Source organism: Mirounga angustirostris, unplaced genomic scaffold (assembly GCF_029215605.1).
Source record: "Mirounga angustirostris isolate CCGP_5_RB_7025 unplaced genomic scaffold, mMirAng1.0.hap1 SCAF_8, whole genome shotgun sequence".
Lineage (NCBI taxonomy): Eukaryota > Metazoa > Chordata > Mammalia > Carnivora > Phocidae > Mirounga > Mirounga angustirostris.
Window position 1 is genome coordinate 2021788 of NW_026991716.1, and position 130872 is coordinate 2152659.

At 46.0% G+C, this 130872-nt stretch overlaps 16 protein-coding genes, 1 long non-coding RNA gene and 8 other non-coding genes across 27 annotated transcripts; 17 read left to right on the top strand and 8 right to left on the bottom strand.

Moving 5' to 3' along the window:
- Positions 1 to 781: 781 nt before the first annotated feature.
- On the top strand, positions 782 to 2024 carry LOC135365613 (olfactory receptor 2B6-like). Its single transcript, XM_064598080.1, is given in 3 exon segments — positions 782 to 957; positions 1156 to 1926; positions 1928 to 2024. Coding segments are annotated over 3 exon segments (1044 nt in total).
- A 17909-nt stretch (positions 2025 to 19933) lies between these two features.
- On the top strand, positions 19934 to 25360 carry LOC135365688 (uncharacterized). 2 transcript variants are annotated; one of them, XR_010413896.1, is made up of 3 exons: positions 19934 to 20163; positions 20475 to 20545; positions 24104 to 25360. It is a non-coding gene; the product is annotated as an uncharacterized LOC135365688 (long non-coding RNA). The 2 variants fall into 2 exon arrangements; XR_010413897.1 differs by having other exon boundaries at positions 19936 to 20163; positions 24762 to 25360.
- On the top strand, positions 23268 to 23338 carry TRNAG-GCC (transfer RNA glycine (anticodon GCC)). The gene has a single exon. It is a non-coding gene; the product is annotated as a tRNA-Gly (tRNA).
- Positions 23734 to 23805, top strand: TRNAM-CAU (transfer RNA methionine (anticodon CAU)). Its single transcript has one exon. It is a non-coding gene; the product is annotated as a tRNA-Met (tRNA).
- Positions 25361 to 27903: 2543 nt separating the features above from the next.
- On the bottom strand, positions 27904 to 28363 carry LOC123843033 (histone H2B type 1-K). The gene has a single exon (XM_045872156.2). The coding sequence runs from the start codon at positions 28328 to 28330 to the stop codon at positions 27950 to 27952; it is 381 nt and encodes a 126-aa protein (XP_045728112.2). The 5' UTR covers positions 28331 to 28363; the 3' UTR covers positions 27904 to 27949.
- A 276-nt stretch (positions 28364 to 28639) lies between these two features.
- Positions 28640 to 29910, top strand: LOC123842885 (histone H2A type 1-E). Its single transcript, XM_045872061.2, has one exon. The coding sequence runs from the start codon at positions 28657 to 28659 to the stop codon at positions 29047 to 29049; it is 393 nt and encodes a 130-aa protein (XP_045728017.2). The 5' UTR covers positions 28640 to 28656; the 3' UTR covers positions 29050 to 29910.
- A 116-nt stretch (positions 29911 to 30026) lies between these two features.
- LOC135365670 (histone H3.1) lies at positions 30027 to 30553 on the top strand. The gene has a single exon (XM_064598456.1). The coding sequence runs from the start codon at positions 30134 to 30136 to the stop codon at positions 30542 to 30544; it is 411 nt and encodes a 136-aa protein (XP_064454526.1). The 5' UTR covers positions 30027 to 30133; the 3' UTR covers positions 30545 to 30553.
- Positions 30554 to 30797: 244 nt separating this feature from the next.
- On the top strand, positions 30798 to 74254 carry LOC123841108 (histone H4). 2 transcript variants are annotated; one of them, XM_064598491.1, is made up of 3 exons: positions 38898 to 39256; positions 40007 to 40389; positions 73884 to 74254. In XM_064598491.1, the coding sequence occupies exons 1-3, from the start codon at positions 38968 to 38970 to the stop codon at positions 74205 to 74207; spliced, it is 996 nt and encodes a 331-aa protein (XP_064454561.1). In that variant the 5' UTR covers positions 38898 to 38967; the 3' UTR covers positions 74208 to 74254. The 2 variants fall into 2 exon arrangements, with proteins under 2 accessions (XP_045727120.1, XP_064454561.1); XM_045871164.3 differs by lacking the exon at positions 73884 to 74254 and adding an exon at positions 30798 to 30912 and having other exon boundaries at positions 38441 to 40046.
- On the top strand, positions 43568 to 44294 carry LOC123842745 (histone H1.5). The gene has a single exon (XM_045871970.3). It carries the CDS (start codon positions 43599 to 43601, stop codon positions 44277 to 44279), a length of 681 nt encoding a protein of 226 aa, XP_045727926.2. The 5' UTR covers positions 43568 to 43598; the 3' UTR covers positions 44280 to 44294.
- Positions 44822 to 54150, bottom strand: LOC135365665 (histone H2A type 1-E-like). Its single transcript, XM_064598451.1, has 2 exons — positions 54042 to 54150; positions 44822 to 45262 (listed from the first exon to the last, which is right to left on the bottom strand). The coding sequence occupies exons 1-2, from the start codon at positions 54091 to 54093 to the stop codon at positions 44844 to 44846; spliced, it is 471 nt and encodes a 156-aa protein (XP_064454521.1). The 5' UTR covers positions 54094 to 54150; the 3' UTR covers positions 44822 to 44843.
- LOC135365682 (histone H2B type 1-K) lies at positions 45637 to 46056 on the top strand. The gene has a single exon (XM_064598484.1). It carries the CDS (start codon positions 45653 to 45655, stop codon positions 46031 to 46033), a length of 381 nt encoding a protein of 126 aa, XP_064454554.1. The 5' UTR covers positions 45637 to 45652; the 3' UTR covers positions 46034 to 46056.
- Positions 51420 to 60175, bottom strand: LOC123841007 (histone H2B type 1-K). Its single transcript, XM_064598473.1, has 3 exons — positions 59692 to 60175; positions 55850 to 56021; positions 51420 to 54153 (listed from the first exon to the last, which is right to left on the bottom strand). Exon 1 carries the CDS (start codon positions 60093 to 60095, stop codon positions 59715 to 59717), a length of 381 nt encoding a protein of 126 aa, XP_064454543.1. The 5' UTR covers positions 60096 to 60175; the 3' UTR covers positions 51420 to 54153; positions 55850 to 56021; positions 59692 to 59714.
- Positions 60345 to 65933, top strand: LOC123841109 (histone H2A type 1-E). Its single transcript, XM_045870786.2, has 2 exons — positions 60345 to 62684; positions 65472 to 65933. Exon 1 carries the CDS (start codon positions 60420 to 60422, stop codon positions 60810 to 60812), a length of 393 nt encoding a protein of 130 aa, XP_045726742.2. The 5' UTR covers positions 60345 to 60419; the 3' UTR covers positions 60813 to 62684; positions 65472 to 65933.
- Positions 74255 to 76503: 2249 nt separating the features above from the next.
- Positions 76504 to 77687, bottom strand: LOC123842233 (histone H4). Its single transcript, XM_045871616.2, has one exon. It carries the CDS (start codon positions 77578 to 77580, stop codon positions 77269 to 77271), a length of 312 nt encoding a protein of 103 aa, XP_045727572.2. The 5' UTR covers positions 77581 to 77687; the 3' UTR covers positions 76504 to 77268.
- A 4314-nt stretch (positions 77688 to 82001) lies between these two features.
- LOC123842874 (histone H2B type 1-C/E/F/G/I) lies at positions 82002 to 82471 on the bottom strand. Its single transcript, XM_045872052.2, has one exon. It carries the CDS (start codon positions 82431 to 82433, stop codon positions 82053 to 82055), a length of 381 nt encoding a protein of 126 aa, XP_045728008.2. The 5' UTR covers positions 82434 to 82471; the 3' UTR covers positions 82002 to 82052.
- Positions 82472 to 82735: 264 nt separating this feature from the next.
- LOC123842873 (histone H2A type 1-E) lies at positions 82736 to 83929 on the top strand. The gene has a single exon (XM_045872051.3). It carries the CDS (start codon positions 82760 to 82762, stop codon positions 83150 to 83152), a length of 393 nt encoding a protein of 130 aa, XP_045728007.2. The 5' UTR covers positions 82736 to 82759; the 3' UTR covers positions 83153 to 83929.
- Positions 83930 to 84984: 1055 nt separating this feature from the next.
- LOC135365672 (histone H3.1) lies at positions 84985 to 85629 on the top strand. Its single transcript, XM_064598458.1, has one exon. It carries the CDS (start codon positions 85012 to 85014, stop codon positions 85420 to 85422), a length of 411 nt encoding a protein of 136 aa, XP_064454528.1. The 5' UTR covers positions 84985 to 85011; the 3' UTR covers positions 85423 to 85629.
- Positions 85630 to 88428: 2799 nt separating this feature from the next.
- Positions 88429 to 88904, bottom strand: LOC135365663 (histone H2A type 1-E-like). The gene has a single exon (XM_064598449.1). It carries the CDS (start codon positions 88878 to 88880, stop codon positions 88494 to 88496), a length of 387 nt encoding a protein of 128 aa, XP_064454519.1. The 5' UTR covers positions 88881 to 88904; the 3' UTR covers positions 88429 to 88493.
- A 262-nt stretch (positions 88905 to 89166) lies between these two features.
- On the top strand, positions 89167 to 89721 carry LOC135365680 (histone H2B type 1-K). The gene has a single exon (XM_064598481.1). The coding sequence runs from the start codon at positions 89207 to 89209 to the stop codon at positions 89585 to 89587; it is 381 nt and encodes a 126-aa protein (XP_064454551.1). The 5' UTR covers positions 89167 to 89206; the 3' UTR covers positions 89588 to 89721.
- Positions 89722 to 95328: 5607 nt separating this feature from the next.
- Positions 95329 to 95400, top strand: TRNAQ-UUG (transfer RNA glutamine (anticodon UUG)). Its single transcript has one exon. It is a non-coding gene; the product is annotated as a tRNA-Gln (tRNA).
- A 4165-nt stretch (positions 95401 to 99565) lies between these two features.
- On the top strand, positions 99566 to 99637 carry TRNAQ-CUG (transfer RNA glutamine (anticodon CUG)). Its single transcript has one exon. It is a non-coding gene; the product is annotated as a tRNA-Gln (tRNA).
- A 2562-nt stretch (positions 99638 to 102199) lies between these two features.
- On the bottom strand, positions 102200 to 102271 carry TRNAM-CAU (transfer RNA methionine (anticodon CAU)). The gene has a single exon. It is a non-coding gene; the product is annotated as a tRNA-Met (tRNA).
- Positions 102272 to 107055: 4784 nt separating this feature from the next.
- TRNAV-CAC (transfer RNA valine (anticodon CAC)) lies at positions 107056 to 107128 on the top strand. The gene has a single exon. It is a non-coding gene; the product is annotated as a tRNA-Val (tRNA).
- A 1347-nt stretch (positions 107129 to 108475) lies between these two features.
- TRNAT-AGU (transfer RNA threonine (anticodon AGU)) lies at positions 108476 to 108549 on the bottom strand. The gene has a single exon. It is a non-coding gene; the product is annotated as a tRNA-Thr (tRNA).
- A 4258-nt stretch (positions 108550 to 112807) lies between these two features.
- Positions 112808 to 112890, top strand: TRNAL-UAA (transfer RNA leucine (anticodon UAA)). The gene has a single exon. It is a non-coding gene; the product is annotated as a tRNA-Leu (tRNA).
- Positions 112891 to 130872: the final 17982 nt, after the last annotated feature.

Genomic DNA, 130872 nt, shown 5'->3' on the forward strand with positions numbered 1-130872 from the left:
GTCTCTCTCTGTGAAATAAATAAATAAAATCTTAAAAAAAAAAAAGAACATATCTCCTTAAATTGTGTCTGATAACTTTCTAGATACTATCTACATTTTTTTTTCAGGGTGGGAGGGGTGAGATTTAAACAATTTTAACGAATTTGCACAAACAGGGAATCTCATTGGCATTAAGGAGAGATTAGAATAAATTCCAATGGTAGGAACTATGCAAGCTTCTTTTTTTAAAGATTTTATTTATCCATTCATTCATTCATTCACTTGTTTAGAGTGAGTCGGGGGAGGAGCAGAAGGAGAGGGAGAGAGAGAATCTCAAGCCGACTCTAAGCGTGGAACCTGACACTGGGCTTCATCTCATGACCCTGAGATCATGACCTGAGCCAAAATCAAGAGTCAGATGCTTAACCCACTGAGCCACCCAGGCACCCCAGAACTATGCTGACTTCTACCTAAGAGTAGGTATCCAGGCAGAAAGAAGTGAGAACAACGAACTTGCAAAACAACAAAAGGTCAAAGGACACATTCCGTGAATGTGGAAACTAATGACATGCTTTAAAAATTTTGAAATTCATTTTGCAAAGAAACACAGAAACACTTTTGAAATACCTGGAAAGATATTTATATTTTTATCAATACATTTTTCACATTATTAATGCCATCAGTCTGTAATTTATATAAATTATTAACAAAGTGATGATAACCAACTGACAGTAAATAAATATGCATTTGTTAACTTACTGACCTTTTATGTTTCAGGGAACAAAGAGCTGAACCACTGATCATGAGCCAGGTGAATGAGAGCATCCCACAGGAGTTCACCCTCCTCGGTTTCTCAGACCGACCATGGCTGGAGCTCCCACTCTTCGTGGTCTTCCTGGTTTCCTACATCTTGACTATCTTTGGCAATCTGGCAATAATTCTTGTGTCTCATCTGGACCCCAAACTCCTTACCCCCATGTACTTTTTTCTTTTCTTTTCTTTTTTTTTAAATGTTTTATTTATTTATTCATGAAAGTCAGAGAGAGAGAGAGAGGCAGAGGCAGAGGGAGAAGCAGGCTCCCCGCCTAGCAGGGAGCCCGATGCGGGACTCGATCCCAGAACCCCGGGATCACGACCCGAGCCGAAGGCAGACGCCCAACCATCTGAGCCACCCAGGCGCCCCCCCATGTACTTTTTTCTTACCAATCTGTCGCTCCTGGACCTTTGCTACACCACAAGTATGGTTCCCCAGATGTTGGTAAATTTATACAGCACCAGGGAAGTGATTAGTTATGGCGACTGTGTGGCCCAGCTCTTCATGTGTCTAGCCTTGGGGGTCACCGAATGTCTTCTCTTGGCCGTCATATCCTTTGATAGGTTTGTAGCTATTTGTCGGCCTCTCCATTACTCAGTTATCATGCACCAAAGGCTCTGCCTTCAGCTGGCAGCCACATCCTGGCTTAGTGGCTTTGGCAACTCAGTGCTGCAGTCCACCTGGACCCTTCAGATGCCGCTCTGTGGCCGAGATGTAGATCACTTCTTCTGTGAAGTCCCTGCTCTGCTCAAGTTGTCCTGTGTAGACACAACAGCAAACGAGGCTGAACTCTTCTTTATCAGTGTGCTATTTCTCTTAATACCCGTGATACTCATCCTTATATCTTATGCTTTTATTGTCCAAGCAGTGTTGAGAATCCAGTCAGCTGACGGCCAGAGAAAGGCATTCGGCACATGGGGCTCCCACCTGATCGTGGTGTCACTCTTCTATGGTACAGCTATCTCCATGTACCTGCAACCACCATCCCCTGCCTCCAAGGACCAGGGAAAGATGGTGTCCCTCTTCTATGGGATCATTGCACCCATGCTGAACCCCCTTATATACACACTTAGAAACAAAGACGTAAAGGGAGCATTTAAGAGGTTGATGGTGAGGGTCTTCTTATTCAAGAAACAGGAATGCCCAAATGATAGGCTTTCTTAAAGACCTGAGCTTTATGCATTTTAATAATTTAATTGTCTCCACGTTACCTTATTCTCACTACTCTTAGAAAGAACTATTATGGTGATCTTCCTCAAATAAAATATCATTGATAGAAAATTTATTTATTTTCTACTGCCCAAATATATTCATTTTACGAGCCCCAAGAACTGGTCTATTATGATCCCCTGAAATAGTGTGACCTTAAAATATTTAACATCTCAAGCTTTATACCCCTGGTTTGTGTACTTGGGGGAGAGTTAGAGTCCTGTGAGACTAGAATACAAGCATAGTAGACAAGACATTTTTATACACATGCAAATACATCCACACACACTCAACCCACAGTCAACCCAAATACATTCACACAGGCTCAACCCACACTTTTCTAGGAAATTTGACAGAAGTCCATAAAACCATTCACAGCCCCCTCCTCTTAACTGTAGATATAAGGTTAATAGCCCTAGCTTAAATTATTAGCACTATCCCACATCAACATAGTGCAAAAATCCACAATAATTTTTATTCCACTGTTTCACTAGGTCTTCTATTCTCCTGCTTCTCTACTTTCCATTTCTAAATTAAACTGTCCTATTCTATTTCATCTACCAAATAAAATTGTAGCTACATTTTAGCCCTGAATCAAATGGTTGTTTTTGAAAAAAAGTTTTTCATGATTCTCTTATTGTCTATTTCTCTCTCTCCTTTTAAATCCTAAAGCACTTATAGTCTAAATCATGAAAATAGCACATCATATAATGATGTCCATTACTTGTCTAATGCTCTTTTCTCGTGCAAGAAGCAAAGCTTATTAATTCCATGTGGGTTCCCCTGAGGTAGCAAAGACTGTAATTTACACTAATTCCACATGGCCTTCAGAGCTCATCAAAGGGCTGAGGATAACACCTAGACACTGTGAGTTGGCTATTTGGTTGATTTTAGGATTTACGATTGTCACATTGTAATCATTTTAACTACCTCTTTAATCCTTCTTTTCCCAATTTTATCCTTCTACTAAATATATCATAAAAACAGAAAATACAATAACTAAGAAATGCAATTAGCATGTTTCTTTTTTTTTTTTTAAGATTTTATTTATTTATTTAACAGAGAGATAGCGAGAGCAGGAACACAAGCAGGGGGAGTGGGAGAGGGAGAAGCAGGCTTCCTGCCAAGCAGGGAGCCCGATATGGGACTCGATCCCAGGACCCTGGGATCATGACCTGAGCCGAAGGCAGATGCTTAACGACTGAGCCACCCAGGCGCCCTTTTTTTTTTATTCTTATGTTAATCCCCATACATTACATCATTAGTTTTAGATGAAGTGTTCCATGATTCATTGTTTGTGCATAACACCCAGTGCTCCATGCAGAACGTGCCCTCCTCAATACCCACCACCAGGCTAACCCATCCTCCCACCCCCCTCCCCTCTAGAACCCTCAGTTTGTTTTTCAGAGTCCATCGTCTCTCATGGTTCGTCTACCCCTCCGATTTCCCCACTTCATTCCTCCCCTCCTGCTACCTTCTTTTTTTTTTTTTCTTAACATATATTGCATTATTTGTTTCACAGGTACAGATCTGAGATTCAACAGTCTTGCACAATTCACAGCGCTTACCAGAGCACATACCCTCCCCAGTGTCTATCACCCAGTCACCCCATCCCTCCCACCCCACCCCCCACTCCAGCAACCCTCAGTTTGTTTCCTGCGATTAAGAATTCCTCATATCAGTGAGGTCATATGATACATGTCTTTCTCTGTTTGACTTATTTCACTCAACATAATACCCTCCAGTTCCATCCACGTCGTTGCAAATGGCAAGATCTCATTCCTTTTGATGGCTGCATAATATTCCATTGTATATATATACCACCTCTTCTTTATCCATTCATCTGTCGATGGACATCTTGGCTCTTTCCACAGTTTGGCTATTGTGGACATTGCTGCTATAAACATAGGGGTGCACGTACCCTTTCAGATCCCTACTTTTGTATCTTTGGGGTAAATACCCAGTAGTGCAATTGCTGGATCATATGGTAGCTCTATTTTCAACTTTTTGAGGAACCTCCATACTGTTTTCCAGAGTGGCTGCACCAGCTTGCATTCCCACCAACAGTGTAGGCGGGTTCCCCTTTCTCCGCATCCCCACCAACATCTGTCGTTTCCTGACTTGTTAATTTTAGCCATTCTGACTGGTGTGAGGTGGTATCTCATTGAGGTTTTGATTTGGATTTCCCTGATGCCGAGCGATATTGAGCACTTTTTCATGTGTCTGTTGGCCATTTGGATGTCTTCTTTGGAAAAATGTCTGTTCATGTCTTCTGCCCATTTCTTTTTTTTTTTTTTTAAGATTTTATTTATTTATTTGAGGGAGAGAGAATGAGAGAGAGCCCATGAGAGGGGAGAGGGTCAGAGGGAGAAGCAGACTCCCTGCCAAGCAGGGACCCCGATGCGGGACTCGATCCAGGGACTCCAGGATCATGACCTGAGCCGAAGGCAGTCACTTAACCAACTGAGCCACCCAGGTGCCCTCTTCTGCCCATTTCTTGATTGGATTCTTTGTTCTTTGGGTGTTGAGTTTGATAAGTTCTTTATAGATTTTGGATACTAGCCCTTTATCTGATATGTCATTTGCAAATATCTTCTCCCATTCTGTCGGGTGTCTTTTGGTTTTGTTGACTGTTTCTTTTGCTGTGCAAAAGCTTTTTATCTTGATGAGGTCCCAATAGTTCATTTTTGCCCTTGCTTCCCTTGCCTTTGGCGATGTTTCTAGGAAGAAGTTGCTGTGGCTGAGGTCAAAGAGGTTGCTGCCTGTGTTCTCCTTTAGGATTTTGATGGACTCCTGTCTCACATTGAGGTCTTTCAACCATTTGGAATCCATTTTTGTGTGTGGTGTAAGGAAGTGGTCCAGTTTCATTCTTCTGCATGTGGCTATCCAATTTTCCCAACACCATTTGTTGAAGAGACTGTCTTTTTTCCATTGGACATTCTTTCCTGCTTTGTCAAAGATGAGTTGACCATAGAGTTGAGGGTCCATTTCTGGGCTCTCTATTCTATTCCATTGATCTATGTGTCTGTTCTTGTGCCGTTCCATACTGTCTTGATGATGACAGCTTTGTAATAGAGCTGGAAGTCCGGAATTGTGATGCCGCCAGCTTTGCCTTTCTTCTTCAATATTCCTCTGGCTATGTGGGGTCTTTTCTGGTTCCATACAAATTTTAGGATGATTTGTTCCATTTCTTTGAAAAAAGTGGATGGTATTTTGATGGGGATTGCATTGAATGTGTAGATTGCTCTAGGTAGCATTGACATCTTCACAATATTTGTTCTAACAATCCATGAGCATGAAACGTTTTTCCATTTCTTTGTGTCTTCCTCAATTTCTTTCATGAGTATTTTATAGTTTTCTGAGTACAGATCCTTTGTCTCTTTGGTTATATTTATTCCTAGGTATCTTATGGTTTTGGGTGCAATTGTAAATGGGATCGACTCCTTAATTTCTCTTTCTTCTGTCTTGTTGTTGGTGTATAGGAATGCCACTGACTTCTGTGCATTGATTTTATATCCTGCCACTTTACTGAATTCCTGTATGAGTTCTAGCAGTTTTGGGGTGGAGTCTTTGGGGTTTTCCACATAAAGTATCATATCATCTGCAAAGAGTGAGAGTTTGACTTCTTCTTTGCCGATTTGGATGCCTTTGATTTCTTTTTGTTGTCTGATTGCTGTGGCTAGGACTTCCAATACTATGTTGAATAGCAGTGGTGATAGTGGACATCCCTGCCGCGTTCCTGACCTTAGGGGGAAAGCTCTCAGTTTTTCCCCATTGAGAATGATATTCGCTATAGGTTTTTCATAGATGGCTTTTATGATATTGAGGTATGTACCCTCTATGCCTATACTCTGAAGAGTTTTGATCAAGAAAGGATGCTATACTTTGTCAAAAGCTTTTTCTAGCATGTTTCTTCTTAAGATCTTCCAATCACAGCAGACATTTCTGCCTCAGGGTAATTACAACACAACACAACGGATCTTAAAACTTGTAAAAATATCAGAACCACCTGGGGGGCTTTAAAATCCACACCCTCAGATTTTCTAAGGTCTGGGTGAGGGAGGGGGCTGGAAATTTGCATATCTAATGAATATCTAATGAATGCCTAGGTAATGTTGATCAGGGGACCACACTTTAAAGACTGCTGGGCTAATATTTAAAATAAATGAAGATTTTTTTTTTAACCTAATCTATTTATTTGACAGAGAGAGAGACACAACGAGAGAGGGAACACAAGCAGGGGGAGCAGGAGAGGGAGAAGCAGGCTTCCCGCCAAGCAGGGAGCCGGATGCGGGACACGATCCCAGGACCCCAGGATCATGACCTGAGCCGAAGGCAAACGCTTAATGACTGAGCCATCCAGGGGCCCCTAAGTGAAGATGTTTTGCTGAGTTCCTTTTATCTCCATCGATGAGGAATATAATTAAAAGGGAAAATGGAAGCGAAACACTAAAAGAATAGATTGAAGTATGAGAGGACATTCCCCAAAGAAAATACATTCATATTTTGAAGCCTGAATAAATAATATACTGGACTTCCAGAGATAAATTTTGATATGATCTCAAAGTCCATGTCAGTAACCTTTAAAGAATTATGAGGCATAGCAGTGAAATCAGAGTGATGGGAATTGAGGTATTTTGCAATTTTAAAGATGAGCCCCTAATCGATTCAATGCATGATGTAATGGTAAACTTTGAAGTAATACAATTAATACAAGATACATATACAAATATTTTACTATCAGTTTGTGATTATTTTAAAAGTTATGTAAGTTAAAATATTATATATTAATATATGTTAATATAAATATATGATATATATTTTTATTTAAATACATATTGATTATTTAGTATATTAGCTTATGTGCTATATTATTTATTACTTAATGTAATGTACTATTTGATATATTTAATATATTAGTTAATATATTTAATACATTATTTAAACTATATACTCTAAATAACTAGAATCCATTCTGGTTTCATTTAGAACAACAAATACTAAACTAACAGTCTATTTTTATAGATGTACTAGACTGGTATTATTAGGAAATGTTATACATATGTAACATATCTCGATTTCTGAGTAGAATTTGCACACTTCTCGTAGTTTTGTACAATATGATGTAGTACTAAGATGGTGAAGCATTTCTATTTGCTCCTGTGTGTGGGGCGACCCCATTGAGGATGGGGGGCTAGCAGTGCGGGAGGTGAAGGATTCACCCAGAGCAGAACAAAAGAGAGAGAAGTTTTTTGACTACACTGCAAGGGAGTTGTGGGCCTGACAGCAAAGGAGAGACTGCCAGGAGACAGTGGTGAGGACCCACAGTTACAGGGCAGAGTGGGGGAGGCATGGGGAGGTATGAAACATTCCCCTTTTTGTTAACTGTGCCTAGTTCTAAGCAGCCCACTGGTTAGTTAGGGCTTATGGCTCTTCCGAGGTGGGTTGCCTAATGAGCCTATTTGCATTCAGCTCGGTGGTCACTGTGGGCCCTTGTGCTTTGCTCAAGGTCCTATTGCTCAAGCCTCTTGTCTAAAAGTGGCCTCTACACTATCTGCGAGTAAAACCTCCCTCAAAAGGTGATTCCTAAAACCCTACCACTCTGGAAGGAAGGTACTGTTGTCACAGGAATTATATTCATTTGTCCTATTAGAACATGCACTTATCACTAACTTGTATGAACTCAGAGATGACAGGCATACTAGATTAAAAGTGACACCAAACCGAGAGAAACTGATAATTCTATGCAAGTCAGAAATAAAATTAAAAGATAGAAGCCATAAGTAAATGGGTGAAATTGAACGTAAATTAATGCAGAGGTATTTCTTTCATATTATGTACTAGAGGCTAGTAGGAATATGAGTAGCAGGGAGTCCCATAACGTCTCACCTGGGAGCATACTGTCAATAAAGCACATAATTATTGGCTTCATTACTGGCTTCAGTTCCAGGACTCGCCTTTGAAGAGATACATCATGAGACTAAGATGCTCCACAGAACAACAGTGTGGAGGGCAAGGCGGAGCCCATCCCCACCCTAGATGGGCCACTTTGTCACATTGATTATTCTAGATAAAAGTTACTTAACAGGCCCTCTGTGCAAGAAGGACACTCTGACCCTCTGACCCTCCTCTGTCCCCTGAAAGCAGGAAAGAAATCTCCCAGAAAGTTGCCCTCCCTGTGCCAGGAGGTGGAGAGACAGCCTTCTCACCAGAGGCAGGGAATCCAGGGCCAAGAGGGCTGTAGAGACAATCCTTGTTCCTTCTCACTAATGACTACTGAGCCCAAATCCTGTTTAGAATTCCTCACTACTTGAAGTTCCCAAAGTTCAGTTTTCTTTGTCCTGTCAAATCCTCATAGATTTATCGTCTCTTTGTCTAAAAAGTATAAACACTGTCTGCCTTGGTCATTTCTTTAGGGCTCAATTTCATAATTGGGCCTCTATGTGCCCAGAATAAAACTTTGTTTTTTTTGGTTTTTGTTTTTTTCTCTTGTTAATCTGTCTCCTGCTGATTTAATTCTTAGTCCAGCTGGGAGAACTTGAGGGTAGAGAAGAATTTTCCTTCCCTTTCCAGCACTCTCCCAGAAAAGGACCTCAAACAGTGGGTTTGCATTTTCTTTACTTGCCACTCTTCAGTTGAGCCCCGGAGCCAGACCACCGAGAACCTCAGGCAGGGTGTACTGCATACTGATAGGCGTGTATATTTGTGGTAATAATGATTATCATATTTAATGTAAACAATGGACATAAGTGTGACTATGTCTATATTTAAATTACACACAAATACACAAATTCAACTGTCTTTCTGAAGCAGGAGAGCTAGGTTCTTGTCTCACAGTGTCAAAGAATGAATCTCGCCGACAGAGGAGTGAATAAAGCGATAGCAGTTTATTAAGCGAAGATAATAGAAGTTTATTTATTATTATTATTTTTTAAGATTTTATTTATTTATTTGAGAGAGAGAATGAAATAGAGAGAGCATGAGAGTGGGGAGGGTCAGGGGGAGAAGCAGACTCCCTGCTGAGCAGAGAGCCCGATGAGGGACTCGATCCCAGGACTCCAGGATCATGACCTGAGCCGAAGGCAGTCGCTTAACCAACTGAGCCACCCAGGCGCCCAATGATAATAGAAGTTTATTAAGTGAAGATACAGAAAAAGCTCTCAAGAGTGAGATGGGTCCCGACAGGGTTGCCAATGAGGGCTTTTAGTGTTGGTCTTTTATAGAAAGCTAACCAGGGAACTTAAATCCTTTTAATGTTTCTATTGATATCACCATTGATCAAGGACTATCAATAACACCTTCAATGGCTTACTTCCTTTTTACCGTCTGGCTATTCCTTGTTGGTCACAGGTGATTATCAAAAAAAGACACTCACCCCACACATCTAGGGCAGGGTGGTTCCTTTTGTTCCCAGATCTCTGGTTTTTGTCCTAAAAGTCCTTTATATGAATTTCCTTGAAGATGAACCATTTTACAAGAGAATAAGAACAGTGGTTTTCCTACACCTCCACATTTTTTGGATTTCTGTAAGCCTGATCACATAGCCCCATATCTATCTCTCCCTACCTAGCCCCGCCTGTCCCTTACTCATTTCTAATTACTATCTATATGGTTCTAATGTTCATTCACCTTTTAAAAACTATATTGAATATATGAATTGCTTGTATCTGCACAAAATTGTTTCAAACAGGAAAATGTATTTAGTTTAAAAATTCTAATGGCAAAGGTAAAAGGAGGTAATTTTGTCCTAAAAAAGATGTTTATTTGGAAAGAAATGGCTTGAGATAAAATCTGAATGCAAAAGAAAGTTGTAGAAAGTTTGTGATGGGAAATCCTTGGAAAGGAATTTTTGGTGTGGTCAGAACGGACTAACATTGAAATGAATGTATTTTAAAAGTACATTGGTATAACATGGGAAGTCTCTTTTCAAAAAGTTTTCTTGAATTGTTGGTCTGCTCTTGATAAGAAAATGTAAATAAAGGTTTTTTCTCTTTTGTCTGCCCAGAAAACCAGTTTCTGTGTTTTTGCCTTTATCAGGTCTTTGATGATCCCTAATCCTATTTAGGCATGTGTTTTAAAACTTCTTAAGATTTTAGCAAACTTCCCCAAGATTTAAATCGTAAACAAGTCTCATTGACTAATTAGGTTTGTTTGTTTGGCATGTTACCTTCTGGTAAAAGGTCATCATCACTCAATATTTTGATTATTAAAGTGTTATGTGTCACAGAAATACCCGGATTTCCTTGCCAGCTAAGTTGTAACCTCTCATCAGATGTTTAACCATGTCCATTTTTGAGTCTTGTCGTTTATAGTTACTGTTCTTATTCTCTTGTAAAATGGTTCATCTTCAAGGAAATTCATATAAAGGACTTTTAGGACAAATACAGGTTTTTGACATCTTAAATTCTAAAACTGAAATGGGACAGAATTTCCCGAACTAACGAAAAAGCTGCATTCCCACTGAACCAGAAATAGTAACATGGGACTAAATAAACTAAGAAGATTAGATTATGGTTTTGTGACTCTTATTTAAAACATTGCTGATTCTCTAGTGCTTACTCATCCAGATTAAGGAAACTTTCCCTTAACATCTATGACTTAACGGAGACGTGATAAAGTATTCATCTGTGAACAAAGCATTTACCTTTTCTCTCTACCTGAACCCTCTGATTGAAAAGGTCTCAGTAAATGTTCTTTCTTCCATGGCAATCATAGTTATTTGCATAAGTTCAATAAGAATCTGTTCTCCATGTAACAGGACACCATTGGAAATGTTGGTTACTTTACCAAAGGCTTTGACCGGAATGTCATATTTGAGAAAGACATGCATAGACTCAGATATGACCAAACAGCTTTAAGGAACTAAGGTTGACTTTATGAAACCTGGAGCCATAAAGCCCCTTGAAACTGTTGGCCTGATACCTTGCTTACAGAGTTCCCAGCAGCCTCACCAGGTGAGTAGAGAATGTCACTTCCTGGCAGGTGCAGGAACCTCAAGATACACTGGGGGCCTCATGAAGAGGAATCCGCCCACATCTACGGGTATTGCAGGCATGTCTGATGGCAAGTGCTTGGCTTGGCTTCTGGCCAGGAGAGGCTACTAAAAGTTCAACCTAGAGATTCCTTATAAAAGTTCAAGCAAAGCAGATTCTAAAAGATCTATATGATCAATCATTCTTGCTGAGCTTATGTAAATAATTAAACCAAGTTTGTTAAAACTGGACTTGTTCTGCAAATGAATTAGTCTTGATTTGGCTATCTCTAGAAATGAGGATTACTGTAGAGAGAAAAATTATGTTTCAATAACCCACCTTTGTGGATGTTAAATCCTAGATCTGATGGTCTTTAAATGTTGTTTGCTTAAGCTAGACAACTTGACGTAAACTTCAGACAAATACCTTTTCTATTTCTACAATATATCATGTTTAGATAATCTTCATGCTTTTTATTCTGCGAGGATAATAACAGGACCCCATGTGCCTATGATTATTTAATCATAGCTGGAAAATGGGATTGATTCCCCAACGATTGTATAACTCCACTAACACCTTGACCAATTTGTGTGGCTGGGATGATAAAATTTTTCCTTAAAAGCCAGAGCACATCCCACTCCATGGGGTTGACTATGGACTTGTGGAGATAATGGATGACCCCACTTTCTTTACGATTGGATTGGATACTGTACCTGGGGTTGCCCTTATCTCTTGACAAGTCTTCTCCCACTTGCCAGTGATTCCTTGTAATTAGGATATTGTTAAGGCTGGGCCTCAAACAAAGCGGTCTTCTTGATGGTTTCATCCCTCATAGTCCTAGTTATCCTAGAAGCCACCCCTATTGAGGTACAATTACAAACAAAGGCTTTAGCCAAGCATGCAGCAGTGTTTCTGGTAAAAGGAACCTCAAAGCTCGCTATGGGACAGCAATGACTATGAAGTCATGTAATGACTATGAAGACTGGAATGACTTCACATCGGGTCCACAGTGTCTTATGGATCAAAGGCCACCAATAGACGAGGAGAGGCAATGCTTACAGGTACGCCTGAAGTAATACTTAACACCTGGCCGCTACCCTTATGCCCAGACCTGACCATCATACTTTTATAGAACACAACTGTTCAGAAGTTATTGATCTTGTCTATTCTAGTCGACCAAATTTAAGATGCCCTTATTGAAAGTGCAGGCAACAGTTGGTTTACTGATGGTAGTGGTTTCATGGAGAAGAAGGGTAAGAAAAGCTGGGTATGCTATCGTCAGTCTAAGTCAGACTGTTGAGGCCAAAGCCCTGTCAGCAAACACGTCTGCCCCCAAAGCAGAATTAATAGCACCCAACTGTGCTTTGCAATTGGCAAAAGTCTTAGAAATTAATATTTATACTGACTCCCCAAAATGCCTTTCTAGTCTTACATGCCCATGGAGCAATTTTAAGGAGGGGATTATTATCAAGCCATAACTCCCCGATCAAAAATGGGCCTGAAATTCACACAAATTCAAAGGATGGCCCTCCAAAACCGAATAGCCCTTAAAGGCCTGACTGCAGTTCAAGGAGGCCCAGTATTAGATGGCTGGCTCCTGGCTGGGACCCAACGGCTATGCAGCTCTAACCTGTGGCCACGGCTTCCCCCAGGCTGGATAGGCCACTGTACTCTGGGTTCTGCCTAGATGCAAGGACGCATTATTAAAGCCATTATACCAACCCAGCCAACCTTCCAAATTTAAAACCATGGTGGACATGCTCTGTGTCTCATTGGTATAACCACCTAACATCCATCTTTGTTCCCTCTCTGAGACTGGAGGATGTTGTTTGGCATGTGGAAGCTCTTAATAAGTACATGGTCAGAGCCCTAAATGACACTCAAAATAGCATTTCTCTATTAAATACTAAAGTAATACAAATGCATGAATATAAAACTTGCACTATCATAAAAACAATGCTGCATATACATTCCAGATAACCACAAAAATATTTCTGGGTTTCTAACTCAAATTGGCACTTTAAATGATCTCTTTAATGATTGGTTAAAACTCCTGGACTGGAGGAAATTTATCAAAGGTCAACTATCAAAGACCTTTTATTCAGACTTCTCTTTCTCATTACAATATTAACCTTGTTTTGTTGCCATTTCCGGTGTCCCCGTGCCTAGGGTCAAGACTCCTTCACTGCCATAACTTCCAGCTGACAGATGATCTTTTCTACTCAAGGAGGTTCAAACATGTTGACGGCATTGGAATCAGCTCCCCCCCTTTCATTGCTCCCCAACTGACCAATATTCACCCAGAGGTAGAGACATCTCTATGCCCCTATTCGGCAGGAAGACGTTACAGAAGATGAGACATTCCACCTTTGAACCTTACAGATTTTTTTTTTAATAAAGATTTTATTTATTTATTTGAGAGAGAGAATGAGATACAGAGAGCATGAGAGGGAGGAGGGTCAGAGGGAGAAGCAGACTCCCTGCCGAGCAGGGAGCCCGATGTGGGACTCGATCCCGGGACTCCAGGATCATGACCTGAGCCGAAGGCAGTTGCTTAACCAACTGAGCCACCCAGGCGCCCGAACCTTAAAGATTTAAGGGTCAAAATTGTTCAGGGGGGGAAATGATGAGGGAGCAGAAGGCTGGCTGAAGGCAAAGCACAAGCTGACACCCTGCAATGGCCCCCCATCCCCCACTCCTGGGTGGGACATGTGTGTCATTCTTCCAGGAATCTCCCAACTAAATGTTAATACCTTGCTGGAAGGGGCAAAGAACCTTAACTTGACAATGGCAAGGTCTTCAGTATCTGGTAGGTCCTCTTTAGCATATGAAAGTCCTTTTGAAAACCTCCCTTTTCCTTACTTCCCCTAACTCCCAAGTATATACTCACCACTCCTCAAGACCCCGGTGCAACTCTTTCTGCTCACAGGTCCTGAACCCGTGTTTTAATAAACCACCATTTTGCACACAAACACACACACACATTTAAGGACAATAAATAGTGATGATGCTTAGGTAGGGGTAAGAATAAAGTTGGATTCTTGTTCATTTGATTAAGAATCTAAAAGTTCTCAAAGTTAATGTTATTCTTCTTTCTTTGGGGGTTTTTGGTTACATCGCCCTTATGGTATGGATGCTGTCAAAGGTTGAATGATGACTCTGGAAAGATATGTTCACTTCCTAATGCCCAGAACCTGTGAATGTGACATTCTCTGGCAAACGAGGTGATGAAGTCAAGAATCTTGAGAGTGGTAGTTATCCTGGATTATCTGGGTGGGCTCTAAGTGCATCACGGGTGTCCTCCTGAGAGAGGCAGAGAATGGACCAGGGCACACGGAGGAGGGGATACGAAGCCAGGAGAGCGGGCAGTGGGATGACAAGTCAAGGAGTCATACCGAGGCATGCCGGCAGCTCCTGGAAACAAAAGGAACGAGGAACAGATCTCCTCCCTAGCCCCACCGCTTCCGGAGGGAGGGACCTTACGGACTCCATGATCTCCAGAACTATGAGATCATCAGTTTCTGTTATTTTAAGCCACCAAGCTCCTGATAATTTGTTATGGCAGCCCCAGAAACAAATACAGTTGACTTCTCTGCTGCATCCTGTATTAACATAGTCCACATATCACAGATGTCATCTTCAGGAAGTTATTTCTTATACCAAATTCCGCTTAGATTGCTACGGAGACAGCCATAGACTTTCCAGGCTGGAAGGGATCTTACAAGCCATGCAGTCCAGCTTCCCTCCAGTACTTGAAAACCCTACCTCCACAGAGAGGTTTACCCACTCGAGCCATCCCGTTTTTTCCTGGGGTAGCTTCTGCTCAGCCCTTTCCTGAGAAGCCACGAGAATGCTTCCAACGGCTTCCATGTGACATTCGCCCAAACACTTGGTTGTGTCTACAATTTTCTCTCCATCTGCTTTTGTTCCTTTGGTCATTAACAGAAATGGTTATGAAAAATGTGATTTAACTATAAGAATTCCTAAAACAGAATTTGAAGAGGAAAGGCATTAGGTAGATTATGTAATCCAGTCTCTGTTTTATGTATGTTTCTATTTTCCCACATTGCCAGAAGGGTTCACTGCGTCATCACCATGTAATGTCAATCTTTTGGGAGTCCCGTCTTATATCATGCTAAAATCTGCTTTGTTTTAACCCATCAGTAGGAATTCTAACTTTTATGGAACAAACTATGCTCTGTGCATGACTGCCCTTTACCTATTTATTGTTTTAAGTTTTATTTATTTAAGCAATCTTTACACCCCACATAGGGCTCAAACTCACAACTCTGAGATTGAGTCATACACTCTTCCAACTGAGCCAGTCAGGCCCCCCATGACTCCCTTTTAAATACATGAAGATAACTGTTGCATCATGCTTTAACGTAGCATAGTCTACCCATGTTAAACACATCTGTGCCTTCCATGATTCTTCAAAGGTGAGTCCTGGAACTGAAGCCAGTAATGAAGCCAATAATTATGTGCTTTATTGACAGTATGCTCCCAGGTGAGACGTTATGGGACCTCCCTGCTACTCATATTCCTACTAGCCTGTAGTACATGGCTCAGGTCATGATCCCAGGGTCCTGGGATCGAGTCCTGGGTCAGGTCCCTGCTCAGTGGGAAGCCTGCTTCTCCCTCTCCCACTCCCCCTGCTTGTGTTCCCTCTCTCACTGTGTCTCTCTCTGTCAAATAAATAAATAAAAATCTTTTAAAAAAATGTTTTTATAAAAAAAAAATAATAAATAAAATAACCAATATGACAAAGTTGCCCATCTTGGGGCAGCCTGCCCTTAGTCCCCAGAGCAGTCTTTTTTTTTTTTTTTAATTTTATTTATTTATTTGAGAGCGAGAACACAAGCAGGGGGAACATCAGAGGGAGAGAGAGAATCCCAAGCAGGTTCCACGCCCAGCACGGAGCCCTACACAGGGCTGGAGGGTGGGATCTCACGATCCTGAGATCAGAGCTGAGCTGAAACCAAGAGTCAGGTGCTTAACTGACTGTGCCACCCAGTCACCCAGGAGCGAGGTTCTTGCTAGCTGTTCCTTGGTCAGGAATTAAGTCTTGGTGTTCTATACATCAGGCACTTGTGGGAAGTCAGTCTCTAGCGTCTTAAGTTCCCTTCTAAAGATGCAATGCAGGAGAGTCTCCGTTTCATCCCCTCCAGTTCTGTTTTAGAGTGAAATCCTTTCTCAGGGACAAGGGTTTGAATGTCACCACTGGCCAAGGGTCTTGGACTTTTGAGACCAAAGATGCATATTCCCTGATCTCTGGGATTTTCACTTCCCTGTCCATCAGCTTCCCTCCTTAGGTGAGCCTCCTTCACCCTGTAAATGCACACTGTTTTCCACCTCTGAGCCCATGTCTCTCTGTCTTAGAGGAGCTCCTACTAGCCCCCAAGAGGCGGCAAACCTCTCCTCCACATTTTTGTAGCCAACCTGATTCTCCCTGGATCATCCTTGTAAGGGTGACAGAGGCACCTTTCACGCCCAGCCTTGCTCCTTGGTCTCTAATCTCTGGAGTCTCACTACAATGAGGAGATTTGCAAGGTTTGCAGCTACTCCCCAGATCCCCAGGAGGCAAGAAGTTGTCCTTTAAAGTCATATAACCTCTCTGTACCTGGAAGAACAGGATGACCCAATGACACAGACTTAAATCTGCATAACAACCATACCCTTGTTTACTCTGCCTGAAAATTTCCCATAACTGGCTCCCCTCCCAGTCCCCAACAGTGGCTCTTTTGTCTTTAGCTGGAGAGGTATTTAAGGTGGTGGCTTGAGCCATTTTGGGGAGTTTTCGTGGGTCTCTCCCAAGTATCCAGGGGGTATCCACATCATGCTTGTTTGTTTTTCTCCTGTTAATCTGTCTTTTTATTACAGGGGTGTCTCAGCCAAGAACCTAGAAGGGTAGAAGCTATGAAAATTAATAAAAGGAAGTATCTTTAAGAATGGAGTCAGAGGGCCAGCAGAGGGCGCTCTCACGCCCAGGGCGCCCGGTCAGTTTCAGATGCAACAGAAAGACCTTGCAGGTGGCTTTACTACCCCAGCAGGAGGAAAAAAGCCTTCCTCCCCTCCACCGCTTACAGCCCAGTCAATGAGAGACTATCTCAACTCAGCTGATGAAAAGCTAGTACACTTTGAAATCTCAGGTTGCTCCAGTGAACTTTTAGTTTATAACAACCTTCCCAAATTCCCCGATCCTCTACAAAAGGGCGTTTTCCTTTGCCCATGGCTTTGACTGTCCCAGACTGCAAGTCTCTGGCTATTGCTAAGTGAACCCATTTTTGCTGGTAAAATAACTGGCAGTCATATTTTTAAGGTTAAGGAGGAGATTAGTTTTCCTCTCCTACGTGTAGGACAGCGGTGAGACCTTGGTGAAGTGAGTAAGGGAGAGAGGGGTGGGAGACGGATTAGAGGTAGAGGTATGAAGGGGATCAGAACCTGCTACCCCAAAACATGCCAGATTAGATATGGGTTATGTTGAGCTGAAGGCAACTGAGACTCAAAAGAGGCAGAAAGACACCTCCTTGGAACTCCCTTATCTGACTAAAAGCAGACAATTCTGAGAAATGAGGTCTGCCAGAAATCCCTTCTCTGGGGGAATTTTATGGCCATGAGGCAGTTGGAAAGTCAGCACCGAGATGAGTCTGCACAAACTTTACTAACATAACCCTTATCGTCTATTAATTTCCCCATATATTTCCTTCCCACAATTCACAGCTCCCAGAAGCCAAGCCCCTCTTTCCTTTGTCAGCTCATTTCTCCACAATTTTTCACCCTTTGTTAAAATGGAATGTCAGCTTCCAAGGCTAACTGCTTCCTTGGATTTTTCATTTCTTTTCTGTGGAGTCCCCATGCACATAAAGTTGAAAATAAAATCTGTATGCCTTTTCTCCCGTTAATGTCTTTAATTGGCACATTCTAGCAACTGAACCTAAGAAGGTAGAGGAAAAGTTTCCTCCCTACAGGAAGGATGGGTCACTGTAGGATTTGTTTTTTATGGTGGGTAAGATGGTCTGAATAAAGGAGGGACATGATAGACTATAGTACAAACAGGGCAGAAGCAGGGAAAGCAGTCAGCAACATTTGCAATAATTGACTAAGAGATGCTGGTAGTATGGACCAGGGTGTAATGATAGATGTGGTGAGCGGTGGTGAGATTCTGGGTACTGTTAGATGATAAAAATTCAGTTAAATAAATGTGAAGATCTAATTGGCTTTATTAAATGATTCATGAATTGGGCAGCATCCCATCTAGCAGATAGAGGGGAACTCCACTGAGCTAAATTAAAGAAAGTTTTTTCAAAAGTAAAAATGAACTATTGGAACTTCATCAAGATTAAAAAAAAAAACAAAAAAACTTCTACACAGCGAAGGAAACAATGAACAAAACTAAAAGGCAACCCGTGGAATGGGAGGAGATATTTGCAAATGACGTATCTGATAAAGGGTTAGTATCCAAAATCCATAAAGAACTAATAAAACTGAACCCCCCCAAAACAAATAATCCCAGTTTAGAAATGGGTGGAAGACATGAGTAGACACTTTTCCAAAGAAGACATCCAGATGGCTGACAGACACACAAAAAGATGCTCAACATCACTGATCATCAGGGAAATACAAATCAAAACTATGATGAGATAGTCACGCCTGTCAGAATGGCTAAAATTAACAACACAAGATGTTGGCGAGGATGCAGGGAAAGGGGAACCCTCATGCACTGTTGGTGGGAATGCAAACTGGTGTGGTCGCTGTGGAAAACAGTATGGAGGTTCCTCAAAAACTTAAAAATAGGGCACCTGGGTGGCTCAGTTGGTTAAGTGACTGCCTTCGGCTCAGGTCATGATCCTGGAGTCCCAGGATCGAGTCCCGCATCGGACTCCCTGCTCAGTAGGGAGTCTGCTTCTCCCTCTGACCCTCCCCCCTCTCATGTGCTCTCTCTCTCTCTCTCATTCTCTCTCTCAAATAAATAAATAAATAAATAATCTTTAAAAAACAAAACAAAACTTAAAAATAGAGCTATAGTCCAGCAATTGCACTACTAGGTATTTATCCAAAGGATACAAAAAAAGATACAAAGGAGTACAAGCACCCTGATATTTATAGCAGCATTATCAACAATAGCCAAACTATGGAGAGAGCCCAAATGTCCATTGACAGATGAATGGAAAAAGAAGATGTGGTATATATATATATATAACGGAATATTACTCAGACATCAATAAGAATGAAATCTTGCCATTTGCAACGACGTGATGGAGTTGGAGTGTTTTATGCTAAGCGAAATAAGTCAGTCAGAGAAAGACAAATACCATATGATTTCACTCATATGTGGAATTTAAGCAAGAGAAAAGATGAACATATGGGAAGGGGGGAAGGAGAGAGGGAAACAAGCCATAAGAGACTCTTGAGGATAGAGAACAAACTGAGGGTTGATGGAGGGAGAGGTGTGGGGGATGGTCTAGATGGGGGATGGGCATTAAGTTGACCATGGCCTTAATGATGTGTGAGGGGCACTGGGTGTTATATGTAAGTGATAAATCACTAAATTCTACTCCAGAAACCGATCTTGCACTGTATAACTAAAATTTAAAATTAATTTAAAATTAAAGAAAGGTTTTTAAAGGCAGAGAGAGGGCATTAAAAAAAGAAGGAAGGAATTTATTAGCAAGGAATGCATTGTTTAGGCAAGGCCGCCCTCCTAAGGGGAGCGGAAGGAGTCTATAGTAAATTCCCTAGTATTGACCAGGAAATCCTGTGTTGACTGGTTGAAGGTTACATTCCTGGAGGGTGAAACTGCAGTTGGTTTAGGGATTAAGTCTTGGTTTCCTGATTTGGGGCTTTAACCTCAGTGATGCCATTTGGGGCCTGTGGTGGTGGTTGCTTTTTAAACAATCTAATTGGCTTTCTTAAGTGATTCATGGAGTGGGGAGCATCCTACCCAGCAAGTAGAGGGGAGCTCTGGGGAGGTGTACGAAATGGGAGGCTTTTACAAGAGGGAGGGTGGGATAAGTAAGTTATTAGCAAAAGAAAAGAAAAGATTGTCACAGGCAAGGTCACTTCCCTTAGGGGGAAAAGCAGAGGGTTTTATCCTGCAGATTACCTTCTTTTGCTTTGCCGTTAAGGATGGAGAGGCCCAGGGGGCAGACTACCTCACTAGTGCGGACGAGGAAGTTCCTGGCTGACCGCGTAAGACTGCATTTCTGGGGGAGGTCAGAACTGCAATCGGGTTAGTTATGAAGCCCAGGTTTGGTGACCTGGCCCAAGGGACACCATCTGGGGCCTGTAGTTTTCTTTTTAATGGTATATTTTGAAGTGTGAACTGGCACTGTTTACTGATAGATTAGACATGGCCTAATCTCTAAAGAAAAGACGGGAGTCAAAACTAATTCCGGTTTCCAGATATCCTTTCCTCAAGTCTGCGGGGGTGACATGAAGGGGAGCAGAATCTGCCACCCCAAAATACGCCATTGTGACACACTGGTTTTGTTTTTTTTTAGTTAAAGCTACTTGAGAAACAGCCAGTGCAAGAAGGATAGTCTGACCCTGCTTGTCTCCCTGAAAACAAGAGGTAAGTCTCCCATGTGAAAGGTACCCTCCCTGTACCAGCAGGGTACAAGGCATCTTTATCACTAGAGATAGGGAATCTAGGGCTGTTAAAAAGAAAACCACAACTGAGGGATAGCAGAATAATCCACACCGAAATAGACTGATTTTTTTTTTTTTTTTGAGAAAAAGCAGACCCAGAAGCTCTAAAAACAGAGTAGAAGGTACCCTTTTGTAAAGATGATTTACATTTAGAAGAGAAATCTCCATTTGTAAGGGTGACTCCCTGTCTATACCGGGAAGAGAGTGATGACTGTAAATCACTAGAAATTCTATGGGGGAGGTGGGGAGGGGAGGCCCCAGACTTAAGTCTGTATAGCAACTTTACTGTGCTTTGCCTGGCAACTTCCCATAACTGCCTCTTTCCCACCCTCACCTCAACATCTTTAGCCGAAGTGGCTTGGGCCGTTCTGGAGAGTTTTCCTAAGTACAGCTCTCTCCTATGGAGACCTGAGGTATACCTGTTATTAAACTCGCTTGTTTCTTCTTGTTCATCTGTTTTGTAATGGGGGGGGGGGGGGGCTCAGCCAAGAGCAATGAAAGATAGAGGGAAAGTTGTTTTCCTCCCCAACAGAGCCTATATCAATAGGGGTAGAGAGAAAATCAAGTTAATAATAATGCAATATGTTTCCTCTCTCTGTCTTGTCAGTTCACAGATGTATCGTTTCTTTGTCTGAAAGGTATACAAGCTCCCTGCTTTGGTCACTTGGTTGAGTCTCGTATTTTGATGGGGCTCCCATACTAAGAGATTAAATTCGTTTTTCTCCAGTGCCTCGGTCTTACGTCAGTTTGATTATTAGGCCAGCCAAAGAACCAACGCGGTAAGGGGGAGCATGCATCCAGCCCTACACCTTGCTCCTGCCCAGTGGGATCAAGAGGAGCTGTTTTTCAGGTTTTCAGTAGTTCCTGCTTTTGAGGGACTAGGTCAACAGGAGTATGTGCCCATTTGAACCCAAGACAATATAGCCCGGGGGTGGGGAGGGGGGCGGGCGGAGGGGGGAGATGTGATGAGTGAGGAGTCAGCCAACACGGTGCCGGGGACGGGCGCGCTCCGCACACACCATGCTGGAGAGTGCGCGCTCATTGCTCTGCTCAGCGGAGCATCTGGTAGTTGCCCGCGAGGTCTCAGCAGCTGTAGATGCAGCAGGGAGCTAAACTCACCAAATCTCTGTTGGGAGCCTCTCCTCTGGTAAGCAGACAGAAAAGAAAGGGAAACGAATGGTATGACATGGGGAACTAAATGAGGGAGAAAAAACACAAAGTAAGGAAGAGGGGTCCAAGGTGTGCGTCCTTCTGAGGGAGGGTATGGCTGCGTGAAGTAGAGTGTTCAGGAAAGGCCTCAGTGATAAGATGGCCTAGAGTTTCTGGATGAAAGACACTCCTGAGGAGGAGAGAGACTGAGGAGAGGAGAGACTCGGTGACTATTCGAGGGGAGGGCTTGGGGGTCACAAGGGAGAGACACTAAACACTTGTTGAACTGCATAGCCCTCCATGGTTGGAGCGCGCGAAGGAGGCCGGAGCAGGAATAGATGAGGGTGTGTGTGTGTGTGTAATGGGCAGGTCGGGTCTTGTGCATGATTTTAAGGAATTCATGTTTATCTGTACCTAGTTACACACTATCTCTTTGCCTCCCTGCCCCCAATCTAAGCTGAGCCCCTAAGCAGGAGCTAAAGGGGAGGCCCTGGTTCCTGGAGAGGGTAGGGGTGGGGATGGATGAATGAGCAGTGGGGTCCTTAAGAAAGACCATACTCGGTTGGTTGAGGGACTGCCTTCAGCTGCGGGTCATGGTCCCGGAGCAGTGGTGAGATTTTAAAGGTGTGTTTAGCTTCTGAGTTTGGCCCTTAACTTTGTCCTCACAATTGGCAGACGTCCCTGAAAAAGAAAGAGACTGTAGGAAAGTCTGCTGCAAAGGGAAATGTCGGCAGGCCCTTCTGTGTCATCTGATTCTAGTCCAATGGGGGCTATTTTGCAGCTCTGTGAACTGTAGGTAACTGATAGCAATGGAAAATAATTCGTGTCTGTAGACACGCAAATTAGTTGTGTCTCCTGATGGGACATTTTCCTCCTCCTCGGCCCACTCCCCCCTACCCACGCCCACCGCGGAAAAGCCAGTTGCGCCCCTATTTACACATGCACATCAAATTCCCTGGTCTATACGTGGCATCCCTTTGAATTCTCCTCTGACCTGGTAGTAACACCTCATCGGTTATTTCATTAAGGGGCTAAAAAAGGAGTTCATTTTTATATTCATAGGACCGTTATGATTGTCCCTGTTCTGTTTCTTGTTTTGGAAATTACCCTTCCTTGAGACCTCTTCGGTGCCACCTCCGTAAGCACGGCAACCGCAGCCTGCGTCTCCCCCTGCCTCGCTTTTCTCCCCAGCGGCCCGCAGAGAGCGGTGTTGGGCCCCTCCCTGCGCCGCCCCGGGGGTCCCACCCCGCTGTGCCCGCCGCGTGCCCGGGGGTCCCACTGCGTCGCCCCCAGCCGTCCGGGCTCCGGGTCGCGGGATTGCCACGAAAGTGAGGTTTTCCTGGAAAATGGGGAAGAAGGATTATTACAAGGTTCTAGTCCATAAGAGCAGAAAACGAGCTAAAAAAAAAAAAAGAAATGCGCGTGTATTGGTATTAGCGAGAAAAACAGCAGGCTAACCCTTTTCTACTCCCGGCGTTGCCCGCTTTCCACGCCAGGCATTGGTGGTTCAGTGGTAGAATTCTCGCCTGCCACGCGGGAGGCCCGGGTTCGATTCCCGGCCAATGCAACGGTCCGTCTGCTTTTTTTTTTTTTTTTTTTTTTTTCCTCCTCCCCCCCTTTTGAATCCTTTCAGATCGTTTTGAAATTGCCCCCGTGTAGTAGTAGGATCCCTTCCTCGTGCGGCTTCTGAGGCTGCTCACCCCCCTGGGACTCAGGCGGGACGCAGAGCCGCTTCCGCGGAGGTCAGTGGCGCAGGCTGGCGGCCGCTCTTTCCCCGACAGGGGCATCGGTTTCCTGCTTTCAGAGTGTGTGGAGTCGGTGTGCTCTGGACTCATTCTGTTGTTGGAAGCGTGGATAAAACGGATGTGCAGGCTTTGCGGAGGAAGAAAGACTAGGACAAAGGCCGCAGCCTTTAGCGGAAGATGTGATAAAGGGATTACTTAGAGCCCGGCTGCCGCGGCGAGCAGAGTGGCGCAGCGGAAGCGTGCTGGGCCCATAACCCAGAGGTCGATGGATCGAAACCATCCTCTGCTAAGCGGCGTCTCGTTTTTGCTTTGTTTTTCAACCTTCCCGCCCCCCAGATTGGATGAGTTTAGAACACGGGCCTAGAATCCTCTTTCCCCTGCGTGTCTAAGGAAAGCTTTAGTAACTTTTGGACGAAAATAATCCACCAATCAGAGACCTCAAACTAACCACGGTCAGGTGACCCCTGTCGGCGAGCAGAGAATTGATTTGAACCCATCACTAGGGGAAAAAAAAAAAAAAAGCACACAGCACACAGCAACTGAAGCCCTCTTTTAAACGGCAGCCCCAATCCTAGTATCTTTTTCAGGGCAACTCTACCTGAATTTGATGGGCATCTCTCCCCTTCTTGTCGGGGCCGTTGGGTGAATAATTCCTATTTGCAAGGAGCAGCTGCAGCTGGGATGAGTGGTGGATAGAGCTCGAGCCTTCTGACTCCTCGAAGTCTTCGCCTTCACTTGTAGTCCTCACTTGGAGGCTCTGGATCCAAGTCCTACATGGATGCTGACTGTTGAGATTTCCAAACCGCAGAATTTCAGAGGCCTAGTCGCTCCTTGCGTGGAGCCGTATTCCTCTTGCAGAGCTGAGTGTCCATTTGATGAGCTTTGGAGGAGGACAACGAGACTGAGACCAGCTCAGTCTTCCCCACCTTCCTTCCCGCATTCATCACCTGGAATCATCTGCACTTTATTAATATCTACAACTTACATTCTTTCTCTATCAGGCTGTAAAATAACCTAATGAGTTAAAGGCGACCAAAGACTCGCCCCTCCACAGATCAGGTACCTGGAGGCTGCCTCATGGCACCACAGTGAGTCAGTGAGAGGCCACCCTGGGATCCCCTTCTTCCGCTTCCAAGTAGTTGGTAATCTGTTCTGATAGCTCACATCTCTTTTATTAATAACCCCCTTTTCCCTTTTTATTTCTCCATGTCAACATTTCATTCTCAGGCCTGCTTTTATCGGTAGGTACCGACTGGTGGAATGCCAGCACTTAACCTTGAAAACACAGACCTCTTCTAGTGCAGGACAGAGAAAGCCCCTTCTCTGCAGCTGCTGAGGAAGAGATCCTGGAGGGCTTCATAAAATGGACCTGGCCACTGATACTTCCGATGAAGGATTTTCAAAGACGGCGACTGACTTCAGATTGTATGACCTCTGAAAGTCACGTTTAAATTCTAAGTCTGCAAATGATTGTCTTTCTCTTTATTTTTTAATTTTAAATTTTTTTAATTTAAATTTTACTTAGTTAACATACAGTGCAATATTGGTTTCTGATGTCTTTCTCTTTAAAAATGTGTTGCCCTCGTCATAAGATGCTAACTGGAACTGCCTTTTCGCCTTCAAGACCTTTACCTTTGTGATATTTCTTTGTTCAGTCAGAAGACAATTTGGTTCTTATTTCTTTCATATGCATGAAGGTAAAGTAAAAAATAAAATAAAATCAGTGATTCACTAGACAGTTGATTTAAACAGAATGTGAGAGTCTGTGTCTCATTTAAATAGACAGTAGAAAATGGGCTAAAAGAGAGAAAGAAAGAGCCTGGGTTCAGGGAGCAAGGGTGGGCCGTTTGCAGAAGGGAGTCACAGTAAGAAGGGACGGAGTGGAACTTACTTTAAGATTCTTGTGGCCTCTACAGTTTCTTTCCTTTCCTTTGTGATGAGACAGGAGAGATGGGGACAATCAGCAAAAGAAAACGGAGAAAATGTTGAGACTAGACCAAAGAAAAGTAGGTAGAGAATATATCACAATAAGACAAAGGTCACATAATTAGAGAGAAAAGGGTTTATTTATCCAGGTAACTATTAAATCCATAATAAATAACTCCAAATACCTTTCACCACTTCTATTTCATTGCTGGTAGTGGCTTAAAGAATTTTAAAGTTTTCTTTTAGCTCACTTATTTATCCATTTACTTAAATGGCACGAAATAGCTGGTGGATGCCTGGTCTCTGCCCAGAGCTGCCAAGCAAACATTCTTTTCAGGGGAGGGTTTAGGAAGCTGGAGAGACCTGGGCATGGGATCTGGGCTTTGGTGGCAGGGGAAGGACATAGGACAGCTTGTCATGGGCACAAAAATCTCTGTTAATGCCCAGAGATCTCCACCTGTGAGCTTAAGGGTTTGATGAAGCATGCAGACATGTTTTGTTTAATCTGCACTACGTTATACATTTTTTACTAGCTGCCTATACTGAAAATTTAGAATATCCCATATTAAAATGCATATCCCCTTGAAAAATGGAAAGTTTCGCTGTCCAGGGATTGCAGCTCCGCAGGGCAACGGTCAGGTGAAACCCATTGCATAGGCCTTGTGTTCTTCGGGTCTCTGACGTTCCAACTGGTCCCCTTCACGGGCAGATGCTAGCTGGCATTTTTCAATGTACAGTTGTTCTTATAGCGGCAGTAAGAGAACAGTGAAATACGCTATTAAAACCGGGAAAACAAAATTTGGTGTCAGGAGTCCGTGCACTTCAATCAAACTAGCAAAGAGCACCTTTCTTTGTGGAGCTGAGGCCTGATTTCTAGTATCCAGCCAGTTTCGCTCTTATGGGCTGGGCCTTTGTGAGCATTTGACTTTAAACCTCTGGTTTGGGGGACAGCACAGCTGTCTCTAGTGGCAGCTTAAGCTAGATGTAGGTATTTTATGAAAGACAATCTGGAATAGAAGGTTGAGAGCAAAGCATGGAAAATGGCCTTATGTGCTGTTATGGACTGAAGCATGTTCTCTCAAAATTCACATATTTGAGTTCTAACCCCAGTGCGACTGTATTTGGACACATGGTCTTTAAGAGGTAATGAAAGTTAGATGAAGTCATAAGGAAGGTCCTAATCCTATAGGACTGATGTTCTTAGAAGAAAGGGAGAGACTCCAGAGGTGTGCAAACAGAGAAAAAGGCCACATGAGTTCTCAGGTGCAAGCCCAGGAGGGAAGCCAAGCCTGCTCACACCTTGATCTTGGACTTGAGGCCCACAGAACCCTGAGAAAATAAATATATGTTTTTTTTAAACCACCCAAATAAATGGTATTTTGTTGTGGCAACACCAGAAAACGAATGCAAGCATTTTAATAGGATGTTTGAACTTGGTTAGGCAGGGAAGTGTCAAAGAAGGACTAAGAGAAACATTTGGAAAGAAACTCTACGAGCAAAGAGCAAGAGTCAGACTTAGGGGGAAACACACATATTTAAAAGGGCAGAGGGACCTGCAAAATGACCAAGGTTACCAAGTGTATACTGACTTGTTTGGTAAAGAAAGTGCAACTTAGTTATATGTAATCATATTCCTAAATCCTGATGTGTCTTCAAAGAGCTGCCCAGCAAAATCAAGGGTATGAGTGTTCTGTCAGATGTTTAGGTTTACAGGAAACATTAAAGTATTTATACTTTGAGAACCAGAAATACAGAACAGGGTTTTTTTGTTTGTTTTAGGTTGCTGAGTATTTTGATATTTTATTTACTTATTGACATCTTTGACTCCGCTTCTTTCATGCGCACGACCGACTGTTGGAGAGACTTAAATCCAGTGGCTGAAGGGAGATAGAAATAGTGACTCTATGTACCCCAGCTCACGGTCGTCTTTGGGAAGTTGAACTTCGAAGAAAACATCTCAATTCGATCTGGAAAAAGCAACGCCTTGGACCTCTGCCTCCGCTTTCTGCCACAGGATGGCAGTAGAGGGCAGTGCGCCCTAACCCGCCGCTCCGAGGGCCTCCCAAGGAAAAACATCAACGCCAGGAAGAGCGAAGAAAGAGGGAAGGAATAGGATGCAGAGTTCAAGAACACGATGAAATTAGGGAACTGCTCTCCACCAAGTAGGGTTGTTTATCGGCGAGATCTGCCGCAATCCCCAAGGCTTAACGACAGGGGCCATTGATAAAGTGTAACCAAAGGCGAAATTTCGGCTATTGACTGCGGCAGCGCAAAACTGGATGCCTCGTTCCAGAGGGCGTCTAAGAACCCACACTAAATCGGCATGGTAGTGAGCCTAAATGTTTATCCAGCGTTTTACCCTTCTTCCCAGCTACCTCCCTTCTCCCAGCGTAGCACCCCCAACACTACCAAAGGCAACCCACTACAGCCAAAATGCATCAGCTCTTCTCTGAAAGTGTAGGTGGCTCTGAAAAGAGCCTTTGGGTTGCGGTCGGCTGCAGGCGGGCTCACTTGGCGCTGGTGTACTTGGTGACGGCCTTGGTGCCCTCGGACACGGCGTGCTTGGCCAGCTCCCCGGGCAGCAGCAGGCGCACGGCCGTCTGGATCTCCCGCGACGTGATGGTCGAGCGCTTGTTGTAATGCGCCAGGCGGGACGCCTCGCCCGCGATGCGCTCGAAGATGTCGTTGACGAACGAGTTCATGATGCCCATGGCCTTGGACGAGATGCCCGTGTCGGGGTGCACCTGCTTCAGCACCTTGTACACGTACACCGAGTAGCTCTCCTTGCGGCTGCGCTTGCGCTTCTTGCCGTCCTTCTTCTGCGCCTTGGTCACCGCCTTCTTGGACCCCTTCTTCGGCGCCGGGGCCGACTTGGCGGGCTCGGGCATGGCGGGGACGACGGCGAAGGTGCTCGCGAGAGACGGGACGAAGGCACAGCGCGAGCAGAGCGCCACTTGTCCGTTTTATAGAGAAGCCCTTATGCAAATAAGGTGTAAATTACACTATCCTCTGATTGGTGGCTGTTCAGGGTAACGTCAGAATTAGTTCTTCCCAATCAGAACGCAAGGATTCCAAAGCTGCCTCTCCATTGGGCGACACAAAGCCACAGCCTTAGCCAATGCGCGACCTTCCTTTTGGCGCTCGACAGGGTTATAAAAAGTGCTGGGCCGGGGCCTTGGGTTCGGCGGCTGCTCGCGGTGCGTCTGGGGCCGCGATGTCCGGACGCGGCAAGCAAGGCGGCAAGGCGCGCGCCAAGGCCAAGACGCGCTCGTCGCGGGCCGGCCTGCAGTTCCCGGTGGGCCGCGTGCACCGCCTGCTCCGCAAGGGCAACTACGCCGAGCGGGTGGGCGCCGGCGCGCCCGTCTACCTGGCGGCCGTGCTCGAGTACCTGACGGCCGAGATCCTGGAGCTGGCGGGCAACGCGGCGCGCGACAACAAGAAGACGCGCATCATCCCGCGCCACCTGCAGCTGGCCATCCGCAACGACGAGGAGCTCAACAAGCTGCTGGGCCGCGTCACCATCGCGCAGGGCGGCGTCCTGCCCAACATCCAGGCCGTGCTGCTGCCCAAGAAGACCGAGAGCCACCACAAGGCCAAGGGCAAGTAGCACTCTAGCAGAGTGTGCGCCTCCAACCCCCCGTCCAAACCAAAAGGCTCTTTTCAGAGCCACCCACCACTTCTGAGAAAGAACTTAACACTCTTCCTGAAATCTAGCTACAAATGACCTAAATGTAAGGAACACGAAATAACTAGCATCCTTTTTGATATGGCCAATTCTGGTAAAGGCCATACAATGCATATTTTGGTCAACTATAAAACCACTAAACCACCTTTATTGTCCCCTCCCCACGAGCACACTACTCTTGTTAATTAAGTTTCTGTTCCAGCTAATGCACTAATTAAACCTGTTTTGTGTTGTTTCTGGGTCTTTATCACCAGCAGAACCTGATGGTTCATTGGTAACGAAAAGCTTCCTAACACTTCAGAGCTACTCCTAGAGAAAAGCTCTTAATTACCGGTCACTAGATCTCGGCACTCCACACCTGCTGATTAAATTTAGCACAGTTTACATATTAAGTAGCCCAATCAGCCACTTGATTGCATCAGAGTAAGTTATTGATGTCATAACCGCTCGCTGGTACTGAGGAGTCAACACTTAAGCTCCCCTCCCCGCACCACGCGGGGCAAAGTCAAGTTTTGGTGTTCCGGGCGGCCGCTGTGCCCGTCTTATTTGAAAACTGAGTTTGTTCTGGGTCTCGGCACAGTCAGCAGAAGCAGATCTTGATGCAGTTACGAAACGCAACTTTTCTTAGACTAACCAACACATTATTCTGATATGATTTTTTCCCCATGTTATATGAAAAAGGGGAAAGGACTGAAATTTAAGGACACTTTAGGCTCTGAGTTCACAGATTCTAGGTCCGATTCCTTTTCACTGGTGGAATCTTAACGTTTTGGTTGAAAACAGTAAACTTAGGGTGGAGTATAGCCATAATTTTTTCCTATGAAAATAGGAAACAAAAATAAAACCAAGCCTGGAAAACAAAACCGACTCAAATGAGGATTGGATTGGGAACCAATCAGGTTACTCCTGCGACAGCTCTGACCAATCAGGATGGGCTCATGAGTATAAAGTCTGGTCCCCACACCAACTCGGCAGTTGCTGGTTTTCGCAGCACGAGTGTCTGGCCATGGCCCGCACGAAGCAGACGGCGCGCAAGTCGACGGGCGGCAAGGCCCCGCGCAAGCAGCTGGCCACCAAGGCGGCCCGCAAGAGCGCGCCGGCCACCGGCGGCGTCAAGAAGCCGCACCGCTACCGGCCCGGCACGGTGGCCCTGCGCGAGATCCGGCGCTACCAGAAGTCCACCGAGCTGCTGATCCGCAAGCTGCCGTTCCAGCGGCTGGTGCGCGAGATCGCGCAGGACTTCAAGACCGACCTGCGCTTCCAGAGCTCGGCCGTCATGGCCCTGCAGGAGGCGTGCGAGGCCTACCTGGTGGGGCTCTTCGAGGACACCAACCTGTGCGCCATCCACGCCAAGCGCGTCACCATCATGCCCAAGGACATCCAGCTGGCGCGCCGCATCCGCGGGGAGAGGGCGTAAGCGGCCCTTGCGAAGCTTGCCCGAGCGCGTTTGCTTTCTCCCTTCCAAAGGCTCTTTTCAGAGCCACTTCCGTTTTCACGGAGAGTGGCTGTGTTACTACGGGTTGGGACAGTCCGAGCTTCGTGGGAGGCAAGGACGATGGGGGAAGGGATGCCGTGATCTTTAGCAACTGCAGCATCTCCCTTTTCTGCGAGTTGGTGTAGGTTGGGAAGGCCTCGCCTGTACTCGCTCCTCAAGGAAGCTTTTCCAGAAGGAGCAGCTAATGTTTAAAGGCCGCAGTGTCTACAGAGTCATCCCTTGGTCCCTTGAGTAATCCAGATGTCGAGAAAGCCACCACTCGGAGGGAAGGAACTTGACCACCAAGTAGAGTAAGCTTCAGAGCATAAATAATTGGTACCTCCTGGCCCCACACCTGAGCTGAATCTGGGAGCAGAGTTGTGTAACTGCTCCCCAAGTGCATGGAAGAGCACCTTGCACGTTTTAGCTGTTCGGTAGAGTTGGCTCCTTGGATCTGTCCCAGTTCTCAGGAGGTGGTGAGTGCAGTGCGTCCAGGTTAAAGTCCGGCAGTGCTGGGGTTTTGCCTAGGATCTAGCAGGATTTTCTTACACTCAGTGTGTCCTCCACAACTCCAAGAAGGAACAAAATGCTGGGATTTGGCTGCAGCCGTAGCTCTGTTTACCAAGAAAATGAGCTAGTATTCAAACTATTTTTCTCTTGAGAATTGAATTTCTCCATGTTTAGCACTAACATCTGGTAACTACGGGATACAGCTCTGAAATGTTTATTCTCTTTCACACCCATTCTAAGATACTGTAACATCAGCAAAGTGGCCCCCCGGTTCTTTGCCAGCTTCCAGGAGCATGGTAATGGAGAATGTGCATGCGGAGCCAAGTACAGGCAGCCTGACCTCAGTATCTGGTTGCTGAGGCCTGGACACCCATCACCTGACATAATGGTGACTTCCCTGGGGGACAAGCTCCAGTGAGACCATTTGGGGTAATGCCCCTACTGCACTTGACCATTATCCCTTACAGGACACTTCAGACATGTTCCCCAAAATTTCATGTGAATCTAAGTTCTAAAAGTCGAGTTTTGCCCCATTTTCTCTCCCCATAGAACATGCATGTCCTAAGGTCAAGATTTTTCTCATTCTGTTTACTGTCCTATCCCTAGAACAGTAAAAGCCTGATACACAGCAGGTGCTCATTAAATTCTAGTTGAATGAATGTATGGTTAATTTGCTGTCTTTTCGACACAAGATAGCTCCCACTCGGCCATAGGTAGTCCCTGAGTGCTTTACACCTTCCATCCTAGATGCTTTTTGTCACCACTGTTTCGATTCCCATGGTGAGCAGATAAAACACTGACAACAACAATTATATAAAGCTTTACAGTTTCCGAAGTATATTTACATATCTCTTTGTATATGGAATTGACAACAGCTGGGGTTTAGACAGGGCCTATCCATACACTCTCACTAGCTCTAGAAGAGTTTATCTTTTCCAAAAGTACCCAAGAATTAGGGGATAAAGCTGGTTGATCTGTTTAGAATTCTTTCTTTAAGCCCTAGGATGGAAGAAGATCTGATGAACCTCCAATGGCTGTAGGAAAATAAAGGAGAATTAGTTTAAAACAAAACAAAACAAAACACTAGGGGCAGGAAAGCCTATTTTCCTTGAAGTGAAGAGGCCAGGGCAGAAGCTAGGTTCTTATGTTTTCTAGCTCCTCAGAAAGGACATCTGCTGGGATTGGGGAGTCTATGGATCAGTAATGATATATTCTATTTGAAGGTAAAGTTTGGACATAGAAAAGGTGGTTTTAGGACATGTTCAAAAATTCTTTGATACGCTGACCTTCAAAAAAATGGAGCCTAATTCCTTTCCCCTCGACTTAGGGCTGGATTTAGGTACTGGCTTCTAGTGAATCGGACAAAGCCAGTGGCCTGAAGTCAAAGTGACAGAGACCTACTTTGGAGGTTAGCTCACAGGAGATAGTATTTCCTGCTTGTTCTCTCTCTCAGGCCACTTGGTCTGGGGGACCCTGGCTGCCATGTTGTGCGGACACTCAGGCAGCCCTGTGGAGAGGCACACTCGATACTAAACCGATGCCTTCTCCAACAGTCCATGAAGAACTACCAGTAGCCATGGGAGTGAACCATCTCCAGCCCCAGTCAAGCCTCAGGTGACCAGAGCCCCTGTGGACAGCTTGACTCTTCCTGAGAGACCCTGAACCAGACCACCCAGCTAAACCACTGTCTGTTTCCTGACCTTCTGAAGCTGTGGGAAATAATAAATTTGTTGTTTTAAGCTGCCAAGTTTTTTGGGGGGGCGGGGGGTTAATTCATTATATAACAATAAATAACTGAGCAAAAAAAAAAAAGAGGAATAGTTAAGAGTCACCCGATGGACTCCACTAGTCTCGATGAGATGACCACATCCCACAGCTCTGCCCTTCACCATCGGGACAGCTGGACTCACAGGAACTTGCCTTAGTTCCTGTGGAGTTAGCGGCAGGGTTTTCTCGTGCCCCTGTCCAGAGAGGCCGGAGACCAGCTTTGTGCTGCTGGCTTAGAGAGGACGATGCCTTTGGTTGCGCATAAGGCTGCTTTGAAGGTGTGCAACGGGTGGGTCACCTCTAGCTACAGACTTTGAAGGCCTGGGGTGTAGTGTTGGTGCAGGCGGGGCTAGACAACAGCCAAATCCTCTCTCTCTCACTAGTGATCTCTCTTTCCCTCTTTTTTGGAAAACTACCTGTCTGAGGTACCATTTCTAATGGTCAGACATACTAGTTAAGGAAACCATTATAAGTTTTTGTTCTGTGACTCTCCTTTTTCCAGATCCCGCACCAGTATAGACTAGCAGTCACGTAGATTATAAGTTATTTTAGATGCCATTTTCCTTAATAATGAAATGGATACTTTATTTCCTCAAAAGATTGCATTAAAGATTAAATGTGGCAATATATGAAACTGTAGGAGAATACCCCAGAGAATGTATTAAGTGCACAATAAATACTCAGTAAACCTAATTTCATCTCAGAGTCCTAGTTTGGTATGTCTCTTGTAACATTGAGGAAATACGCCCCAAATCCTCTGATAAGATTAGACTGAGGAGTCAGTCATTCTTGTCATTGGTTGAGATTTGGGAAACGATCCAATTTGATCAGTCACACATTAGCAAGTCATGTCATTTCTGCTAGTGGCCAGTCTTATTTCTTGGAAGATTTCTCTTAGTTTCTGTCTCACAAGGTGAAGTTTTCAAAACGTGTCTTCCAGTTCTGGAAAGTACTTGGAACACAAGAACTATTTCTGTTTAGGGGCAGGGAAGAAGTTGAAAAATTAGATGAGAACAAATGTTTCTAGAATGGCCCACCCCCAAGTCCCTCCAAAGGGTAGAGGCCCTGAGAGGATATCAAGCAGGAGAGCAAGAAAAGTCACCAAGAATTCATTAGGAATGAAGTTTAGGGGCCACCTGAATGGCTCAGTTGGTTAAGTGTCTGCCTTCAGCTCAGGTCATGATCCCAGGGTCCTGGGATCGAGCCCCGCATTGGGTTCCCTGCTCAGTGGGGAGTCTGCTTCTCCCTCTGCCTCTCCCTCTCCCCCTGCTTGTGCTTGCTCTCTTTCTCTCTGACAAATATATAAATATAAATAAATAAAATCTTTTTTAAAAAATGAAGCTTAGAGTGTGCTCACTCTGCAGTGGGATAGGCTGCCAAAAGTCTCTCCCACCAATGTGGTGGTTCTCGTTATGAAAGAGGTTCTTAAATGTAAAAAAAAATGAATTTTTTAATATCCCTCTGCCAATGATAAGGTATCTGATCTGGACAAGATTAGAAATAGTGTACTTCCTTAGATGGAAACTGGTAGAAAGTACATGTAAAATTTTTCACCTGAGAAGAGGGTTTATGGAATGATAGTTCTGTGTAAGAAAATATGCCTTTAGTGTATTAGTTTATTGCCTATCTTGAAGGAAAAAAAGTCTGGTTTTAAATGGAGACACTTTAGGAGCACCTGGGTGGCTCAGTCGTTAAGCATCTGCCTTCAGCTCAGGTCATGATCCCAGGGTCCTGGGATCCAGCCCCACATCAGGCTCCCAGCTCAGTGGGGAGTGTCCTTTTCCCTCTCCCTCTGCCCCTCCCCCTGCTTGTGCTCTTTCTCTCTCTGTCAAATGAATAAATAGAATCTTTAAATAAATAAATAAGTAAATAAATAAATGGAGACAGTCGAATGGCTGGCAATTATATGAAGAATTTTTAATCTTCACTTGGTAATCAGATAAATGCAAATTAAAATAATGAAATACTGGGCAACACCCATCAAATTGGTAAAATCAGAAAGCTGGATGTAATCATGTGTTGCACGGGAGGTGGAGAAACTTATTTTCATGTGGTGGTTTGTTTACTGATGGTGGTTTTACACAAGACATTTTGAAGAACTGTCTAATTTACTTAGTAAAATTGGGTGTGCCCAGGTCTATGCCCCAAGGAAATTCTCCTACAGACCTATAAGAGGACATATTGAGAATATTCATCAAAATGCTATTTGTGAAAGCAAAAAGGTAGAGAAAAATTAAGGGCCTGAGTAAGTAAAATATAGTGGATGCATTCTAAGGAATGCTCTTTCTTCTAGGATCAAGGAACAAGTAAATGGCAAAAACAAGATCTGAACCAAAGGCTCAACCTAGCTGCTATCATTCAGTTCATACTTGGACACTTGTGTGCCAGGATCTCCAACAGAATTTTCTAGCTTTACTTACAACTAACCCAGAATAACCACCAAAACCAAAGGCACCAAATCTGAGTACTTTATAAACATGATTTACAGAACACCAGTGTTGTCTCTGTGTGGGCTGCTAGAACAAAATACCACAGACGGGGTGGCTTATAAACAACAGAAATTTATTTCTCATAGTTGTGGAGGCTGGAAGCCAAGGATCAAGGCTTTGTCAAATTCAGTGTCTAGTGAGAACTCAGGTCCTGGTTCACAGATGGTCATCTTACTGTGTCCTCACATGATGGATCACTGGGGTCTCTTACAGAGGCACTCACACCATTCAGGAGGGCTCCACACTTACGACCTCAGCACCTCTCAATATTCCCACCTCCAATTACCATCACATTAGGGGTTAGGTTTAAACATACAAGTTTTGAATGGACACAAACATTCAGTCTATAGAGACCTGTTCACTGTCAAAGAGTAGAAGCTTAGGAACTGTGTTCGTAGCCTCTACCCCTTGTTTTGAAGCCAGGAGGGCTCGGGGACCCCTACACAAGGGGCCCTCACCTTCACCTTGATTCTTGTGTTCTCAGTAACCAACGCTGGAGATATTATTAAGGTGAGATGAATGGAAGTTTCTGGCAACATTGTTTAATACATTAACAGGCATGGAAACTAGCTAAATTAAGGCAAGTTTTGAAAATAAAATAAAGATCATCACTGATTACACGAGAGTAAGAAATTGCAGAAACGAGGTAGAGTATTAGATAAAACAAGGAATGACTGCCAGGCATGAAATGCCTCGTATACTGGAGAGTACATCTGAGTTGAGAGTTTCAGAAGGAAGCAAGGGTTTCCTCTGATAAAAGAGCTTTGCACTTTTGAAGCCATGAGCAGACAAGACTATGGCTTAGTGACCCTAGGAAAGAGGTTGGGGGAAGACAAAGAGGCCGGGGAGGACAGTGGAGCATCCTCAGACTTCTTCAGTTGGTCTTAATAACACACGGAGGCATGAGAAGCTGAAGGGAGCTTTATGCATGAGAGCAGGGATGATGATTGCTCATAGGCTGGGGCAAGGAGGAAGGGAAACCCCATGCTTCCATGTCTCATATTTAAGATTCTGAGCTGGTAAAAGGCTAAATATACGTGGAAGGGAAGGACACTACAAAATGGAAGAAAAGATTTGAGAGTTTAAGTTCATGGAGTGGGAAAAAACTCCAAAAAGCTAGTGGTGTTTTGGATTAGTGTATAGATGTGCATGCTTATATGTAAATGTGTATGCATTTGGGGGACGGGAGAAATGAGAATCAGGAAAGGGACTAATCACAAGTAGGTAAATTAATTTTGAATGAAGAACAAAAATTAAAAAGTAAAAGATATGTAAACCTACCAGTCAATTCCAAAGCCTTAACCAAAACAAACAAAACAAAATCAAGTGTCAAGGAAATGAATATGTGGCAAATTGAATTGAAAATATAACAATATTGGAAAGAATTGATCCCAACATTTGGAACTAAGAACATTAAAAAATTGTTAACTACATAAGTGTGGATCAGTAAGCAATTTTCAGAACATTGGAAAGGCAAGTACACCTCATTTATTCATATGACTAAGGGGGAAGGGAATTTCACGGAATTTAAAACAGTCAAACATTTTTCTTGGAAAATATCTCTACATAATGTGAGAGGGGGAAAAAAACTCTCTGTATTTATCCCAATTATTCAAGAAATTATTGGACAGTTCATGTCAATCAGCATTATCATATGCTGAGAAAGACCAAAAAAAAATTTTTTTTTAAGATTTTATTTATTTATTTGAGACAGAGAGAATGAGAGACAGAGAGCATGAGAAGGGGGAGGGTCAGAGGGAGAAGCAGACTCCCCACCGAGCAGGGAGCCCGATGCGGGACTGGATCCCGGGACTCCAGGATCATGACCTGAGCTGAAGGCAGTCGCTTAACCAACTGAGCCACCCAGGCGCCCCAAGACCAAAAATTTTTAAATAATTTTTTAAATTAATTTAATTTAAATGAAATGAGAAGCCTAAACTCTTTTTAAGCTTAAAAAATCTGCAGGCAGTCTATTCGTTCCCTGCATGAAAGTGGGAGAAGAGACTGAAGAAAGCATCTAATTTTTTTTTTAAGATTTTATTTATTTATTTGATAGAGATAGAGAGAGGGAGAGCACAAGCAGAGGGAGTGGCAGACAGAGGGAGAGGAAGGGGCAGGCTCCCCGCTGAGGAAGGAGCCGGACGTGGGGCTCCATCCCAGGACTCTGGGATCATGACCTGAGCCAAAGGCAGCCGCTTAACTGACTGAGCCACTCAGGCGCCCCAGAAAGCATCTAATTTAACACAGCATTACACCTTTGGGAAACATAGATGTGAGTGTAAATATTTTCAGGGCAGAGCACATGCAAATGAAACGAAATCAAAGTACAGGTCCTCCAGAGTGTTACCTTCAACAGATAAAGGAACATTCATAAATAACTTTTCTCAGTGTTTCAAGACTTGGTCTTGGAAAGGTTGGTCTTAAAATAACACTTTCAAGAACAGCTGCTATATAAGGAAGCAGAACGCTGCCTGGTTTTCTGTACCTGCAAGAGAAAGATTGCAATCATTCCACCAGCAGATACAGGTTGGACATCTTCAAGATTAAGCACTCAGATTCCATTTTTAAACAGGGATAGAAGAGGCGCTAGAAGCTCAGTAAGAAATGGATTAACTCAAAGATCGTGGGCATGTAATGTTTTCAACTTAGAGTAATTACGGAGTCTATAATGCACTTGGTAGCTGATTCCTAGAATAAAATTAGGCATTTGTTCAAGGAGTAAATAATCACACACCTTTGAAATAGAAAGTGTAAACCTAACGGTATCTGGAAAACAAGCCAGGCCAGAGGGAGGTCATTCCAAACAGCCCCAGTCATGGAAACCAACCAAGGAACTCGTCTTTCCAAGTTGTTGCTTTTTCCTGGAATAAAGTCGTTCCTAGTCTCCTCATTCTGCATCTTATTTGTAAATTAAAGGCAGAGGGTTTCTGGGTGCAGTGGATTTCCCAGTTCAACAAAGGATTGCGGGGCGCGCAGAGGAGGGAGCTCTGAAAGGCGTGGTCGCCCGCTCCTCGGCTCTCCAAGGACCTTGCTCCTCAAACAACTTTAGAAACGTAAAGTGTTTCTAACGCAGGTCAAGAGATACGCGGCAGGGATGGAAAAAAGGGAAAGACAGAGCGAGTGAAATGTAAAGGATGGAGAAGCAAACTGAAGACAGGTGAGGTTAACCGCACCTCGACGCCGTGACCCGGCGGCGTTGGCCGCAGCGGTCACCGACCTGACGGAGGTCGCTGCGCGCGAGACGGCTGCACAAGCGCCCCGGGGACTGCGACCCCGGCTCCGGGGAGGGGCCACTCGATGCCGGCAGCTACAAGTCACGACTGCAGCAAAGCTCAGCGACGGAGAGCCCGCAGGCTCGGCCAAGAACCCCCCCCCCCCCGCGGGGGGCAGGCGCCAAGCGCCGCGCGAACTTTCCAGGAGGCGTCCAGTTCAACCGAGTTGGAGCACCGCCCTTCGCATGGCCCCCGAAACGTGGGCCGGGCTCGGGCTCGGGACCTCCCTGAGCGGAAACAGCGGGCCTGCGGTGTTCCCAAACAGGTCCGACAAAGTACTATATAAGTTGCTACCTCGGAGGCCCCGAGTTGTGCTTGTCTTGCAGCCATGTCGGGCCGCGGCAAGGGCGGCAAGGGCCTGGGCAAGGGCGGCGCCAAGCGCCACCGCAAGGTGCTGCGCGACAACATCCAGGGCATCACCAAGCCCGCCATCCGGCGGCTGGCCCGGCGCGGCGGCGTCAAGCGCATCTCCGGCCTCATCTACGAGGAGACCCGCGGGGTGCTCAAGGTGTTCCTGGAGAACGTGATCCGAGACGCCGTCACCTACACGGAGCACGCCAAGCGCAAGACGGTCACGGCCATGGACGTGGTCTACGCGCTCAAGCGCCAGGGCCGCACCCTCTACGGCTTCGGGGGCTGAGCTCTGATTTCGTCACCAGAAAATTGCACTTCATAACCAAAGGCCCTTTTCAGGGCCACCCACGAAGTCTTCTAAAGACCTGTAATCCTCTTCCCAATCCGCTTCCAGAGCACCTGACCATGATCAGGTGAGCTTGGGGTACACGAGAACCCATTTCAGATGGGAAAGTACAACGTGCTTAGGATTGTCCAGAAAGTGCCGAGACCTCCGGTGGCTGGAGTCGGCACCTCGGCCCCACTCCCTGGAGTCTGCACTGTTAGAGACCGTTGTGCTCAAAGCCGACCTCATTTACCATGTGTTCCCTAAGGTAAACCTGGCCAACCCTTGTTATGAAAAGCTGAGTGGTTCTTAAGCTCTTTTGAAAGTCCTTGCAGAGAACATGGCTAGAATTTCAAATAATGCTATTGCCTCCATTTTACTCCGTCCCCTTTAATTTTCAGTAAGCAATATAATCAAGAATCCAGTCATAGCTGGATTTTATTTAAAATAGTGGAAGGAAGGCACTTTCGGATTCTCAAGACAATAGTTTAAAGAATTTTGATGCATCTTAGAGGCTTAAAAAAACCACAAAAGTCAGACATTTTCTTTGTCCTTTATCCGCGAGACCTAAGCGGGAGGCGGGAAAATGCTTCCTGTCCTTAGAGGACTGAAGCGAGAGCCAATCCGTGCGCGGGGTGGGGCGGGAGGCTCCTGTCCAATCCGGACCCCGGGCTCGCTATAAATACCGGGACGCCGCCTCCTACTCTTGCAGCTTCAGGTTGTTACCTCTGCTTGGCGATGGCCCGCACGAAGCAGACGGCGCGCAAGTCGACGGGCGGCAAGGCCCCGCGCAAGCAGCTGGCCACCAAGGCGGCCCGCAAGAGCGCGCCGGCCACCGGCGGCGTCAAGAAGCCGCACCGCTACCGGCCCGGCACGGTGGCCCTGCGCGAGATCCGGCGCTACCAGAAGTCCACCGAGCTGCTGATCCGCAAGCTGCCGTTCCAGCGGCTGGTGCGCGAGATCGCGCAGGACTTCAAGACCGACCTGCGCTTCCAGAGCTCGGCCGTCATGGCCCTGCAGGAGGCGTGCGAGGCCTACCTGGTGGGGCTCTTCGAGGACACCAACCTGTGCGCCATCCACGCCAAGCGCGTCACCATCATGCCCAAGGACATCCAGCTGGCGCGCCGCATCCGCGGGGAGAGGGCGTAGATGGGATTTCCTGGTTCCGTGCCAACTTTAAACCCAAAGGCTCTTTTCAGAGCCCCTCCATTGTCCCCAGGAAGAGCTGTTAACCTTCGAGTATGTGGTAGTCCTACGAGAAAGAACTCGGGGATGTTTCGAGGAAGGTCTTGTGGGCTCAATAGTGAGTAAATTGAGGACTGGAGAGGATGGCTCTGTTCAGTAAAACTTTATTTCCACAGCCAGACCCTGCTGATACTGCGCGCAGGAAGGAGGTGTTCCTGGATAAGCATTTTTAAAATGACCCAACCATTTTAGAAATTAAGCCTTCCAGACTACAGGAAGTGACGGAAGATGGACGCCCAAGTTTTAGGAAAGTTGAGCTCAGGTTCTTATGGATTATTGTGTAAATGGCAAGTACAGTTTACCTTTGCCAAATGATTCCAATGCTTTTGCTTCAGAAACGTGCCTTTTATTTGCTTTCCTGTGACGTGAAGGAACAAAACCGGGATTGCCAACAAGTGGTGTTCTCTTTTCCACTGTTTCAGTGTAATGTTTGAGAAGAGTATGCTCTTGGGCTTTGTGTATGTGATTATGGTGAAAATGGGCCAACAATGACCTAGACACCGACCTGCAGGCTGTATGTACAATGAGCTCCCAGTAGCTCTAAAAATTTGTCCACCTGTTTTAAAAATGTGCTCCTCAGTCTGAAATTGGATTCTCATGATTTTTTTTTTCCAAATAAACCAGAATGGGAATTAAATCATATTTTAAAGCTGTTACAGGTTTCCACACTTAGAATTCTGGGTTTCCTAACCGACCTTGACTGTATATTTTGTCCAGTTATTTTAAGATTTTGAAGTCTCTTCATGCATTTCACGAATGAATATCATTGACCCATTTTGCTTCTTTTGATCAACTCCTCACTCCAGGAGTTAGCAATTTTTCTCTGGAGACTTCAGCCATCTGGACCTTATATTCTTTCCCCTATTTTCGGATATATCCTTTCAGAGAGGTTCATATCCAATCTACTGGCTCCTAAAGCTTTTTGGAATGCCTGGGGATTGAGGGCAAAGAGTTCTGACCCAAGGGGCCAGAAGCTCTTCCTACAGGTTAGTTTAGAGATCCTTAGTGGCTCTTTGTAGGGACTACTTGATGATGCCTCTTATAAGCTTCAAAGATTGTTTTCTCCCCACGCCTTGAATGATTTCCCCATCATAACAGAGCTGAGGCCAGGTGGTCTAGGTTCAAACCTCAGAGCTGCCAATTACTAGCCATATAACCGTTTGCCAAGCTACTCATCCTTTCTCTGGGTCTCAGCCTGTATAGCTGTAAAATGTGGCACATGAATTAAAATTTTAGAGCATTCTTAGTTCTTGGCACTTAGCGAACGCTCAATGAATGTTAGTCTTTGATTACACCTCTCTCCTGCCCCTTAAGCATGGCGATCCCCTCCGCCCTGATCTTCTGAAAGTTTTGTGGTTGAAATAGTGGGAAATGCTTGGTTAAAATATTTTTCTTGCTAAGATATTTTCTTGATTTGCATTGTTCTGAAAGAGGCAGGCTTTTAGCAATACACCATATTCTATGTGGAGGAGTCCAAAGCATAGCAAAATGGCCAAATAGCAAATATTTGAGGCTTTGCAGGCCAAATATGGTCTCTTTTATTTTTTATAGCACAAGTAATAAAATATAAAAACCACTCTTAGCTTGAGAGCCATACAAAATAGGACACTGTCCAGATTTGGCCTTAGATGGCTACAGTTTAAACTTCAGGAGCTCTTTGGAGAGAAATACGTTGGCGACTTTAAACTTCCCTACCGTTTTTCACAGGGAATAACATAGTGAGTGTTGACTGCAGTAGAGATTCTAATCATTAGACCTCCCTTATCATCCAGGCCAGTCACAGAATCCCATCCATTCCCCACTCCACCCTCCCCCCAAATAAATAGCAAACTTAACCACCCTCATGATTATTGCCTCAGTTCTCTTGGATGCTAATATATTTCTGAATTCTTCTGACCCTCTATAACGTGCAGTCCCTGAATCCCCAATCTACTTTTCTCATGAGTCAGTAGCCAACTATTTCTCTGAAGTACAGGTCTCTCCTCCCTCAAACACACAATAATGCCCACATTACAGAAGATAGTGTTTCTGACAGTGTGCTTTATTAAATGTTGGTGGAGATAAGGAGTTTGAATTGGGGAGCATTGGGAAGAGCACCTTGAAACCTGACAAAGTCCCATGTTATCTAAACAGTGTGTGTTTTCGAGGACTACTGGAAACCCTTGAATACTTTCAGCAGGTTTGAGTTTTTCTTAGAGCACACTAAGCATCTTTCCGATTTATTATAATGGATTTGCCTAATACTAAAGGGAGATGGCATCTCAATCAAAAACATATCAAATTTAAGTTTGAATTTGAATCCAGGTCACTGGATCCTCAAGCCAAAGCTATTCCTCTTCCTCCTGCTGCAGGTAGACGTCACTCTGGCTACTGAACTTTTCCAAGCTGAAAAGACACTCACTAAAGACATTGGCACGTGCAAACTCCTAGGAGGCAGAACTGGTTTTTAAAGTACGATCTATGTGGTTAATTTGGGGCACTAGGCAATCTATTGCCCTGCCTCTGTGTTACTTGCTACAGTTAGAAACAACGTTTATGCCCAAACCCAGGAAACCGTGTCTTTCCTCTTGCAAAAATCAAAGGCAGAACCTAGGGACAAAGCATGTTTAAAAATGTCCACTTGATACTTAGTAGAAAGTTACTGCAAATTTCAACTAACTAGCAGGATGCCCTAAACCCAGTGGATTCTTGGGACAAGCTGAAAAGATTTTTAAAAGTATCTTTCAGCTGTTGCGCACGATTCATGAAAACACAAACCCGTGTGTGAACGTGGAGCTTGCCGTCTGCCTTGAGAACTTCAAAGCGTCAAATTCTGTACAATTATTTTCAGCATTTAATCAGGTTTTGGGAGCTAACAAACACAATTTGGGAGTCCAACCGGGAAGGGCGGCTGCCTGAGGGCAGTGGATTGGACGCTCCACCAATCACAGAGCAGCACCGGCTTATATAAGCCCCTGGCCGGAGTCAGGCTGCATTGCAAGACTTGCGCTTTAGATTTGCAACCTCTCTTCTCGTAGCAGTTTCTGCTCTTGGCCATGTCGGAAACCGCTCCCGCTGACACGGCTGCCCCGGCGCCGGTGGAGAAGTCGCCTGCCAAAAAGAAGGCAACCAAGAAGGCGGCGGGCGGTGGCGCTGCGAAGCGCAAGGCGTCCGGGCCCCCGGTGTCCGAGCTCATCACCAAGGCCGTCGCCGCCTCCAAGGAGCGCAGCGGCGTGTCCCTGGCCGCGCTCAAGAAGGCGCTCGCGGCCGCCGGCTACGACGTGGAGAAGAACAACAGCCGCATCAAGCTGGGCCTCAAGAGCCTGGTGAGCAAGGGCACCCTGGTGCAGACCAAGGGCACCGGCGCCTCGGGCTCCTTCAAGCTCAACAAGAAGGCGGCCTCCGGGGAGGCCAAGCCCAAAGCCAAGAAGGCGGGCGCGGCAAAAGCCAAGAAGCCCTCCGGGGCCACCCCCAAGAAGCCCAAGAAGGCCGCGGGGGCGAAGAAGGCGGTGAAGAAGACGCCCAAAAAGGCCAAGAAGCCTGCCGCCGCCGGCGTCAGAAAGGTGGCCAAGAGCCCCAAGAAAGCCAAAGCCGCTGCCAAGCCCAAGAAGGCGGCCAAGAGCCCCGCCAAGCCCAAGGCCGTGAAGCCGAAGGCGGCCAAGCCCAAAGCCGCGAAACCCAAGGCAGCGAAGCCCAAGGCTGCCAAGGCGAAGAAAGCGGCTCCGAAAAAGAAGTAGGAAGTTGGCCTTAAAAAGGCAACAACACCCCAAAGGCTCTTTTCAGAGCCACCCAAATTTTTCTGGAAACAGCTGTACACAATTGTTGCCAATTTTCCCGGCCATCCGCAAAAACCTAAGAAGGTAAACTTTAAGCATATATACATACTCTATGCCCTTGTTCTAAGTTAAATTGCAGGCCTGTTTTTCGCGGTTGATGTTTATTTCTGTACACAAGTCAGTACTTCGAAAAAGCCCGCGCTACACTCCCATTGGTCCCGGTTTGCATAGTACTTGGTGCCCAACCCCTGATTCTCTGAGCACCAGCTACAAGCTAGTTACTGAACGGAGTTGAACGGGGAAGCTCGCTAACGAGTAATATAAATAGGTGGTCACCTATTAGGTCCAGGTAGAGAGACTGGGAGAGCTAGCTAGTCTAAAAGTGGTGTAAAATATGAAGCTTTAACCTCTTAGCGTCGAAATTGAGAAAACTGCGGGCCCAGCTCTTCTCAAGAAATAGTGGGTGGCTCTGAAAAGAGCCTTTGGTTTGGACAGGGGGTTGGAGGCGCACACTCTGCTAGAGTGCTACTTGCCCTTGGCCTTGTGGTGGCTCTCGGTCTTCTTGGGCAGCAGCACGGCCTGGATGTTGGGCAGGACGCCGCCCTGCGCGATGGTGACGCGGCCCAGCAGCTTGTTGAGCTCCTCGTCGTTGCGGATGGCCAGCTGCAGGTGGCGCGGGATGATGCGCGTCTTCTTGTTGTCGCGCGCCGCGTTGCCCGCCAGCTCCAGGATCTCGGCCGTCAGGTACTCGAGCACGGCCGCCAGGTAGACGGGCGCGCCGGCGCCCACCCGCTCGGCGTAGTTGCCCTTGCGGAGCAGGCGGTGCACGCGGCCCACCGGGAACTGCAGGCCGGCCCGCGACGAGCGCGTCTTGGCCTTGGCGCGCGCCTTGCCGCCTTGCTTGCCGCGTCCGGACATGCTGATCAGCCACCAGTGTCTAGGATCTGAACCGAGTAGGAGAAAGCTTCACTTCTTATAGTGCTCACTGGGCGCCAAAATAAAGCTGTGCCATTGGCTAAAATTACAGTTACATTTAAACCAATGAAATCCTGGTTTCGAAAGACTCTTATTTGGATTGGATAACTACAGGATGCCATCCAGAATTTACTACAATCACTGGATTTCTTCAATCACCTTCTTCGGCTAAGAAGCTGTGAGTGAAGAGGACAAGTACAGCCTGCTTTTCTTTACCCTTTCGGCTTTGGTGGTGGGGAGGGGGTAGAGGGGTGTTAGTTACTGTCCCCCGTGCCAATTAAGAAGCTGTGAATAAAGAGGGCAGTTAGAGCCTCACACTCATTGTGTTATTTTCAAGCCTTCAACAGTTACTCCCGGCCATGCCCGAGCCCGCCAAGTCGGCCCCGGCGCCGAAGAAGGGCTCGAAGAAGGCGGTGACCAAGGCGCAGAAGAAGGACGGCAAGAAGCGCAAGCGCAGCCGCAAGGAGAGCTACTCGGTGTACGTGTACAAGGTGCTGAAGCAGGTGCACCCCGACACGGGCATCTCGTCCAAGGCCATGGGCATCATGAACTCGTTCGTCAACGACATCTTCGAGCGCATCGCGGGCGAGGCGTCCCGCCTGGCGCATTACAACAAGCGCTCGACCATCACGTCGCGGGAGATCCAGACGGCCGTGCGCCTGCTGCTGCCCGGGGAGCTGGCCAAGCACGCCGTGTCCGAGGGCACCAAGGCCGTCACCAAGTACACCAGCGCCAAGTGAGCCCGCCTGCTGCAAAGGTATTGATCAGACACCCAAAGGCTTTTTGTGTTGTTGTTAAAGCCATCCACACTTTCCAAAGAGTGAGAGGCAAAAGCAAATGTTTGGGTTTTTGTTTTGTTTTGTTTTGTTTTGTTTTGAGAGGCAAAAGCAAATTTTCATCTGAAGGCTTTTGTACATGTTTCTTCATTTGTGCAAAGCTACATACATTTTGGTCTTGTGCATTTTCAATAAGGTCTAACTTTTTTTTTTTCCATGTTACAAACATCAAACACTCCAAAAGAAATTTATTATTCAGGGGCGCCTGGGTGGCTCAGTCGGTTAAGCGTCTGCCTTCGGCTCAGGTCATGATCCCAGCCCTGGGGTTGGGCTCCCATCTCAGTAGGGAGTCTGCTTCTCACTATTCCTCTCCCTCTGCCCCTCTCCCCCTGCTCGTGTTCTGTCTCAAAATCTTTTTAAAAAATTTTTATTGTGCATATTTCATTTTACTATCCTAATTCTAATTTTAAGAACCACCCATTGAACTAGTTAGTGAGAAAACTGCAAATTAGGGTGAAAAAGAAAAATATCCCTCAACTTGCAGTGAAAATCTTATTGGCAGAGCTTCTATTTATCTCCCTTTAGGTTATATCACCATTTTTCAGTCACCATCCTCCTTCCCAGTAGAATGCTCTGTGAATCACATAAATTGATTTAAAGGAAACTTACCAAGTCACATTCCCTTTCACTTATTCTTTAACATCAATGCTAGGTATGTTCCTTCTTGCTCCCTCACTCTAGGACTACATTTGCACAGAATAACCTCATGGTGTTGGGATAAATATGGAGAAAGGAAAATGAGAACCTAAATTAGTCACCTCTTTTCACCAGTTAAGGATGAGGATTGCTAATCCAGGCCCTACATCTGCAGTTGAATTTTTCTACTGGTTACTTCTTGTACACGTGTCTTGGCTAAGCCCAAGTCCCCTTCACTCCACCTCCTCATCTTTCCTAGTGAAGTTCCACAAAGATGGAAACTGATCCTGCTTCATGTTCATCACTCACGTTTTCATGTCCTCTATTTCTGGTGTGGCATTTCTGTTCATTGTGATTTTCACATGGTCAAGTCCCATTTTATGTCAACATATATATTATGAAAAATGGCTATATTTTTCAAAATCACAAAAAAATTTAGAAGAGTGGCATTGTTTTACACTTTGTATCTTTACTATCTCATTTAATGGAAGACAGCTAGATTTTTGCACAGTATTTGATTCTGCATTCAATCTATTGCAATATAATTGTCAAGTGAAAAACAGTGCAAAAATTAAGTTTCAGGATTATTACACAAATAAATTTAGCCTCACAGACCCACCAAAAGGGTCTCAGAAATCCCCTTAGGTCCCCAGATTGTATTTTGAGAATCAAAAAGAAAGCAAACATTTATTTATTTACTTATTTAGCAACCATAGTGTTGTTGGTATCTTTGGGGATGCCTTTGGCAGAATACACAGGATAATTTGAGAATTCCTTGCAAATCAGTTTGTGTTCCCAATGATGACTGTCATTAAAATGAAATTGCTGTCTTGAGATGAAATTTCCGTGAACAAGAGAGCATCAGTGTTTCTCAGGGGGCTTTTTCTGAGCCTTGATCTATAGCATTGAAGGAGGTGGGGCTTTCCTGTGTCAGCACAGAACTCGAGTACCAGGAGGGAAGCTTTCTCTGGGTGTGATGCTGACCTCAGAAAGGGAGGTATGAGACCTGGGGAAAGAGGAATCCCGAGACACACAGTGTAAAGGTCTGATCAGCTCGTCACAGGATTGGTTCCAATTGATTAGCATCATGAATTCTGCCAGTTTACATGCTGAATCCATTCCAAGTGACAACTAAATTGTTCTGTTTGTTTAATTTTAATTCTCACATTAGCACTACTTAAACACGGGGGTTCTTTCATGCTTTCTGGAGCACCACCTCCCCTTTTTTTTTACTCCTACTGTCAGTTCAGACATCTGAGATGGTCCTTACTTTCAGTCAGTATGATGTCTTGGACCCATTAATTCAAAACTTGTAATCAATTCTTCTTCAGTGACTTTTGGTTCTTGAATAGAGACCAAAATCTCCATCTAGGGTTTCTGTTAGGGAGTTCTCTGAGCACTCTGCACCTGCCTGACTCAGGGAACCTCAAGACCACTTTAATGGCACGTGCTGTTTCCAGATGATAAGTGCATGTTACCCTTTCCACTGAAAGTCCTTTATCTGGGCCCAGAATTTTTTTTTAATCTAACTCACTTTTCTTCCAGAGCTAATAGCATCATTCTTCTCTGCCAACAAAAGACACCACCTTCTCAAGGTTAATTTACCAGATTTGTTCAATCTAAATAATGTGTCTTTTTTTTTTCTTAATTTTTATTTATTTATTTGACAGAGAGAGACATAGCGAGAGCAGGAACACAAGCAGGGGGAGTGGGAGAGGGAGAAGCAGGCTTCCCGCCGAGCAGGGAGCCCGATGCAGGGCTCGATCCCAGGACCCTGGGACCATGACCTGAGCCGAAGGCAGATGCTTAACGACTGAGCCACCCAGGCGCCCAATAATGTGTCTTTAAAAACAATACAATTTAAAATTTAGAAAGCACACAATGGACTCTTATCCAGATATATATTAAAAGAATACTCATAATACCTTAGTAATTTTTATATTCCACTTTGAGCTTTTGGAAAAATTATATATAGTCCACAGAATAAACATAAGGATGCTGTTAGCATGTATAGTTCCTAATGGTTCTCCAAGTCATTATCATCTGTACACAACTTATTTGAAAAGAATATGGAATTTGAATTTTTCTAACATTCTTACTCCAAGAGGGTACCAAAAAATAGAAGGTTATGGACTGTCCAGTTTCTGATTATTCCATTAGTTCCATTAAATATAATATAAATAAAAATATAATATATGTATAATTATTTTAGGGCATGTATGTATTAATGTATGTATATAGTGTATTTGGGCTCACAGAATATATAGCTAAAATCTCAAAGGATTAGGATCTAGCTGTAGTCTCCATCTCAGTGCTGTTCTATAACTAGGAGCATGAAATAATCAGAAAATGGAGACCCAATGCCTTTGAATTTTTTGGCATCCCCTTGGAGTAAAAGTATTGGAAAAATTAAAATAGAATATATTTTACTGTAAGTGTATAAGTTTTATATGTATATATAATATATATGCACAAATATATATATATATATATACCATATATACACACACTCATTTTTTTATGATATAATTATTTAAATTGCAAGCAGTATCAAGTTTCAGTTACTTGGAAATAAATATAAATAATTGTATTTGGCCAAATACAAATACATTAATACTTACAGAATACCTTAATGTTCTGTTAGCTCATTTTCAAGATATGAGTTTAAAATGTTGGCGGGGGGGTGGGGAGTAAATTAAGATAAAGCTACAGTGCAACCAAATTAACACCAAGAATTCTTTTTAAAAAATCCAGTGTTATATTTTACAATGTTACCCCTCAAATTTGAGTGGAAGAATTTTATATAGTTCCATATTCTCAAAACACTTTCATAAGGACCAACCAGCAAAAACCACTAGTATGTTTGGGTTATAACATATTTTAGGTGCAACTCCATATTCACATCACATGTACATATTTCTAATATTAATTGGGGTGTAATTCATAGTTGTCTTTTTCTTAGATAAGTGCAGGGACTTTAGAAAGTTATCATTACTGAACATTTTTATGCAACACCTGAATATTTGCACGAATATTTGCATGCCTATATTCTCATTTTTATATTCTGTATTATTTTCACAATTAAAGCAGCTGTGATATAAAAAGTCTTTTTTTTTTTAAAAATAAAACACACCCAAAAAAGCCTTCATTTATTAGTGGATTGTTTCTCTTCATTCTAAGCATCTGAGGAAATCCTCTGGGAATTATTTTGTCTCTGTTTTGTTATAACAATACATTAAAATAATTCTCTTTCTTTTTAGGATTTTAATTTTGAGAGAGCACAAATGGGGGAGGGGCGGAGGGAGAGGGAGAAGCAGACTCCCGCCCCCACACACCCCAGTTGAATCATACAGTATGTAGCCTTTTCAGATTGGCTTCTTTCACTTAGTCATATGCATTTAAGGTTGCTCCATGTCTTTTCATGGTTTCATAGCGCATTTCTTTTTAGCCCTGAACGTTATCATAGTCTGGTTGTACCAATTTATTTATCTCTTCACCCACTGAAGGACATCTTGGTTGCTTCCAAGTTTTGACAGTTCTGAATAAAGCTAATATATACTTCTGAGGGCAAGTTTTGTGTGTACATAAATTCTTAACTCCTTTGAGTAAATACCAAGAATGTACTTGCAGGATTGTGTGGGAAGAATATGTGTGGTTTTGTAAGAATTGGCCAAACTGTCTTCCAAGGTGGGAGACACTATTCCATTTTGCATTCGCACCAGCAGTGAGCGATGACCCACCTTGCTTCACATCCTCGCCAGCATTTGGTGTTTTGACTATTCCAGATTTTGACCTTTCTAACTGGTATGTAGTGGTGTTTCTTTGCCTTTTAATTTATGTTTTTTATAGTGATGGCAGTCTATCATGTTACTTCATTGTTCTGTATTCCTTTCACAAGAAGTTTACTCGAGTTTTTCAAGTAATTTTTTATTTTAGGATTTTATTTATTTATTTGACAGAGAGATCACAAGTAGGCAGAGAGGCAGGCAGAGAGAGAGGGGGAAGCAGGAGCCACACTGAGCAAGGAGCCCAATGCGGGGCTCGAGCCCAGGACCCTGAGATCATGACCTGAGCCGAAGGCAGACGCTTAATGACTGAGCCACCAAGGCGCCTCAAATAATTTTTTAAAAAGCTTTGGAAAGTTTCACAGATTTTCTATAAACCTGTTACTGTTTTGACTTTCTATCACTTTCAAAGGCTTTAAACTTTACTTTCTTCTCTTTTAAATTCCTTTATGCAAAATTCAACTGTGCAATGTAGGAAAAATTTCCTCTGCTTTTGGATTTAGCAGTAATCCTCCTAGCAATAGTGATAGTTAAAGGAGAAGACTTTTGATTTTGTTGAAATGTGTTTGATAGACTAAGAAAGTTAAGCCACAGCACAAAGAAACCACAGCAGAGGAATAAACCACTGACAAAATCCTAAATGCTGGAAGGAAACGTAAAGATCATCTTGTTAAACCCTGCTCTCATTTACAGTTGAGTTGGAAACGAGAGATGTCATGGGAAGCCCACTGTCACGCCAGAACCCAGGCCCCCGTGCGCACGCGTGTGTTCCTGCCAAACACAGGATTCAGGGGCAGCAGGATAGGAGGGAGAGCATGGCTCATCCATCCAGCATATATTTACTGTTCTGTGCCAGGGATTGTCACACGTTTACTTTTGAAAATTAGCAATTTTATTATAAAAGATGTTTTTGGTTAGTAACATAGAGGCCAAAACCTTTAAGATATTTCAAGTATGGATAAACAGTAAGTAGAGCATATGTCGTTCAATAGAGATTGTAGGGATGACAGAGTCCAGAGATCTGGCTAAATGTATGAGACAGTAAATATTTGGAATTCATTGACACAAGAGTCCCATAAAGCCCTCAGTAAACAGGGGGCCTTAGATGAGCCCTGCTTTGGGCCCCCCAGGAGCTCGCAGACAAAGCCTGCGTCTGTCCCACAAACCGCGGGGAGTGCGGGTGTGGCCCGGCTCGCTGCCCCGCATCTGTCCCAGGGGCCCAAAAGGAGAGCCGAGATGTACGAGCGAGCACGCGCTTGACTCCCACAGCGGGGCTCTCACCCGCTTGCCCACCAAACTGGCAGCTTGCGCATCTTTTCTCCCTTGCTTACCGCATTTCTAACTGATTTAATAAGCTGTGATTTGAGCATTTAGATGCAGCCCAAGAGCCTTTCTCTGCGGTGTCCCCGGGAGAGCTTGCGGGGTGCGATGCTTGGAGGCTACCTGGGCCTCAAGGTAATTTCTTTTTTTTTCTTTTTTAAGATTTTATTTATTTGAGACAGAGAGAATGAGAGAGACAGCACATGAGAGGGGGGAGGGTCAGAGAGAGAAGCAGACTCCCCGCCGAGCAGGGAGCCCGATGCAGGACTCGATCCAGGGACTCCAGGATCACGACCTGAGCCGAAGGCAGTCGCCCAACCAACTGAGCCACCCAGGCGCCCTCAAGGTAATTTCTTGCATGATACTAATGATGGACTGGAACAAGGCCGCAGAACAGGGACATTTGGGCAGCGAATGTAGGAGACAAGGAAGAGCTGTCGGGGAGCACTGCAGTCGAGGGAAAGGAAGTGCACACATTCCCGGGGCACCGGGCTCAGCGTGTCTGAGAAGGAACAGCAAAGGGATCGGGGTGGTTGGAGCAGAGGAAGCACGAGGGAGCCTGGGATCGGGGGCCTAAGACAGACCGGGGCCAAAGCACACAGCACCCCAGAGACCAAGGGAAGGGCTTTCAAGTTTTGAAGCTGATCTGACAAGGGTTTTAAAGGAATCTCGGGGCTGCTGAGGGGAGGCAGAATCGAGGAGCACCAGGCGGGGAGCAGACACCTGGTTGGAAGCCTCTGCCATGACCAGGAGAGAGGAGGTGGAGTGTGGAGTAGGGTGGTGGTGCCGGAGAGTGTGAGGGACTCGGCGTCTGCATCTGTGTCTCCCTCCATCGCTGCCAAGAGCACCTTCTTGCCCAGTCTTATCCCTGCACGCTTCTGCCAAATTAAAAATCTCTAAAATGTCACTTGCCTCGTTAAAAACCTTTTCCAAACAATGCTTCTCTTCCTGCACAAATGAATCCAGGCTCGTTTCCCTTGGTACCGCGTTACCTGAGCCCTGAATGCTGGTTCTACTTTGAAGAATTTGCCCATTCTGTTCCATCTCCCTCAGAACACAGCACACTAGGGGGCGCCTGGGTGGCTCAGTCGGTGAAGCGTCTGAACTCAGCTCAGGTCATGGTCCCAGGGGCCTGGGATCGAGCCCCGCATCGGGCTCCCTGCTCATCGGGGAGTCTGCTTCTCCCTCTCCCACTCCCCCTGCTTGTATTCTGCTCGCAGTCTGTCAAATAAATAAATAAATAAAATGTTAAAAAAGAAAAAGAATACAGCACACTAGATCATGATGCATTAATCAGATAGATCGTGTATAAAGCTCCTTCAGTTTCCTGTATTAGGATATATGTCCTTTAGGACAATGGCCGTGTTTTTTTGCATTGCCTGTTTCCCCAAGGACACACTTAGTGATAACTGGCCCCCTTCTTCCATCTCACCCCGTGCCCCCCAAAGACACATTTATTTTCATTTCTTTCCTTCTAGGCCGGTACAACATCTCAGAAAAAAAAGGACAGGAAAACAGAAAGTGAAAACTAAGGTTTGGGGATAGCTTGTCCCAGGACAAGGAGGTGCAGTGGGCTTTGTCTTTCCCAGAGCGTGTTCTCACTCCGTGTCTAACTACTGAAGTTCCAGAAAGGGCAGTTCTTCAACATCGTGGACTGATTTTACGGAGAGAGGACAGGTCTGATACACAGGCGGGAGGCATCTGCGATGAGCTCACTGTGCAAAGGCCTCCCGGGAGGTGGCTGTGGGAAGTTCATTCCTTCTTTGGGATCACCAGGCCTCTGTGTTGTAATCTGAGGAGAGCTGAGTCCCCATTTGTTCTTAAGGTCTAAGGTACAGCTAGCCAGTGTCACAGTGGATCCCACAGAGGTGGACCACCACTTGTATTTCAATGTCCTGCTGTGCCTTTTCTGTTCACTGAGCTAAAGCTGAATGTAAATCTCATGGTTGCTGCCCGAGTTCAAAGCCAGCGGACTGGCTTTGCAGACCCAGAGCTGGCCGGGGTGTCAGCAACTGGGGGGGACTTCTGTGTGAGGGGCCCTTTTCCTTTAAGAGCTGTCCACCTCGTCTCCAAATCAAGGCCCCCTGGTTGTTCACACGTCCACAGGTAAGCTGCTGGGAAGACAAGGAGTTTGGGACTATTCCATGAGGCACAGGGACCAATTGGCTTACCCAGGGCTGATGCAACGGACGTTCCAGCATCGCAGACTATTTCTGGGGACATTCTGGCATTCCTGGAAGCTTTCCGGCGGCTCCCACCATTGACATCTCCCTTCTGCAGCTTCTGCAATGAAAGTTATCAGTGTCTGCCTTCTCAGAGAACAATAGTGGCCCTTAGCGAGCATTCTAGAAACCAAGCAGACTGTTTTTTAGTCTGTCCCAGGGCTTGGGGGAAGGTGCACCACTGCCATTTAGGAAAAGATCAGGGATGCTAGATGTCCCATGAAGAACTAAGTCGGGTTTTGCACGACTTCCAAGTGCCCCACAGCAAATCTGAAGGTAAAAAACCTGTTAATCAATCCTAGAACCTGACTCCTACAAAGAAGCACGAGGTCTTTGCGCATGTGTGTGTTTCTGTGTAGTTCAATGGGCACCGCAATTTCCAAGAATGCCATCATTTTATAAATTGAGATTGTATTTTGTTCTTTTCAAATGTCCCCCAAGAATTATTGTTTTAAAAAAAAATGTCACATCACTGAGAGTAAGTCTCTTCTTGGTGTTTGATCCTCTGAGTCGATCTACAGGATCCTTTTTGCCTTCAGGATGATTCTACCTACAGGTTCTGTGACAACTGATTTGTGTGTCGACTTGACCGGGCTGTGTGTTACCCACATATTTGGTCAGACATCATTCTGGGTGTTTCTGTGAGGGGGCTTTTGGATGAGAGTAAAACATTTAAATTGGTAGACTTAATTTGTAAAGCAGATTATTCTCCCTAATGTGGGTGGGCCTCATTCAATCAGTTGAAATTAAGAATGGAACACAAAGGCTGTCCTTCCCCTGAATAACAATTCCTCATGTCTGGTTGCTTTGGAACTGGGACATTGGCCTTTTCCTGCCTTTGGACTCAGACTGAGACATGGGCCCTGCCTGGGTCTCGAAGCTGCTGGCCTCCGGACTGGAACTACGCCGTCGGCTCCCCTGGGTCTCCAGTTTGCCAGCTCAGCCTGCAGATCTGGAGCCTTGTCGGCCTCCATAATCACATGAACCAGTTCTTTATAAGAAATCTCCTAATATCTATATGCACATCCATCCCATTGGTTTTATTTCTCACTAATACAGGTACAAATACCCAACTTCTAATTTATGTTTTTGAGTGTAGGGCCCAAGCAATGACATGTTGTTGAAATTATCTCCTTTATTGTTAAAATAACAGTCTCTTACTTTGTTTTTATGTAACAGTATGGTGTTTCATGATTTTGAAAAATTATTCATGCGTTTAAGTATTATTACCTAAGAATTTAACATCAGTAAAAAAAAAAAAAAAAAACCTTAAATATCAAAGGGGAGCCTTGGGGATGACAGCTATGGGAACCACTGCTTTTCATACATTAAGCCCAAGAATGTAACCTGTTTATTAAGCTATGCAAGCACAGACATCACAGCGATGTCAATAACACAGGACACGACCCCCCCTGCCAATCTCAACGGCCGCGGCGGGCCCTGACCCGAGCCTCTGCCCTTATGCCTTGAAATTTAAGGTTTCCCCAAATTAATATCTTTGGGACTCCAGAGTTCCCTTATAGCTTTTCATAATTTCTCCATCAAAAAGACTTGCTAATTTTTTATGTAAATGCAGACCTTTGGCTGAGGCACTGATTTTATTCTTCCTTCTATCAGTGGGAATTCTGGTGCACCTGCAGGGGGAGGGGCTTTGTCTTTCTAGTCTACCCCACCCATGTTCTTTGCACTTTTCAGGCCCTCTTTAAAGTCGTCTTAAGCTGAAGCAGTCCTATTCATTGACCCCTAGGAATACTTACATGTATGTTCAACTCTGTAGGACTTGATAGGAACTTTTTATCCTTATTCAAGTCTGGAAAAAAATATCCTTGTGCTTTATGTTAATTGGTTTTGTTTTTTAATACCATACATCTGCTTTACTCTTGAAATCTCCCAAGAGGCTGATTCGGTGATGTCAGAAAAGGTGAGCCTCTGAAATGGAAGTTAAAAGGTATCAGACAATGGATAAACTAGTCATCTGCAGAAAAAATACACGTTTGAGATGGTTTGGACAGTTATAGATGATGAGATGCAGGCGTTTTTCACATCGAAGAACCTAAAATGTAACTAAGATAAGTTGTGGTCTAATTTAATGTGCCCGATACAGTGTCCTAACTGAAGGATGGCAAACTGCACGGAATCTAGAAAGGAGTAAAAAAAGAGTTAAGCTTTGTCAGTAAATTTTGTTCAACCACCATAGAATGGAGTTTTCAAGGAAGAAAATATGAATTTCTCTAACCTGGACAAAGGCCAGTTTCAGGTAACATAACTTGGGGGAAAAAAATCTCTCCTTTAGGATAAGACTCTCTTGTCTATTTTAATGTTCCAATTTGTTCTTTTGTGTTCTAAAAATTGTTCTTTAGGGGGGAAAATGACAAAAAGTATTATCAGGAGCAAATCATGTGAATTATTAAAGCTACCAGCCGTTCCAGTATAAAATAGTAAAGTGACATCCAGGTCTGGCTGAGCTCAAGTCCATTTCCCAAGGCTGATCAGCAATGACACAAATTAATCAAGATACTTTGAACAACAAAAGTGTTAGATGCCTGGATCACCAAGGCGCCAATAACCCACAAAATCTAGCTTTGAGTTCTTTTTTTATTTTTCTCTCCTTTTCTTTTAGGAATTTCAAGTTTCTAAATACTGGACTGTAATGGGCCCGATATGTGAACCTCTTATAGAGGGGCCATAGATTCCTTCTGCATGCTTCTGTCCATTCTGCACAGAGTTCAGCTACCCCTTCCCCATATTCTAGACACGGTTCCTGCTGACAACTGCAAGTCATCCCAGCAGTCCTTGCTAGCCCACCATACCTGTCTGTACCCACACCTACACAGGTATGTGTATCCGTAATGTCTTCTCTACCTCTATCTGTACACACATGCATTCTCCAGGCCCAGGACATACATGGTCAGCTAACTGAATCCATCTAAATCCTCTTCCCATTTCCTCCCCTGGATTTCTATCTGCTGTTTCCCTCATTCTGTAAAACAAAGAAATAACCAGAATTTGCTATTGATTGTCTGCATCAATGGATTAATGGACAGGATGAAAGGCTTCTGTGCTCTGAAAAGTAGTGATTAAAAGAACCAAATATCTGCATGGAGCACTGGATGTTATGCACAATGAATCATGGAACACTTCATCTAAAATTAATGATGTAATGTATGGGGATTAACATAAGAATAAAAAAAAAAAGAACCAAATATGTGGTGAATTTACTATCATCAACTATCCTGAGAGATGATGGAAGGAGAAAAGATACATAAATTTAAAAAGTATAATTTCTTTTCTAACAATTGAGGGAGGGATATACATACATACATATATATGAATACATGAAAGACATACAAAATACACACACCTGCGTACCTCCTCATACACATTCCGGTCAGAGAGCTGTCACAAAGATTTTGAAAAATCTGAGTAGACTGAAAGTTTACAAGAGCTGGAGGAGGAAGGTTGCTCACTCTTGGTAGCCCAACTTGAGTTTTCTAAATTCATAGGCCTTCCTAATGACCTGTCAGTCTTTTTCTCCCACTCTCTAAAAGAAACACCATAAGGTTTGGAATTCTCCTTTATAAGATTTCCTTTATGACAAAGTAGATGATGCTTGGAACTTGTTTTTATGCAAGGGTCCTCTCCCTACTATAGTTTTCAGTATAGTATCTGATACATAAAGGGAATATATGTAACATACATCTTAAATTTAAAACAAATTGTATCAGGGGCGCCTGGGTGGCTCAGTCGTTAAGTGTCTGCCTTCGGCTCAGGTCATGATCCCGGGGTCCTGGGATCGAGCCCTGCATCGAGCCCCGCGTCGGGCTCCCTGCTCCGCGGGAGGCCTGCTTCTCCCTCTCCCACTCCCCCTGCTTGTGTTCCCTCTCTCGCTGTCTCTCTCTGTCAAATAAATAAATAAAATCTTAAAAAAAATAAAAATAAAAAATAAAACAAATTGTATCAGACACCCAGGATGGAACTTCTAGCAGTAAATCTAGAATGCTGGCAACGACTTGTATTTACCTCTGTCTTTGTCTACATCCTCTCGCTGTGACTGTCACTGAGGTATCCATTTCCTGATTTTTAAAAACTCATTTATAAAGCTCTTAAAAATGTTTTCGAATCATACACTTACATGTGCTTCTCTACATGCTTAAATAATTATTTTTGAGCTTTATAAAGTGGTATCATATATGAACCTTCTGAGATTTAGGTTTCTGAAATTCAACCAAGTTCTACTGTGTATTTAGTTTTTTTCTCCCCCTCTCTGTATGGACCCCTATTGAGTGACTATCTCAATAAATTTGTTGAGTGGGCGCCTGGGTGGCTCAGTTGGTTAAGCGACTGTTTTCAGCTCAGGTCATGATCCTGGAGTCCCAGGATCCAGTCCCGCAGCGGGCTCCCTGCTCAGCAGGGGGTCTGCTTCTCCCTCTGACCCTCCCCCCTGTCATGCTCTCTCTATCTCAGTCTCTCTCTCAAATAAATAAATAAAATCTTAAAAAAATAAATAAATAAATTTGCTGATTCTTTTGGCCATGAATATGCGGTTGCTTCTCCTGTTTTGCGAGTAAGAATAGCGCTGCTCCCTTCTCCTGTGTCTCCTGCTCAAAGCGTGCAGAATATTCTCACGCGAACACCTCAGCTCCGTAATTGGATAAAGGATATGATCCAAAAAAACTTCACCAAATACAACTCAGTGTGGAAGTGTTTCCCCCCCGAGTCCCGGCAGAGACCAAAATACCCTTAAATGTGCCGTTCCTAAGGGCTTAAGTCGGGGAGAGGGATTTTGACGTCCTGAATTGGGGGTGAAGGCCCAGCGCTTCCCCCCTCCTCTAGTCTTCTTTTTAAATGTCTTCCAGTAGAACCACGGAATGCAATGACACGGAAAGAAAATATGGTGGAGTGGATTCTGACCGGAGAGGTAGGCACCTGAGCCCGGTCCTTCCCATGAGAGGAGTTTCACCCAGAGGAACGGGGGGGGAGAGCGGCAGCTGGTCCCGCTCGCCGCGCGGCGCCCAACTCGGGGCGCGGCCCGCGGGGCCCTTGGGACCGCGCGCGCGGCGTCTGGACTGGCTCCCACACCCACGTGCCACGGGTCGCGCACGGACACTTTCAGGCCGGCTCTGCCTGCCATTTTTCGGCTGCCTTTCTAGCTCAGTGCGTGGAAATACGAACTCCAGGGACCGAGCCAGCACCGCCCCCGAAACGACCTGTGCGCCTCTTAGCGCGTGCCCAGCGCCCCGTCGCTAAGGTGCCCCTGAGAATTAGGGACAGAGCGCCAGAGGCATTATCAGTACGACCTTTTGCCAGGTTGGGATTTTCAAAGGTGACCAGGTTTTGCTTTGGAGACAAAGAATATTTTATTTTGCCCCATCTGTCTGATAATGAACATGATCCTTCCTGGCCGAAACCTTTCTAAATACATCTCCAGCGCTACTTCAGCTTCCGATACATTGTAACTAATTTCCCGCCAGGTGAAAACACGCAATTCAGATACTGTTTCTTTACAGCAAATAAAACACCCAGGGCACATGAGCGCCAGTTCTCTCTAGAACGCTGAGTGGCTCTGAAAAGAGCCTTTGGGGTGTGTGCCGAGCCTTACCGATTGCTCTGCAGCAGGCGGGCTCACTTGGCGCTGGTGTACTTGGTGACGGCCTTGGTGCCCTCGGACACGGCGTGCTTGGCCAGCTCCCCGGGCAGCAGCAGGCGCACGGCCGTCTGGATCTCCCGCGACGTGATGGTCGAGCGCTTGTTGTAATGCGCCAGGCGGGACGCCTCGCCCGCGATGCGCTCGAAGATGTCGTTGACGAACGAGTTCATGATGCCCATGGCCTTGGACGAGATGCCCGTGTCGGGGTGCACCTGCTTCAGCACCTTGTACACGTACACCGAGTAGCTCTCCTTGCGGCTGCGCTTGCGCTTCTTGCCGTCCTTCTTCTGCGCCTTGGTCACCGCCTTCTTCGAGCCCTTCTTCGGCGCCGGGGCCGACTTGGCGGGCTCGGGCATGGCGGGGAGTAACTGTTGAAGGACCTGAAAATAACAGGAAGAACGAGTATGAGGCTCTAAGTGTCCTCTTTATCCACAGCTTCTTAAACAAAGGAGGCAGTGAGTCAAATCCTGTATCTAATTGGCGAATTCTGCAAACGTCACGTATTAATTTTGTTCAATCAAAAGAAGTGTATTTGAAAACCAGGATTCCATTGGTTTAAGTGAAACTGTAATTTTAGCCAATGGCACAGCTTCATTGTTGTGCCCAGTAGAGACTATAAGTAGGGTAGCTCCGGCGGCTTGAACTCTGACCCTACTCAGGTCTGTTCCTTTTTCTCCATCATGTCAGGTCGCGGCAAGCAAGGCGGCAAGGCGCGCGCCAAGGCCAAGACGCGCTCGTCGCGGGCCGGCCTGCAGTTCCCGGTGGGCCGCGTGCACCGCCTGCTCCGCAAGGGCAACTACGCCGAGCGGGTGGGCGCCGGCGCGCCCGTCTACCTGGCGGCCGTGCTCGAGTACCTGACGGCCGAGATCCTGGAGCTGGCGGGCAACGCGGCGCGCGACAACAAGAAGACGCGCATCATCCCGCGCCACCTGCAGCTGGCCATCCGCAACGACGAGGAGCTCAACAAGCTGCTGGGCCGCGTCACCATCGCGCAGGGCGGCGTCCTGCCCAACATCCAGGCCGTGCTGCTGCCCAAGAAGACCGAGAGCCACCACAAGGCCAAGGGCAAGTAGCACTCTAGCAGAGTGTGCGCCTCCAACCCCCCGTCCAAACCAAAAGGCTCTTTTCAGAGCCACCCACCTAATCAAAAAAAGAGCTGTGCCTTTAAGTCGCATTGTTGGCATAGCAAGGTGTTGAATACTGACAAACCCTGTAAAGAAGAAAGAAAAGCTTGCCTAAGGTATTTGTAGATCTGTCATTTGACCCAAGAGTCCCTACACTGAAGTCACCTTGCAAGAAGAAAAGACAAACTTGCTTTAATGAGCCCATGTGAGCAAAATGTGGGTATCCTTGATTCCTCTGCAGGATCAAATGTCCATCTGGAACACAAACTTGGCATCCTATTATGGCAGGGACAGATAGAGGGAGGGACAGGCAAAGAGGAATCAAGTAGGACCTGAGGCCACTGGGTAAGATCCCTATCAAGTCTCTGGCCTCCCCGGAATACCAAGGAGGAAAAACAACCCCAGGGGGCCGGGCTGGGGAAGATAGTCTTGCTAGAAAACTTCCCCCGGGGCCAATCAGACAAAGACATGAAGAAATCTTGAAGGATCTGGGCTGCAACAACCCCAGCTAAAACTGCATAAAAAAAAATCTGTCCTTGCTGGGGGTGGGAGGGGGTTACTCCCAGATCTCCCCTCTCCGTGTGAAGAGCTGATTCTATCCTCTTAAAACTTTGCTTTGCTGCCCCCCACTCTGTGTCTGGTCTCCCTCTTCATTCCTCCGAGCGGCGTGACTGAGGACCGTGGGCACCAGAAAGCTGGGGTAAGAAAAAATCCTGAAACTCTTGGGGGCTCCTCCAGGATCTCTGGTCGTCATCAAGGACCTCTAACCGTGAGTAGTGGACCCCGAGTCTCTCCTCTCTGTTACAGTCAACATGATGGGCACTCATCATCTCAGAGTGCATAGCGTGGCTGCCATCCTCAAGTCTCGAGTGGTAGGCTCCCACCGGTCCCTCCTCAAGGGGAAGGAATGCAAAATCCCCGGGAAGGTCCCCGCAGACGTCCTCTTGCCAGAGGCCTCCAAGGGATCGCAACCACAGTTCCCCGTTACGGTGAGGAACAGCCTTCTGCCTCTGCCCTCCATCTGTGGTGGCACCTCTGAGTCCTACCCCTTCACCCGTTACCCTGTCAGGTGGACAGAACACTTAGACATGTGGCCTCCTCCGGGATCTGGCCCAGAACTTGTTAGAAGTAGCCTCCCACCCCCCACACAACTTGAATTCCCTTATTGGGGTCCCGCTGGCACTGTTCTATCTGCGACCCTCCAGCCACTGAGCATGCTTGTTGTTTTTGTGTGACGGACACTAGATCCTCACACCGTATGGATCAGGCTCGCTGGACATCAGGAGGGATTGCCTCCGGGACACACGGGGACCATTTTATTACACTTGGCAAGGTGCACGCCCCTCTGCTCAGCTGCGACCATCCTAAGATGGACCCTGTCTGGCCGGAACACATCTGAGTAGGTGTTGCTGAGAAGGGCAAGGGAACGGACCTCTACCTTGGCTGTTTCCCCCTTCCCCGGCAGCCCGCCCTGTGCCTCCAGAAATTGGCCTTTGTTAACCACTTAAAACGGGTCTGTCAGACAGAGCAATTTTATCAGGCCCATCATGCCAACTCTCAACGGGCCAGGAAAATTCTGGCACACCCACCCGCCACTAAAGGAGCCTTACTGGGTCACAACCAGGATCCTTCGAGGCCTGTGGCTGGGAAATGCAAAGAGAATAAGAGTCAGGACAAGCAGGGTCGCTCCCTGGAGGTAGAGCCCGGTAAGAGAGACTCTTAGCGCCTGGCAGAAGAGACAGCGGCCCTGCCTGCCGGTCGCAAAGCCCCCAGGACACTGGATCGGGAAGAGGCCCTTCTGATCAACTATGAGGAACTGAGGTAAGGGATGCCATTTCCGCTCTTCCTAGAGACGGGCAATTGCAATCCCCTGACCAAAGCCAGTACTCCTTTGCTTCCTGAATAACTGTAATGGTTTGACCCACAAACCTTAAAGAAAAGGCAGCTTACTTTCTTTTGTTCCAAGGCATGGCCACAGTACAAATGGGAGGAGGAGACATGGCGGCCTGAGGGACGTATCGGTTATAATACCCTGTTACAACTGGACTGGTTTTGCAAACGTGAGGGAAATGGGGAGAAGTACCCAATGTGCAATGTTTCTGGGCCTTAAGGGAAAATAAGGGCCTGGGCCAGCCTCCTGGCCGCTCTCTTTCATGGCCGGACACTGGGGGACAGGAACGCAAGAAGACCACACCTACACCAAAGGCAGACAGGCAGATGGCGTCCGCAGAGGATTTCCCGCTCCTTGCTCCATCTTCCCTAGGGTCTCCACCAATTTATCCAGATTTCAGATCAGGCGCCCTTACCTGCCCGCCCTACCCAGGACCCCCTGCTGATGCTCGGGGGTTCTATCTCTTGCAAGAATATGTAGGACCTGGAGGAGGACCAAGGGGACCTGTCACTGTGGCTCAGGTACATTGCCCTTGTCGTTGCAAGACCAGAGATGAAGGGGAGCCTTGGGGATTTTCCAACAGCCCAGATAAATGTATAGACGTCTTCCAAAATTTCACTTATGTGTTTGAATTAACCTGGAAGGAGGTAATGCTCCTGTTCAATCAAACCCTCTCTGAGGTGGAGAAATGCGGGGTCCTGGCCACCGCTGAGAGAACAGGGACGAAGAGCTGATTAATTTTCAGGGCACGGGTGGGCCCATGGGGGACTTCCATTTCCCAACTGGAGCCCAAGCTGTCCCTTCCCAAGACCCCAGTTGGGACCCTAACGATCCCCTCAGAAACTGGTACCTCGGTCACTTCTGGGCCTGCATTCTGGAGGGATTAAAAAGGTCAAAGGTTCAGGCGCCTGGGTGGCTCAGTCGGTTAAGCGACTGCCTTCGGCTCAGGTCATGATCCTGGAGTCCCGGGATCGAGTCCCGCGTCAGGCTCCCTGCTCAACGGGGGGTCTGCTTCTCCCTCTGACCCTCTTCCCTCTCGTGCTCTCTCTCACTCTCTCTCTCAAATAAATAAAGAAAATCTTTAAAAACTCGAGAGGAAAACATGACGGCCTTCTTAGAGGGGTTGAGGGGGGCTCTCATTAAATATACAGCTATCTCCCCCTATTCTCCTGAGGCTGAGATCATTCTCAAAGACAAATCTGTGATCCAGTCAGCCCCGGATATTCGGAAAAAGCTGCAAAAGTCAGCTGCTTAGAAGAGCTCTTAGGAGCTGGTAACTGGGTCTTTTACAACCGGGACCTAGAGGAGAGTAAGGAATAAGAAAAGAGGCTAAGAAAGAATTCTGAGGCCCTAGTTGCGACCTTATAAGCCCTGAGGCTCTGGTACCAGATGCCACATCTGTGCCGCCCAGGGCACCGGAAGCCAGAATGTCCTCAAAGGGGACAGCCAAAATCAAAGCCCCACAAGCCCTGTCTTACTTGTGGAGGAGGACCGGAAATCTGAATGCCCTCAAGCGTCTCCATCTGCCAGAGCTCAGATGACCTGCACCCCGACAGGGTCTGATGGGACCTGGAGCTCTTCATGGTGGCTCCCCAGAACAGCTTGCCGTTGGGAACCCAGAGCCTCGGGTAATTCCCGAGATAGAGGGAGTGCCAGTCAATTTCCTTGCACCTTCCTGGTTCCTCTCTCCACCCCGGGGCCAGCTGTCCAGACTCAGTGCTGTTGTCAAGGGCATCACTGGACAGCCCAGAATCAGATTTTTTTCTCGCCCGCTGGGATGCACCTGGGGAGATCTAATTTTCTCTCACTCCTTGTGAGAGCCCCACACCTCTCTTAGGTGGCGATATTATGGCCAGTCTGGGAGCTCTCATACTGATGGCCCCTGGACAAACTAGCAATTGCCTCCCCTTAATAGAGGCTGATGTTTATCCCCAGGTCTGGGCAACTCAGGGAGAAGTGGGTTGGCCCTTACCTGCAGTGCCCATTCGCACACACTTTAAAGACCCCCACAACTTTCCCCTGTCGGAAACAATACCCTCTAAAGCCAGAAGCAAAGAGGGCCTTTTGAGCACTCTGATCCCCAGACCCCAGAGGCAGACAGTGAGTGGGGAGCTTGGGGAAGATTGGCAAGTGGATTTCACACATATGCCTAAGGCACAGGGGTACAAAAGTCTCCGGGTTTGGGTAGATACCCTGCACACACTGGGTGGAGGTCTTCCCCTGCAGAACCAAAAAGGCCACAGAGGTGGTAAATGAAATCGTCCCTCGGTTTGGACTCCCCCAGTCCCTTCAAAGTGATAACAACCGCTCCCGTAAGTCCCAGGGGACAGAGGAATTCACTGTCACCCCCACTGTGCCTGGACACCCCAATCCTCGGGAAAGGGAGAAAGCACTAATGAGGTTATTTAAAAGCACCTCAGAAAAGCATCTCAGAAACAAGAAACTAGTCAAAATTAGGTGTCTCTACTCCCTATTGCCTTACTCCAGATTAGAAACACCCCCACAGAAAGGTCTTATATGGGAGACCCTTCCGTGTAAATGACCTGCTGGTGACAGGGGAGTCTTTGACTTGGTAAACAGTGTCATCCCTCTGGCAAGGTCTCCGCAAGCTCTTCAGGAGCTTTTTAACCCCCAGCTCCAAGACAACCAACCTTCCCTGTATCGTCCCAGGGACCAAGTGCTTGTGAAAACTCTTCCCTCTTTATCTTTGTCCCTAGAGTCTGTCTGAGAAGGCCCACACACAGTCATCTTAGCCACCCCAACGGCCGTCAAGGTACCCGAGATCGAGGCCTGGATCTACCATTCTAGGGTCAAGCCCTGGTTTCCAGTGGAACAAGACAACAGGAAACCAAGATACCACTGCGAGCCTGGGAAGGGCTCAAATGCATCTTTGAAAAACAGAAAAGCCAGCAACACCAAGCTAAGTACTTCAACCCCTGATCAAACATGCCTTCGAATGCATTTATTCTCTTTCTCCTTCTTTCTCTTCCCGAACTTCTACATTGCCACTCATCTGCAGGGACCCTAGGATGGGTTCAACTCAATGCCACTCCCCTCAATTTGACTGATTGTTGGGTATGTGGGAATGACTCAGTAGGAACTGCTGTGCCCGCCCCTATTGCGGTCTGGCTACGGGCTAATTACTCCGTCACCCCTTTTGTCTCCTATATTAATTCATTCCCCACTCAAAATATAGAGCAACTATTCTTTAAAGCCTGGAAGAAGGACATGGAAACCAAAGTAGCCAGTGTCCCTTGGTCCAACAATACCCCAAACCTTGCCTGGTTGGATCGGCTCCAGCTCAGTACCTCAACAACATTCCCTATTTGCTTTGAAAACTCCATTTACACTCCAAACTCTGGGTTCTTTGTAGGAAATCTTTCCACGTCCCAATGCAACTTCACCTTCCAAGTCACTTCGACCTCTATAGAGGAACACTGGAATAGTTCCCTGTTCAACTCCCTCAGCTCCTACAAAGATCCTGATAAACCTCACCTCTTCCTCCGGGCCCAGTATCCCCCAAAGGAAAAGACATCTTTTTGTACCTCCGCTAACAACTCCTGTTCAGCAGGGTGGTCTCAGGTGTCCTGCCATTCTTCTACACTAGGATTGGCCAAAGGTTTACTCCTCTCATCCCAAGAATTCTTTCTTAAAATCTATCCTTCCAGCTCACTTGCTTCCACAGTGGGTGAGCGGCTCCGTTTAGATGCTTCCCTAATATGGAAAAAATTGTCAGGAGCTGCCTCTACCTCCCCGCCAAAGCTTCTCTTTAAATATGGGTTCCACCTAAATCTCCGAGCAGAGGACGGTTTATTCTTCTGTTGTGGGAAAAGGGCATACATTACCTTACCCCCGCAGTGGAGAGGGCGATGCTCTTTAGCCTTCTTAGCTCCGCTCACGGACTACGCCCCCGGGTCCAGCCACATGCCGCAGGCTGTAAACCAAACCAAGCCTGGGGTATAGAGACTCGCAGTACGCACACAGCAAAGAAACTCCTTGAGGGCATGGCCCTCCAAAATCCCCAGGCCCTGGACCTCCTAACCCCCCACGCAGGGGGTACCTGCACCCTCCTCCAGGAAGAAAGCTACTTTTATATTAACAACACGGGTCAGGTGGTCACTCATTCAGATTCATCAGGTAACCTGGTGGCCCAAATAGAGGACCTCTCCTCCTGGTGGACCTCCCTTCGGGCCCAGCTGTTACGCTGACTGACTATGGCCATTCATGGCCCCAGTATTAGTCCTCTTCCTTCTGCTTCTTTGACGACCTTGTATTCTAAATGACCTTATCCAATTTGTGTCTTCTCGTTTAGAGTCCATCAGGCTTCAAATGGTCCTGTCTATGCAGCCACAGATGGAGACAGCCCCTACCTATTATCGGGGCCTCTGGACAGACTTCTGAACCAGTCGACGCCCCTCCCCAGCAGGAAGTAGCCATAGATCGGTCATCACCCCTGTTCCTTATGGCAGTTAGGAGTTACCTGTTCAGAGGGGGGAATATGGCAGGGACGGATGGGAGAGGGACAGGCAGAGAGCCATACAGTAGGACCAGAGGCCCCAGGGGTAAGATCGGCATCGTGCCTGCTCAGCCTCCCTGAAAAACCACAGAGGAAAACAACCCCAGGGGGCTGGGCTCGGGAAGAGAGCCTCGCTGGAAAACTTCCCCGGCTGATCAAAGACATGAAGAAATCCTGAATGATCTGCCTTGAAAGAACCCCAGCTAAAACTGCACAAAAGGCAAACTCCTCTCATTGCTCGGGGGGGTATTTTTCTTGGATTCTTCCCCCAAGTGGAGAGCTGATTCTATCCTCTTAATAAAACTTTGCTTTGCTGCCCCCCACTCTGTCTGGTCTCCCTCTTCATTCGTCGGAGTGGCGGGACCGAGGACAGTGGGCACCAGAAAGCTGAGATAAGAAGAAAGTCCTGAAACACTATGACTTCCCTTTTCTCCTAATTCAACTGAATCTCACTGAGTAGGACTCACGCCACTAAATGGTCCTGCATTAGTCACACAGATTGGTAGGTTCCAAGTTTCAAATAGGCTCAGGCAGAGAATGCATTTCGTAGTTGTCCACATACACAGAAATCACTAAAGATGACATGGAATTGCGTTAGGAAGATCATGTGCTTTTGCAACAACTGTGAAAGGTGGACATTGTAAGTCAGATTTTTACCTTAACTCTATGGGGACCCAACCAGTCATGATGCTGTCCATTTCCACCGCTGCCCCTTTCACCCCCTTCATCATACCCTTCTCATCACCAAGTCACCAGCTGGAGAGCGCCTTCTGTTTCTCTCCACCCACGGACACGGCAGCTAATATTTACTTCTTACTCATGGATATCTTAATGAAAATCAGATTCTATGGCATTCTTAGTCCGTTGGAATAAATTTATTTTGAGTCTCTTGAAATATTTATATGTCCTATAGTTACACCTGAACTGCAATCACAAGCCAAGACAGACAGAATTGAAGGGACCACAGCAATCACAAAGAGGAGGTAAATGTTACCTTTAAAAACGTGTCTTTTTAATTTATGATCATATGATGTCAGAGGACCCAGATCCTGATTTCAGTAAATCTGACTGTTCAGTTGTTCCCTCTTAAGAAGTCACCTGCATTATCTGAGTTTGTAAATTTTAAATAGCAATTTCTCTTAGACCTAGAAATGTCAGGTAGAGTTATACAGCTCAAGGAAAGCCTGTGAGTTCTTTCTTTTAGTAAGAAAATATGCTGTTTTTATCATTGATGTTGATGGCGTGACAGGGTTCAGTACAAATCTCCTAGAATGAGCCACTTTGACACGTGGATTATTTTGAGCTGAAGACAACTGGGCTCAAAATACTCAGGAAGAGCTTTTTACCTCCCCCCTTAACTGCCTAAACGAATTTGAATAGGTCCAGTCCAGGAAGTGAGCGATCCGCAGAGATAAGTACAAAGCGTATGAGCCAGGTGTGGTAAGCTGAGGGGCAGCCGGACCGGTTCCTTCACATTCCTCCCTGTGTCTCCTCGGTCTCCGCAAGGCTGGGCAAACACTTGTTGGCCGAACATTTGCCCTTCCCATCTTCCTGTGAACTTTCTTTCTTCCCTTCGATAACATACAAGCCTCAAATTTAGATGAGCCCCTGACTGTTGGGGAGCCTCTCCTGTCTGTGTGGGGCTCCTGCATGAACAAAATTAAATGTTTTTCCCTTGTTATTCTGTTCTATGTCAACTTAATGACTAGACCACCCAAAGAACCTAGAAGGGAAGGAAGGACAAGTTTTTTCGCCCCAACAGATGAAAACTACTAGTACTTGTTTATTGCATTGTTTGTATTCCTCACAAGAACCACTACATTGTTAAATTGTTATTCAAATTTTATTATTGGTGTGGTTTTGATTTATCAAACCAATGAGCCCATAATCGAATATTTGACAAATAAATATACATTTTTGTTTTAAGTAAAATACCCAAGTGTGATACATCATTGCTTATGATTCCCTGTTGACTGAATTTTTTTGTTTATCAACTCTCACTCCAATGTCACTGGATAAAGTGTGTACTATTATTAGTTACATATCAGAAAAACATTTTAAACTTTTTTTAAAGGAGGTAACAAAGTTTGAACAGTCTTGATAAAAAAAATTCCGATATTTGTAATTGCAATTAGATCCAGAAGAACAAGTTAGAACTTCATAGTTTACACTGTGAAGCTATTTTCATAGGACGTAAAGTTCAATTTTAGTAGCAGAAGATTTATGGGGAAAAAATTTTTTTTAAACTGAAGTGTGGTTGACCCAGATGGAAGCAGTATTTAAGCTTTCTTTCTGGAGTTGGTCTTCCCATTAATTTCTCTCTCCGCAGACTCCATGAAACCACCTAATAGTGTCTTCCCAAATTAGATTTATTGTGCATCTTATCCAGTAGTTGACAAAATCCCTTAGAGAGTGGGTTTTATTCATATTTGCAACTTCCTTGACATTAGTTCAATGACGACCCCATAAAATATGGTCAATAAATTGTGTTAATTTTATAATAACAAAAACCGTATAACATAGGTAAGTGGTACAAAATAAAAACAAAAAAGAGCACCTGGGCGGCCCAGTCTGTTACACGTCTGCCTTGGCTCAGGTCATGATCCCAGGGTGGGTGTCGGGCTCCCCGCTGAGCGGGGGGTCTTCTTCTCCCTTCCCCTTCCCCCCTGTTTGTGAGCCTGTGCATTCTCTCAAATAAATACATAAAATATTTTTTAAAATGATAAAATAAAAACCAAAAAAGAAGTTGAAAGTTAAACAAGGATGGAAAGCGTGACGGAAAACAGAGGGGTTTTTAAGTGAGCAACTTGAAAGCAATCACCCAGTGGAGGCAGCGTGAGGATGAGACCGGTCCAAGGAGCAAAGACCAGTTTGAAAGGCTGAAATTGCCTTTTCAGTTCATGACATTAATTTGTCTGGAAAAAGGTTGTTCTGGATGACATTATTAATTTGGTTTACCTCCTGCTTGCTCCCCCAGTCTATCAACAATCTCACATTTAAATAAATGCTACAGATGCTAATGAATTGTACTTACCTGGTGGCAGAATGAAACAGCTTCAGTGACCTGGGGCACTGGTGCTTTGGAGGAAGGTAGGGACTCTGGACAAGGGCAAACACCCAGGGTGGAGAATTAGGGATCACCCAACCAAGACAAATTTCTGAGGCTCTCAAACAATGCCTTTCCCCTGACAGTGTGTTTTTTTGTGGTTTTTATAAATCTCTCATCTTCCAGACTTTTACATGTGCTTACTGTTTAGATTGTTTCTATGAAAATATTAGTTTTCCTGGTGTAGTGGTAATGTTTCAGGAGGGGGTTTTGTAAAGAGGGAGTAGCAATGAGTCCTTTGCTGTGATCATCCTTCACTTACATTTTTAGCTGTTAGGATACTGTTTAGAAGTTATTTCAAAACACAATACATGATAAAGATGTACATACAGAAATAAGAAATTTGCACAGAAGAATAAAGTAACAGATGTTCATTTTGTTAGGGTAATAAATATTAAAAATGTATTTTGACCAAAAATAAATGTCCCTAAAAATCTATTGAAGGAGAGCAGATTTTGTCACCCCAAAATATGTCTCTTTGGCATAAGGAGGATTATCTTTTTAAGATATTATTCATTTGAGAGAGAGTGAGATCACACAGGGATCCTGATGCAGGGCTTGTCCCAGCACCAGGATCATGACCTGAGCTGAAGGCAGATGCTTAACCTACTGAGCCACCCAGGTGCCCCCGGTATAGGGATTATTTTGCGCTAAAGGCAGTCAAATTTAGCAGATTCAGGAAACCCTCTTAACTTCCCCTTCAACTGCCTAAATTTACATTGGAAAGGAGGCCTATACCGGGAAAAGAGCTATTACCAGAGATACCTTTTAATCCAACAAAGTTATCTGCATAACAAGGTAACCTTTATTTTCAAACAATTCTCTCCTGCCTGTAAATGGTTTTCTTTCCCCTTATTCTCCCAGACCCTTACCCTTTTCCTTAGTTCAGAATGTTATATAAGACTCAATTAACTGGGTGCAGTGTGGGTCTTATATTTTTGCGGCTTCCCTACATATGAAGTTTGTTTGTTTTACTCATGTTAAACTGTCTCATATCAATTATTAGATCAGCCAAAGAACTTAGAAGGGAAATATTCCCCCCTACATACTATTAATACATATTTAAGATAAATGTGGACTCTTAATAATATGATAATATGTAGCAAAAATAAATATTCATTATTTAGCATTTTATATATAATGTAGAATATGTTTTAAGTCCATGTTTATTAAAGTAAGAAAATTTTTTTTTAAGATTTTATTTATTTATTTGACAGAGAGAGATAGCGAGAGCAGGAACACAAGCAGGGGGAGTGGGAGAGGGAGAAGCAGGCTTCCCAGTGAGCAGGGAGCCGGATGCGGGGCTCGATCCCAGGGCTCTGGGATCATGACCTGAGCCAAAGGCAGACGCTCAACGACTGAGCCACCCAGGTGCCCCAAAGTAAAAATATTTTAAAGTAATACAAATATAAAATATTTTAAATTTAGTACTAAAAATAAAAATTGCTTATTATATTACATAGAAGCATACTCTGTATACTCAGTATATTATATCAATTATCTCCTTTTTTTTTTTTTTTTTAGAGAGACGTGGGAGGGGAATGGGTAGAGGGAGACAGAGAATCCGAAGCAGGCTCCATGCCCAGCACAGAGCCCAACGTAGGGATTGAACTCACTACCCTGAGATGATGATTTGAGGTGAAATTAAGAGTCGGACGCTTAACCAACTGAGCCCCGCAGTTGCCTCTCCGTTAGTTCTTAAAATAACTCTATGAGGTAAGTATTGTTACTATCCTAATCCCACTCCAGATGAGCAAAGATTTAGAAGACATAAGCAAGTGCCCCAAACCCAATTGGTAGAGGAGAGACAATCTAAAATGAAGTTTTCTTTCTTTTTTTTAAAGATTATTTATTTATTTATTTGACAGAGAGACAGCAAAAGAGGGAACACAAGCGGGGGGAGTGGGAGAGGGAGAAGCAGGCTTCCCGCTGAGCAGGGAGCCCGATGCCGGGCTCGATGCGGGCTCCATCCCAGGACCCTGGGATCATGACCTGTGCCGAAGGCAGACGCTTAACGACTGAGCCACCCAGGCACCCCTAAAATGAGGTTTTTCTAAGGAGAGTTTCGGCTAGTAAGAACTTTTGAAAACAATTGAATAATGGGTGACATTAGTTAGAGGAATTTACAAAATTATGTTAGGGTCAAGAATTTCAAAGTCTGATCCTGTATTTGTTTTTTACAAATAAAATTCAATGTATGCAAAAAATTAACCCGTAGTAAATATTATATAAAAACCAAAATTTAAAAACAAAACAAAAAACAAAATTTTTAGTCATTAAAATTAAAAGGCTTAAAAGCAACTAGAAGCACAAAGTTTCTGAATTTAAGTATTTGATTTTTGTAGGGCTTTGATTGTATTCTAATTAATTTATACTTAATGCAATCATGATCAGAAGCTCAAAGGGATTTTTTTCCAAACCACTACAATGATTCTAAACTTACACACAAAAAAGGAATCTTGTGAAACTAGATGAGAAACTTTTGAAAAGAAATAATGGGACCTGCAGTGCCAAATTATGACCTGTAATACAACCATCATTTAAAATATTGATGTAATAAAAAGAACAGTGTAGGGGAGGAAAAATAATTTCCCCTCTACCCTTCTACGTGCTGTGAGCCTCCCCCCATAATAAAAGACAGATTAACGAGAAAAACAAACAGCCGTTTAATAACATGTATACGTCCTGTATACATGAGAGATACTCTGAAGAAGTGAGTAAAACTCCCTGGAAAGGCCCAAGCCACCGCCTAAAATACCGTCTTCCGCTAAAAGATGTTGATGTGGGAGGAGAGCACACAGGGAGCCGGGTATGGGTTACCAGGAAAAGGTAAACAAGGCTGTGATGCAGAATTAAGTTCGGGCCTTCTCCATGGACAAAACTGATTTAATCATCATTTAATCATCCTTCTCTTTCTGGTACTGAGAGGGAGACACTTACAGATGGAGATCTCCTTTATAAATGTAACATGTCCCTTAAGAAAGAGAGTTCTACTCTGATTTTAGAGATTTTTCCTGCGTCTGGCGTTTCTTAAAAATAATCTGCTCAAAAAGCAGTCTTTATGCCAAAGAGGCATATTTTGGGGTGGCATATTCTGCTACCCTTCATACCAAAGTGGCCCATTTTGAGACGGTTTGTCCTGGACCCCTACACTCCTCTTTTGGGGTGGCATCTTAGGGTTCCCTTCCCAGCTAACAATCATTCCCTTCTGAATGAGAAACGACTGTGCCCCGTTGTAAACTAGAAGCCCCTACTCACTTTCTCATAGGAAGAGAGCCGCAGATACAAATAGCAACGGGCTCAGCGAAATGCAGAGCTTCCACGGGAAGCTGCCCTGCCCCCTGTTCCACAGTCATTGGAGCTCCGCCCAGAGGGGGCGGAGCCCGGGGTGGGGCAGCGGGGCCGCGGGTCCCGCCCGCGCTTCCAGTTCTCAACGAGGTCCGGCCTCTGCTTATAATTAGTCCTGCCGGACGAGCAGGGCCATAGCTTTGTCCGACTCGCACAGAGCTTCCCACAGCCATGTCTGGCCGCGGCAAGGGCGGGAAGGGCCTGGGCAAGGGCGGCGCCAAGCGCCACCGCAAGGTGCTGCGCGACAACATCCAGGGCATCACCAAGCCCGCCATCCGGCGGCTGGCCCGGCGCGGCGGCGTCAAGCGCATCTCCGGCCTCATCTACGAGGAGACCCGCGGGGTGCTCAAGGTGTTCCTGGAGAACGTGATCCGGGACGCCGTCACCTACACGGAGCACGCCAAGCGCAAGACGGTCACGGCCATGGACGTGGTCTACGCGCTCAAGCGCCAGGGCCGCACCCTCTACGGCTTCGGGGGCTGAGCCCCGGCTTCCCAGCTCGCTTCCTACTGGGAACCAAAGGCCCTTTTCAGGGCCCCCACTCTTTCATCCGAGGAGCCGTGACCTAGTTGGCTTTTTATATATCCATTCCCTTCCAAAGTTTCCCTGCGTACAACTAGAGAAGAGCTTGGTCCTGTAATTTTCCATGTTTTCACGCAGGTTTTTGGAGAGTTGTATTAAGCAAATAACGTTGGCACTTATATTGAACACTTGACATTCAAATTTTGAGGTAGAACGTTAATTGGCGTGACAGTTGGAAGGAAACGGGTTTAGGACTTGAGCAGAACGGCTTTCTCGGTATGGACGGGGTGCAGGTTTTGGGGTTGAACAAGAACAGGTCCCTCAGCGCTGAATTCGTGAGAAGGAGCGTTTCCGTGTTCACGAGGCCCTACAACTTCGTCCTCTCCATTCTCGTGTCAGGTGTCCTCTGAGTGTTAAGTAGACGTAATTGGAGAGCAACAGTGTGACCGTTCCTGAGAGACCAAGCATGTGATGGGCCCTGGACTCCTGTCCTGGTGTTCCCTGGGAGTGGAGACTGGAAGCTCCTAGATTTACCAGGCCGATACCCCACAGAACAGTTGGTGAGGGTGGGATGCAGTTAAAAGGCATGTCAACTAAATGATAAGGGAAACAAGGTTGCATTACAGAAATGTTGCCGTGAGAAAAGGCAGCCCCTAGCCCAGGAGAGCTACTAAAAAGGGATCCTTGGTACAGAGTGCAAAAGGAATTAAAAACACGGAATTAGGCCGTAAATCCAGACCTATGCTCCAAGTAATTTTTAGGATTCTCCCAGAGGGGGTCTTAACTAGAGAAAGAAACCCAAAGTCAAAGGGGAAAACTTGGGTGTTGGTAGGAAGCTTGGCTAATGCAGATACAGACTGAAGTAGCAATTGCCCAAAAGGGTAAGCAATGATGAGATGTATACATTTTAAAGCTGAAGTTAAAAACTTTCAACTTCCAACTGTCACGCCAATTAACGTTCCACCTCAAAATTTGAATGTCAATCTCCTTGTCTCATCAAGTTTTAACCCTTGTAAGGTCAAATGCTAAATGTGCAAGTAGCCTGGCTCAGGAATGTTTCCTCAAGGACCCTAGAGGCCTCTGAAATACAGTGCTGCCTTAATGACGGTGAGCTCCCATTTTCCTGGGAAGACTTGGCCTAACTCCAGCTAACATATGACTCCGAATTGCAACACTACAGTATTTTAGATGGGCTGTGTCCATTTAGCTACCCAACAGAGTGAGATTTCTTTTTGTCTTTGCTATTCCTGTAGCAGATTGCCTGTGATACGCATCACATTCTGGTTTAACACTTATTCAATAATAAAACTTCTGTTTCCTACTACCTTTGTGCAGCGGTTTCCTGGGTTATCCCCCCAACACCTTCTGAGGGTCAATTATGTATTTGTGGATTTCCATTACTTCCTTTCTTTTTTTAAGATTTTATTTATTCATGGGTGCCTGGGTGGCTCAGTTGGTTAAGCGACTGCCTTCGGCTCAGGTCATGATACGGGAGTCCCTGGATCGAGTCCCGCATCGGGCTCCCTGCTCGGCAGGGAGTCTGCTTCTCCCTCTGACCCTCCCCCCTCTCATGTGCTCTCTCTCATTCTCTCTCTCAAATAAATAAATAAAATTTTAAAAAAAAGATTTTATTTATTCATTTGACAGTGAGAGAGATAGAACAAGCTGGGGGAGCGGCAGGCAGAGGGAGAGGGACAAGCAGGCTTCCCCCACTGAGCAGGGAGCCCGACGTGGGGCTTGATCCCAGGACTCTGTGATCATGACCTTAGCCAAAGGCAGACGCTTAACTGAGTCACCCAGGCACCCTGCTTTCCATTAATTTCTTGAATGATTTTGATAAAAGTCTCTCAGTTCTTAAAAACCAAAAAAAAAAAAAAAAAATCCCTAAGTATTCTATATATTATTTCAATGCTATTTTTATAGCTAATATTCTAGTACTTGTCTTTAGCTATCTGACTTATGTTCATAGCCTGATTTAATGAAACTTTCAAAACTTCTTGATAATACTTTTCCTAAGTCCAGGCCCTAAATTTTGAATAATGAAACCTTTAAGGTATTACTTATATCTAAACTCCTGTAGTTTCCCAAGTGGCCACTGGGCCACACATAGTTTCTCATTTCATGAGAAGAGACATAGTTTGTATTTGTGATTAACCACATAAAATTGTGAGAACTGTTTTGTTATATATGATGCAATAGGAAAAAGAGCAAATAAAAAATAAACTATACATGCTTGTTAACCAGATAAAATGTTTTAATATGCTTAACAATTATACTTTTTAAATTGAATGGAACATACTTGCATTTGCTTAATGTTACATTAACGGTTACTTTTTACTTGCAATCACCAACGACGCACACATCGTTTCTCCCTCAAAGGCTGAAGGAGTGCCAATTATGATCACCATCCTTACAAGACAAACAAGAATACCTTTACGAACTTTAAAAGTGCTCTACTCTTTGTGGTAAGTGATGGAGACCAGCAATAGGCCATTAATTGTCCCTCCAGGCTAATAAGTGACCTTCTGAGTTGCCAAGCCAGGTTGCATTTACAAGCTGAGGTCGACTATAATCAATGACTTAAAAACTGCCATTTTCCTGACAGAACACAAGTTTCTGAGTTTTGGTCTGAACACTTTTCCAACTCTCAAGCCGACTCTCCACTAGGACATTTGCCAGGATTTTCCCGGAGGTAGAAGGGTTTTCCCAGTGTGTCCACAGAACAGCAGTCTTCAAAAGGAAGCTGTGCGGAGCCAACAAGCCCTAAAAGCTGTCACAGGACATACCTCCAGGAGGAAGTTCCGCAGCTCCTAAGATACCAAACCAACTTAGGGGAAGAAGCCTAGGTGCAGGGTTGGTTGGCGGGACTAGCGGCCTGTGCGGGTGACGGTGACCCGCAGCGAAACCTGGCCACGCGGACCAGCGATCGCCAACAAGCCAGTGTCACGGCTCCTCGGGTGAAAGTGGGGGGAGCCCTGAAAAGGGCCTTTTGGTGTTTGGAAGTACGGGGGGCCCGGCGCGCTCAGCCCCCGAAGCCGTAGAGGGTGCGGCCCTGGCGCTTGAGCGCGTAGACCACGTCCATGGCCGTGACCGTCTTGCGCTTGGCGTGCTCCGTGTAGGTGACGGCGTCCCGGATCACGTTCTCCAGGAACACCTTGAGCACCCCGCGGGTCTCCTCGTAGATGAGGCCGGAGATGCGCTTGACGCCGCCGCGCCGGGCCAGCCGCCGGATGGCGGGCTTGGTGATGCCCTGGATGTTGTCGCGCAGCACCTTGCGGTGGCGCTTGGCGCCGCCCTTGCCCAGGCCCTTCCCGCCCTTGCCGCGGCCCGACATGCCGAGAGCGGAGCCCGCACAACGTCTGGTCCCGGCCCCCGTGCTGCAGCCTTTATCCCGCTGCTGCGGACCGAACTGAGAACCTCAGACAGACGGGAAGTGCCACCCCGTGGGGGGAGGGAATGTGACGAGACAAAAAAAAAAAAAAAAAAAAAAGTCTTAGGTTTCCTGTACTGTTTTGTTTGTACCTCGTAACCATTTTGTTACTCTGTTTGAAAACTTTAAAAATTGCTTTCCAATGCGAACGCCAAGCGCGAATGTTGTGAGAAATACAAAAAAGGGAAGTAATAAGATAACAACCTTTTATCCCAGCACACAGGGAACACTTAGTCCTGCTGGCTAGTTTGGGACTTTGGTGAATAGATAGGTGCACATATTTTTTCAAAGAAAATTCACAGTGCCGTGTATGACGTTTGGGAACTTCTTTACACTGATTACATTTTAATTTCCCTTTTCTAAAGACCAAAAAAGTTGTTTTTAATATCTACTTGTTACTCCTTCTTAAGAATTCTCTGTAGCACACTTTAACCAATTCCCTGGCAATTCCTTAATAAGCCACATGTTTAAAATAATTGTTTTCCCTATTGATTGATGTACCACTTTTAACACTATACTTGGAACTGTAGGGGCCAAAGGCAGGCCACCCTACGATGGCTCCCTTTGACGTGAAGATTAGTAAAATCCAGCAAATTTTGGAAAAGCTTTTTACCTCCTCCACAACTGCTTAAAAGGAAATTAGATAGAGGACCTGCTCCAGGAAGAGAGTTATCACAGCAGAGAACTGTTTTATACTATGCGCTAGGTACAGATGATGGGGGGGGAGCAAGGCCGGTTTGATCAAAGCCCTTTATGTTCCATTGTTTCTGAGTGGCCCAGAAACATTTTATTTACCAGGCATTTACTCTTCCTGTGAATTACATTCCTCCCCTTTGAAGTTCCAGACTCCCATCCCCTTCTCCTTAGTTCAGAAAGACATATATACTTCATTTTACTTGACTGTCTTTGAAATTTCATATCTGTATGGATTCCTGGTATGTATACCATTATAGTTTATCTTTTCTTATTAATCTGTCTTATGTCAACTTGGTATTTTCCTGCTAATCTGTCTCATGTCAGTTTGGAGGCTAGAAGGGCCTCCTGCTCTCTGACAGAACCATTACTAAAAATTCTATTCTGTTCTATAGTTTAGTCAATTTCCTTTGCCAAAGGAAATCTATTTTCAGTTGAATCTTTGGAAAACTTACACTAGGGAAAGTGAAAAAAGGGATTATTTATGTCTGTGTAGTACTCCATCACAAGCATTTTCTATGATACATTTTAAGTAAAATCTCTAGTATTTAACATAATGTGCTTTCTATTTTTTCTATTTTAAAGGAGATCTGTACATAATTTATTTCTTGAGGATAACCTAGAATTGAAATGCTTTGTCAGAGAGGATGTAGATGTTGTGGTATTTGATTAATATTACTACATTTTCCACAAAATTCTTACCACATTCAGCAATAACTGTTGTGCATGTAAGTTTATCATACATACTCAAAGAGGCATATTTTGAGATGGTATATTCTGCTCCCCTTCAAAATACCGTAACTTGTTTCAGGTTTAAAGGAAAAAGGAACCCTCTTGGAATTTTTTATCATAACTGCATCGCACTGATTAACTGGGGCAGAAAAACAGACATCTTTAAAAGAGTGAGTTCTTCATCTTTGTATATTGTAGGAGCTGGACATTTTCCCCTTATTTCCTTCTAGGTTCTTTGGCTTATCTACTAATTAAAATGACATAAAACAGATTAACAGGACAAAAACATTCAATTTCGAAAGTACAGAAGCCCTGTAAAAAATAAGACTTAAAGGCAGTCAAGCAATTAAGGCTTCTATGACATCCCCAGCTAAGGAATGGGAGAAGGGCCTGGGGCTACGGAGGGGAGGACAATCCACAGCAGATAAGATTAGAGTTTCATAATCACATGTCTGCCCCGCCAAGCTGTCTTTCACATTAAAAAAGTTATGTCTGATAATAGCTCTCTCTCTCTCTCTCTCTGTTATCAACCCCTTACTTAAATTCTTTAAGGCAAGGGAGGGCAAAAGTTTCTCTTGACCCGTGGTATTCTCAGTTGACTTTAGTTCAAAATAGTCCATGTGTCCATGGCACCTGGGGGAGACTTGTTCTGAACCCCTTCACTGTCATAATGTTACGTTAAAGTAGTGCCTGGCTCACGGCAGTGGGGTAATGAGTATTTATTAAATGAAAGGTAGGGGAATGAAAAATTCTCTGTCCTCTTTGGATTTCTGCCTAGGAATTAAACTGACCGGAAAAAAGCACACACGTTTTGTTGAATTTTTATGTTACATGGCAGCCCTCACAAGAGAAGGAAGTCCCGAAGCAACTAGTCAGGGAGATTTCATATTTTTAGAAGAGATAAATTTGTGAAGAATTGACAAGACAACGAGGTTTGGGCTTGGGGTAGTAAGTTGAAGAAATAAGGTTTTTTCTTGTGGCCTTTCAGCCCCAAATTCCTTCTGGTGATAAGCAGGCCTCCTTCCCTCAGGGTACAGGGTGGGTGCCTGTCCCAGGGGAGGCTTATCTCCTGCTTTCAGGGAAGGGCGGAGCAGGGAGTGGGGGGGGGCGGGTCCAAGGGATCTTTCTCCTTCTGCAGTTTTCTCAAACTCTTTAAGCTTTAGATATTCAATATATGCCTAGGTGCTTTGGGGCATCGAGTCAGAATGAACATGGCAAGTCTGCTTTCCTCCCAAGCCCACTTTCTGAAACCCTTTCTTGAGTAGTGATGTTGCACAAGCTGAAAGCAAGACATTCCAACCTGTCCTCCTTCACCGTCAGTCTGCAGCAAGGCCTCACCGTTCTGCTTCTTTTTCCCCCTTAACCCCCTTTCTCCCCCTCCTCCTCTTTCTGCCTCCTCCTTAGTTCAGAACCTCACTCCTGGCTGGTATTTCCAAACTTTTCACCTGGATCTCACCCCCTTTCCATTCGTTCTCAACTGGGCCACCAGAATAATGAATCTGAATCATACATTTTACAAGATTTTAAAATTCTGCAGAGTCTGCCTTCCTCTAGTAGATAAACTTTATATTTCTTTTCAAGGTGTACAAAGCTCCTCAGTATCGTAAGGTTCACTGCCCCACCTTCTACTTATCTTTCCACATTCATCTCTGGCCATCCCAGCCTCCAGCCATGCTAGAGGATTTCTAGGTCCCGGGTACTCGACCTGGAGCACGCCTCCCCTCCCCGCTACACCATCTGCCCCGTTCAGCAGACTCCATTTTGCTAGTTTCCCAGTTTTGTTTTAGAGTCCGTATTTTCTTAACTGTTTCTTTGGAAGAAGCTGGGACTTTCCCATTGCAGGTACATTTCTTAGTGCCTATGAGGTACCCGAGACCAGTGTGCGGGATAAATGTGAGAGTGAAAAATGGTGGCTGCTTTGAGTAAGCAAATCTCAAAGTGAGCCTGAAGAGGTAACCTGGCCACACATGTTTTGTTCTTGCAATGCACTCTGCAGGTCCTTACTCTTGAGCAAAGGTGCTAACGGTAAATCTTCCTGGATTTACTGCTGCTGGTCCAACACAGCACCCAAACCAGGCATGCCTTTAATATGGTTTCCCGTCATCAGAGGCACCAACCAGACTTCCCTGCCAACAGAAATGAAAAGACATGCTGCATTAGTGGGAATATTATTTTAGAGAATTGAAGAGGTGGAGAAGAAACATTTCCAGCTCTTCACTCAGCTCCACGAGAAAGAACTCAGGTTTATTTTGCAAACCATACTGGTTACACCGCTAATAGGCCTTTAACAATGCTTGAAATTTTAATGGGAGATGGTGGGCCAAGGGACCATGGTGTGGATACCTGCAGGGCTGACCTGAGGGAGTTAACTAGTTGACAAAGTAAAAAGCGGAACACGATCTACATTATACTGCCTGGTGACACCAAGTCACCAAGTTTCCAGTCAGCACTACTGTCCTAACACATTACCTCCCAAATGCAGCTTTAAAAGATGGAGGCTGTGGCCCTACTTCAGCCTGGGGAGCAAGAACCAGACATACTAGATGATTAGTTCTGGTCTCATCCACTGAGACCTACCACTCCAAGATCCTGCTTAATCCTTTAACTCTAGAGGCCATTTAGTGAGGCCTACCCAAATAAAGCTGAAGGAGCCAGGAACTATTAGGAGAGGATCTCCACAGGACTTCCAGAGATGCGAGGTGTTATTTGCATTAGTGTCTCACTAGACGAAATATACTAAAAAGCAACTGCAAGCTAAACGCTGAAATAGGCACGAGGCAAATCCCAAAATCAATTATCTAGAACACTAGTTTACATACTACTACTTATGTAGAAAAAATTAATGTTCACCTCTACTTTTTACCAAAGTTAAACAGCGAACAAGCTCTTTTCATAGAAAGGGTGGATGGCTCTGAAAAGAGCCTTTGGGTTGCGGTCGGCTGCAGGCGGGCTCACTTGGAGCTGGTGTACTTGGTGACGGCCTTGGTGCCCTCGGACACGGCGTGCTTGGCCAGCTCCCCGGGCAGCAGCAGGCGCACGGCCGTCTGGATCTCCCGCGACGTGATGGTCGAGCGCTTGTTGTAATGCGCCAGGCGGGACGCCTCGCCCGCGATGCGCTCGAAGATGTCGTTGACGAACGAGTTCATGATGCCCATGGCCTTGGACGAGATGCCCGTGTCGGGGTGCACCTGCTTCAGCACCTTGTACACGTACACCGAGTAGCTCTCCTTGCGGCTGCGCTTGCGCTTCTTGCCGTCCTTCTTCTGCGCCTTGGTCACCGCCTTCTTCGAGCCCTTCTTCGGGGCCGGGGCCGACTTGGCGGGCTCGGGCATGGCGGGGACGACGGCGAAGGTGCTGGCGAGAGACGGGACGAAGGGACAGCGCGAGCAGAGCGCCACTTGTCCGTTTTATAGAGAAGCCCTTATGCAAATAAGGTGTAAATTACAGTATTCTCTGATTGGTGGCTGTTCAGGGTAACGTCAGAATTAGTTCTTCCCAATCAGAACGCAAGGATTCCAAAGCTGCCTCTCCATTGGGCGACACAAAGCCACAGCCTTAGCCAATGCGCGACCTTCCTTTTGGCGCTCGACAGGGTTATAAAAAGTGCTGGGCCGGGGCTTTGGGTTCGGCGGCTGCTCGCGGTGCGTCTGGGGCCGCGATGTCCGGGCGCGGGAAGCAAGGCGGCAAGGCGCGCGCCAAGGCCAAGACTAGGTCATCCCGGGCCGGCCTGCAGTTCCCGGTGGGCCGCGTGCACCGCCTGCTCCGCAAGGGCAACTACGCCGAGCGGGTGGGCGCCGGCGCGCCCGTCTACCTGGCGGCCGTGCTCGAGTACCTGACGGCCGAGATCCTGGAGCTGGCGGGCAACGCGGCGCGCGACAACAAGAAGACGCGCATCATCCCGCGCCACCTGCAGCTGGCCATCCGCAACGACGAGGAGCTCAACAAGCTGCTGGGCCGCGTCACCATCGCGCAGGGCGGCGTCCTGCCCAACATCCAGGCCGTGCTGCTGCCCAAGAAGACCGAGAGCCACCACAAGGCCAAGGGCAAGTAGCACTCTAGCAGGGTGTGCGCCTCCAACCCCCTGTCCAAACCAAAAGGCTCTTTTCAGAGCCACCTACGACTTTCTGTGAAGAACTGAACACTTTTCAAAAACCTTCACTTTACCGCAGTTTACATCAACCTCACAACTTGCGTTAAGGGAGGACAATTTGATCAAAGTTAGCTTTTGCAAAGCCTGAAATTTTTAAAACCCTATGCTTTCAGGGAAATATTCTAAAGACTGGTTTGCATTCATCAGCATTTGATAAATACATTATGGAGGGTCTCCTTTACAATTACTGACGTTACTAACCTCCCATTTTAAGCCTCAAAGGTGTAAATTCTGGCGGTGGATTTGAGGCAAACAGCAGTTTCAAAAAACTTGTTTCTTGTCTCTTGGTAATTAAAGACATTCTGAAGATAAAGTGATCAACCCAAACCTCCATACTAATCCAAAACTATTTTCAGAGCCTTTAGAATTCTGAGGCACACCTAATCTGACCTATGTTTTCACATTGCTACATTGAGGAAATAATTTTTAATCAGCCTCTTGATTTGAAAAGTTAGCCGGTAGCTGATTAACTTTTTTAAATGCCTTTTTAAAATTGTGACTTAAAGGTCTTGATTCACGAATGAAATTAGATTTTATAATTGCCTGCCTTGGTAACTTCTAGCTCAGTAGGCATCAAGATGCATCATGCCATGCAGTGAACCTATCCTATGGTTTTGCCAGTTGCTAACTAGAACTACTGGATGTAGATGCAAAGGGGTGGCTTAGTTTTTCCCCATATAGCTTACTGGGGGGGAGGGGGGGATTCGATTCTTTAAGACAAAGAAATTATGGGGCGCCTGGGTGGCTCAGTCGTTAAGCATCTGCCTTCGGCTCAGTTCTTGATCCCAGGGTCCTGGGATCGAGCCTCGCATCGGGCTCCCTGCTTGGCGGGAAGCCTGCTTCTCCCTCTCCCACTCCCCCTGCTTGTGTTCCCTTTCTCTCTGTGTCTCTCTCTGTCAAATAAATAAATAAAATCTTAAAAAAAAAAAAAGACAAAGGAATTATGAGTAATTATGTTAAATTACAGACATACATGCATGCTTCATGCCCATCGCAGAGCCAGCCTGTCCACCCCCAAATTGAACAAGACAATAGGTTTGTTATAATTTTGAATTTCCAGGATAGCGGAAAAATAAAGCATGCTGTAATGGGATTGTCTTATATTATCTGAAAATGAAAAGGTCATGTAAGGATGTGTTTCTTTGTGAAATTCCTTGCCTTGGATTGCTCACATGCAAATTATATTTTTCTAGCTGAAAAATAAAAACAAATCTTAAATTTTAAGTATTCAAAGAATCAGAAATTGAGAGGAGAGGGTATAGAATTGACCTGTGTGGTAAGCACTAGCCAATTGTGCCGGTAATCATTGGGCATGTGGCTAGTCTGACTTAAGTGCAGAATCTATAAAATACACTATTCCGCCGTGTTCGTACAAAGTAAAAAGGAATGTAAAATATCTAACAATTGCTGACTATATGTCAAAATGAATATTTTGGATATATTGGGTTAAACAAAATATTATTTAAAATAATTGTTCCTGGTTTTACCTTGTTCTAATGTGGACCCTAGAAGAATTACTATTTCTTATGTAGCTTGCATTTATTTCTACTGGAAATCGCCAGTAGAAAGCGGACAGAAAACATATATATGAAGGTCATCGGCAATCATAGCAGGGCGTTTGGTACAGAAAAAGCTCGAGTCCTTAACCAATCCGGTTCCCGGTTGTGTCGACTGGTCCCCTTTTGTCCAATCAGCTCCTGGCTCTCACTATAAATGCCCTGACCAGTTTTCACTTCTTACTGGCATTGGGCGTTCAAGCCATGGCTCGCACGAAGCAGACGGCGCGCAAGTCGACGGGCGGCAAGGCCCCGCGCAAGCAGCTGGCCACCAAGGCGGCCCGCAAGAGCGCGCCGGCCACCGGCGGCGTCAAGAAGCCGCACCGCTACCGGCCCGGCACGGTGGCCCTGCGCGAGATCCGGCGCTACCAGAAGTCCACCGAGCTGCTGATCCGCAAGCTGCCGTTCCAGCGGCTGGTGCGCGAGATCGCGCAGGACTTCAAGACCGACCTGCGCTTCCAGAGCTCGGCCGTCATGGCCCTGCAGGAGGCGTGCGAGGCCTACCTGGTGGGGCTCTTCGAGGACACCAACCTGTGCGCCATCCACGCCAAGCGCGTCACCATCATGCCCAAGGACATCCAGCTGGCGCGCCGCATCCGCGGGGAGAGGGCCTGAGCCGCACGGTCTGCCCGCTCCTTCACAAAGGCTCTTTTCAGAGCCACCACATGCACGCTGAAAAGGCCTGTTTCCCTGTAATCTGTAGTGCAGTTTCATCTGCCAGATAGACCACATTTCCGGGCATTTTACAGTTTTGTTTTTAGAAGTATCTACTAAAGTTCCTTATAAGTGCATTTTCCTGTCTTGACAGGTTTGTGCTCTGGTTTATACTTCCCTTACTTTACTTGTTGGGCTCTGGTGTGCATCTCACTAAGATCCGCACACAACTTCGTTTAAGCATATGGGAAGACTACTTGCAAATTGCATCGTTTCCTTTTCGACTTTGTGAAGCAGATGGAAAGAAATTTCTAAATTGCATGGTACTTTAGAAATTGTGTAGTAAGATCACAACTGCTAACTGTTAAATCATCGACCATGATCCTGTTATTTGCCTTCCTGTAAGTGACTTCATCTTAAGTAGAACCTGTGATCTCCACAGCTGGAATTTAGGATGGTGCCAGTATTTTACCAGTTAGAAATGTCCTAATACCTTCTTCCAGGAAAAGAAAGTATTCTGTGTCCTGTCAGTAATCTGCCTTCCTCTGGAAGGAAAGGTTGATGTGAGCCCTCCCTCACGACTCACTTTCCCCAACACGCATACTTGAGGCCGTGGTGATCTAATCTAAGGCCAAATTCTAACCAGATTGGTATTCTTGAGTGTTAAGCAGTGCCTTCCTTTCATATGGGCTGGGAAACAGCACCCACAGAAGTCCCTGTCCCCACTGATCAATACTCTTGCCGGCTGGGCAGAGTCCCCTCTCCTGGAGATAAAGCAGTAAATTGAATTCTCTAAATTAGTCTTTTGGTTCTGATTATATGAAGGTTTATTCAGGAGCAGCAAGTGGTTCTAGTTAAATGTGGACATTTTTAGTTCTGTGGACACGGATACTCCATGCTTCTCAAAACACTCCATGTGCTAAACTGGTCATCTTGTGGCCTTCTACCTAAGCTCTTTCTGGGCTTCCAAGCTTCTCTCATCACCCCGTACTGGAACTTGAGTTTTGCTGTAAGAATGGCACACAAAAACAAACAGTGACACCAGATCATTTGGACTCGAGCTAATGTGGGGATGGTGGGGCCATCTACTAAGAAGGCCACTGGAGTAGTGATGGTGTTGACCAGTCGGATATGCATTTAGAGTTTCCTGGAGATCCACAAGAATGAACATGCACATCTGAGCTCAGGAGATAAGTCTGGGATGGAAGACTTAGGAGTCATTAGTATATACGTAGTATTTTAAACCCAGGGAGTGGCCTGCAGATCTGCTCTGGCTCCATCCTGTCCACTTTATTGCCAGTGTCAAACTTCATATCATTTGCCTGAACATATCACAAGCCATGAGTCTGATGCTCATTCTCTGTGGAGATCCCCAGACTTTCCTCTAATTCCCAATTTCCTTTAACCTTTAGATCAGATGTTCCTTCTCACTGATCTTACTCTTCTATGCCCTCCGAATATCCTGTACTTACGTCTCTTGCTATATTGTGTTTTAATTATTTGCTTTGTGTGATTTTCCCATTAGACTGAGTTTCTTTTGGATAGGCAGTGTTTTATTGGTGTGTCCTTAATGCACTTATTCACTGAATAATAAAAATTTATAGAAAGTATAAATACGTTAAGATTCAATAAAAGAGGAAACAGAAGAAATAGTCTTTGTGTCTCTGTTTCTTGAGATGGAAAAACTAGTAAGTGGAATAAATATTCCAATCCTTTCTGAGGTCTAGAATAAAAGGATTTGCTTTGCCTATATAGAAACATGGACAACATACCAGGATCTTTGACCTCACTATTCTCAAAACAGACTTTGGCTTTTCAGAAGTGTTCCTATTTTTTTCTTCAAAGTGTGGGTCTCCATCATCAAAACTTGGAATCAAGTTAATAGCGCTCAGTATCATCCTTGCGATCACCAAGCTTGTACTGCTATATTGAAGATCTCATTTGGCAATGTGGTAATGTATGTGCTGTCAGGTAGTAATATGGATAATTAGCACACTATAAATTGTACTTGAATACTTATAGTAAGCATCATTAAAAAATTCTTTAAAGGCAAGTTTTTTAAGATACAAGATTTACTACCTTCCTACTGACAACCCCAACGGGTTTCTGTGTGCCATTTATGGAAACCACTCCTGCATCCCCCCAAAGTTGCTTTGATTTGACAGTAAAATTTGTCACCCATAAACCACCCCCAACTAATTTGCAGATATGGACTTAAGTAACCATCTTGAGTCAATTTTTGTTCTTGTATATTCAATATAAATGACTTTGAAATAATAGTCTATTTAGTTCACAAATGTCAACTTGTTGGCAATGTATCCTAAATATTATAGGGAAGGAAAACAATTTTTCTTCTACTCTTCAGGTACCCTTCTACCCTACCTGGTTTAAGAAATAAATTGACATAGGACAGATTTAACAGGAGGAAAAGCACATTCTATTACATGCAGAGGCCCACTGAAATTTTCAACCCCAAAGAAATGACCGAGGCTGTTTTTATACTTTTTAGACAAATGTGTGAGGACTTGACAGGATAAGAAAACATACTTGGGAGGCTGAATTAGTGAGGAAATAGAAGCAGAATTTGAACTCAGGTAGATCAGTAAAATGTTAACAAGGTTTGTTTCTACAACTCCTCAGCCTTTAGAGTCCACTTAACTCTGGTGACAAGGATGTCTTTTTACCTTGGTATATATAGGGAGGGCATTTTTCACATAGGTTTAATTCCTGCTTTCGGGTTAAAGGAGAGGGTCTGAGTGTCTATAATCTGGCTGTTTCCCAAGTAGCCTCAACTCACAATAACCAATATGCCATTGTGCTAACTTCCTAGGGCGGGGGCAGCCCGTCCTTGGCCACTAAAAACCAATTCTGGAGTATGGACAAGGGTTAAGAATTAGCTAGGACTAAAGCCTAACTGGAAATGGGTTTCCCAAATCAACCCGTAGTGATAGCATAGAATGACAAGTGTCACCTTTTTAGGACTATAGAAGTGGCTCTGAAAAGAGCCTTTTGTTCTTTGTTTCTAAACTTCCTCACTTGGCCTTGTGGTGGCTCTCGGTCTTCTTGGGCAGCAGCACGGCCTGGATGTTGGGCAGGACGCCGCCCTGCGCGATGGTGACGCGGCCCAGCAGCTTGTTGAGCTCCTCGTCGTTGCGGATGGCCAGCTGCAGGTGGCGCGGGATGATGCGCGTCTTCTTGTTGTCGCGCGCCGCGTTGCCCGCCAGCTCCAGGATCTCGGCCGTCAGGTACTCGAGCACGGCCGCCAGGTAGACGGGCGCGCCGGCGCCCACCCGCTCGGCGTAGTTGCCCTTGCGGAGCAGGCGGTGCACGCGGCCCACCGGGAACTGCAGGCCGGCCCGGGATGACCTAGTCTTGGCCTTGGCGCGCGCCTTGCCGCCTTGCTTCCCGCGCCCGGACATCGCGGCCCCAGACGCACCGCGAGCAGCCGCCGAACCCAAAGCCCCGGCCCAGCACTTTTTATAACCCTGTCGAGCGCCAAAAGGAAGGTCGCGCATTGGCTAAGGCTGTGGCTTTGTGTCGCCCAATGGAGAGGCAGCTTTGGAATCCTTGCGTTCTGATTGGGAAGAACTAATTCTGACGTTACCCTGAACAGCCACCAATCAGAGAATACTGTAATTTACACCTTATTTGCATAAGGGCTTCTCTATAAAACGGACAAGTGGCGCTCTGCTCGCGCTGTCCCTTCGTCCCGTCTCTCGCCAGCACCTTCGCCGTCGTCCCCGCCATGCCCGAGCCCGCCAAGTCGGCCCCGGCCCCGAAGAAGGGCTCGAAGAAGGCGGTGACCAAGGCGCAGAAGAAGGACGGCAAGAAGCGCAAGCGCAGCCGCAAGGAGAGCTACTCGGTGTACGTGTACAAGGTGCTGAAGCAGGTGCACCCCGACACGGGCATCTCGTCCAAGGCCATGGGCATCATGAACTCGTTCGTCAACGACATCTTCGAGCGCATCGCGGGCGAGGCGTCCCGCCTGGCGCATTACAACAAGCGCTCGACCATCACGTCGCGGGAGATCCAGACGGCCGTGCGCCTGCTGCTGCCCGGGGAGCTGGCCAAGCACGCCGTGTCCGAGGGCACCAAGGCCGTCACCAAGTACACCAGCGCCAAGTGAGCCCGCCTGCAGCCGACCGCAACCCAAAGGCTCTTTTCAGAGCCACTTAAGTTTTACCAAGAAGGAGCCGTTGCGCTTTACATATTGAAAAACGCATGGTGTTCCGTGTATCACGAATCACGTTCTCCAGGAACACCTCGAGCGGGTCTCCGGTAAGTGGGGCCGGATGGGGGGCTTGGCGGTGCCTGCGTGTCGTCGCGCAGCACGTAACGGTGGCGCTTGGCACCACCCATCCCCAGGCCCAGTCCCTGCCTTTGCCGCAGCTAGACCTGATGACATTATGGATGGGAACCCTAAGGCCAAAAGTAAAAATTGGCGCGCTCCAGAGGGAAGGGGCGGGGACACAGTCGTGAACCCTTCACATAAGCTGAAAACTAGAGCTGCGCGGGCGGGAAAGCCTCACCGTTCTGGTTCTGCCTCCTTCCTCCTTCCAAGGGTGGAGGGAGGGAAGTCCCGAAGCTTTTGAGTCTCTGAGGCCGTCTTGGGTGGAGGTGAGGCAGTCTTTGCGGTGCCTTCGCAGGGGAAAGCGGCTGCTGTGGGGTCAGGTGTGAATATTTGAGGCAAGAAAAAGGAGGTAGCGAATGTGGGTCTCCGCTAGCTACTTGCCAAGCTGCAAATGCGAGCACAAGGTACAGTGAGGTTCTTCGGCTCCTCGGAATAGGAATGGAAAGATGGGCTTCTGGCTTGAGCTCCGCCACTTGCTGAGCATGGGTGTACTGAACCCCACTGAGTGCCGATCTGTGGAATGCACATACTGCTAGCAAACGCTCGGGGTACGGTATGGCTTGTTCCAGGGCCCGGGGTGTGCGGACTTCTTAGAACCGCTCTATGAAGTAGGTACAGTCATCTCCGTCTCTCAAATAAGGCAAAACAGAAGTAACTTTCCCAAGTTCACACAGCAAAAAATGGAGTGAATGGAATTTAGGCTTCCAAATTTTGAGTCCGTGCTTGTAGGATCTACTGTCTGTTTCATAATCCCCACATTTGTGAGAACGGCAAGTGCAAATGAAGACTGAAAACAGGCCTTTGCTTCTACCAGTCATTCTTTCATGGTAACTACTCATTTATTCAAATTTATTGGGCATCAACTATGTTCCCAGAGCAGGGCTAGGTTCTTAGCACAACAAGGCCACTTCTTGGCTCTGTGTCTTGCAGCAGATTACATAAGGCATGGATCTCTGTATCTTTCTTCTCTAAAATGGGAATAACTTGGAGATTATTTTGATAAATGTAGAGGGAGCTTGCAGCTTTTATTGTCTCAATGTTCATTTGTCTTTTTGCCCTTCTATCTTTTCATATGTATTAGAATCACATGACATCATAAGTGTGAAGACACATTATTACAATAGGAAAGCATTTTGCTACAGGAAAGCCAATAAGTCAATTATAGTCTGCCCAAAATTCTATTTATGATCTTCTGCCACCCTGTTGCAATAAGGTATTAACAAAACTGCAGTAATATTTATTTATTACTCTTTCCAGGTTCTAAAATAAATCTCTGTAATAGTAGACTAACTCAAAGTGATCAAAATTAACTATTTCTACCTTGCCTTCCAATAATCTTCCGTGACTTTACTAGCAAAGAAGATGCCCAAGTGGATTTTAAAATGCTTTTCTTGCTGCCCCCCAAAACCCAACTGTATTTCCTAAACCATTCTTCCATCCAATTAACTAACATTTTATTTTGCATTTACTGTTCACTGTAGGCTGCTCATTGTATGTTGGGTTAGGAATGGAAATTCCTGAACAAGACTCCGTGATCGTAATTCTCATTCATCACTGGTGGCCCTGAAAATAGGTAAAACTTTCATGGAGGAAAATTTGGCAATCTCTCTCAAAACACTGCATATATTTTTACACCCACAAACACCACCTCGAATGGCACCATTCTTGAAAATGTACAAAGTGGCCTATTACAGGGTTTTGCAACAGCCCAGTTTGTAGTACAAAAGACTAGGAGCAATCTGAGTGATCAAAAACAAGGGAATGAATTACAATGCATTATTCTATCTGATGGTAAAAACAATTGAGAATGCTCTTCTTCATAATAACAGTACCTAGTAATTATTGCTTACCAGATAATGTCCTAAATTTATTGCCAGATAATGTCCTAAAAGATTCCTTACATACATCCAATTATTTAATCTTTATAACAACCTTATGAGTTAAATTACTACTATGCCTGTTTTATAGATTATAAAATGGGGATTCAGAGAGGTTGAGTAAATTGCCTGAGGTTGCACAGCTAATGAGTAGTGAAAACATAATTTTTTAAAAAATCTATCTTCAGACGCCATATTTGTAACCACTGTATATTATCAGCCTTTTCCAGGTATTGATATGTGATGATTTCCAAGATCTATTGGCAAGTGCAAAAAGTACAGGGTAGTGTGTAGTAGAACTTTCTACATGTATGTTTATACGATTGTAAAGTATCTCTAGAGGGATACTAGGTAAGCTGCCATGGATGAAGGGAGGATCTTTTCAGTTGTAACCCTTTTATGTTCTTTGAATTTTAAATCATGGATGCATTGCCACTGAATGAATGAATGAATGAATGAATGAATCTGGGAATCTCCCTGCTCAAATATTGATAAAATAATATTAATAAATAAATGCCTCAGTAAAGACGTGTGTGGAAAGCCTCAGGAGCACAGGATAGATAATGTTCCCAGTAGGGGTGGGGGTGATACACAACTCTTCTAGGCAGATGAAGTAAGAAAATGGGTATCACATTCCAAGAATCAGTAGTAGTTGATGGGGCTAGAGTCTACAAGGGTAGGCAGAAGAGAGCAGCCCAAGGGACTGAGCAATGAGTCTGACGGAATGTTAAACCCAGGGCTTCATTCTGTACTAGGCACAGGCTCCTTAAAATGATGACAGGACCTCAGGATAAAACAACTAGGTAGGGATTGTGAAGAGCTTATCAAGTAAGATTCTGAAATATGCCAAATTCTAGATGCCAATATGAGAATGTATGGTTATTTAAGTGAAGCAGACTCTCAAATTATTTATTAAATCAATCCAGCATTCATAGGATTTCTTTGCTCCATAAGCATGAAGGAGAAAAAGAAAGTAGCACTGGTCTATTTTGGAACTAGTAGAGGAATCAAGTATTTATTACCAGTTGAAAGGAAAGACTTCATATGCAACATTGTTATCTTTGTAGCATATAATCAAATAAGCCAGGAGACCAGAATGGCACACTGCTCCGATCCAGGACTAAGATCTGTGCAACAATGTCTAGTATTTGAAAGTCCCAGGAGACTCCTTACAAATCAAGTGACACTCCGGGGTTTTTATTAACTGAAAATAATGGGGTTGCAGCTTTGACCACTGACCCAGAACTCCATGTTGGCCAGGCAACATGGTATGCAGACAGGGCCCCACAGAGCAGCCTTGAATTTATATTTTACATGAAGAAATAGAAAAGAGGTTGAAGAGGATTTTCTTTCTTACAAGAGAATTTGCATCCTTTGACGGGGCTTTGTCTTCTACCATCCAGGAGGTCCTTCTTTCGTATGTACTTATTGGCTTATTGTCAGTAAGAAGGGACTTCTTTGGTTTTTCTTTTTCTGTTTAGTATAAAAACATTCCCCATCTTCTTTCACGCAAGCTTTTTTTCTAAAATGATTTCCTTTAACCTCTCATTTTTCTCCATGAACTTACTCTTCAGTCTGTCTCAGAACATAGAACATGTTGACAAGATAGAAACTGTCATAAAGGTCTGAATAATCCACAGAGCTTGAGACTATGTGTGTAACAGGAACATAATTAAGCATCACGCATTAAGGGAAGAAGAAGAATATGCACATTGTTGCAAATTCCAGTTATAAGTCAGGCAAATCATTGGAGAGCCAGTAACTTTACCTCTGTGTGTACAGAAAATTAATGTATTTAATCATAAAATAGGACCATCTATTATACGGCAGGTGCTAGTCTAGCATTGAGGAGACACAGTGAAAAAAGCCTCTGAGAGTTCCTCTTCTTGTGGCACATCGAGGGGAAGAGGGAGCCAGACAATAGGAAATAAATTAATAAAATCTATAATATGTCAGCTCCTTGATGAAGTAGTTTGTATAAAATAAAGCAAGGAAGTGGATAAGGAGCTGGGAGTCACAGCTTGAAGGAAGGTATGCAGACAGGGCCTCATTGGGGATTCACTGGCATGGAGTGCTGAAGGAGTCACCATGGGGGGAAGCTACTCTGGGTGGAAGGAACAAGGGCAAAGTACCCCAGTCAGCTCCCTGCTTAGCATGTTCTGGAAACAGCAAGAGAGGCTGGTGTGGTTGTAGAAAAGGGAGTAATGGGGTGAGAAGTTTTGAGCTTCACATGTCTGCCTCTTTCTCTGAGTCCAACTTAATTCCTGCATTGAGCCTCAAAACTCTGAAAGTTTTTACATAGTTGAAGATAAGCTCTGCAAAATAAGAGAAGATGGCCCCACCTCCGCTAGGATCTAGATCTAGGAAAGCGAATGACATTCTTGTAAAACTCTCCCTAAAGAGGTGAAGTCTAAGAGGAATCTTGTTCCCAGCCATACATACCCCCAGCACCAAGACAGTCTGGAATGACACTGAGGGACTGATGTCCCAACGGATGGCTTTTTACTGCTTAATAGAATAACAATACGTGGTGCTTAGAGGATGTCTTTGGGGATTTTCTTATCCTTAGTCATCTACTTCATATTTTTAACTCTTCCCATTTCATCTGACTTTTGCAGATCCCAAGGCTAACAATTCTGTAAACAATCAACATTTTTGGAAGTATATAACAAGATCTTAAACAGGCCCATAAGAAGACATGAACACTGATGTTCATTAACATTACTTATGGTGACAAAAAAAAAAATTGAGGACAGTCCTCTTGGGCAGTACTGAGGGAGTAGATCTGGACAACTGCCGTTTCTAGAGGGTTTTGTGGGTTTTTTGGGTTTGGGGTTTGTTTTTGTTTTTGTTTTTGTTACTGTTACTGTTACTGCATAGTAAGCCAGCCCCAAATTTGGTGCCATAAAGCAAACCTTTTGCTATATTCCTGGACTCTGGTCAGGACGCGCTCGGGGATGTCTGGAGCCTCCGACGGGGGTTTTCCTGAGGTGGGTGGTTCCTGATAGAGGCGCTGAGGGCTAGAATCCTCTGCAGGCTTCTTCACTCACGGGTCTGTCCGTTGCCACCGCCCGTCCCCTGGGACTGCCAGCCGGAGCTACTGTGCGGGCCGGGCTTCGTCACAGGATGGTGGCCTCACGGCGGTCAGACTCCTCCTACCAGTCCGAAGGTGAATCTCCCAGGACACCCAGCCAGAAGCTGTCACCTCCCACCTCAGGATAAAAGTCAAAGCCCTAACGAGGCCCTACCCTGCCCTAGTTGTATGTGTGATCATTCGGGGTGGATGGAAGGGGACAAAGGCGGGAGCGGGAATGTCGCTGTTAGAAAAGGCCCTGAAAACCAGATGAAACCTACAGGTCCGTTTGCAAAAGCTGCGCCATCCTAAGCATGGTTCTTGTCTGGGACTGTCCGGCGACTCTCAGGACTTCCAGCCTCTCTGGTCCTGACCCGTACGAGCCATTTGGGCCCCACGCATGGAGACCACCACCCCTCACACGTTTTCAAAACACCCCCGCAAGGGGCGGGGCAGTGTGATCGGAAAGAGAGGGGGAAACAGTCCTTTAATAGTGGCAGTTGGGAGTCAGGCCTCCGTGCTGCGCATTCGTCACAAGAGTTACCCGCGAGGCAGCGGCCCCCGCCGGCCCCATGGTGTAATGGTCAGCACTCTGGACTTTGAATCCAGCGATCCGAGTTCAAATCTCGGTGGGACCTTCGCGAACCTTCTTCGCAGATTTCCTTCATTTTCTTCCTGCTCTCTCCTCTCTTAAAACTGACATTTCCCCCCGTAACCCAGCCAACACGGCAGCCAGAACGAGCACGAGTATTAGGAAGTCCGAGCCCGCGTGGGGCAGCGAGACCAGGGGCAGAGAGCGGCGCAGGGAGCAGCGGCGGCCCGTCCAGTTAGCGGCGCGGGGGCCCGGGGGGCCCGGGGGCGGGGCGGGGGCTCCCCCGTCGGCCCTGCTTGCCTCCCGGAGGGGAATCTGTGCGCACAACCGAGGACTTGGCCTTCGAAGGAGGGCCACGTCGCGACTGTAAGGCCGGAACGGGACGGGAACCTGGGCCGAGGAGCGGCCTCGGGGGCGCCCTCCCCGCGCGTCCCCCCGGACGCCCAGGGGACGGCTTCACGCCGCGCGGGCGGACAGGCGGGCCAGCCGTCTGTGGCCCCACGTCGGCCCTCGGGCCCGGCGCAGCTGCAGATTCTGGGGTTCTGTCCGCGTCCTCCAGGGACGCCGCCGCCCTCGAGGGGGTCGCGCTGCGGGCGGCCGCCCCCGGGCTCTCCGCGGAGCGTCCGCAGCCAGCGCAACCCCTCGGCTTCCGAGGGAGGGCCTCCGCCCTTCGATGGCCGCTACCTTAGCGGGCCCGCAGCTCCACTGCAGCCTCCTCTTCGCCGTCCCTGCCGCTCACAGGCGCCCGCCCCCGTTGGCGTCTAGTCACCAGCCGGGCTGAGCTCGGGTCCAGTTTCCCGCTTCCCCCTCCCCTGTCAGTTTTCATCCGCTGAGCGGCTCTGCGCTCGGCCCTCCTCTCTGCGCTCGGGCTGTGCGCTCCGATTCTCTACCCACTCCTCAAATACTAACCTGGACCTTTCAGCCCCTCTCCCGGAGGCCATCCTTGGCTCCCTTTACCTGGGCTTAGGTGCCTCGTCTGAGTTTCCCCAGGACCCCAAAGCCCGCTCTCATACCTGTCCCAACCGCTTGTTTAGTAGGCCCTCCCTCCTGCGCAAGATAGCGCGCTCTCCGGCGGGAGGGATCGGTCCTGGGGCCTGTTCACCTTTCAGTTCTCCGTCCCACAGCCCCTGGCTCGGGGCAGGAGTTCATCAAGACTTGCCCAGTGCAGAGCCCTTCGCCTACTCTGGTTTCATCATCCCAGAACCCAGAAGAGCTCTTGTCCATGCTTGGTTCCAAAACGTTCTGCTCGGCTTCCCCAGATTTCTTCTGACTCCTTTTCCTTCGAGGACCCCAAGTCTACACCTGCACTAAGAACAGGCTTTGCCCAAGACTGGAGCACAAGTCTCCGTGGAGATGAATTTCAACCATGACTTTTTTTTTTTTTTAAGATTTATTTATGTATTTATTTAAGAAAGAGAGTGAGCAAGCGGGGAGGGAGGGGCACAGTGGAGGAGCAGGGGGGAAGCAGACTCCCTGGTGAGCCCGGAGCCCAGACCAGGGGCTCAGTCCCCTGATAGGGAGATCATGATCTGGTCCGAAACCAAGAGTCAGAGGCCCCAACCATGACTTGTCTTAATGAGGCCACTCAGTAGCTAAAGGCAGGAGGGGTGGGGGGATTGGACCACTGTATTTTGCATGTTTTGGGGTGATAATTCACCTCAGGGAAGAAAGGCTCCTTTCGCTGCATACCTGCCCGGTCATCCTGAGGTCTGCATGCGCCTAGTTTTGATTACCTATTGGTTGTAAGGAGCCCAGCGCCTGTCAGGGGCCTAGCCTCTGGAAAGCACTAATTGCACGTTTGTGATTAAATTGAAGATTTGTGAGTGCTGCCCAGGAAGCACGGTTTTGGGCTGAAGGTGCCCCTATTTCCTTTCTGCGGGCTCAGGAAGGAGACACTGTCTTCTGAACCGTGCACTTCGTGGGCTCCTACTCATGCCCCACCTTGGCTCCCACCCCCGGCAGCTGAGGGAGGGAAGGAGGCCCGCAGGGGGCGGCCCAGGAGCAGCACGGATATCCTGTCTGCTAAACGGAGAGCCAGGGCTGCTCAAGTCAGGGGCGCCTTCTGGACCCCGCAGGGCCAAGGCCATTGGACCTGTTTTTCCCTTTGGCATTGGAAAATGTGATCAAACTAGTGTATTCATCTCTGACTAGTTTTGTCAAGAAATGAGAAATCTGCGGATTTCCCAGCGCAGGCTTAAAAGAATTTCCTTTGTGAGGACCTTTTCCCTATGCCTGCCAGGTTTTGACAGTTTGGACTCACCTGTGGAGGATTTTTACCCTCTCTCCCGAGGATCTCCTACCCCCTCTGTGCAAACAACGAACCGACCTTGACCATCCTCCACCTGTTCTAGCTTGAGGAAAATTCCCAGCCCAGCTTTCCAGAAAAGACCCAGCTGTCCAGTAAGAGCCGCCCTGCAAAACTCCCTTTGCAAGGGAATCCCCGAGAAGCCCGGTATTTACAGGGAGAGCTGCGCCTGTTTGCGGTGTCGGGGCTGGTTCGCGGCGCGGCGCGGCGCTTTACCGCCCGTGTCCACCAGAGGGCGCGCCGGCCGGAAGCGCGGCTCCGCGACGCCCCGAGACCCCGGGAGGCAGCCCCCCGCGCAGGCCGGGATTGCATCGCCAGCAGGCGGTCCGGCATCCCCAGGCTCCGAATCCCGGGCGCGCACCCGGGCACCCGCGCAGCCGACGACGGGGCCGCGGCCCTCGCTCCTACGCCGAGTGCAGTCGCGCCCCGAGCGGGCGGGAGGCCCCCAGGTAGCTCCGTCGGGCGCGCGTTCAGCACGGCGTCCCGCTTTGTGCAAGACGCGCCCCCTCCGCACACGCGCGCGCGTTCTCCAGGCCGCGTGGGCCCGACAGGGGGCGCCCACCCGAGTGCGGGCAACGCGTGAGTGCGGGGGCCTCCCGGGCGCCCGCTTTCCGTCTGGGAGGAGGACGCGAGGGCGCGGGGCTGGTGCGGGAGCGCTCCTGAGGGGCCCCCACCGCGACCCGAGGTGCCCCAGGGCCGCGGAGACCCTCCTCCCTCCTGGTCCCCAGTCCCCCCCGACAGGTGCCCAGCGACCCTCCTCCCGCCTCGTCCCCAGTCCCCCCCACACACACAGGTGCCCCGGCGACCCTCCTCCCTCCTGGTCCCCAGTCCCCCCCCCCACAGGTGCCCCGGCGACCCTCCTCCCTCCTGGTCCCAGTCCCCCCCCCCACAGGTGCCCCAGCGACCCTCCTCCCTCCTGGCCCCCAGTCCCCCCCCACACAGGTACCCCAGCGACCCTCCTCCCGCCTCGTCCCCAGTCCCCCCCCCACAGGTACCCCAGCGACCCTCCTCCCGCCTCGTCCCCAGTCCCCCCCCCACAGGTGCCCCGGCGACCCTCCTCCCTCCTGGTCCCAGTCCCCCCCCCCACAGGTGCCCCAGCGACCCTCCTCCCTCCTGGCCCCCAGTCCCCCCCACACACAGGTACCCCAGCGACCCTCCTCCCGCCTCGTCCCCAGTCCCCCCCCCACAGGTGCCCCGGCGACCCTCCTCCCTCCTGGTCCCAGTCCCCCCCCCACAGGTGCCCCAGCGACCCTCCTCCCTCCTGGCCCCCAGTCCCCCCCACACACAGGTACCCCAGCGACCCTCCTCCCGCCTCGTCCCCAGTCCCCCCCCGACAGGTGCCCAGCGACCCTCCTCCCGCCCCGCGGTCCGAGCACTTGTACTCGCGGGAACAGCACTCTGGCAGGGCGTCCGCAGCCTCCGGCTACCTTCGCAGTTAGGACCGTTGTTGGTGGAAGGAACAGATTCTGATAAGGCAGCGTGAGGACCTCAGGGCTGTGCCTCAGGTGGCTCCCCAGTAAAGAGCGACAATGGTCCCACCTCCGGGCGGCCGTGAGCCTGAGGTGAGATAACGCCACGAAGCACCTGCCACGGAGCCTGCTCCTCGGGGAGGGCTCGGGCTCCGCCACGGCCTCGCCCGCTTTCCAGCGAAGGGACAGGGGCGCGGGCGCCCAGCTCCCCAACCGCGTGGGAGGGAATTCGGGGCTGGAGCGGGGATTCCTGACGTCTGGGGTCAGGGCTGTTCAGTAAGACTCTGGTGTAGAAGGTGTGCAACAGGTGACCGTCCACATCATCCCAGTGGAGGAAGAGCAGAGCGTGCTTGTATGTACCTTTTAGACAGAAAGGTCAGGGGACTTGGGGGAGGAAAAACTGTCATCCAAACATTAGAAAGCGACATCAGTAAGTGGGCCCCATGGTGTAATGGTCAGCACTCTGGACTCTGAATCCAGCGATCCGAGTTCAAATCTCGGTGGGACCTCAATCTGTGTCTTTTAATTCGATTCCTAGCTCCTTTCTGTAAACTACTGATCATTTTACTATCTTTACTAAGTCCTTTCCATTCCAGCCCCTAGAAATTGTCATCTGCAGACCCATGACCTAAAGGGGGAGGAGGGGAGAAATCCCATCCGTTTCATTAAGTTTCAATACAATTTTCTTTTTCATATACTGTATACGTATGAAAAATTTTATACTTACTTTTTATTGATTGCATGCTATTGAATTTAAAGACAACTCAAACCAGAAGAAAAACACTTAAAATAGAAAGACAAACACTTGAAATAACTAAAAATCATATCTCAATTTTTATGTTCTTCTGTTTTAGACTAGTATGATAAGGTAATTAATCACAGCCTTTAAGTATAAAAATGCAACATTTGGGGACATAATTCTGTGACAGTTATAGAATAGAAATACTTTTAAAAGAAGAATTCATGAACATTTTTCAACTGTTAAATAAAAGCATGCCATATTTTTTAAACTGAGGTATAATTAATATATAACAGTTTCAGGTGTACAACATAATGATTTGATATTTATATATATTGTGAAATGATCACCACAATAAATCTAGTTAACGTCCATTACCATACATGGTTACATATTTTTTTTTACTTGTGATGAGAACTTTTCAGATCTCCTCTCTTAGCACTTTCATATATGCAATTCAGTATTATTTATGACAGTCACCATGATATACATTACCTCCCCAGGACTTACTTCTCTTGTAACGGGAAGTTTGTACCTTTTGACCCTGGTCTTCCATTTTGCCACCTTCTGTTTCCACAGCCACTGATTGGTTCTCTGTATTTATGAGCTCTTTTGTTTGTTTTTGTGTTAGATTCCACATACAAATGAGGTCATATGGTATTTGTCTTTCTCTGTCCTACTTATTTCACCAAGTATATTTTTAGAGAATGCTAGTCCATATCAAATTGTTAGAGCTTTTAGTTTCCAATGGACAAAATCCAATCATTGATTGGACTCTTTCTTCATGTCCAAATTTTACCATATGCTAGCCGTTACATTCTTTGGAGTGATTTAAATTTATGAGGACACCTTTTAGAAGACCACTGGAAAGCAATGTGTGAGAACACAAAATACCGTGGCAATTCATAAAGACTCCAAGGAATTAAAATTGCTTAAAGACACTGTTCTTGGTTAAAGCAATGAAGGGATGGGCCAAAGCAGCCCCCTCCATCATCTCCGTCAGACTGGTTCATTTCTAATTTTCAGGCGGATTTTTCACATGCTTTCAAAAGGTAAAAGTTTGCCAAAAAGTATACTCAGCAAAATGTTCTTCCCATATTCCTTTATACTCAATTCCCCCCACAACTATTACTACCCTCTAAGATAACCAGCTTCACGGGTTATCTAAGAATAATACTAAATGTGTAGGTTTTCCTAACTCCCCTTCTTAAAAAATGGTAGCATAGTGTAATGTTCATCTGCACTGGTTTGCCCACCCCACCCCCCCACTTAATAATATCTCCTGGAAATCAGCCTATGTCTTCTTTTGTAGCTGCACAGGGCTTCTCCTTTGAGTCTGTATGTCACTGTTTATTCGACCGATCTACTATACCTGGACATTTAAAGTTAATTAAAATGCTCTTAGGGGGTAAACAAGCAAAAGAAATTGAAGATGGTTGGTCTTGCCAAACAGGAACATCTTCACCACTAAACTGAGGGAACATACCAGGTCTACCTCATACACCTTCTTATTAATATTTTTGCTTTTGATATCTTGCTCTGTGAATTCCCATTGTTTAGAAGAGTTTATATTTTCCTGCCACACTCTAGGCACACATTAAAAATATTTCGATTAGTAATTTTCTCTCAATTTCTTCTGCAAATATATCAGAAAGACTATTTTTCTTCCTTGTTTGTCCATGGAATTTGATGCACAAAATGTTTCATTTTAATGTATTCCAATGTTTTCTACCATTTCACATTTAACTTCTTGTTTTTCTCATGACATTGCCAAGAATCCAGTTTCTGTGGATATGGACAAGGAGAGGCTATAAAAGACATCTTCCCAGTTAGTGTACATAAATTGCTTTAGAGAAGAATCTGCAGCCCATTACCATCAACTTGAAATGAATGTAATGAAATCATGCATAGAAATAGACAAAAGAGTGAAAGAAGCAGAAAACTCGCACCCAAGCAAAAAAGACAATATAGATTTACAGTAACCAACGGTCTCAGGCAAAAGTAATGTTTCTCCTTCAAGTGTAAGAAAATATGCAAGGAAATATAAAGTGCTATGCCACCTCGAGGTAGATTCTATTCACTGGAAGGTGGGTTAACCTGTTGGAAGCAAACACGGGTTTGTCACCTTCCCTTTTTCTCTTCTAGATAAGATTTGCCTCCACTTTGAAATGAGCAAGAAGAGAACTATACACTCAATTGGGGAGAAGGGTGGAAAATACCACACATATCTAGAAATCAGATACAATGTCAGAGATGAATTTTAGTTAAGGGGCATGCAATGCACTTACTTTCTGGGGCCACCTCCTTCCAGACACAGGGAGTCAAAAACGCTTAGCAGAGGATGGTTTCGATCCATCGACCTCTGGGTTATGGGCCCAGCACGCTTCCGCTGCGCCACTCTGCTCCGCGGAGAGTGAGTCTGCTCTTACTATTTACCATGGGAAGGATCAGGCCCTTAGGCCGCTTGTTTCACACTTCCCTTACTTCCTTCTTCTCTGCGCCTGGCTCCAGCCTCGGCCTCCGCAGGACCGCCTCCTCCAGGAAGCCGGCCGCGCCTCGGGGAGCCGCTCTGGGCCCAGCCCCCGCACCCTCTGCGGGCTAGGAGGAGCGCAGAAGCCCGGCTTCCCGGCCCCCGGAGCGGCTGGGAGAGGCGTCTGCGCGGCGGCACCACATGCCCTCCAGCCCCCCCGAACCCCATGCCCTCCAGCTCCCCGGGGCCCTCCAGCACCCGGACCCCCGTGCCCTCCAGCCCCCGCACCCCGTGCCCTCCAGCCCCCGGCACCCCGGGGCCCTCCAACCCCCGGACCCCCGTGCCCTCCAGCCCCCCGGCACCCCGGGGCCCTCCAGCACCCGGACCCCCGTGCCCTCCAGCCCCCGGACCCCCGTGCCCTCCAGCCCCCGCACCCCGTGCCCCTCCAGCCCCCGGACCCCCGTGCCCTCCAGCCCCCCGCACCCCGTGCCCTCCAGTCCCCCGGGGCCCTCCAGCACCCGGACCCCCGTGCCCTCCAGCCCCCCGCACCCCGTGCCCTCCAGCCCCCGGCACCCCGGGGCCCTCCAGCACCCGGACCCCCGTGCCCTCCAGCCCCCCGCACCCGCGGCCCCTGCGCAGCCTTCCTCCGCTGGGTCACCAGCTCCTGCACCTGCCTTTCTAGGGGTCTCTCCGCCTTCACGGAGGACCTGTGGACCCAGCCCCAGGGCACATAGGGTGTCCGTTACTCTGGAAGGGGAGGGCAAATCATTCTCTCTACTCTTGGAAGCCCTTGGCTGGGAACTCTGTAGGCACCAGCGTCCGCTAAGGACAAAGAGAGAAGCGTGTGCGGGAGGCCAGTCACGGGGAGTTGACCCGGACAAGCCCAGGACGCAGCAGGAGGTGTGTTACGCAGATTTAAGGTTGTGCCTTCTCCATCAGAAGGGTCTAGAGCTGTCCTGGGGATTAACTTCCGTCTTGCCCGGTGGAGAGGGGAGGATGGGCCCCTTTGTAAACTTCTGTCCTGCTTTGAGGCCCATGGGGGGAGGGCAGAGAGCTTTTCTTGCTGCTCCTCCGGTGCCTTCAGCTCAAAATAATCCGCATGCCAAAGTGGCAGATTTGGGGTTGGCCTCATCCTGCCACCCCTGGCTCCAGCCATTCTTTCTGAGTTTTTTCCTTCTTGAAGAAACACGCAGGCAGCCTGAGGCAGATATGTGGAGGTTAGGAAGACACTGCAAAACAGGAGAAAGCTGAGGAATTCGAGTGCACAAGATGGATCCCCAGCAACACAGATCCAGGTCCCCCCCAGAGGTGACCCGGGACCACCAGATTTGGGGGCCTGGCACTTACCGTTTAGGGATGAGACTCAGCAGCTCATGTTGTTACCCAGCCCCCGCTCCCTGAGGCCCACAGGGTCCCTGTGACCTGGAGGCCTCGGGAGACCCAGGAGACTGCCCACCAGGTCCCTGGACACAATCTCCTTCCTGTATTCCTTCTGGGGTGTTCTTCCGTAGCTTCTGCAGACTTCGTCTGCCTTCCCTGTGAAGTACTTTTCTTGCAAGGCCCATCTATGACAATGTATTCCTTCTACTCTTGTTCGTCTGACAAAGTCTCCTTCGGCACATTGAAGGATAGTCTCACTGTAGCAGAATTCCACAGTGGTAGTAGTTTCTCTCAATGCTTTAAATATTTGACTCCACTCTTCGTGCTTGCATGGTTTCTGAGAAGAAGTCCGCCATCATTCTTATCCTGGCTCCTCTCCAGGCAAGGCCTCTGGCCTTCTTCATCAAACCCGGCATAAAAGCCCTCGGCTGTAGCCCTGTCTCCGAGTCTTCCTTCCTTAGGGAGCCCCCCGCCCTGTAAAACTCATAAATGTGTGTGCATTCCTCCTGTGCGTCAGTCTCTGTCAGTCTAATTTCCAGACCCAGCAAGGGACCCTCAGAGGGGAAAGAAAAACGTTCTCTCCCCTGAAAGCCCTTGGTACCTTAATCATAGTTGTTTCAAATTCCTGGTCTGATGACTCCAAAAATTTCTGCTAAAAATCTAATTCTCAGGCTTTCTCTGTCTCTAAAAGTTGTGTTTTTGCCTTTCAGCATGACTTGTCATTTTTTTGAAAGCCAAACACGAGTGCTGGTGAAAGTAACTGAGGTCAACAGGCCTGCAGTGTGGGGTTTTACGTTTACCTGGCTAGGAGGGATGCTGTGTTCACAGCTTGCTGAGGTCCCTCTACTGCCCTTATCGTTTCCTCCCCTGTTGGGTCTGGCTTTCCCTAGAGACTTCTTAAATAAGGTCTGTGATGCACAGTTCTTTCTGGAGTCATTCAAGGTGTGAGGGGACAGACCGGAAGCGCTGTGTGCTGTGGGCTCAGTCTGTCAGTGAGAGAAAATGAAATAATATAAAATGCTCAGTTAAAACCACAAAAGACAGAAAAAGAGTAGAAGACAAAAATAGGAATGAAAAACAAAGGCATCAAATAGAAAATTTGGGAAATATTATGGGAAATCTTAATCCAACTCTATCAGGAATCAGTTTAAATGTCAATGGTCTAAATGCACCAATTAAAAGACGGAGATTGTCAGAGTAGACCAAGAAACAAGACTAAAGTATATTTTGTCTACAAGAAACCCACTTTAAATATAAGGACATTTATAGACTAAAGGTCAATGAATGGAGAAAGGTATACCATGCTAACATTAGTAAAGAGAAAGAAGGAGTAATGATATTAATTACAGACAGAGCCAACTTCAGACCAAGGAAAATTATCAGGGATAGAAAGGAGCATTATAGAATGATAAGGGGTTCGATTCTCCCTCGACGAAATCAGCATCTCCAGACAGCTTATCCAACAACAGCAGAACACACATTCTTAAACTCAAATGGAACATTCACCAAGACAGACCACATTCTGGGCCATAAGACACACCTTAACACATTTAAAAGAATTGAGATCATACATATCTGCTCTCAGACCACAATGAAATCAAAGTAGCAATCAATAACAGAGAACAGGAAAATCCCCAAATACCTGGAGACTAAACTGCACACTTCTAAATAACACATGAGTCAAAGAAAAATTCTCAGGAGAAATTTAAAAATATTTTTAATTAAATGATAATGAAAATACAACTTATCAAAATTTCTTTGATACAGTGAAAGAAATACTTATAGGGAAATGTATAGCATTGAATGCATATATTTGAAATGAAGAAAGATCTGAAATGAATCATCTAAGCTTCCATTCTAGGAAAGGAGAAAAAGAAGTCCTAATTATCCAAAGTAATCAGAAAAAAAAAGAAAGAAAAATTAGAGCAGAAATTAGGAACAGGAAATCATTGAAACCAAAGCTGGTTCTTTGAAAAGATCAATAAAATCAATCAGCCTCTCACCGAGCTAACTAAGAAAGAGAGAGGACACAAATTAATGATATCAGAATTGAAAGAGGGGACATCACTACAGATCCCATGCATACTAAAGGATAAGAAAAGACTATTATGAACAACCTTTATGCCCACAGTGTGGATAACCTAGATGAAACGGACCAATTGAAACTGTGAAGACAAAATTTGCCAAAACTCACACAAGAAGAAAGAAATAATCTGAACAAGCCTACACGTATTTAAAAAATTGAATCAATAATTAATAACATTCCAAAACAGAAATTTCAGGCCCAGATAAGTTCATGGTGAATTTTGCCAAACATTTAAGGAAGAAATTATACCAATTCTCTATGATCTCTTTCAAAATACAGAAGCAGAGGGAATACTTCAAAGCGTGCTCTATGAGGCCAGGTTACCCTAATACCACTATCAAACAAAGACATTACAGGAACAGACGCCTCCAGACCAGTATCTCTTATGAACACAGATACTAAAATCCACAGCAAAATAGTAGCAAATTTAATCCAATGACGTAGAAAAAGAATATCCCATGACCAAGTGGGATTTATTCCAGGTGTGCAAGGCTGGTTCAACATTCAAACTCACTTAATGGAATCCATCACACCAATAGGCTAAGAGAGAAAAGTACATGATCAGATCAAAAGATGTAGAAAAAGCATTCAACAAAATCCAACTTCCTTTCATGGTAAGAACTCTCAGCAAATGTCTGTACCTTCTACTCTGTGAACCTGAAACAGCTCTTTAAAAAAAAAAAAAACTCTCTTAAAAAATAATAAGTACCTATATTAGGAAAGAAAATGGTTTCTGTTTACGGAATTTAATGAAAGGAAGTGAAGTTTTGAATTTCAAGGTAGGCAGGGAATAGACTGAGAGCCATGCCTGGGGGCTGTGCGGAGAGGGGGAAGAACAGCTATCAAGGGCCTGAACTAGGGACCCATAAAGAATGGGGTGGGGGGGCATTTCACAGAGGCTGAAGGTAAACCCAGCAGAGTCTGGCAATCATTTCCACGCTGGGTGAGCCGGTGGGAAGGAATTCCGAGGGATGCAGGAGGAAGATGCAAGCTCGGTCAGCGCCAGGATGTTTGAGATTATTCTGGGGCTGGTCATGGTTTTAGCAGAAGGCTCCCAGAACTTGAATACTTAAGAGTATCTGGGAGTCGGATAGCTCCTGGCCTCGGCGTGGTGCTGGTTTGGATCGGCTTGGAAATGCGGCTGCAGACAATGACTCCGCAACAGACCCGAGTGGGGAGGAGGCCCCAGGGTTTTAGGAACCAGCGCGGGCGCCTGCAGGAAGCCGAGGAGAGCGCCCCGGCGCGCGCAGGGGTTTCCGTGGTGTAGCGGTTATCACGTTCGCCTCACACGCGAAAGGTCCCCGGTTCGAGACCGGGCGGAAACACGCGCGCCCCGCGGCGGGGGAGCTTTTCTCTCTCCCAGTTCGATCGCGCGTTCCGTGGACACCTCTCACCCCTTCTGGGCCTCGCATTCAAACCTACCAAGGGCATCCAGCGCGCAGCCTTGCTGCGTGGAACACAGCCCAAGTTACAGTCAGGGGGACGCGCCGGGACAAGGTGTCTGCGCGCCCTGCCGCCAAGGCCAGGTGACATTTACCGCGACCTGGAAGGAGGAGTCGCTTGAGAAAAGAACATGGGCCAGAAAAACTTCCAGCTGGAGAGAAGATTCTTCCACCACGTTTGTTTTCACAGGTTTTGTTTGTATGGTGTAACATTCCCGCGTCAGTACCTTGGAGCTCTCTCCTAAAACTACTTGATGTCATGGACCATCACTTGGGATTCCATTCCACTTCTAGGTGTCCTTTAAAATCCAGTCTTTGCGGGGGAAAAAAAAAAAAATGCGCCCCCAGAGAGGGCTGGCTTCGCCCTCGCAGCCTCTGCAGCCTCTGTATGCGCACTAGGCCAGACCCTTGATGTAAATGTTCTGCGATGGCCGGTTGGAAAATCTCAGTAACTTTTAAACAAAAGGCCCTGCGTTCTCATTTTGCACTGGGACCATAAGTAACAGACAAGTTCTCCCAGAAGCTCACAAAAGGAGCAATCATCCGAGTTCAGCGTTCCTTACAGGGAGGAGCAAGAAGCTGAGAAGGAGCCCACCCTGTGCTTGACAGGAACGCGCACATTACTGAGGGTGAGGGGATGCGTTTGTCGAATATAGTAATACTTTACGGCCCGCCCTAGAATATCAAAAGAAAAAGATCCACTAGCGCATTAAAACTTTATTGCAGGGTTTGACGCATTTTTTCCAGCCTTTTATTTTCATCTGAGTCCTTCAGGTCCCGTCCCTTGTTTAGCTTTCTTGTTTTCCCTTGTGTTTTGTTTCCATATGTTTCATCACTAATCATTCTTACTCTTTCAAGATTCCATCATTTTGCTCTACTTTTCAAAATATTCAGTGATGTCCTAGAATGCAGAATCATGGGAGAAGGAGGGATCATATTACAGCACTCAATTTATACAATATGCACATTTTCTCTCTTTTTTCTTGTCTTTTTGAATTATATTCAAAGCAAAATGTGAAGGGAGACTGCACGTTTCTTAGGAAATGTGGAGAGTAGCTACAAAAGTTTAAAACTAGGAAACTATAGCTCAAGTCTAGTTCATAGCATCGACCTTGCTAATTCATGGTGAATAATTCTCTAGCTCTTCTACAAAGTGCCTCAGAGGGGTAAGACTGGTGGTGAGGTTTCAATCAGCTATGAACCCAAGTTTTCATAAAACCACAAAGGGAGAGGCCCCGCTGGGATTCGAACCCAGGATCTCCTGTTTACTAGACAGGCGCTTTAACCAACTAAGCCACGGAGCCCCATGGTCTGTCTTCTCTTGTCACATATTGTTTTAAAAATTTCACACCTTAATCTGTGTTCTTATTTCAGCAATTTCTTTAGGATCTAGCAAGAAGGTGAACCTGGACCCCAGTCAGAACCAAAGAAGAATGCTCCCTCTGTGGAACGAGAACCGGGTTGAGAAGCCCATCTTGCTTGGTGCTGAGACCCATCACATCCCTTAGGACCAGCAGTGAGTCGGCCCTTCCAACTCTGTGGGTGAGTGGTAGTAGAAACGAAGCCCTGATTTTATCCCTATGTCCCCCTAACTTTTGACCTCCAATGATGCTGTCTCTCCCACATGCCAAAATATACTCCCTCCCTCCCAGTCGGATTCCTTTGTAACATCAACGTGAAATCCAGGATGGCATCATCTAGATCGGGGGAAGGCTCAGACGAAATTCCTCGGTGGGAATGCTCGAGCAGGATTCTTCGTGACTGGAACAGCTATGGCCTGAAGGTACAAGTCACGTGTCTTCCCACAGACAGGCCTGGGAAGCAGCGGCTAAGCTCTGTACACCCTCCCAGGCAGAGAGAACACAACCAGGGACACACTGATCTACAGCAATTCCAGAAGCCAGTGGGCGGGCACATGCTGCCACTTGATTGGGACTCAGTCGTACTGTCTGGGAACTGTCCTCCTGGACTCTTGGCTTCACCCTCCCAATCATCCATCCTGTTCACACAACATTTCTCTTACTAAGTCTCCTTCCCATCGCAGTCCGGGAGGCTCAGGGTCCTCTTTTCATTTCGTGCTGTCCTCCTTCCCTTTGCGTTCCAGCCGTCAGTGTCACCGCTGCGCTCTTGACACCCCTGTGATGTCACGAACGCTGTTGGAGCGTCTTCCCTTAGATCTGGAGCCCGCAAACTCTGACCCGCAGGCCATATCTGGCCAGCTCCCTGTTTTTATACAGTTTTATTGGAACATAGCCACACTTTTCTCCTATTATCTGTGGCCACTTCCCTGCTTCAACAGGAGATGTGAGTCGTTTCAACAGACCCTGTGTGGCCACAAAGCCTAAAATATTTCCTGTCTGGCCCACTGAAGAAAAAGTTTTCCAACCTGTATTAAATAAAAACTGCATTCGGAAACCTGATGAATATAAGCCCTTGTTTACCTTGGCTTCCTATAAAGGTGCTGGCGGGCCCACCCTTCCGATTTGTGGGTTTGCGGCTGGGATACGCAGGGGAGGCCCGGGTTTTCTGCGGAGAGATCACCTGGACTCACTTGGCATGGCCAACAGAAGATCTCACAATGTGTGCCTGAAGGGCATTTCTTAATCTTAGCGTCGGCTTTCACCTGGAGCCGCTGGGAAAAAGAAACAGCTTCTTCTTTCGAACCCTGTAAGCTCTCGCTCATTTGTATTGAACAGTTCTTCCCTTAGCTTAAATCTCCCATCTCCCGTCTGACGATGAACAGCAGGAAAGGCTGAGCAAGCCGGCGCCATTGACCAGAAGTCTCTGGCTACACTGGCCGCCGGGAGGTTTGCGGTCCGCATTCGGAAAGGGTGCAGGAAGTGTGTCTCTTCAGGGCAGCTGCTGGGAGCTCTTTCCAGCACTTCGTAAGCAGCTTGCTTTTTTCCAGGGGCTCTTTCTGCAGCCCCTGGAGTTTTAACCCCACTTGATCATGAACCAGAACTCCACTGAAGGTGCAAGAAAGGCCCTCGGCCACCACTGGGCCTCCCTCTCTCCCTGTCTCTCTCTGCAGCTTTCTCCTCTCTGCTACTCTGCTCCAAATAAGCCAAGTGCACTGGCCTCCCCGAAATGCTATCTTTGCCCCCAGTTCAGCGACGCTGCTTGGCTCAGATTCCCGCCCCCCCCCCCCCGGCCCCCGGGGGTGCGGAGGCCTAGAAACTGCCTCTAGGCAACAAGCTAAAACCTGTGTAAGGCTCATCGCTTCTGTTGCGCTCCGGTCAGGGACCAAGGTCCTGCGCTGACAGCAAGGGTCAGAACATATCCCACTGGTCCCATATTTGTGTCTAGCATCCTCGTTGTGCACAGAGGAGGGCAATGCCTCCCCCCGCGAATGCTTCTCAGGTGGAAACGGAAGGCGCCATCTGTTGGCAGAGCTCCTTTGCCACAGTGTTAGAACTTGAAGTTCCATCCGTGTTGCTCCATGGTCACGTTCTCTGTCACTACAGATGAACGTGCATGCTATTCTAAAGTATGCATTTACACTGCCTAATAATGAAAAGCAAAGTTTCTTCCAGTTTCACAAGACGCACCCATTGCTGACACTAACTTCCTTCCGTGTGTCCTGTGTCTCGGGTAGGATTTGAGGGGTGGGAAGAGTCGGGGAAGATTCAGAAGCAGGAGCAGAGTAGCTCCGAGCTAGAACGGGGACAGCCCCCCCCCCAGAGTCAGAAGTTCTCCAGGAGGACGTCCTCGATTTCAGATCCTACCAGCAGGATTCGAGGGTTCTTTAATTCCTAGTCCTACGATAATGGGTTTTACTCCGCTTTTTACTTTTGCCAATCAAATGGTGGTAGAGTTCTGTCTCTTTTTATTTTTTATTTCTGTGGTGATTAATGAATTGGGAAATTTTTGCATAATATTTGTTAGCTTTCATATATCTCTCTCCTAAATTACTTGTCCTATCCTTTGTCCATTTCCTTTTGATCTTGCTGCTTTTCATGGCTTCTTGCTATTACATCATCTAATTATCCATCTCACCCCTGCTATCTGGGGACAATTTAAATACACTCTCCCATGATCACATTTATCTATTGATGTTTCTATTATGGCCTTTATTTTACATATTCTTCATTTTAATGGAAGCAAATACTAGACTTGTATTTCTTTGTTGTTTGTGCTTTTGAAGGTTTTAAAAGTTCTCTGCTCACTGGCACATGAGGATATTCTCCTTCATATACTTCTGGTAGCTTTATTCTTTACTGTCACACTTAAGAACTAAACTTAATAGCTGGTTCTACTGTGTAGCCCATGTGAAGAACAACAGTAATGGAATATTTTGGAAACCTTTGTATCTGTCTATACCTGATGGACTCTATCTCTGATTTGTTTCTTCTGGAACCCTGCAGTCATGCGCAACCCCATCCCCAGCCCGGTTCTCACCCCAGCACTGAGAGATCTGGGTTTCCTTCAGGGCTTGGGCGGTGCAGGACTCTCTTAGGCAACGTCTCCTTTCTAGGAGTTGAACCTTGATCTGGCCAGAGACAGAACCCAGAGCGGGACAATCACCGCACCTATGGGGACCATTCCTTGTACCTGAATTTGTCTGGCAAAGAGAAAGATCTGGATGGGGACCCAGTCGGGCTGAACATTCAAAATGAGGGTTGGGCTTCTTCATCAACTGAGATTCTGGGAAGAGTCATCTTCGGACCCTCTGCTTGTCTTGTACCCCTGACATAACCCCCTCATCCGGCGGTGCCTTCCCTCGGCTGCCTGAGGCGCCCTGCGCCCCTGTCACACAGAGGTGCTCGGTATTGTTATGTCAATTAATTAATTGTATTCCAGCCTGTGCTACAGGATTTCATTTCAGCTCCGTGTCCTCCGGAGACCCCGGATGCCCCATCTGGGAGCTTCTTTCACGGATTCTTAAAGTCCCCACGACCACTCTTGGCGCCCTTGGCTGCAGTCACACACGGTTGACGTGTTAGCGGAGGGTGCTGGCTGGATTCTTGCGGTGCACCCTATATCGGAGTGCGGGGGGTCCTACTGTCTTTGCAGCCCGCCCTGAGCTCGGTGCGCTCCTTTGCGGACACCGGGTGTCGGGGAGAGCGTCCTGTCATTAAAATCAAAGCCACGACTTCCAACTGTGTCCCTGGGATTCCCACCCCGCCCCCCAGGGCCGGCTCGTTTTCACCCCCGTCCCTCGGGGCGAGCCCTGCAGCCTCCGGCCCGGGGGCTCTGCAGGGCGGTGGCGAGAGCAGGAAAAGCCTGCGGTCTTCCGGCGGAACCGGGGCGGCGTCGGCCGCGGGCAGAGGAAGCAGGTGCGCCCAGGCCCGCCTTTCTCCCACTCTCTGTCCCTGCGCACGCGTTTTCCTTTTCGTATCAAAGAAGAAGGGCGATTTCCCTGAAACGCAGGCGCTGACCTAGCGAGGGGAGCTCGGGGGAAGCGGGCGCCTTCCAGAGCGCGAGAGGCGTGCTCCGTTTTCTCTAGCACAGCCCTCCTCGTGCCGGTCCCCGGAAACAGGAACAACTCGGTGCTGCCTTCACGCGCAGCGCCAACACACTGGATCGAAGAAAAGCCTAATTGCCGGGGGCGAGAGCCCAGCCACCGGGATGGCCGAGTGGTTAAGGCGTTGGACTTAAGATCCAATGGGCGTGCGCCCGCGTGGGTTCGAACCCCACTCCCGGTAGAGCAGGTTTTCGTCTGCGGCCCGGCCCGGGAGCCCGCGGGCCCGGGGCGTCGTGCGCGCGGGTCGCATCCCGGCCCTGCTTTTCCATCCCTCCGCGAAAACACTGGAAAGCATCGTGAGAAAAGGTTTCCCTGCTCCGCCTTCGAGCAGCAGGAGGACCAGGCAGGTGTACCTGCGAGGGCTGTTTTCTGCCCCGCCCCCATCAAATTGCCAGCATAAGGAAAACTCACCACGTCCACAGTCTCCCTAGTGAGATTTTTTTTTTTTTAAGATTTTATTTATTTATTTGAGAGCGAGAATGAGAGAGAGAGAGCATGAGAGGGGGGAGGGTCAGAGGGAGAAGCAGACTCCCTGTCGAGAGGACTCAGGAGCCCGATGCGGGACTCGATCCCGGGACTCCAGGATCACGACCCGAGCCGAGGGCAGTCGCTTAACCAACTGAGCCACCCAGGCGCCCCCATCACGTGTCCTTCTTAATGCCCATCACCCAGTTACCTCCAGCAACCCTCAGTTTGTTTCCTAGAGTTCAGTGTCTCTTATGGTTTGTCTCCCTCTCTGATTTTGTCTTATTTTATTTTTCCCTCCCTTCCCTTATGTTCATCTACTTTGTTTCTTAAATTCCACATGAGTGAAATCATATGGTATTTGCCTTTCTGACTGATTTTGCTTAGCATTATACCCTCTACTTCCATCCATGTCATTGCAAATGGCAAGAGTTCATTCTTTTTAATGGCTGAGTAATATTCTATTATATAATATTTATATAAATATTATATATACCACATCTTCTTTATCCATTCATCAGTCGATGGACATCTGGGGGCTCTTTCCATACTTTGGCTATTGTGGACATTGCTGCTAGAAACACTGGGGTGCATGTGCCCCTTTGGATCACTACATTTGTCTCCTTTGGATAAATACCTAGTAGTGCAATTGATGGGTGGTAGGGTAGTTCTATTTTTAGCTTTTTGAGGAACCTCCATACTGTTTCCAGAGTGGCTGCACCAGCTTGCATTCCCACCAACAGTGTAAGAGGGTTCCCCTTTCTCCCAAATCCTCGCCAACATCTGTTTCCTGAGTTAATTTTAGCCCTTCTGACTGGTGTGAGGTGGTATCTCATTGAGGTTTTGATTTGGATTTCCCTGATGGCTAGTGATATTGAACACTTTTTCATGTGTCTGTTGGCCATTTGGATGTCTTCTTTGCAGAAATGTCTGTTCATGTCTCTGCCCATTTCTTAACTGGACTTTTTGTTTTTTGGATGTTGAGTTTGATACGTTTTTTATAGATTTTCGATACTAGCCCTTTATCTGATATGTCATTTGCAAATATCTTCTCCTATTCCAAAGGTTACCTTTTAGTTTTGTCGACTGTTTCCTTTGCTGTGCAGAAGCTTTTTATCTTGATGAAGGTCCAATAGCTCATTTTTGCCTTTGTTTCCCTTGCCTTTGGAGAAGTGTCTAGCAAGAAGTTGTTGCAGCCGAGGTCAGAGAGGTTGCTGCCTGTGTTCTCCTCTAGGATTTTGATGGATTCCTGTCTCACATTTAGGTCTTTCATCCTTTTTGAGTTTATTTTTATGTATGGTGTTAGAAAGTGGTCCAGTTTCATTCTTCTGCATGCCAACACCATATTATTGAATATCCATATTCTCCCCATTGACTGAAAAGCCAGACTACTAAATTCTGTTCTAAAATGTATAGGACGGGATGATTTGAAAGACCATGAACTTTGGAACTCGACAACCAACGTTCTAATTCTGGCTTTCCCACTGACTCTCTGAGCCTTGATATCTTTCTTTGTTACATGGAGGTAATAATCCTTACCTCATGAAAGGCAGTTGTAAGGATTACGTGCCTGGTGAATTAAGAAGTCTCTTTGTCACCATATAGGTTAGTCCCCTTGCCCCTTAGAAGAAACTCCCACATTTCTTTTATAGCAGGCCTTAACAGAAACCCCAAAATCAGATTAAAAATTAGATAAAATTTGTCCTGATAGTTAAATTGCATCTATGTTTTGAGATCAAACACTGGGATTACACATTTGAAAGTTCTCTGATCCTGGGGGCAGCTCAGTGGATCATTTTCATGAGCTGCCTTGAATTTCAAGTCTGAGCCTTAAGATTCATGTTTGCTCCTGGCCTTCCTGGGCAGAAGGAAGGGAGTTCCTCCCAAGAAATTCATCTGTGTCTTCACAGTCAGAAGTAAGTTGGTTTGAGAGAGACTCAGTTTCCACGGAGAGGCAAGACTCATCCCTACCAAAGGTGGGTTTTGCCATCTTTTTTCTTTCCTGTGGATTAAGGAGAGAGAGAAAGGATGAGTGGAAGTGGAGGGTTTATTTTTTTCTGAAATGAGACTCCAGGTGGCAAAGATTTTACCAGATTGAAACTTGCTGAAGAGAAAACACAGCAGTCTCTTAGTGGTCAGTGAGTAATGTTGTTCAGACTGTCATGCCAAATGGCACCAGGTCCAGCTTCCATCCCTATAGAAGTTATCTTACGTCACATTTCCTCACCAGAGAGTCAACTGATCTAAAACTACCATCCCACACCTATCTCTGCCACCAGAAAGATCTGAACCTGTTGTCTCAGGTGCTTGATTTTATTAAATTCCTCCAACCGTCAGTGATGCTGGCAATTCCCACGCAACTCCAACCTCTGTTGTTGTTTCTTGAGGTAGGCAGAACTCTCTGGTGGCCCCCAAGATGCCTCCCCATGGTGTAGAAGCCCTGTAAAATCCTTTACAGATATTAATTTTTCATCTAATACATAATTAACAATAGCTACCAATTCATCCCTTAAACTTTTTTTTTTTTTTTTTGCAACATGCATCTTGATATTGGGAACACAACACTGAGGGAAAATAAAACCAAGCTTCTCCCCTCCCACCCAGGCTCTCTGGATAGAGGAAGAGACTGACAGGTAGCTTTTCTTTTTTTTTTTTTTTTTTAGATTTTATTTATTTATTTGACAGAGAGATAGAGAGACAGCACAAGTAGGCAGAGTGGCAGGCAGAGGAAGAGGGAGAAGCAGGTTTCCCGCTGAGCGGGGAGCCCGATGCGTGTCTCGATCCCAGGATCCTGGGATCATGACCTGAGCCGAAGGCAGCCGCTTAGCCGACTGAGCCACCCAGGCGCCCCGGTAGCTTTTATTTTCAACAGGAAATTGATTCGAGGAGGAAAAATGAGGCGATCTGGATTGGTTTTGTCTTTGTACAGAAAATGTAAAGCCCGCCACACTCCTACCACCTCACTCTGGATAGTCGTGTCTTTACTGGTTCTATCAGTCAGCCTTCCCCAGAGAAACAGAACAAACAGGATGGAATATACACGTTGGCTCCTGTGATTATGGAGGCTGGTAAGTCCTCAGATCTGCAGTCAGCAGCTGGGAGACCCAGGAGAGCCAACGGTGTACTTCTAGCCCAAAGACCAGCAGGCTTGAGACTCAGGAAGCACCATTGTTTCAGGCTGAGTCTGAAGGCAGGAATAAACTGATGTCCCAGCTCAAGGCGGTCACATGGGGGGAGTTCCCTCTTCCTCAGGGGAGGGCCAGCCTTCAACTGATTGGATGAAGCCTACCCACACTGGACAGGGCAAGGTGGTTTCCTCCGCCTACTGATTTACATGTTAAACTCACCCCAAATCACCCCCACAGAAACATCCAGAATCATGTTTGACCAAACATCTGGGAACCCCATGGCCAAGGTGACACATAAAATTAACGATCACATGTGTAAGAGAAAACATGATTAAAAAGTAAGAACACTTTTCAACACTCTTAGCACAGTAAGAATGAAAGAAACAATGCAATATATTTTTTGCATGAGTAGTATATTCACACAGCTCAAAAATGAGAAAGTAGTAGAAGGCAAACTGAAAAGTCTGTGGCCCTCCTTCCCCCCGTCGCTCCGGTTCTCACCAGCACCTTCACCTTAGCTTCTAATGAGCGTCCGGACTTTTTTTTTTTTTTTTTTAATTTATTTGTCAGAGAGAATGAGGAGAGCACAAGCAAGGGGAGTGGCAGGCAGAGGGAGAAGCAGGCTCCTGCTGAGCAAGGAGCCCGATGTAGGACTCCATCCCAGGACTCTGGGATCACGACCTGAGCTGAAGGCAGGCGCTTAACTGACTGAGGCACCCAGGCGTCCCAGCATCCTGACTTTTTTTAATGATACTTGCAAATATGAACATAGCCTTCATTTACCTATCTTTTTACATAAAAGATAAAATATTTACCCGTCGTTCTGCAGCTCTGTTTTTCATTTAATAGGTTCTGGAGAGCTCTATTTTATCAGTACTTGGCTTACAAATAGCATCTCCAACTTTGCACACTGAACAAGTGTGGTTTATTTTCAAATGAGTTTATCCAACCAGGAAGGAGCTGAATCTGAAACTTTCTTTCCCACTGCCCCTCTAAAGGAGGGAATGAGAACAAAGTGCAGGTTTATTGTAACTAGAGGGAGAAGGAGAAAATGACATCCTTATATTTATTACTATTTTTTGGTCTAATGAGGAACAAAATACTTTTTGCCTGAAGCAATACCGTGTCCAGAGATACTTGAATTAGGGGTTTGGAAGGAGCTGGTGATCAAGAGAAATTATATATTCACCCAACAAATATTTATTGGCCTTCACTCTTCAGACTGTAATAATTAGTTATCTTTTAGTAAAAATGTTAAAGAATTTTTTAAAAATGGGGTACAAAGTTTTCCCAGGATGATAATCCTTTTAAAAAATGTATACACATAGCATATGTATATAAATGTCCAGAAATATATATACAGTAAAATGTGCTTAACAGTGTTTACTTTGGAATGTGGGGTATATATATTTTTCCTTAGCCATATTTTTATGTGTTTTGACAACAACCCTCTATAATACTTGTATAATTAAAAAGAGGAGAAAAGCAAATTCAGAAATAGTGAAAAAAGCCAATCCTTTGGATCATTATTAGTTTCAGAGGTAGAGGTCAGTGATTCATCAGTCTCATATAACACCCAGTGCCCATTACATCACCCAGTTACCCCATCCCCCCACCCCTCTCCCCTCCAGCAACTGTCAGTTTGTTTCCTATGATTAAGAGTCTCTTGTGGTTTGTCTCCCTGATTTTGTCTTATTTTATTTTCCCCTCCCTTCCCCTATGATCCTCTGTTTTGTTTCTTAAATTCCACATATGAGTGAAATCATGTGGTATTTGTCTTTCTCTGATTGACTTATTTCCGTCAGCACAATACCCTCTAGTTCCAACCACGTCATTGCAAATGGCAAGATTTCAACCCTTTGGCTCTTTACACTGAAGATATACCCAGCACGATGGAGAAAAGATGGAATACGTAAAATAAAACTTGCCCTGACAGCATAGGGTTGACACTCAGGGTCCCTTACGCAGGCTAGGAATCGGCTGACCTATAGTCCATATTTGGTATTAGTGATGAGGAAAGTCAAAACGACAGAAACTTAGAATAATTAACATTCTGGTTTATCGTCGGGATTCTGTGAATTTAGTTATCTAGATAGGAGGATTTCTACAAAGATCGTCACTCTCTGGTAAAAAGACAAGTTTGCTTTTCAAAGGCTGTGGAGTATAATAGTTCAGAACAAGGACTTTGGAGCAGATTGCCCAGATCTAGGTAAGTCTACCCCTTACCTGAGAGCTTGAGAAGGGAAAAGTTCATGGGCACGTGGACACTGCAGCCCAACAATCTTGTCTCCCAATTCTGGCTTTGACACCTACTCTCCCTGAGCCGCAGTGCGTTCGTTATGAAGACAGAGACAATCGCCCCTACTGCACTGGACTGTGAGCGCAAATACACACACACACACACACACACACACACGTGTGTACCGCAGTGCCTGGTAAGTGGTAAGTGCTCAGGAAAGATTAGTTCCTTTGCCCCTTAAAAGAGAAGCATCTCTTCCTTTATGAGCTGTCCTTAATGAAAATGTTCCAGATTAATTTCTGAGCTTTTAAAATAGTCTAGAACTCATTTCTCACTTCTCTAAAAACTGTATCACCTCATCAACACCTTTACCAGCCAAACACCTGTGCGGGACATGCCCAGTGGGACAGACAGCTTGCAGCCTCTTTGGTCTCTAGGACCCCGGGCTGCACCTCGGCATAGCTATGGTTTTGTACGTGGTAGCGACACATGGTTACCGCCCTTCTGTGACCCCAGACGTGAGGAAGGCCTCTCCCCCGAACACAGGAACTGTGCCCGCCAGCAACAGTTGCTGAAATACCACCACGGGAAAAAAAGACCAGTCACAACACTTCCAGAGGGAAGAGGGTTTTTATTGACACTTCAACTTCACAGATGGGGAAAGGCCTTTAAGGACAAGGAAATACCCCCGTAAAACAGGCCCCCCAGCAAGTGCAGAGTTGCAGATAATGGCAAACAGGCATCTACGTAATCCAGGAGCTGAAACGCTGAAACCGCCTATCTGCTTCTCCCACACACACAATTCTACCCCCTTCCCTTCCTCTGCCATGAAACAGACCCGTGGTCCGGGGCTCCAGAAAGATAAGTGACCAGAACAAGGGGAAGAAGTCAGTTCTTTCCAGAATCTTTGGGACGAATGGCTGAGAAATCCCCAATTACGGGTAGAGAGTCCTCTGCATTATGCTCACGCCTTCTGCTTGGTTTTAGGCTCAGCTTTGTGTCTTCCCATGAGATGGGGGTATCCATGTGGTGTGTTCAAGATTTTAAAACTCCAACAGCTCCCACACGCTGGGAATTGTGAAGGCAGAGGGCCCCTAAGAAAATAACTATACTGATGAATCTGGCGAGGACCATCTCTAATTTTCAAAGAGTGTAACAGGCCCCGAGACCAAAGTGCGGGTTAGCCACACACGTTTTTGTTATCACCCCGTAACACATCGTCCCAGCTGACTTCCCAGACGCGTGACTTGGGCAAAGACCCAGGGCCCTGCATTGGGAAGAGCCTCAGGCTTGCTTTAATGCTTTGCTGTCAGTGTCTTGAAATTGTTAATAATTTTTGAACAAGAGACACCGCATCTTCATTTCACACTGGGCCTCACAAATTATGTAACTGGTCCTACATGTTGTCTTCTATTTCCCGTTGTCAAAAAAAAAGGAAATAATTCTTTCCTATATTCTGCATTCTACCCCTTGTTCAAGGTATGTTTGGCACAGAGAGATCGCTTCTCAATCCCAATTTTGGGGTTTATATTGCAAAACTGAATTGTAGGAAGAAATCAAGAAGGAAGAGAGTTTTTAATATAGGTCACTGGACAATAGGAAGAGATTGTGGACAAGCATCATAAGGGACATCAATGCCCAGAAACCAAAGAGGAAAAGGAGAAAGTTAGATAATTGGCTGTGGATGTAACTTCCACATGTTTGAGACCTGAAGACAAAAGAAAAGGGAGATCAAAGAAATGAGCTTTATCTACTTCCTGGGAGGTTAACTCACCTTCCTCCATCAGAATCCAGTGATCACTCACCAGACAGTAGAAACAGGGCAGAGCTGGACACATTCATGAAGTAAGGAAACTTATAGGTGACTTTTGGTGGATCACATCCCTGAGATATTTCCAAAATTTGTATGTAGTGCAGAAATAATGAGAGGAACACAAAAGTACCTGTGGACCCAAGAAAGGGGAGAGACAGATCTCCTGATTGGCCTCCACCAGTCCTCCAAGGTTTCACTGTAGGGTCATGATCAATGAAAACCAGAATCACGTCATTGTTACTGCCCCTCACTTTCCTTCTGCCTCCTTTGAGACCATGTGTTTCCCCTAGACTTTTCTTTTCCCCTGCACTCTCCTGAACAGTGTTTAAAAAGCTCATCAAGCGAAAATCCCACCCCAACCCAAAGCCAAGACCTTCCAAGTTCACTCCTGCCTCTCCTTACCTGTGACGATGAAGATAAAAGCACAGGAAACATACTGTTTCTGGGTCTCAGGGAATAACTGAGGGAAGGTCAGCAACAAAAAGTTGAAGCAGAGTGAGAGGAGAAGGGCACTGATCATGAAAACTCCACCCAGTATGAAGTAGGCTAGGATCAGGGAAGGATGACGAGAGAGTCTGAGAAGTTCACCCTTTTTTAGGGGTCACTCCCCGGTTTTCCACGTGCCCAGGTATACAGGGAGCACAGGAGGTCCTGGGAGCACCAGCAGGAAGGAGTGGCTGGGACGGCGAGGTGGGCAGGAGGCAGGTACCCAAGGCTGCAGGTTACACCAGGACTCACTTGGCTTGTGTTTGGGCACCCAGCACATTTGACTACTGCAGTCTTCGAAGGGCACACTGACGAGGACATTGGGATCTCCAGGCAGTTCTATTTCCACCCAGGAGGAGACAAGGAAAGACCACCACATGAGGGTGGTGTCCAGGAAATGACAAATGAAGATCACATCTCTGTTCAGGTTCTTCATCCTCAAGCACCAATGGAAAACATCACCTAAGAAAGGGAAGAAGTGGGAGGCATTTCCCCAGACCCTCCAATTTCACACCTCATCCTTCAAAAACAATTCCTAATGATCCCTCATTCCTAACACTTTCTTAAATCTTCCATTCTAGCCTCAATATCCCCTCTACAGTTTAACTGCTTATTTAACAAGTACTGTAGGCCCACAGTGTGTCACGCCTGAAGTTCTAGAACATTGCCTCCTCATGTCTCTCCCAGGCTCCAGCCATTATCACCACCATTCCAGACTCCAGACTGACAGCCCCTCCCCCAATAACGTTATCAGGTTTTCCCCCTGCTTGGAAGCCCCCTAACATCTCCCCGAGCACACCTAATGTAATCCTTCAAGTGACATCCAAGCCCTTCCTTAATCTCACTTCAACCTATTTCCAGCTTTGTTTCTGTCTATTCCCTCCAAAAATTCAACCCCTCTGCCAAAAAACATTCGCTACATTGTTTCCCAAATCCTATATAGGTAAGTGTTCCTCGAATGGGCTCCATTTAAACCTTCTGTCCTATTGCCCACTAATTACCATCCAAATATCCCTCATTCATTCAGTAAATAAATGTGTCGACCACCTACTGTGGTCCCTATACCATTCCAGGTGCCTGATACTGGTTTGCAAACAAATATAGTTACCATACAGAGACATCCCTAGACTGTATAACCCTTCGCCTTTGCTGAATCCCATCTACTAGGTCCTCCTGCTTCCCTCTTCTCATCAGCCAGTATAAATCTATCCTTCGAGGCCCAAGATTGGGTTGGAAGCTTACCCAACCACATTGTCCAAACCGTGTTCACCCTGTGGGGTTACACAGGACAATGACTGACTGCCCCATTTCATAGTCAATCATGTATTGCTTCAAGCGAGGAGGCCAGCAGGGTGGCTGGAGTGAGGTGAGAGGGCAGAGTGCTAGAGGTCAGAGAGGAGATGGAGGCCAGATTGTGCAAGATCCATCAGGTAACATTAAAGAATTTGGTGTTTATTCTGAGAAGCCATTGGAGCAGAGGAATAAGATCGGACTCACATTTCTATGGATTGGCTCAGTTGCTATATTATGATTAGTCTACAGGGCACAGGTTTAAGCAAGGAACTCAGGAGTTACTGGAGCAGTGATGCCCCATGAGATGAGAGGGTGGCCTGCAGCATGTTCTTGGTTGAGGAGGGCATTAGAAGTCTCACACTGGGCTTTCTTTGCAGGTAGTGATGAGCCGAGACATGTGATACGAGAGAAAGAGGAGTCAGGAATGGCCTCAAGGTTTTGGATTGAGATCTGTAAAGTCTGAGTTGCTCTTTAATGATATGGGTAAGACCAAGTTGGAGGCACCAGGGAGAAGCAGTTTGATTTTAGACATGTTACATTTGATATGGCTTTTAGATCTCCAAAGATGATGTTAGATGATTGTATATACCAGCATGGGGATTAGGAAGGAGGTCCAGGCTGGAGACACCGGGATTTAAACTTGAGAAACATCCACAATACATGGGAATTAAAACCAGTGAGAGGAAAGGCTTCAGTGTGGCCCAAGGACAGAAGTGGTCCTAGGACTCAGCTCTCAGGCTTTTCAGGATTTAGAGACCCAGAGACAAGAAGTGCCCAACAAAGAGGGCTAGGAAGAAGTCCCAGAAGCCAAGAGAAGAAAATGTTTCAAGGAGGAGGAAATGTCTGTGTCAAATGTCGTCCAGAAGCCAAGTCAGGTGAGGAACGAAAATGGATCACCAGTTCATCCGTGAGAAGGCCACTGCGACCTTGACAAAAGCTCTTTGCGTAGAATGAGAAGTAGAGCCTATCAAAAAGACTGACAGAAGAGGAGGTCCCAGGGAAGAACACACAGGGGGGAGGTGGGTATGATAACAACAGACAACTCTTTGAAGAACTTGCCGAAAAAGCAAAGAGGCTGCAGCTAGAGGAAAATGTGGGACCAAAACGTCTTTTGTTTTTAACATGCAGGAGGCAGATACTGGCAGCTTGAGGGAGAGGTCAGTATTTCTGGGGCTGGCCACAGAAGAAAGAATGAGCAAATTATGCAGTCGTTAGGAAGACCGGCAGACTACACACCAGCAAGTTGCTAGCTGGGGTAATGAGAATGTGTGGGAAATGTCTTCTGATTGCTTCTATCTTCTCAGAGGAACAGAAGGCAAATTCACAGCTGAAGTGAGCACAGGGTAGGTGGCACTGGAGATCTGCGGAGAGGTGCGAAGTTACCTAGAAGAGTGGGCTGGGGAATGGTGTGGGATCACGTGGCAGCACGAAGGGCTCACTCGAGCTGTATGGTCATGAATTTACAGGTGGACTAGTCGGTCTGCTTTCTTTTCCAGTTTCGTTCACCTGTATGGGTTTAGGCAACGAATAAATAGAAATGCAGATTTTTAGGATAAGCATTTTGCACAAGTATTGAAAAAGCAAGTGGGTGGAGGGTGTGGGCAAGAGAGTGGCCGCAGTGGTGGGCCATGGAATCTAGTTTGGGTAAGGAGGGAAGTGAGAGTGTGAGAGGGGGATGGGCAAGACTGTAGGACAACGGACATGTATTTGGTACTAACTTTATCCTTTTTACTTATAGTAGCAAAGGAAGTAGTGGATTGCAAAACTTCCAGTTAAAAATATTCACACATGGAATGTCTATTTATGACTGTGAGCTGATGTAAAAGGTGAAAAACACCGGTCTGAGTTTGGGCCACATGAGGGGGTTGAAAGGAGAGTGGAAAAAAGATGCCTGGATGAGGGATCAGGGAACTGGGAGGCCAAGAGCACTGAAAAATCGCCTTCCTGGATTCTATCACCACCAAGAATTATGATAGGAGTAGTATCAGCGAGTGACAGTGCTCTAAGGACTTAAGTGATCAAGGAATGACAGGAATTATTCCAACGTCTGTAGATGACAGCAAAACGAAGGAAGAGTGGTCAAGTCTAGGAGAAAAGTGTTTTTAGGAGAAGGGAGGACAAAACAGTCCGGAAGGGGCAATGAGGAGCAAGAGGGAGACCTACCCATCTCCAGGCCCAGTGATAACAAAGGGTGGGGAAGAAACAGCCGCTACCGCTCAGAAGGACTGCAAGGCAGGCAGGATCAATAGGAGAGAACCAGATTCCCGTTAGAGTAAGAATATGAAAGGAATAGTCGGAGAGACTGAGAATACAGGCAACGTATCCTGCCTGCTCACTGGTGGGCCCACTTAGCGACATCATAAAAGTGGGAAAATCCTTACTGACCCAAGATTACGATTTAATCTGCCTTTGTGAGCACACAGGCGTTCTCAGCTCTCTCTGGCACTCGACACGAAGCCATCCTTTGTCTGTGTCCCTGTTTTCTGCTCTAGAAGAAGGAAGAAACCCTATGCTCGGGAACAAAGTACCAAGGTGACGAAGAGAGAGGTCAGGTTCACAAGTGAGCAGCCAGCAGCTGACAGGTTCTGGGCTGGGGGTACAGGGGAGGTGTAATGAATGAGGGTGTGGGGGAGACTTCCGGAGCCCTGAGCTGTGGCGGGAGGAGAGCATCGTGGGCCATTCCCTCTGCCAGCTTCTCTCTCCCCACTAGGCAAATGAGATTCAGGCCTCCAAAGACTACGAGGCCGAGGAACAGATGGGATCTCTTAAGTGTCCATGCTACCATGTTTGCAGTTCTGTGCAAGTGTGGTTTATAATGAATACTCACTTCTTTGCTCAAGGGCCACCTTTGCTCTCCACCCCACGAGAGAGCACTACTCCGCCTTCTCTGTCCACATACTCGGCTTTATTTTTCTTCATAGCTCTTACCTACCAGAGATACTATTTTTGGTTTCCTCCCACTGGCCCATAAGGTCCCACCTTGTCTGTTTCCCCATTGCCTAGAAAAGTGTGGCATGTAGTCACCTGGGCTACTTGCTGGATGATGAACCTATCACAGAATGATGGCCCCAGTGCCCAGAAAACCATAAATCACAAGTGGAATATTCAAAACTGGGATGATCAAGAGCTACAGCTCCTTTACCACAGAGCTAGTTAAACCTCCAGGATGGTCTCAGGAAGCAGTCACTGGAACTATGGTGCCGGCAGGGTCAGGGCCCACCAAGAGCGCTCAGGCTGTACCCCAAGAGCTGGTTGATCGGTCAAGGTGCACTAAGAAAAACGGATCAGTGCTATTTCTGGAGCAAGACATGTGGACCACCTGGGCGCCTGGGTGGCTCAGTTGGTTAAGCGACTGCCTTCGGCTCAGGTCATGATCCTGGAGTCCCTGGATCGAGTCCCGCATCGGGCTCCCTGCTCAGCAGGGAGTCTGCTTCTCCCTCTGACCCTCCCCCATCTCATGCTCTCTGTATCTCATTCTCTCTCTCAAATAAATAAATAAAATCTTTAAAAAAAAAAAAAAAAAAAAAAAAAAAAAAAAAAAAAAAAAAAAAAAGACATGTGGACCACCTTATTCCCACAAACATACCAATTTAGCTACCATTCATGGACAGACTCCCTTTCTGAAAAATCAAAAACTAAAAGGCTTCTGCATCCTAGGTGAACATAAAATTCGACTCACCAAAACTGGTAGATTTGGGACACACTCTTGCTGGGTTTGCCAGGATATTCATCATCATCAACACAGCTCAAAGATGACTCGATTAATGGGATACACCACATTAACTGAATAAAGTATAAAAATCACAGGATCATCTTAGTAGGTGCAGAAAAAGCATCTGACAAGATTCGACAAACTTTTATGATAAAAACTCTCAACAAACTAGGTTTAGAAGGATGTACCTAAACATAATTTAAGATCAAATATGAGCCCACAGCTAACATCATTCTCAAATGTGAATAAATGAAAGCTTTTCCTTTAAGATCAGGAACAAGGCACGGATGTCCACTTTTGTCACTTCTATTCATTGCAGTAGTAGAAGCCCCAGTCAGAGCAATGAGGCAAGAAAGAGAACGAACAGGCATCCAAATCAGAAATGAAGTAGTAAAACTATCCCTGTTTACAGCTGACATGATCTTCTAGAGAGAAAAATCTTCAAGACTCCATTTTAAAAACTGTTAGAATAAAGGAATTCAGTAAAATTATAGGATATGAAATCAGCCCACAAAAATCACTTGCACTTCTATACACTAACAATGAACTATCCAAAAAGGAAATTAGGAAAACAATTCCACTCAAAATGTTACAAAAAAGAACAAAATACTTAGGAATGAACTTAACTAAGAAAATAAAACACTTGTACCCTGAAAACTACAAAACAGTGATGAAGCAAAGAAGTCACAAATAGACTTCCCATTGGGTGGAAACCTCAATATTGCTCAAATGTCCGCACTACCCAGAGATCTACGGAGTCGATGCAGTCCCTATCAACATCCCAAAGGCATTTTTTACAGAAATAGAAAAAAAATTCTATAATTCATACAGAAGCACAAAGAACCCTGAATAGGTTCAACTGATCTTCAACAAGAACACAAGATGGAGAAAGGATAGTCTGTTCAACACACACTGATGGAAAACAATATTCATTCACATGCAAAAGAATGAAACTAGACCCTTATACTAAACCACATATAAAAAACAAAATATATTAAAGACTTCTGTGTAAGACCCGAAACTGTGAAGCTACAAGAAAACATAGGCGGAAAGACTCACGATACCGGTTCCGGCAATGATTTCATGGATAAGACACCAAAAGCACAGGCAGGAAAAGCCAAAACTGACAAATGGGATGACATCAAGTTAAAAACCTTCTGCACAGCAAAGGAAACCATCAACAGAGTGAAGAGGTGCCCTACAGAATGGGAGAAGGTATTTGCAAACTATGTGTCTGATAAGGGATAATTCTCTATATAAGGAACTGCTACAACTCAATAGCAATACACAAAAACAAAAAACAGATAGTTCAACAAAAAAGTGGGCTAGACTCGAACATTTCTCCAACGAACATATATATAAATGGCCCCACAGGCACATGAAAAGATGCTCAGCGTCCTTAATCATCAGAGGAATACAAATCAAAACCACAATGAGATGCCACCTCACACCTGTGAGTAGGGCTATTATCAAAAAACAAGGACCTCCCCCCCCCCCCCAAAAGAACAGTGTTGGTAAAGATGTGGAGAAAATGGAACACTTGCACCCTGTGCGTAGGAATGAAATGGTGCAGCACTTATGAAATCCGTATGGAGTTTCCTCAAAACATCAAAAACATACCATGCTCCAGCCATCCCACTTCTGGGTATTTATCCAAAAGAAATGAAATCAGGATCTGGAAGAGATCTTGGCACTCCCGTGTTCACTGCAACGATGTTCAGGATAGCCAAGATGTGAATACAACCTAGATGTTCAACAGGATAAAGAAAACATGGTCTATATACAATGCAATGTTATTCAGCCTTAAAAAAAGAACAGAATTCAGCAATATTCGACAACATGGATGAACCTTGAGGATAGAATACTAAGTGAGATAAGCCATTACAGAAGGACAAATACTGCATGATTCCACTTATTTGAGGCATCTCACATAGTCAAATTCACAGAAGCCAAGAATGGAACAGGGGTTGCCAGGGGCTGCGGGGCGAACGGAGGTCTTCATCAACCGACACAGTTTCAGTTGAGGATGAGTAAGCTCCAGAGATCTGCCGTACAACGCTATACCTACAGTCAGTGGTAATCTGTTCATTTAAAAAAGTGTTAAGATAGGGACGCCTGGGTGGCTCAGTCGTTAAGCATCTGCCTTCAGCTCAGGTCATGATCCCAGGGTCCTGGGATCAAGCTGCATCGGGCTCGCTGCTCAGCGGGAAGCCTGCTTCTCCCTCGCCCACTCCCCCTGCTTGTGTTCCTTCTCTCGCTGTCTGGCAAATAAATAAAATCTAAAAAAAAAAGGGGGGACGGTTAAGAGGGTAGAGCTCATGTTAAGTGTTCTTTCCACAATAAAAAGAAAAGAAAAATGAATCTGTGTAGTTATGGATGAGAGAAGAAAAGCAACTTAGTGCAGATACAGGAGAAATTACAGGAGGATGTGGGGCCAGCAAAGAATGAAAACAGGCTGAATACCTGTGATTCTAAACTCATTTCCCCTGGTGTGGGTTACAGAGAGGCCAAAAGTCCTAGAGTAGCATGAAGGTTAATCTCTTGGAGCTCAAGAATTTGTGACTACTGCTACCAGGACAAGGTGTCTCCTGGAATTAGGACATATTCAGAATATTTGAATATTCACCTAAAAATATGTGAAAAGGCTGAAGATGACCCAAGATACTCAAATAATCCCCTCTCAGAGGTGTATAATGACACTGTGAATACAAACAATTTGTGACTTGCAGCTTAGCTCCATGTTCTCTGCAGACATACCTACTTCCCAAGTGAGAAACTTAAACTGAAGTAATCTATTTGTTTACATTTTGTAGAACATGATGACCATGATTCTAAGAAATATCTCTTAGTATCCTTTAGTTTTCAAGCTGGGATATGCGAATCCCTGGGAATCCACGAACACACTTTTCAGGGAATCCACTTGCGGATCTTGGGCTTCCACATAGACTCATCATGACTGATCCGCCTGAAACATCCTCCTTTCCCACCTACCCTTTTGTCACAACCCCTCGCCCACTAAGGAAAGAGGGGGTAACTCTCAACCAACCCAAGTCATACCCTTCATGTTGCCCCAAGAGGCAAAGCTTCCTCAAAGCATCTGACCAAGGGCTCTAAAACAATGATGTGAGTGAGCAAGAGAGCGGCCTTCTGCAGCTCAGGTGGTTTCTTGTACATAAACTTTCAACAAAAGAGGGTCTAACCCAGTCGTCAGCAACAGATTAACAAATTTTTGTAATACATAAAGTGATTTTGGCATGTAATACAGGAGTCAGAATAATTAGAATTGCATTCCTACTTCAAAAATCCTTGAATTCCTACCTACTTATATAAACTGATATAATCTCTCTTATCTTCAATAATGAAAACTGAAAACTGATGAACTTGTCTCATTCTTGCAACAGGGAATATTGATCCATAGATACATGAATTAATTAGAAAATCTTAGCAACATCCATCTTATTAAGAGATGCATTTGCAATTCAATTTTAGCTTATCTATTAACTTATCAAAATATATAATACATTCACAATGAATTTGATTTTATGCTAAGAAAAATAATAATACAGAAAACAAATTTACTCTTAAAGCTGTTAAGGTCACTGGAATTTTAAAAAAATATATGAAATTCAATGTTTATACTTTTTTATTTCAGAGAAGTATGACAAGGTAGACCAAAAATAGCCATGTTACAATAGAATTTATTTTTGTGGGGTGGGGGAATGAAAATACAAGTTCAGGTACAAAAGAGGAGGATGTAAAATTTCAAATGTTAGAGGAAAATTATTTTTTTAAATGGATGACAGTCCGTTTAAATAATAATAATATTTTTTAAACAAATGATAATCCATTTAAATAAATAATAATAAAATAAATAATAATAATTAAAATAATAATCACTATGGTACTTAGATTCCACTGGACAGATTTAGGAGAGTGATGGAACACATTTTAAAATATCATAATTGGGGCGCCTGGGTGGCTCAGTTGGTTAAGCGACTGCCTTCGGCTCAGGTCATGATCCTGGAGTCCCAGGATCGAGTCCCGCACCGGGCTCCCTGCTCGGCGGGGAGTCTGCTTCTCCCTCTGACCCTCCCCCCTCTCATGTGCTCTCTCTCTCTCAAATAAATAAATAAATAAAATCTTTAAAAAAAATAAAATAAAATATCATAATTTACAATGGACTGGAAATCACATTCTTTACCATTGTTTAAACTTATGATGTAAAATTTTATATGCCAATCTAGAAATGTACGAGGGGGTAGATTATTTTTCAAAGGGGTAGGTTTTCAAATTTTGGAGACCACTTCTCTAGAGCAGGAATTCTTATCATGGGATGTAATGTAGTTGTTACAGACACAGGGTCAGTAGTTAGTCTAGACATTGGGCAAGTGACTTAAATTCAGCTCAGTCTACTTGTCTGTAGAATGGGTATAGTACCCTATCTACAGAGATTAACCTGTCAAACTTCAGATACATCAAAATCACCTGGGGGGTTCTTAAAACAGACTGCCGGGTCCCTACTCCAGGAGTTTCTGATTCACATGTGCTCAGGCACCCAAATGTGCACTTCCAGCAAGTTTCCAGTAATGCTAATGCCGCTGGCTCAGGGACCACACTTCTGAAAACTTTTGGTCCCTCCCCTAAGATCCTTATGCAGAGTGTAATGAGGACGGTAAAAGCTAACACCTCAAGCGGTTAGAGCTGTGCTGCCACAGAGCAGGTGCCAATGTTCACGAGCCGGTATCACCAGTTAGGACTGGGTTCCCTGCGACGGAAAGGAGTGAGCACGTCATTTAACAAAACGTCCTGGGGTGAAGCACCCAGGGCTGGCCCCGCTGGCCAAGAATGTCATGACGTTCCCGGGCACCTTCTGCTTCTTGCTTACCTGTCTTTGTCCTGTGGCTTTCAGCAGCACAGACGCGTGACAGCCGCCGTTCCTCCGGGAGTCTTGTCTGCGGTCCAGACGGGAAGAGAGAAGAGCAAAGAAGTTCAGGGTAAGGAGCTGATGGAGCATGCCAGCCAAGTCA

Excerpts from the sequence above, each read along its gene's own strand:
- LOC123843033 (XM_045872156.2), bottom strand. The coding sequence starts at position 28,330 with ATGCCCGAGCCCGCCAAGTCGGCCCCGGCGCCGAAGAAGGGGTCCAAG.
- LOC123842885 (XM_045872061.2), top strand. The coding sequence starts at position 28,657 with ATGTCCGGACGCGGCAAGCAAGGCGGCAAGGCGCGCGCCAAGGCCAAG.
- LOC135365670 (XM_064598456.1), top strand. The coding sequence starts at position 30,134 with ATGGCCCGCACGAAGCAGACGGCGCGCAAGTCGACGGGCGGCAAGGCC.
- LOC123841108 (XM_064598491.1), top strand. The coding sequence starts at position 38,968 with ATGTCGGGCCGCGGCAAGGGCGGCAAGGGCCTGGGCAAGGGCGGCGCC. Across the intron at positions 39,257-40,006 it reads GCTCAAGCGCCAGGGCCGCA|GGACGCCGCCTCCTACTCTT; the intron begins CCCTCTACGGCT and ends CTATAAATACCG. Across the intron at positions 40,390-73,883 it reads TCGAGGACACCAACCTGTGC|CTTCCCACAGCCATGTCTGG; the intron begins GCCATCCACGCC and ends ACTCGCACAGAG.
- LOC123842745 (XM_045871970.3), top strand. The coding sequence starts at position 43,599 with ATGTCGGAAACCGCTCCCGCTGACACGGCTGCCCCGGCGCCGGTGGAG.
- LOC135365682 (XM_064598484.1), top strand. The coding sequence starts at position 45,653 with ATGCCCGAGCCCGCCAAGTCGGCCCCGGCGCCGAAGAAGGGCTCGAAG.
- LOC135365665 (XM_064598451.1), bottom strand. The coding sequence starts at position 54,093 with ATGTCCCCAGAAATAGTCTGCGATGCTGGAACGTCCGTTGCATCAGCC. Across the intron at positions 45,263-54,041 it reads GTCCGTTGCATCAGCCCTGG|ATCCTAGACACTGGTGGCTG; the intron begins GTAAGCCAATTG and ends TACTCGGTTCAG.
- LOC123841007 (XM_064598473.1), bottom strand. The coding sequence starts at position 60,095 with ATGCCCGAGCCCGCCAAGTCGGCCCCGGCGCCGAAGAAGGGCTCGAAG.
- LOC123841109 (XM_045870786.2), top strand. The coding sequence starts at position 60,420 with ATGTCAGGTCGCGGCAAGCAAGGCGGCAAGGCGCGCGCCAAGGCCAAG.
- LOC123842233 (XM_045871616.2), bottom strand. The coding sequence starts at position 77,580 with ATGTCGGGCCGCGGCAAGGGCGGGAAGGGCCTGGGCAAGGGCGGCGCC.
- LOC123842874 (XM_045872052.2), bottom strand. The coding sequence starts at position 82,433 with ATGCCCGAGCCCGCCAAGTCGGCCCCGGCCCCGAAGAAGGGCTCGAAG.
- LOC123842873 (XM_045872051.3), top strand. The coding sequence starts at position 82,760 with ATGTCCGGGCGCGGGAAGCAAGGCGGCAAGGCGCGCGCCAAGGCCAAG.
- LOC135365672 (XM_064598458.1), top strand. The coding sequence starts at position 85,012 with ATGGCTCGCACGAAGCAGACGGCGCGCAAGTCGACGGGCGGCAAGGCC.
- LOC135365663 (XM_064598449.1), bottom strand. The coding sequence starts at position 88,880 with ATGTCCGGGCGCGGGAAGCAAGGCGGCAAGGCGCGCGCCAAGGCCAAG.
- LOC135365680 (XM_064598481.1), top strand. The coding sequence starts at position 89,207 with ATGCCCGAGCCCGCCAAGTCGGCCCCGGCCCCGAAGAAGGGCTCGAAG.